General features: G+C 43.0%; 1 protein-coding gene across 1 annotated transcript; it reads left to right on the top strand.

Annotated features, from left to right (window-relative positions):
• Positions 1-49,049: 49,049 nt before the first annotated feature.
• LOC123724084 (collagen alpha-5(IV) chain-like) lies at positions 49,050-121,250 on the top strand. The gene is made up of 12 exons (XM_045686999.1): positions 49,050-49,546; positions 81,349-81,405; positions 96,483-96,572; positions 96,805-96,849; positions 97,046-97,090; positions 118,908-118,970; positions 119,180-119,233; positions 119,731-119,757; positions 119,841-119,915; positions 120,491-120,553; positions 120,733-120,743; positions 121,208-121,250. Exons 1-12 carry the CDS (start codon positions 49,457-49,459, stop codon positions 121,248-121,250), a joined length of 663 nt encoding a protein of 220 aa, XP_045542955.1. The 5' UTR covers positions 49,050-49,456.
• The last annotated feature ends 22,929 nt before the right edge of the window (positions 121,251-144,179 follow it).

The following is a 144,179-nucleotide window of genomic DNA, read 5'->3' as shown; positions in this document are numbered from 1 at the left end:
ATTCTAGCTAGCCTATGGAGAGAGCCGTGTACTAGTGTTTCATATGATTTAGGATGCTATAAACACAAGGGAGGTTACAGAATATGTAATTGTGGCATGGAATAATATTAAATCATCCCTTTTCATAGTGTGTACAGAAAAATGTGTGAAAGTGGGAGGACCCGGTGCACAACTGAGCAAGAGGACAAGTACATTAGTGTCTAGCTTGAGAAACAGACGCCTCACAAGTCCTCAACTGGCAGCTTCATTAAATAGTACCCGCAAAACACCAGTCTCAACGTGAACAGTGAAGAGGCGACTCCGGGATGCTTGCCTAATTTTACTGCTTGCATGAGTTACCTGATGTGGAATAGAGCTCCATGTAGTCATGGCTCTATTTAGTACTGTGCGCCTTCCATAGTCTGTTCTGGACTTGGGGACTGTGAATAGACCTCTTGTGGCAATTCTTGTGGGGTATACATGGGTGTCTGAGCTATGCGCCAGTAGTTCAAATAGACAGCTCAGTGCACTCAACATGTCAATACCTCTCATAGAAACAAGCAGTGATGAAGTCAATCTCTCCTCCACTTTGAGCCAGGAGAGATTGACATGCATATTATGAATATTAGCTCTCTGTGTACATCCAAGCGCCAGCCGTGCTGTCTTGTTCTGAACCAATTGCAAGTCCTTTTTAGTAGTCCAGGTGCGACAAAACTAGGGCCTGTAGGACCTGCCCTGTTGATAGTGCTATCAAGAAGGTAGAGCATCTCCTTATCATAGACATACTTCTCCACATCTTAGCTACTGTTGTATCAATATGTTTTGACCATGACAGTTTACAATCCAGGGTAACTCCAAGGAGTTTAGTCACCTCAACTTGCTCAATTTCCACATTATTAATTACAAGATTTAGTTGAGGTTTAGGGTTTAGTGAATGATTTATATGCAAACACTATCTCAGATTTTAAAATAGCTTTTCGGCGAAAGCACATTTTGCAATATTCTGAGTACATAGCTCGGCCATCACAGGCTAGCTAATTTGACACCCACCAAGTTTGGGGCAACCTAAACTCAGAATTACTATTAGAAAAATTGGATTACCTTTGCTGTTCTTCGTCAGAATGCACTCCCAGGACTTCTACTTCAACAACAAATGTTGTTTTGGTTCCAAATAATCCATAGTTATATCCAAATACCTCCATTTTGTTCGTGTGTTCAGGTCACTATCCGAAGGGTAACGCGCGAGCGCATTTCGTGACAAAAAAATTCAAAATATTCCATTACCGTACTTAGAAGCATGTCAAACGCTGTTTAAAATCAAATTTTATGCTATTTTTCTCGAAAAATAGCGATAATATTCCAACCGGAAAACGTTGTACTTATTCAAAGACTGAAATAAAAAAATTGAGAAGTCTTTTGGACGTGCATCTCAGTCTCACTGTCCCCAGGCAGGCCACTTACAAACTCTGCTGCTGTACTTTGCCCAGAGACAGGAGACACGTCATTCCGCTTTCTGAATGCTTTAGAGAGCCAATAGAAAGTGTCATGTAACAGCACAGATGCTGTAATGTCGATAGAGATGCCACAGAAGGACAACAAATTGTCAGACAGGGCACTTCCTGCATGGAATCTTCTCAGGTTTTGGCCTGCTATATTAGTTCTGTTATACTCACAGACACCATTCAAACAGCTTTAGAAACTTTAGAGTGTTTTCTATCCAAATCTACTAATTATATGCATATTCTCGTTTCTGGGCAAGAGTAGTAGCCAGTTTAAATCGGGTACGTTTTTTATCCGGCCGTGAAAATACTGCCCCCTAGCCCCAACAGGTTAAACCGGTCAACATTCACAGGGTTGAAGGGCCAAAAGGTTTACCAGGATGCATACTCAGAGCATGCGCTGACCAAATGACAAGTGTCTTCAATTACATTTTCAACCTCTCCCTGAACGAGTCTGTAATACCTACATGTTTCAAGCAGACCACCATAGACCACCATAGCCAAGGTAACCGGCCTAAATGACTACCACCCTGTACCATTCACATCTGTACTCATGAAGTGCTTTGAAAGGCTGGTCATGGCTCACATCAACACCATCATTCCAGAAACACTAGACCCACTACAATTTGCATACCGCCCCAACAGACGACACAATCTCCATTGCACTCCACAGTGGCCTTTCCCACCTGGACAAAGGGAACACCTACGTGAGAATACTGCTTGTTGACTATAGCTCAGCGTTTAACACCATAGTGCAATCAAAGCTCATCACTAAGCTAAGTAACCTGGGACTAAACACCTCCCTCTGCAACTGGATCCTGGACTTTCTGACGGGCCGCTCCAAGGTGGTAAGGGTAGGCAAAAACACATCTGCCATGCTGATCCACAACAAGGGGTCCCCTCAGGGGTGTGTGCTTAGTCCCCTCCGTTATTCCCTGTTCACCTCCTGTATTCCCTGTTCACCCACAACTACGTGGCCATGCACGACTCCATCATTAAGTTTTCCGACGACATTTGGATTTGACCCTACTTTTGTCTCGTGGATAAAGGCCCTGTATTCAGCTCCTCAGGCATCTGTTCATACTAACAGCAAGACCTCAATCGCTGGTCAACACTCCCCATATCACTCGCTGGCAGAGTCAACTCAGTCAAGATGGTCATCATGCCAAGATTCATGTATCTGTTTCAGACTATTCCCATCTTTATAGCAAAATTATTTTTTAAAGAACTGGATAGACATTTTTCTACATTCATTTGGAATAAAAAGACCCCACGGTTGCGTAAAGCATTTTTGGAGAGACAGAAAGGAGAGGGGGGTCTTGCCCTACCCAATTTCCTCCATTACTATTGGGCTGCTAATATTCACAAGATAACCTTTTGGGTCTCTACATTCTTAAAGGGGGAAGGACAGGTGTGGTTCCTTGTGGAAAAGCACTCATGTCAAACATTGTCTGTGCACCCCTACCGAGCAAACAATACCACTCAAACAACCCTATTGTGAAAAGTTCACTCAGGATACGGTCTCAGTTTAGGACCCACTTTGGACATAGACAAGCTATCTCATCCATGCCTTTTATTTCCAACCCTCATAGACACATCCTTCCAGCTATGGTTTCAGAAAGGATTGAAGAGTGCAAAATACCTTTTCTATGAGCGTATATGTATTTACCTCCTTTGAACATCTAGTTAGAGCACAGTATACCCCAGACTCACTTCTTCAGGTACCTGCAGATTCGTAACTTTACAAGAAAGATTTTCCCCTCATTCCCATCTCTCCCTCCCACCAGCTGGCTTGATGAATGTCTGAACCTGGATCCCTACGTAAAGGGACACATAAGCTATATGACATTATTCAGAATATTGCATGCCCCTCTCTTGACCACGTAAAGCGTTCATGGGAGGGAGAGTTTTGAAGCAAGATTTCCGATATTACCTGGCATTCTGCAATTGACAGGAAACACTCATCCTCTATCTGCATTAGACATGGGTTACTACAGTTTAAAATATTTCATCGCCTACACTTTTGCAGGAGTAGACTTGCCAGATTGTATCCAAAAATAGACCCAACCTGCTCTAGATGCCATCAGGCACCCGCCACTCTGTATCACACATACTGGTCATGCCCGACACTAGTTCCATTCTGGTCCTCTATTTTTTACAATTTGTCATACACATGCAATAAGGAAATTGCCCCCAATCCCTCTGTCGCTATTTTCGGGGTAGCCCCCGAAGGGCTTACTCTTTGTAACACCCAAGCAGACGCCATAGCCTTTTCGTCCCTTCTGGCACGCTGATTTATTCTTTTTAAGTGGAAGTCAGGTAGCCCGTCATCGCATGCTCACTGGGTTAGAGATGTTGTGGCCCATCTTAAACTTGAGAAGCTAAGATATTACACCCATGGAATAAGTTTTATAAGGTCTGACAGCAATTTCTCAACTACTTTGAGAGTAACTTCTGCGCTGAGAACTTAATATATTCTCTGCAACTACCCCCCATATCCTTTTATTATTTCTGATATTGTATATGTATGTGTAGGTCCAAAAGGCTACTTAACAGCTTCTCCCCCAAAGCCATAAGTGTCACGTTCTGACCAGTAAGGGGTCATTTGTTATTGTAGTTTGGTCAGGACGTGGCAGGGGGGTATTTGTTTGATGTGGTTCGGGGTGTGTGTTTATGTAGAGGGGTGTTTGTTTAGAGTATTCCGGGGTTTTGGGCTATGTTCTATGTTAGTGTATTTCTATGTTCAGTCTAGTCTATCTATTTCTATGTTTAGTTAATTGGGATTGGGCCTTCAATTGGAGGCAGCTGTTCCTCGTTGCCTCTGATTGAAGGTCCTATGTATAGGGGTGTGTTTGTCATGGGAATTGTGGGAGGTTGTTTGTGCATTGCTGTGCGTAGACTGCATTACTGTGCTTGCTCTTGTTTTGTATTTTCAGTGTTCTTTATTAAAAGTTAAAATGAGCACTCAACCCGCTGCGCCTTGGTCCACTTCCTACGACGACCGTTACAGAACCTCCCAACAACAACGGACCAAGCAGCGGCGTAAGGAGCATGAAAGTAATTATTTTGAGTCGTGGACTTGGGAGGAGATATTAGCCGGAAATGGACCATGGAGGAAGGCTGGAGAAAACCGGGACTGTTACAGGGTTACACGGTTGGCATTTAAGCCTGAGAGGCAGCCCTAATAATTTTTTTGGGGGGGGCACATGGGTAGTTTGGCTGGGCCAGGGTTAACCTGTTAGGGCTAGGGGGCCGCATTTGCACGTCTGGATAAAAAAATGTACCCGATTTAATCTGGTTACTAATCCTACCCAGTAACTAGAATATGCATATAGTTATTATATATGGATAGAAAACACTCTAAAGTTTCTAAAACTGTTTGAATGGTGTCTGTGAGTATAACAGAACTCATTTGGCAGGCAAAACCCTGAGACATTTTCTGACAGGAAGTGGATACCTGATGTGTTGTATTGACTTTAAACCTATCCCATTGAAAAACACAGGGGCTGAGGAATATTTTGGCACTTCCTATTGCTTCCACTAGATGTCACCAGCCTTTACAAAGTGTTTTGAGTCTTCTGGAGGGAGATCTGACCGAACAAGAGCCATGGAACGATGATGTCCCATTAGACACCTGGCGCGCGAGTTCATGTTGGGTACCCTCGTTCCAATACGTTATAAAAGAGTATGCATTCGTCCACCTTGAATATTATTCATGTTCTGGTTAAAAAGGCCCTAATGATTTATGCTATACAACGTTTGACATGTTTGAACGAACGTAAATATATTTTTTCCCCTCGTTCATGACGAGAAGTCCGGCTGGCTTAGATCATGTGCTAACAAGACGGAGATTTTTGGACATAAATGATGAGCTTTTTTGAACAAAACTACATTCGTTATGGACCTGTGATACCTGGAAGTGACATCTGATGAAGAGAATCAAAGGTAATGGATTATTTACATAGTATTTTCGATTTTAGATCTCCCCAACATGACGTCTAGTCTGTATCGCAACGCGTATTTTTCTGGGCGCAGTGCTCAGATTATTGCAAAGTGTGATTTACCAGTAAGGTTATTTTTAAATCTGGCAAGTTGATTGCGTTCAAGAGATGTAAATCTATAATTCTTTAAATGACAATATAATATTTTACCAATGTTTTCTAATTTTAATTATTTAATTTGTGACGCTGACTTGACTGCCGGTTATTGGAGGGAAACGATTTCCTCAACATCAATGCCATAGTAAAACGTTGTTTTTGGATATAAATATGAACTTGATAGAACTAAAAATGCATGCATTGTCTAACATAATGTCCTAGGAGTGTCATCTGATGGAGATTGTAAAAGGTTAGTGCATCATTTTAGCTGGTTTTATGGTTTTGGTGACCCTGTCTTTGACTTGACAAAACATTACACACAACTCTTGTAAATGTACTGTCCTAACATACTCTAAATTTATGCTTTCGCCGTAAAACCTTTTTGAAATCGTAAAACGTGGTTAGATTAAGGAGATGTTTATCTTTCAAATGGTGTAAAATAGTTGTATTTTTGAAAAATTAGAATTTTGACATTTATTTGGATTCAAATTTGCCGCTCTTGAAATGCACCTGCTGTTGATGGAGTGCACCACGGGTGGCACGCTAGCGTCCCACCTAGCCCATAGAGGTTAAGCCCCAAGCCAACTCCCCATGCTTATCGGAGGCAGCCTATTACTGGTCAGGTCCCGTGCTATGGAGTGATGCGCATGGTGTCGAGGCCAAGCATTCACAGGCCGGTGTGCGTGGTGCCAGTGCCCCGCATTTGCCAGGGAGAAGCGGGCATCCAGTCAGTAAGGGTGGTGCCAGTACTGCGCTCGAGACCGCCAGTGCGCCTTCACGGCCCAGTGTATCCTGTTCCCGCTCCTCGCACTAGCCTTGAGGTGCGTGTTTCCAGTCTGGTACCTCCCAAGCCAGCACCACGCACTAGGCTTCCAGTGCGTCAGCCCAGTCCAGTACGCCCTATTCCTGCTCCTCGCACTAGCCTTGAGGTGCGTGTTTCCAGTCTGGCACCTCCCAAGCCAGCACCACGCACTAGGCTTCCAGTGCGTCAGCCCAGTCCAGTACGCCCTATTCCTGCTCCTCGCACTAGCCTTGGGGTGCGTGTCTCCAGTCTGATACCTCCAGTACCAGCCCCACGCACTAGGCTTCCAGTGCATCAGCCCAGTCCAGTACGTCCTGTTCCTGCTCCTCGCACTAGCCCTGAGGTGCGTGTTTCCAGTCTGGCACATCCAAAGCCAGCACCAGGCGTCCAGCTCGTCCTGTCCCTGCTCCTCGTGCTAGCCCTGTGGTGCGTGTCCTTAAGCCAGCCCCACGCATCAGGCCTTCCGGCAACAGTGCCTCGTCCAGAACTTCCGGCAACAGTGCCCCGTTAAGAGTGTCCGGCAACAGTGCCCCGTCTAGAGATGGCCCACAGTCCGGAGCCGACAGAGACGGCCCACAGTCCGGAGCCGACAGAGACGACCCACAGTCTCTAGAAATAGAAAAACTACGTAGAAATAGAAAACAGAACATCAACCAAAAACTCAGAAACACACTAAACAAACACCTCCCTACCACGCCCTGACCAAACTACAATAACAAACAACCCCTATTACTGGTCAGGACACCCGTTCATTATCACAAGCATTAGAAACAGTATTGGGTGTGAATACGGTGGGAACATGTGGATCTGGGCAAGTGTGATGTCATTCATGTTTGTGGATATGTATGTAAATGTTAAGCTGTTTATTGTTTTTATTAATGTATGTTTTTGTTTGTCAAAAAAACGAAATGTGAGAAATTATTAAAAAAAATGTAATAGCCTGCTTTAATACAGATTGCTCAGGACTTAGACATTTTAAAGCCGGACATCAACAACTGAGACATAAACTGAACAAGTTTCACAGACATGTGACTAACAGAAATTGAATAAAGGGGGGGTCAAAATCAAAAGTAACAGTCAGTATCCTGTGTTGCCACCAGCTGCATTAAGTACTGCAGTGCATCTCCTCCACATGGACTGCACCAGATTTGCCAGTTCTTGCTGTGAGACGTTACCCCACTCTTCCACCAATGCACCTGCAAGTTCCTGGACATTTCTGGGGGGAATGGCCCTAGCCCTCACCCTCCGATCCAACAGGTCCCAGACGTGATCAATGGGATTGAGATCCAGGCTCTTCGCTGGCCATGGCAGAACACTGACATTCCTGTCTTGCAGGAAATCACGCACAGAACGAGCAGTATGGCTGGTGGCATTGTCATGCTGGAGGGTCATGTCAGGATGAGCCTGCAGGAAGGGTACCACATGAGGGAGGAGGATGTCTTCCCTGTAATGCACAGCGTTGAGATTGCCTGCAATGACAACAACCTCCGTCCGATGATGCTGTGACACACCGCCCCAGACCATGACGGACTCTCCACCTCCAAATCGATCCTGCTCCAGAGTACAGGCCTCGGTGTAATGCTCATTCCTTTGACGATAAACGCGAATGGGCCCATAGGCGACGTTGTTGCCGGTGATGTCTGGTGAGGACCTGCCTTACAACAGGCCTACAAGCCCTCAGTCCAGCCTTTCTCAGCCTATTGCAGACAGTCTGAGCACTGATGGAGGGATTGTGCGTTCCTGGTGTAACTTGGGCAGTCGTTGTTGCCATCCTGTACCTGTCCCGCAGGTGTGATGTTTGGATGTACCGATCCTGTGCAGATGTTGTTACACATGGTCTGCCACTGCGAGGACGATCAGCTGTCCATCCTGTCTCGCTGTAGCACTGTCTTAGGCGTCTCAAGGTACGGACATTGCAATTTATTGCCCTGTCCACATCTGCAGTCCACATGCCTCCTTGCAGCATGCCTAAGGCACGTTCACGCAGATGACCAGGGACTCTAGGCATCTTTCATTGGTGTATTTCAGAGTCAGTAGAAAGGCCTCTTTAGTGTCCTAAGTTTTCATAACTGTGACCTTAATTGCCTACCGTCTGTAAGCTGTTAGTCTTAAGGACTGTTCCACAGGTGCACGTTCATTAATTGTTTATGGTTCATTGAACAAGCATGGGAAACAGTGTTAAAACCCTTTACAATGAAGATCTGTGAAGTTATTTGGGTCCTGAAAAAGGGAGGTTTCTTTTTTTGTTGAGTTATAAATTAAAATCCTCTTTCAGTGTTTACCATATTTACCACTATACTAGCTCAATCTCAATCACCCACAGAGCTATGGCTAATTTAGGCTCCAAATGTTCACCCTGTTAGGTTTCACACTGTTAGGAATATGCAACTAACAGGGGTGAACAATTTGGATTTAACAGCCTGAGCTTTGCCAATATGTTTTTTTGTAAAAGTCAAACCTGTTTTTTTCTGATATACTAAAGAAATGAAAAATATTAAACAAATTCCTCAAAGGTTATGAAGTCCAAAAGGCATAGGAATGACATATGCACTGTACTGTGCAGTAATGAGCAGAAAGTAGTTTGCAGTTCATAAGCTAACCTAGTATATGCCATGGCAAGGAATTGGTGTACTCTCCACAGGTACACACATGTGCATTCATGCTTGGATTCCCCACACACACTCACCGGGACACCATCTAGTCCAGGATATCCCGGTACGCCAGCGATACCCTGAAATAGCAGAAACAGATCATGAGTCAGAACGCACACACACACACACACAATATCTAATATTTCTTTAACCTGTCATGATCTCTCTCTCTTTCTCCTTGTCCCTCTCCTTATCATTATGACACTTAAAACCAGTTGAGTGTGTGATGGACAGGGATTTTTCTGGGTACATATTTACAGTACAAGTACAGCACAAGTGGGACCTGATCAGGTGAAGTGGTCAGGTAAAACGCAGAACCGTAAATATAAGGTATTTAATTTACCACGTCCCCTTTCGGTCCAGATACGGCAGGGAAGCCCTCGTCTCCTCAATGTCCCTTCTCTCCAAGAGGCCCCTGGGGGCCCAGGAACCCTGGTGGCCCCTGAGGACTCTGTCGTCCTAAAGCTCCTGGAACACCCTGGACATGACAGTGACACGTCACAAACAGTGGGGGTCAAATACATATACTGAAAATATCATGAATAAAGCTGGCATGACTCATATGTGACTCGTTTCAGGAAACTAGGCGTATGTTGCGCATTGCTACTTTACAAGAGAGACATTTGAATGTAAACATGATTTTTTTAATCAAATTGCGTTTTTGGCAGAAATGCCTTCTGGAACATGTGAACTTTCATGTGCATTAACAAACTGGTATGCCATCTTTAAATACAAATACAGTTGTTAAATTGCGAGCCTAGTTAGCTTAGCCACGGAAAAATACTTTCCTGCTAGCCATGATTGGCTGAGATAATGGATGGGCTGGACATGTCGAGAGATGAGTTTGAATTAATAGCCATGTACTCTTATGATCTCCACCTGGCACAACCAGAAGAGGACTGGCCACCCGTCAGAGCCTGGTTCCTTTCTTGGTTTCTTCCTAGGTTCCTGCCTTTCTAGGGAGTTTTTCCTAGCTACCGTGCTTCTACATCTGCATTGCTTGCTGTTTGGGGTTTTAGGCTGGGTTTCTGTATGGCACTTTCTGACATCTGCTGATGTAAAAAGGGCTTTATAAATACATTTGATTTACCATTTTAAATGTTTGTCATTTAGCAGACGCTCTTATCCAGAGCAACTTACAGTTTGTTCATTCATCTGAAGATAGCTAGGTGTGACAACCACATATCACAGGCATAGAAAGTACATTTTTCCTCAATAAAGTAGCTGTCAGTAGAGTCAGAGCTAGAAGGGGGGGGGTCAAATGCAAGTGCTGTTTTAGTGTATAATTTTGTATTTTTTGATGGGGGTTCGAGGTGAGGAGGAGGATTATTTCAGATACTGTTTGAAGAAGTAGCATTTCAGATGTTGTCGGCAGATGAGCAGGGACTCTGCTGTCCTAGGTTCAGGGGGAATTTTATTTGTATATGGATGAGAGTCTATTAGCTAGCTAGCTAATGTTAGCTGGCTGGCTGGCTAGCTAACATTACGTGCATGATCTGTGTAGTAATAGTATTTGTATCTCAGAGCCATTTGTATTGCTAGTTATTGCCTAGTATTAGCTAGCTGGCTAACATTGAACCTAGCTAGTTGGTTAACTTTAGCCATCAGCAGATGCATGCAGGGTAGTAACGTTATGAGTTGGGACTATGGTTAATTGTTAAGCTAGCTACATGTCTAAACAAAATACTCCACTGTGCAAGTAACCATTTCACTCTACCGTTAAGATATAACGTTAGGCCAATGACACAGTGTCCAAGTTCAAAAATTCTCCAGTAGAATGCCCGGCTTTAATTTTGTCTCAACCACAACCGTAAGCTATTTTTTGTAATTAGCTTGCCATAGACTTGTAAATAATGATCTTGGTGTGAGTTTATTTTCCTGTAATTGAACTGGCTAGTCAGCTAACTTAACCTTAGCTAGCTAGCTAACTTAACCTTAGCTAGCTAGCTAACAAGCTAGAAACGAACCAAAACATTGCTTAGAAAGTTGCTTTTAGTTGCCTGGTTTGCTAGTTTAACATATACTAAATTCATTTTTAAACAGATGGGTTTATTGCTGTTAAAATACACCAGTTATGTTATTTTGGACCACCAGGTTGCTGATGTCATGCAGCCTATAGTTTTTGTGTTTGTACTTTTCATATCGACAACGACAAGTTTGATGTCGGACGACAATAGAATGTTAATGATGTCACTGCGACAACTGTCTACAGACATGTTGATAGACATAGTATAAACCAGCCTTTAATCTTGAAAACATTGGTTGCTTATTACACTACCATACTCACTCTGTATAGCACATGGCCTCACATGTGAATGCTTGAAGAGATAGGTGGGGCTAAGACTTAAGAGAGTGTAAATGAAGCTGAATGGGTGTAGACAAAGAGGAGCTCTCCAGTAGGTGTACCAAAACATTCAAGGACCATTTTCTCAAAAGTGGGGTTACAAGTTGATCAACTTTCAAAGCAGAATTACTTTCCCATTGTTCTTCAACTGTAGTGTATCATACTGTATAACATTTTCTAGCTCTGATTCTCTACTTTTTCCAATTTAAAAAACACAATTTCTAATTTTACTACCCCCCCCAGTCACATACAGTTTAAGTCGGAAGTTCACATACACCTTCACCAAATACATTTAAACTCAGTTTTTCACAATTCCTGACATTTAATCCAAGTAAGATTTCTCTGTATTAGGTCAGTTAGGATCAATACTTTATTTTAAGAATGTGAAATGTCAGAATAATAGTAGAGAGAATGATTTATTTCAGCTTTAATTTCTTTCATCACATCCCCAGGGGTCAGAAGTCTACATACACTCAATTAGTATTCGGTAGCATTGCCTTTAAATTGCTTAACTTGGGTCAAACGTTTTGGGTAGCCTTCCGCAAGCTTCCCACAATAAGTTGGGTGAATTTTGGCCCATTCCTCCTGACAGAGCTGGTGTAACTGAGTCAGGTTTGTATGCCTCCTTGCTAGCACACGCTTTTTCAGTTCTGCCCACATATTTTCTATAGGATTGAGGTCAGGGCTTTGTGATGGCCACTCCAATACCTTGACTTTTGTCCTTAAGCCATTTTGCCACAACTTTGGAAGTATGCTTGGGGTCATTGTCCATTTGGAAGACCTATTTGCGACCAAGCTTTAACTTCCTGACTGATGTCTTGAGATGTTGCTTCAATATATCCACATAATTTCCTGCCTCATGATGCCATCTATTTTGTGAAGTGCAGCAGTCCCTCCGACAGCAAAGCACCCCCACAACATGATGCTGTCACCCCCGTGCTTCACAGGTGGGATGGTGTTCTTCGGCTTGCAAGCCTCCCCCTTTTCCTCCAAACATAACGATGGTCATTATGGCCAAACAGTTCTGATTTGTTTCATCAGACCAGAGGACATCTCTCTAAAAAGTACGATCTTCATCCCCATGTGCAGTTGCAAACCGTAGTCAGTTTTTTTTTGGTGGTTTTGGAGCAGTGGCTTCTTCCTTGCTGAGTGGCCTTTCAGGTTATGTCGATATAGAACTCGTTTTACTGTGGATATAGATACCTTTGTACCTGTTTCCTCCAGCATCTTCACAAGGTCCTTTGCTGTTGTTCGGGGATTGATTTGCACTTTTCGCACCAAAGTACGTTAATCTCTAGGAGACACAATGCGTTTCCTTCCTGAGCGGTATGATGGCTGTATGGTCCCATGGTGTTTATGCTTGCGTACTATTGTTTGTACAGACGAACGTGGTACCTTCAGGCATTTGGAAATTGCTCCCAAGGATAAACCAGACTTGGGAAGGTCGATAATTTTATTTCTGAGGTCTTGGCTGATTTCTTTTGATTTTCCCATGATGTCAAGCAACGAGGCACTGAGTTTGAAGGTAGGCCTTGAAATACATCCACAGGTACACCTCCAATTGACTCAAATTATGTCAATTAGCCTATCAAAAGCTTCTAAAGCCATGACATAATTTTCTGGAATTTCCCAGCTGTTTAAAGGCACAGTCAACTTTGTGTATGTAAACTTCTGACCCACTGGAATTGTGATACAGTGAATTATAAGTTAAATAATCTGTCTGTAAACAATTGTTGAAAAGATTACTTGTGTCATGCACAAAGTAGATGTCTTAACCGGCTTGCCAAAACTATAGTTTGCTAACAAGAAATTTGTGGAGTGGTTGAAAAACAAGTTTTAATGACTCCAACATAAATGTATGTAAACTTCTGACTTCAACTGTATAGCACAAATAAAGCTGGTCTGTCAGAGAGGCATGCCTTGTCTTCAACATATATTTATATCTGAACTGAATGTTCCACAACATTGTGCCCTGTGTCATGTTTGTTAGGCACCAATTGGAAGAAAACTGACTGAAACACGGAGGGACTAGCTGGACTTGACTAGTAAGAATCATTGATTTGAGTTTTCAGCTGCAAAACATTTAAAAAACGTTTTCCACTGTGTGCCCTAATGAACATGATCCAATTGAACGTGGTCAAAATGAACATGTCTAGATGAGACCTTGGTACTTTTGGTTAAGTTAATAGAAAGTCTTTAGCAGCCCCTACTGAGCACATGATATACACTGTACAAAAATATAAATGCAACATGTAAAGTGCTGGTCCCATGTTTCATGAGCTGAAATAAAATATCCCAGAAATCTTCCATCTGCACAAAACACTTATTTCTCTCAAATGTTTTGCACAAATTAGTTTACACCCCTGTGAGTGAGCATATCTGTTTTGGCAAGATAATCCATCCACCTGACATGTGTGGCATATCAATAAGTTGACTAAACAGCATGGTCATTACACAGGTGTACCTTGTGCTGGAGACAACAAAAGGCCACTGTAAAATGGCAGTTTTGTCACATGACACAATGCCACAGATGTCTCAGGTTGAGGGAGAGTGCAATTGGAATGCTGACTGCAGGAATGTCCACTAGAGCTATTGCCTGAAAAAGTAATGTTCATTTCTCTACCATAAACCGCCTCCAATGTCGTTTTAGAGAATTTGGCAGTACATCCAACTGGCCTCACATCCGCAAACCACGTGTATGGGTTCGTGTGGGCGAGCGGTTTGCTGATTTCAACATTGTGCCCCATGATGGCAGTCAGGTTATGGTATGGGTAGGCATAAGCTACGGACAACAAACACAATTGCATTTTATTGATGGCAATTTGAATGCACAGAGATACCGTGACAAGATCCTGAGACCCATTGGCGTGCTATTCATCCATCATCTCATATTTCAGCATGATAATCGAAGGCCCCATGCTGCAAGGATCTGTACACAATTCCTGGAAGCTGAAAATGTCCCAGTTCTTCCATGGTCTGCATACTCACCAGACATGTCACCCATTGAGCATGTTTGGGATGCTCTGGATCAATGTGTACGACATTGTGTTCCAGTTCCCACCAATATCCAGAAATGTTGCACAGCCATTGAAGAGGAACGGGACAACATTCCATAGGCACAATCAACTCCATGCGAAGGAGATGTGTCACGCTGCATGAGCAAATGATGGTCACACCAGATACTGACTGGTTTTCTGATCCACGCCTTTACCATTTTTAAGGTATCTGTGACCAACAGATTCATATATTTATTCCTGGTCATGTGAAATCCATAGATTAGGGCCTAATGAATTTATTTAAATTGACCGATTTCCTTATACGAACTGTAACTCAGTAAAATCTTTTAAATTGTTGCGTTTATATATATTTTTCAGTATATAACAGAGTACTAACATCTAGTCTAGGACTATTTGCTTTCTTCTCCTATTTAATCTCTCGTGGACAGACAACGTAAATATAAGCATCTAACCAAATTGCTCAAGATTTTAGTTCTGGGTTAACCGAGATTCTCTTTGCAGACAACCAAACCTGGTAAAAAACAGACTGCGACAACATACAGTACAGGTTATTTCTGTGAGTGATTGGTGGTGGCAGTAATCCCTATAAACATTAAATGATGCATTCAAAGACATTCAATAAGTCAATGTAATGATTTTACATAGTCAGAAGACTTTGGAATTAGGGTGTGACCCATTCAAGTCACAGGGGGCAGTAGGGGGTAGCAAGTACACACACACATGCACACTGATTAAAATATTGATCCATATTTTCTGTCTGATTCTTGAGTCTAGTCTCTAGTCGCCATGGTCTAGAGGCAGAGAAATAGAATTACTAGAAGAGACATTCCCATTCAAGTACATTTTCTGTGATGGTAGAACGGCAGCCATAGTGGGTGTAGCTATCCATAAGAGTAAAGTAGGAAGTTGTTCTATTTCTATGAGACAAGGTCTATACCAGGGAGGCACAGCTCTTACTTAGTTTATACTGTAGCAGGCTGTTCCCACACACTCTAGCCATAGTGTCAACCAATACCCTAGTGGATACAGTCATACAGTGTGAGTGTAAAAGTGTGCGTTTTGCTTGAATAAAACTGTAATGTTATGCTAGTGAATTAAACAAAATTGTGAGAAAGTGTTTGTCTGGATTCGAAAAGTGTATGACGGGGAACATGTACTGTATGCGTGGGTGTCTACTTGTGTGTGTCTTTGTCTTAGTGGGACTGTGTGCAGCACTAGGAAATAGAGCCGGTGTTGACTGGCGTGTTCAGAGTGGATGTGACAGAAGCTCAGTGCTGAACACCCTGTGCGCCCGTCTTTCTCCCAGCTCGCAGGCCTGTGAAAATCACTAAGACCCCTGATTCCCATTGAGTCCATGTCACAACAGCCATTGTGTGAGCCCGGTCATGGAGGCTAGCAAAGCGAATTACAGCCGCGCCCCAGCTGTCCAAATACAACTTAGCTAGTCAATCCTACAGCCTCTCACCAGGCCTCTGCAAGCAGGCCAGTACACTCACCACCAGTACAAGTAATGGCTCCAACTCCAACATTTGACCAACTCAGATACAGCAAGTTAGTAGCTCCTACAGCCTCTTACCAGGCCTTGACCAGTGCACCCACCACCAGCACAAGTAGTGGTTCCAACTCAACATTTAAACAACTCTTACATAACTTCAAAGAAGCATTTGCCTGTATTTACCAGACAAATCATACATAACGACAGGTGTGTCAGCTAGAGTGTGTTTTGTCACAGTTGTAAGAATGTGTTGAGGTGTCGATATGCAAAAACGTTACTTATTGCGGAAATTGAGGAGAGAGGTCAAAGTCAGTGTCTGTGAGTGTGTGCCACACAGCTCTGGTCCTTGTAGTGTAATGTTTGCTCTGTGGACTACATATGCTCTCAATATTTTACTACCATAGCTGTCATAAATGATTTGCTAGTGTCTTGTCTGTAGTTCATAAAAAGGTGTATGACCTTGACCTTGTCTCTTGCCTGGATTCAGATTCCCAATGAATCTTCCCCCTCCAGATTCTCTACAGAAAACAACATTTTCATTTCCTTTCAAACCAGCGTCAGCATTAAGGACTATTGAATGTACTTAAGTTGCCGCCCTGAACCTTTTGTTCTCAACAATTCAGTGACACACTCCAAGGAGTGAGCACCCTTTCTAGACTTTGTAAATTATTTATATTTATGGTTGGAGCGCCAGCACGCCACTACTCAGGGGGTGGGGGGGCTTCATGCGACATGTGATGTAGGTGTCCTGGAGGGCAGGCAGTGTGCACCCAATGGTTGAACTTGAGGATGGAGTTCAAACTGTACGAGTCCTTGCAGTCGTGGGTATACAGGGAGTACAGGAGGGGACTGAAGACGCACCCTTGTGGGGGTCCCGGTGTTGAGAATCAGTGTCAAGCAGGTAACATTGCCTACCATCACCACCTGGGGACAGCCCGTCAGGAAGTCCAGGACCCAATTGCATAGAGAGGAGTTCATTCCCAGGGCCATGAGCTTTGTAGTGAGCTTAAAGGGCACTATGGTATTGAAGACCGAGCTGTAGTCGATGAACAGGAGGTAAAGCCCTGAGCTAGAGAGAGATGAAAATGTCCAAAAACACAACTGCCAGCTGGTCTGCTCATACTTTGAGGGCATGGCTAGGGATGCCATCTGGGCCGGCAGCCTTATGAGGGTTAAAACGGTTGAATGACTTACAAACAGTGCATTCGTAAATTATTCAGACCCTTTGAGTTTTTTCACATTTTTCTATGTTATAGCCTTATTCTAAAATTGATTAAATTGTTGTTTTCCCTCATCAATCTACACACAATACCACATACGGACAAAGCAAAAACATGTTTTTAGAAATCTACATAAGTATTCAGACCCTTTACTCAGCACTTTGTTGAAGAAGCTTTGACAGCGATTACAGCCTCAAGTCTTCTTGGGTATGACGCTACAAGCTTGGCACACCTGTATTTGGGGAGTTTCTCCCATTACTCTCTGCAGATCCTCTCAAGCTTTGTCAGGTTGAATGAGGAGTGTCAATTTTCAGGTCTCTCCAGAGATGTTCGATCAGGTTCAAGTCCGGGCTCTGGCTGGGCCACTCAAGGATAATCAGAGACTTGTCCCAAAGCCATTCCTGCATAGTCTTGGTTGTGTGCTTAGGGTCTTCGTCCTGTTGGAAGGTGAACCTTCGACCCAGTCTGAGGTCCTGAGCGCTCTGGAGCAGGTTTTCATCAAGGATCTCCCTGTACTTTGCTACATTCATCTTTCCCTCAATCCTGACTAGTCTCCAATTCCCTGCCACTGAAAAACATCCCCACAGCATGATGCCACCACCACCATGCTCCATGGTAGATATATAGTGCCACGCTGTAATCATTGGTGGCTGTAGGAATCTGGTGAGAAGAGGCTCTTTACTAATTTATGACTGAGCTCTTTATCCTGCCACATTCCAGGGATGTCCCTGGTCCCCTCGCACCAGCGGCTCCCCCTGCCACTATAGACTGATTAAAGAAGAGGCCTTCTGAAAGGACACTCCATCAATGAACAGGTGTGTGCATGTGTGTGTGTGTGTGTACATGCGTATGCGTGTGTGTATTCTGTTTACATGTCTGTGCGTGCATGCATGCATTTGTGTCTTGTCTACCTTGGCTCTTGAAGTTTATTTGAGTACCTATGCACACTCACTTCACTGCAAGGCTCACTGTAACTGTGCTCTTCTGCTTTAAAAGGAGGCAGTAAATGTATCACTTTTCTGTTAAAGGATATCATTGGGAATCTGGCTGCCTCTGTGGCATCTGTGCCCTTACACTAACATATTCCAGAGTACACAAAACAGCCTGGCAACTTAGCTAAACCTCTCCGACTCTCATTGACAATAATCTTTCCTACCTTGTACCTATCTATAACCTTAACGAAAAATGTGTCAGCAGATGTGAAGATGGAATATTGCTGTAATGTGTTGTGCGGAATAAACATTTGCATAGCATTTACAATATAGACCTGTGATGGCAACACAGCATGCTAAGGCTCATCAGGCTGGCACACATCTAGGTCAGTGTGCCGACATCTCGGCAGGGTGGGTAGAGTGTGGAGGGTGTGTGTGTTTGTATGTGTGTGTGCATCGGTACTGAGGACACGCGCACGTGTGTGTGTGTGTGTGCAGTGAGGGATATGGCCCCTGATAAGGAACAATGCTAATCCCATTAGCTGTCTCACTATTAGCCTCCTTCCTCCATTAACACACTCACTGGGCTGCGTTTTACCACTCTACCCCAGAAACACACTGGGACCATTTTAACACCCCTCTTTGTTCTCTATCCCCCTTTCCCCCAACACACACCGTGTACATGCAGTGCATTTGGAAAGTATTCAGACCCCTTGACTTTTCCCACATTTTGTTATGCTACAGCCTTATTCTATAATTGATTAAATCGTTTTTTCCCCTCATCAATCTACACACAATACCACATCATGAAAAAGCAAAAAATAGTTTACAGTTGAAGTCGGAAGTTTACATACACTAAGGTTGGAGTCATTAAAACTTGTTTTCAACCACTCCACAAATTTCTTGTTAACAAACTATAGTTTTGGCAAGTCGGTGAGGACATCTACTTTGTGCATGACACAAGTAATTTTTCCAACAATTGTTTACAGACAGATTATTTCACTGTATTATTCACTGTATCACAATTCCAGTGGGTTAGAAGTTTACATACACTAAGTTGACTGTGCCTTTAAACAGCTTGGAAAATTCCAGAAAATAATGTCATGGCTTTAGAAGCTTCTGATAGGCTAATTGACATCATTTGAGTGAATTGGAGGTGTACCTGTGGATGTATTTCAAGGCCTACCTATTTCAAGGCCTACCAAACTCAGTGCCTCTTTGCTTGACATCATTGGAAAATCAAAAGAAGTCAGCCAAGCCACCAGAAATAAAATGTAGACCTGTCTTTTTCATCATTGGGAGGAATTTCCAAACGCCTGAAGGTACTACGTTCATCTGTACAAGTAATAGTATGCACGTCTAAACACCATGGGACCACGCAGCTGTCATACCGCTCAAGAAGGAGACGTGTTCTGTCTCCTATATATCAACGTACATAGGTGCGAAAAGAAATGTCCTCTGGTCTGATGAAACAAACATGTGTGTGTGAGCAAGGAGGCCTACCAACCTGACTCAGTTACGCAAGATCTGTCAGGAGGAATGGGCCAAAATTCACCCAACTTATTTTGGGAAGATTGTGGAAGGCTACCCGAAACGTTTGACCCAAGTTAAACAATTGAATTGCAATGCTATCAAATACTAATTGAGTATATGTAAACTTCTGACCCACTGTCAACGTGATGAAAGAAATAAAAGCTGAAAGAAATTATTCACTTTACTATTATTCTGACATTTCAAATTCTTAACTCTCTGGGCTAGGTGGGACGCTTGCGTCCCACCTACTCAACAGCCAGTTGAATCCCGTGGCCCGTTATTCAAATACCTTAGAAATGCTATTACTTCAATTTCTCAAACATATGACTATTTTACAGCATTTTAAAGACAAGACTCTCGTTAATCTAACCACACTGTCCGATTTCAAAAAGGCTTTACAACGAAAGCAAAACATTAGATTATGTCAGCAGAGTACCCAGCCAGAAATAATCAGACACCCATTTTTCAAGCTAGCATATAATGTCACATAAACCCAAACCACAGCTAAATGCAGCACTAACCTTTGATGATCTTCATCAGATGACAATCTTAGGACATTATGTTATACAATACATGCATGTCTGTTCAATCAAGTTCATATTTATATCAAAAACCAGCTTTTTACATTAGCAGGTGACTAGCATGTGACTAGCATTCCCACCGAACACTTCCGGTGAATTTACTAAATTACTCACGATAAACGTTCACAAAAAGCATAACAATTATTTTAAGAATTATAGATACAGAACTCCTCTATGCACTCGATATGTCCGATTTTAAAATAGCTTTTCGGTGAAAGCACATTTTGCAATATTCTAAGTAGATAGCCCGGCATCACAGGGCTAGCTATTTAGACACCCAGCAAGTTTAGCATTCACCAAAGTCAGATTTACTATAAGAAAAATGTTATTACCTTTGCTGTCTTCGTCAGAATGCACTCCCAGGACTTCTACTTCAATAACAAATGTTGGTTTGGTCCCAAATAATCCATAGTTATGTTCCAACAGCGGCGTTTTGTTCGTGCGTTCAAGACACTATCCGAATGGTAAATAAGGGTTACGAGCATTGCGCATTTCGTGACAAAAATATTCTAAATATTCCATTACCGTACTTCGAAGCATGTCAACCGCTGTTTAAAATAAAAAAAATTGCCACTTTTCTCATAAAAAAGCGATAATATTCCGACCGGCAAAGCCTGTTTACATTCAACGAGAGAAAAAGTAAAAGCATGCTATCCCCTCATGCACGAGCCTCGTCTAATGGCCGTCTGATAGAGCACTTGCCAAACGAGCAAATGTGTTTCAGCCTGGGCATTGAATTACGTCATTCAGCTTTTTCCCGGGTTCTGAGAGCCTATGGGAGCCGTAGAAAGTGTCACGTTACAGCTAAGATCCTGAGTCTTCAATAAACAGAGACAAGAACAACAACACCTTGTCAGACAGGCCACTTCCTGGTGAGAATCTTCTCAGGTTTTTGCCTGCCATATGACTTCTGTTATACTCACAGACACCATTCAAACAGTTTTAGAAACTTTAGGGTGTTTTCTATCCAAAGCCAATAATTATATGCATATTCTAGTTACTGGGCAGGAGTAGTAACCAGATTAAATCGGGTACGTTTTTTATCCGGCCGTGTAAATACTGCCCCCTATCCCCAACAGGTTAAAATAAAGTGGTGATCCTAACTGACCTAAGACAGGGAATTTTTAGTTGGATTAAACGTCAGGAACTGTGAAAACTGAGTTTAAATGTGTTTGGCTAAGGTGTCTGTAAACTTCCGACTTCAACTGTAAGTATTCTGACCCTCTGTACTTTGTTGAAGCACCTTTGGCAGCGATTGCAGCCTCAAGTCTTCTTGGGTATGACACTACCAGCTTGGCACACCTGTATTTGGGGAGTTTCTCCCATTTTTTTCTGCAGATCCTCTCAAGCTCTGTCAGGTTGGATGGGGAGCGTCACTGCACAGCAATTTTCAGGTCTCTCTAGAGATGTTCGATCGGGTTCAAGTCTGGGCTCTGGCTGAGCCACTCAAGGAAATTCAAACCCCTTCGATTTTTTGTCTGTGTGTTTAAGGTCGTTATCTTGTTCGAAGGTTAACATTCACACCAGTCTGAGGTCCTGAGTGCTCTGGAGCAGGTTTTCATCAAGGATCTCTCTCTACTTTGCTCCGTTCATCTTTCCCTCGACCCTGACTAGTCTCCCAGTCCCTGCCGCTGAAAAAATCCTTACAGCATGATGCTGCCACCACTATGCTCCATCGTAGGGATGGTGCCAGGTTTCCTCCAGACGTGGCGCTCAGAAATCAGGCATTCAAAGTTCAATCTTGGCTTCTCATGGTCTGAGAGTGCTTTCGATGCCTTTTTGCAAACTCCAAGCGGGCTGTCATGTACCTTTGACTGAGGAGTGGCTTCCGTCTGGCCACTCTACTATGAAGGCCTGATTGATGGAGTGCTGCAGAGACGGATGTCCTTATGGAAGGTTCTCCATCTCCACAGAGGAACTCTGGAGCTCTGTCAGAGTGACCATCGGGTTCTTATATTTGAGATTCTTCAAAGTAGCCACCCTTTGCATTGATGACAGTTTTGCACACTCTTGGCATTCTCTCAAACAGCTTCATGAGGTAGTCACCTGGAATGCATTTCAGAAACTGTGGCTGAGAGAAACTGTGTGGGCTGTTTTGTTAGACTTCAGTGTGGCTTTTGACATTATCGATCATATTCTGTTGCTGAAAAAACTTCACTAAACCTCAACTAAATCTTGTAATAAATAATGGGGAAATTGAGCAAGTTGAGGTGACTAAGCTGCTTGGAGTAACCCTGGATTGTAAACTGTCATGGTCAAAACATATTGATACAACAGTGGTTCAGGCATTGATGTTGGGTGATTAAGCCTGGCTTGCAGTCGGCCTTCCAATTCATCCCAAAGGTGTTCGATGGGGTTGAGGTCAGGGCTCTGTGCAGGCCAGTCAAGTTCTTTCACAACGATCTTGAAAAACCATTTCTGTATGGACCTCGCTTTGTGCACAGGGGGCATTGTCATGTTGAAACTGTAATGGGCCTTCCCCAAACTGTTGCCACATAGTTGGAAGCACAGAATCATCTATAATGTCATTGTATGCTGTGGCGTTAAGATTTCCCTTCACTGAAACTAAGGGACGTAGCCTGAACTTTGAAAAACAGCCCCAGACCATTATTCCTCCTCCACCAAACTTTACAGTTGGCACTATGCATAGGCATGTTCTCCTGGCATCCACCAAACCCAGATTCATCCATCGGACTGCCAGATGGTGAAGCGTGATTCATCACTCCAGAGAACGTGTTTCCACTGTTCTGGAGTCCAATGGTGGCGAGTTTCACACCACTCCAGACAACGCTTGGCATTGCGCATGGTCATCTTAGGCTTGTGTGAGGCTGATCGGCCATGTAAACCCATTTCATGAAGCTCCCGACGTACAGTTCTTATGCTAACGTTGCTTCCAGAGGCAGTTTGGAACTTGGTAGTGAGTGTTGCAACTGAGGACAGACGATTTTTATGCCCTACGCGCTTCAGCACTCAGCGGTCCTGTTCTGTGAGCTTGTGTGGCCTAACACATTGCGGCTGAGTCGTGGTTGCTCCTAGGTGTTTCCACTTCACAATAACAGCTCTAACAGGGCAACTCTAACAGGGCAAACATTTTACAAACTGACTTGTTGGAAAGGTGGCATCCTATGACAGTGCCAAGTTGAAAGTCACTGAGCTCTCCAGTAAGGCCATTCTACTTACAGTGTTTGTCTGTGGAAATTGCGTGGATGTGTTCCCGATTTAATACACCTGTCAACAACTGGTGTGGCTGAAATTGCCGAATCCACTAATTCTAATTAATGGTACATTGTATTTAAAGGGATGGCTTTACATAAATGTACCTAAAACCCTATTGAATGAAAATATGTTGGGAGAGTTTCCAGCAGTTGAATTACATTTATTCAGCTTGTACATGGGAGCTACACCTGCCTAAGGTATGTCTGTATACCAGCTACTGGGAAGTGCTTAAATCAAAACACGTAGGAAAGGCATACAAGTCTGAATCGTGCCAGAAGTGATTTGAATAATATATTTTTTTATAGATAAACGTTTGAAATGAATAGTTTCTCGTTTTCGGTTTATTGAGAAGTAACTGAAAGAAAAACATTTTTTTATTGAATTTTACTTTACTCACTGAACTAACTGACTTCAATTCAAATTGACTCCAACCCTGGTGTTGTGTCACCCAGGTGAGAGAGGAGCTTTGGGAATGATGGGGGTCCCAGGACACCCCAGTTCCACAAGAACATGTGGCCCCTCAGGATTCAAAGAAACCAAGGGAATGCAAGGAGATGCAGGTCAGCTCCTCATGATAGTGACCATCACCAACATAATTTCAAACAAGAACTGACTTGTTGGAAAGGTGGCATCCTATGGCAGCGCCACGTTGAAAGTCACTGAGTTCTTAAGTGAGGCCACTCTACAGCAAATGTTTGTCTATGGAGATTACATGGCTGTGTGCTCAATTTTATACACCTGTCAGCAATGGGTGTGGCTGAAATAGCCGAATCCACCAATTTGAAGGGGTGTCCACATACTTTTGTATATATACACTGCTCAAAAACATAAAGGGAACACTTAAACAACACAATGTAACTCCAAGTCAATCACACTTCTGTGAAATCAAACTGTCCACTTAGGAAGCAACACTGATTGACAATAAATGTCACATGCTGTTGTGCAAATGGAATAGACAACAGGTGGAAATTATAGGCAATTAGCAAGACACCCCCCAATAAAGGAGTGGTTCTGCAGGTGGGGACCACAGACCACTTCTCAGTTCCAATGCTTCCTGGCTGATGTTTTGGTCACTTTTGAATGCTGGTGGTGCTTTCACTCTAGTGGTAGCATGAGACGGAGTCTACAACCCACACAAGTGGCTCAGGTAGTGCAGCTCATCCAGGATGGCACATCAATGTGAGCTGTGGCAAGAAGGTTTGCTGTATCTGTCAGCGTAGTGTCCAGAGCATGGAGGCGCTAACAGGAGACAGGCCAGCACATCAGGAGATGTGGAGGAGGCCGTAGGAGGGCAACAACCCAGCAGCAGGACCGCTACCTCCGCCTTTGTGCAAGGAGGAGCAGGAGGAGCACTGCCAGAGCCCTACAAAATGACCTCCAGCAGGCCACAAATGTGCATGTGTCTGCTCAAACGGTCAGAAACAGATTCCATGAGGGTGGTATGAGGGCCTGACGTCCACAGGTGGGGGTTGTGCTTACAGCCCAACACCGTGCAGTACGTTTGGCATTTGCCAGAGAACACCAAGATTGGCAAATTCGCCACTGGCGCCCTGTGCTCTTCACAGATGAAAGCAGGTTCACACTGAGCACATGTGACAGACGTGACAGAGTCTGGAGACGCCGTGGAGAACGTTCTGCTGCCTGCAACATCCTCCAGCATGACCGGTTTGGCGGTGGGTCAGTCATGGTGTGGGGTGGCAATTCTTTGGGGGGCCGCACAGCCCTCCATGTGCTCGCCAGAGGTAGCCTGACTGCCATTAGGTACCGAGATGAGATCCTCAGACCCCTTGTGAGACCACATGCTGGTGCGGTTGGCCCTGGGTTCCTCCTAATGCAAGACAATGCTAGACCTCATGTGGCTGGAGTGTGTCAGCAGTTCCTGCAAAAGGAAGGCATTGATGCTATGGACTGGCCCGCCCGTTCCCCAGACCTGAATCCAATTGAGCACATCTGGGACATCATGTCTCGCTCCATCCACCAACGCCACGTTGCACCACAGACTGTCCAGGAGTTGGCGGATGCTTTAGTCCAGGTCTGGGAGGAGATCCCTCAGGAAACCATCCGCCACCTCATCAGGAGCATGCCCAGGCATTGTAGGGAGGACATACAGGCACGTGGAGGCCACACACACTACTGAGCCTCATTTTGACTTGTTTTAAGGACATTACATCAAAGTTGGATCAGCCTGTAGTGTGGTTTTCCACTTTAATTTTGAGTGTGACTCCAAATCCAGACCTCCGTGGGTTGATAAATTGGATTTCCATTGATTATTTTTGTGTGATTTTGTTGTCAGCACATTCAACTATGTAAAGAAAAAAGTATTTAATAAGATTATTTATTTCATTCAGATCTAGGATGTGTTGTTTAAGTGTTCCCTTTATTTTTTTGAGCAGTATATATACAGTGTGGCAAAAAAGTATTTAGTCAGCCACCAATTGTGCAAGTTCTCCCACTTAAAAAGATGAGAGAGGCCTGTAATTTTCATCGTAGGTACACGTCAACTATGTCAGACAAAATGAGAAAAAAATCCAGAAAATCACATTGTAGGATTTTTATGAATTTATTTGTAAATTATGGTGGAAAATAAGTATTTGGTCACCTACATCAAGCAAGATTTCTGGCTCTCACAGACCTGTAACTTCTTCTTTAAGAGGCTCCTCTGTCCTCCACTTGTTACCTGTATTAATGGCACCTATTTGAACTTGTTATCAGTATTAAAGACACCTGTCCACAACCTCAAACAGTCACACTCCAAACTCCACTATGGCCAAGACCAAAGAGCTGTCAAAGGACACCAGAAACAAAATTGTAGACCTGCACCAGGCTGAGAAGACTGAATCTGCAATAGGTAAGCAGCTTGGTTTGAAGAAATCAACTGTGGGAGCAATTATTAGGAAATGGAAGACATATAAGATCTCACCCCGTGGGGTCAAAATGATCACAAGAACGGTGAGCAAAAATCCCAGAAGCACACGGGGGGGCCTAGTGAATGACCTGCAGAGAGCTGGGACCAAAGTAACAAAGCCTACCATCAGTAACACACTATGCCGCCAGGGACTCAAATCCTGCAATGCCAGACGTGTCCCCCTGCTTAAGCCAGTACATGTCCAGGCCCGTCTGAAGTTAGCTAGAGAGCATTTGGATGATCCAGAAGAGGATTGGGAGAATGTCATATGGTCAGATGAAACCAAAATATAACTTTTTGGTAAAAACTCAACTCGTCGTGTTTGGAGGACAAAGAATGCTGAGTTGCATCCAAAGAACACCATACCTACTGTGAAGCATGGGGGTGGAAACATCATGCTTTGGGGCTGTTTTTCTGCAAAGGGATCAGGACGACTTATCCGTGTTAAGGAAAGAATGAATGGGGCCATGTATCGTGAGATTTTGAGTGAAAACCTCCTTCCATCAGCAAGGGCATTGAAGATGAAACGTGGCTGGGTCTTTCAGCATGACAATGATCCCAAACACACCGCCCGGGCAACGAAGGAGTGGCTTCGTAAGAAGCATTTCAAGGTCCTGGAGTGGCCTAGCCAGTCTCCAGATCTCAACCCCATAGAAAATCTTTGGAGGGAGTTGAAAGTCCGTGTTTCCCAGCGACAGCCCCAAAACATCACTGCTCTAGAGGAGATCTGCATGGAGGAATGGGCCAAAATACCAGCAACAGTGTGTGAAAACCTTGTGAAGACTTACAGAAAACGTTTGACCTGTGTCATTGCCAACAAAGGGTATATAACAAAGTATTGAGATAAACTTTTGTTATTGACCAAATACTTATTTTCCACCATAATTTGCAAATAAATTCATTAAAAATCCTACAATGTGATTTCCTGGAATTTTTTTTCTCATTTTGTCTGTCATAGTTGAAGTGTACCTATGATGAAAATTACAGGCCTCTCTCATCTTTTTAAGTGGGACAACTTGCACAATTGGTGGCTGACTAAATACTTTTTTGCCCCACTGTATATAGTGAATCTTATGGCAAAGAGAAGTTCAGTACAGGTATGGGATTGAAGAAAACAGACTGAAAAAGGACCATCTGTTCCAGTAAGAAAAGTTGTCCATTGCAAAATGATTGAAAAAATTTTTTTGTTGGGTGTCCTAATGGGCATGACCCAGGTATGTTCTTTACATCGACAGTTTGGGGAAGGGTTGAAGGGGAAAGGAGAGGAGAAGGGGTATTGATGAGCTGCTTGTTGACATAAGAGGATGGAGCAGAACAGCTCCCTGCACAAGCCTTTGATTACTGCCGCAACTACTACCATCAGTCTCCTGGAGGGAGAGACTCAGATGCAGTGCATTTGGGAAGTATTCAGACCACTTGACTTTTTCCAACATTTTGTTACGGTACAGTCTTATTCTAAAATGGATTAAATGTGTTTTTTCCCCCCCTCATAAATCTGGCAGTGATTACAGCCTCAAGTCTTCTTGGGTATGACGCTACAAGCTTGGAACACCTGTATTTGGGGAGTTTCTCACATTCTTCTCTGCAGATCCTCTCAAGCTCTGTCAGGTTGGATGGGGAGCATCGCTGAACAGTATTTTTAGGTCTCTCCAGAGATATTTGATCGTGTTCAAGTCCGGTCTCTGGCTGGAGACTTGTCCCGAAGCCACTCCATTCAGAGACTTGCCCAGAAGCCACTCCTGCGTTGTCTTGGCTGTGTGCTTAGGGTTGTTGTCCTGTTGGAAGGTAAACCTTCGCCCCAGTCTGAGGTCCTGAGAGCTCTGGAGCAGGTCAAGCATCTCTCTGTACTTTGCTCCGTTCATCTGTCACCTCGATCCTGACTAGTCTCCCTGTCCCTGCAGCTTGACGCTGCACCACCATGCTTCACTGTAGGGATGGTGCCAGGTTTCCTCCAGACGTGACGCGAGAATCTTGTTTCTCATGGTCTGAAAGTCCTTTAGGTGCCTTTTGGCAAACTCCAAGCAGACTATCATTTGCCTTTTACTGAGGAGTGGCTTCCGTCTGGCCACTCTACCATAAAGGCCTGATTGGTGGAGTTTTGCTGAGATGGTTGTCCTTCTGGAAGGTTCTTCCATCTCCACAGGAATTCTGGAGCTCTATCAGAGTAAGCATCGGATTCTTGGTCGCCTCCCTGACCAAGGCCCTTCTCCCCCGATAGCTCAGTTTTGCCAGGTAGCCAGCTCTAGGAAGAGTCTTGGTGGTTCCGAACTTCTTCCATTTAAGAATAATGGAGGCCACTGTGTTCTTGGGGACCTTCAATGCTGCAGAAATGTTTTTGTACCCTTCAATAGATCTAGGCCTCGACACAATCCTATAGACAATAGACATTCATGGCTTGGACCTTATATAGACAAGCGTGTGCCTTTCCAAAACATGTCCAATCATTTGAATTTACCACAGGTGTACTCCAATAAAGTTGTAGAAACATTTCAAGGATGATCAATGGAAATAGGATGCACCTGAGCTCAATTTCGAGTCTCATAGCAAAGGGTCTGAATACTTATGTAAATAACGTATTTCAGTTATTTATTTTGAATACATTTGCAAAAAATTCTAAAAACCTGTTTTCAGTTTGTCATTATGGGGTATTGTGTGTAGATTGCCGATTTTTTTAAATCCATTTGGGAAGTGATCTGAATACTTTCCGAATGCACTGTAGCACTGCCAACAACAACTATCAACAACAGAGTCCACCCACACACACACACACACGCACACGCACATGCACACACACACACACACACATTGGCTGTGAATTGAGACACACGTTTCAATGGATCTGGCAGTGGTTTATATAGGACCTAATGGTTTATCTGGTCTCGATGACATCACCTGTGTGGCAGAGATGTTGAGGCTGATTGGCTCTCTCCCTGATCAGAGTGTCCGCATGCCTCGCTCTCAAACCCAGTTACACGAGACAGATAAGAGTTCTGGAGTACGAGAGTGGACGCATGAGTGACAGCCATGCTTCCCCTACTATACACACACTAGGCCTGTCCAAATACCTGTATTTGCATTCTAAACAGCACTGATTGAGTATGCGTATGCACAAATAGGAACGTTTTATAGTAAACTTCGACTTTGAAACTTCGACAATTGAGTAAGCTTTAAATGCCAGAAAGTCTCACTTATTTAGGCTTTTCAACAAGTACGGATTCGCTGCATCAGATAAGGGGATAAGGAGACGGGCTGTGCCAAAATGAACGAATGGCACATTCTCAGCATGGATGAGGCTAGTATGTTAATATTTGTTGCTTACTGCATACATTTCTACTACAGAGTACTTTCTAATTAGTATGTAGTACAATTACAACACAGTATGTTATTTTCATAAGCAGGCAAGACAGATTTCGGACACAGCAATATACAAGTACGGCCACAAACCAGGATCAGTACTTCATTCATTGAAGTAATTCATTAAAGTTTAATCATGATGAATTAATGCAAAATTACAAGCGATTAGTCTTGGACCATATATCTTATCTGAATCAGGGGGTATGTTGACACCTGAAACCACACAAAATAGCCATGGGGAGTTTCAAGCAGTATCAGGCAGTTAGCTGAAGACACCATTAAGCCACTTGTACAATTGCCCCGCAAGGCCTTTGCAAAGACAGTGTATGATTAACCTTGAGAATTGGAAAGACACACAGCCGATCCAGCACAAAGCACAATGCCATGGGCACTGATAGGAGCTCAGGCATACAGACACAATGTGGCCGCAATGTTTCTGGAAGATTCACGCAATGCTGCATTAATTTAACTATACACTATGATAAAAAAATCCTAATGGAAAATGCTTAAATTGCACATACAGTACCCATCAAAAGTTTGGACACACCTACTAATTCAAGGCTTTTTCTTCATTTTTACTATTTTCTACATTGTAGAATAATAGTGAAGACATCAACACTTTTAAATAACACATATGGAATCATGTAGTAAGCAAAACCAATGTTGAACGAATCAAAATACATTTTATATTTTAGAATCTTCAAAGTAGCCACCCTTTGCCTTGATGACAGCTTTGCACACTCTTGACATTCTCTCAACCAGCTTCACCTGGAATTGTTTTCCAACAGTCTTGAAGGAGTCCCCACATATGCTGAGCACATGTTGGCTGCTTTTCCTTTATTCTGCGGTCCAACTAATCCCAAACCATCTCAATTGGGTTGAAGTCAGTGATTGTGGAGGTCAGGTCATCTGATGCAGCACTCCATCACTCTCCTTCTTAGTCAAATAGCCCTTGCACAGCCTGGAGGTGTGTTGGGTCATTGTCCTGTTGAAAAACAAATGCTTATTTGAGCTGTTCTAGCCATAATATGGACTTGGTCTTTTCCTAAATATGGCTATCTTCTGTATACCACCCCTATCTTGTCACAACACAACTGATTGGCTCAAATTCATTAAGAAGGAAAGAAATTCCACAAATGAACTTTTAACAAGGCACACCTGTTAATTGAAATGCATTTCAGGTGACTGTCACTTCCGCCGAAGTCGACTTCAGCCCAAGTACACACACGCCTGACAGTGACTACCTCGTGAAGCTGGTTGAGAGAATGCAAAGTGTGCAAAACTGTCAAGGCAAAGGGTGGCTACTTTGAAAAAATCTCAAATATAAAATGTATTTGTTTTACACTTTTTTGGTTACTACATGATTCCATATATGTTATTTCATAGTTTTGATGTCTTCATTAGAACCAGGTTGCTGGCACTGGTTACAGTTTGAAGCTTTTTCTTGAGTGGGCAGCTTGATGAATATTTAATATTAAATATTTAGTCAATATTTAAATCACCCAGAACATATACCTCTCTGTTGATATCACTTACATTATGTCGGCCAATGCCCCTGGTGTAATGTACATTTGCTGAACCATTGTGACAACTCTACGTCACAATGGTAGGGATTAGCTGAGCTGGGCTTGGGTCATTGATAAGTCATTGTCTCAACACAGCCTTATAATGCTGTGAAAGGATCCAGGAACCCAAATGATTTGGGTGGATCCCATCCTCCTTATAAAACGTGTTTTGTTTCCAAAAGGTAGCGAAAAATCACGTAGCCAATTGTGAAAAGAAAGAATCCTGCTAAAGCGTTAAATTCCATGATTCAGAGACGGCACAGGGCCAGATAGCTGGGTCTTATGTTAGTGTCTAGCAGAGAGTCAATCAGCTCTTACAATCCTGTTTTAACTGTTCAGAGCTGTCCTTCATAATTTCATTAAAACTCACATGGACTACGATAGAATCAATTTTCATGTCCTGAGGTAGTACATTCAGGAGCAGCTTAGTTTTGTAAATTCTTTCCATTGTGTCAAGTAATTATCTTTTGTTTTCTCATGATTTGGTTGGGTCTAATTGTGTTGGTGTCTTGGGGCTCCAACACTTGCTTAGGGGCTCTTCTCCAGGTTGCTTCCTTTTAGATGGTTGTAGAATTTAACGGCTCTTTTCTGGATTTTGATAATTAGCGGTTATCGGCCTAAATCTGCTCTGCATGCATTATTTGGTGTTTTACGTTATACACTGAGGATATTTTTGCAGAATTCTGCATGCAGAGTCTCAATTTGGTGTTTGTCCCATTATATGAATTCTTGGTTGGTGAGCGGACCCCAGACCTCACAACTATAAAGAGCAATGGGTTCTATAACTGATTCAAGTATTTTTGCCAGATCCTAATTGCTATCTTGAATTTTATGTTCCTTTTGACGGCATAGACGGTCCTTCTTGCCTTGTCTCTCAGATCGTTCACAGCTTTGTGGAAGTTACCTGTGGTGCTGATGTTTAGGCCGAGGTATGTATCGTTTTTTTGTGTGCTCTAGGGCAACGGTGTCTAGATGGAATTTGTATTTGTGGTTCTGGCAACTGGACCTTTTTTGTAACACCATTCTTTTTGTCTTACTGAGATTTACTGTCAACGCCCAGGTCTGACAGAATCTCTGCAGAATATCTAGGTGCTGCTATAGATCTGCTGTAGGTCTCTCTCGGTCTCTTTCTCTCTCACTCTGTTTCTCTGTTTCTCACTTTCTCTTGCTCTGCCTCTCATTCGTCCACTCTGATCAGAAAACAATGGACAGGACAAAACAGGATGCACTCTGGACACAACCAGCCTGAAATACCGTCCTGCTACAGATCTCAGACCTGCGCACAGACACAGGACATGTCACATGCAAAGTACAGCCACAAACCTGAATCAGGGTCTCATTTTCGAAGGTACCCTGAGCACAGCAATCCAACAATACAACAGTACAACAAAAAGGGAGTAATGAAGTGATCTACGGGACTTTAGTGATGACAATCCAACCTTCAGATAAAGGATGCAGTGATGAGTATAAAACCTTTCACCTGTGATAAAGCGAAGTACGCTATGGTAGACTGCATCCAAAGGTTTTAGATTGGTGTCTGCTGCATTTTGATAAATTCAAGGCTTTTTCTTAATACATAGTGCAAAACTGGTAGGAAAGAAGTGCGCATCTTCTAAAAAAGACGCACACTTTAAATCTTACCACATGAAAATCTTACCGCATTTACAGTAACTAACCACACAACACACTGGTCCATTTCAGATATTGGCATCATGCAGTAAAAATGATCAACTTTGCAGTTCTCCATTCATTGAAGTAATTGATTAAAGTTCAATCACGATGAATTAATGCAAAATGACATGCGATTAGTCTTGGCCCATATCTTATCTGCATCAAGTGGTTTGTTGACACCTGAAACCAAACAAAATAGCCATGGGGAAAGAGTTTCAAGCCGTATCAGGGAATCTCTCCTGTCTCTCCCCTCTCTCCCTTCCTAGTCTTTCACCCCTTTCCTCTCTCAATCTCTCTCAGTCTTTCTCTCTGTCTCTCTCTTTCTCTCGCTCTCCGTCTCATTCAACCACTCTGATCAGAATACAATGGACAGGATGAAACAGGATGCACTCTTGACACAACCAGCATTAAATACTGACCTGCTACAGATCTCAGACCTCCCCACAGACACAAATCATGTCACACGCACGCACACAAACACACACTCAATGCAGGTATATGGAACGAGAAGGCTATAAGCACTGTTGTGTTATGCCTAGAGAGACTCCTGTGAGATGGATTGATATTTTCCCCAATCTTGTTTGTGTTGATGGTGTTACCACATTCCGGTGGGGTTATGTAAACCCAGCGCCGGCCAGGCATGCAGACAGAGGCGCAGTAATCTCTCCTTTTGATTTAAGATTAGCCTCCAACTCTTACTGCTTGGTTTTCATATGCAAAAAAGAATGTGCATGCATATCCATGAGACGTTCTATCTAAGATCAGAAGTAATGTTCTGTATCCATCTAACGCACACACGCCACACACAAACACGTACTTGCAAATCTATCTAAGCGTCTTGGATATGCATCTTGGATATGCAGCGATACTGGTGGAAAGATCTAGGGTAGTTTTGTGTAAAATTAATGAATACTTGCCCTGATACACCATCAAAACACACACAAAACAACATCTCATGTAATATGCCAACTCTCCAAGGCAACCAATTTGTCCCATGCATGCAACCCCTACAGTGTGACTTTACTTGGGCAAATGACAATGGCCAATGACAAATGAATGACAATGGCCAAAGACCAATGAACGACATGGCCAACAGCCTCGTACGAACCATCCTGATCTCGCGAGTTTACAGGTTGGTTCGTACGGGGCTATGGCCAACTACCGGTTAGAAAAGAAAACCAGCATTACCTTGGCCCTTGAAAGCCAGAATTGTATAGCCCTGACTTTTTTTTTTTTTTTATGAATATGTGTGTTGTGCTGTATTTAGTTTGTTATACATTGATTTGCTTTTTCGCCTCATAAATTGTATGTGCAGGGCTCCCCTGTGAAAGAGACCCTGGTCTCAATGGCGAGTCCCTGTTCAAATTAAGAAAATAAAAAGAGCTGTGGTGGGGAGAAACTAACTTTTTGGCCCAACATTACTATAATGCATTGAGCATTGAGAAAAGCAGAGTGCCAAGCAGCCCTGCGTCCCTTTTCCCTGAGGTGTACACATGTACACTTCTCCCCACAAATGTAAAAGCCTTTGATTTGTGTAGGCATGGGCTAGAGCAGGGTTTCCCAAACTCGGTCCTCGAGACCCCAAGGGGTGCACGTTTTGTGTTTTTGCCAGGGACGAAGGGGACATGTCCCCCTATATTCTGAAATTGCATTTTGTCCCCCCAGATTTATCATTGGAATGTGATACAAAACAATGTAATGGTGTGCTTTAGGACAATGTGGATGCCTCCGAGCAGTCGGTAGGCTGTTTGGAGTGTTTATCCGACTGGATTAAAAAAAAAAAATATGTCCCCCACTTCTAAAACCAAAGTTGCGTCCCTGTTTTTTGCCGTAGCACCACACAGCTGATTCAAGTAATCTCCTAATCATCAAGCTTTGATCATTTAAATCAGCTGTGTAGTGTTAGGGCAAAACAAGTAATTGAGCACCCCTTGGGGTTCGAGGACCGAGTTTGGGAAAAGCTGGGCTAGAAGGAATTTCCAGTCTATTTCATAAATCAGTAATTTCCTCTAAAATCCATGAAGGGAAGTAAACAAGTGTACAATTCTGCAGATGTTTGGGAGTGGGGGTGCTTTGAATTTTTTGCCCACGCTACAAACGGCTATATCGTTCTTCTAATATAGGACTAGTAAAGGAAATTAATATTGTTTTTTTATTCTGTTTTTTCAGGGGGTGTAGCAGCACCCCTACTTCCTGTGGCTATGCAATTCAGGAGAAAGGACAGATTATTGGGACACAGGCCTGGTCCGAACCAAATGCTGAACACTCGACAGGAAGTGAGGTTAAAGGGTCAAAGCATGATGAGACTTCTTTCTACTTCATATATACTAGTAACAGGACAGATCCAGTGACATTGTGAGGTTAGCATGCACATCAATGAACGTTAACAATCACTGTAATTTAAAGAATAAAGCACATATACAGTACCTGCAAGGGTTAAGCAAGTAAACAGTCATTAACCTGTATTTTATCATTCTGGCCTAAAGTATCCCTGTGTCATTGGGTAACGTAAACCTATTATATATTTCGGAGAAACCACTCACTCACCCCCATTACGGTCTGTCTAGCAACAACCATTATCACAAGCCACCTGTAGAAGATAAGACATTAAAGTTAGGGCCCTTGTTTGCACCAGTTGGTTTCAGAAGTGAAGAAAAGCAGACCTGGATTCAATACCATTTGATACCATTCAATACCATTTTAAATCTTGTCTACTTGGAGTGCCATATGGGCAGGGTTTTAACCTTTTTGACTATTCTATAGGTTCCATTGTACCATGCAGGCTCAATCAAGCCCAGATAGAGTATTACAAATTATTTGTATTTGAATCCAGGTTTGAATAAAAGCACCCAAAAAGCTAGACCCTTTATTCTGCAATCCACACATTATGTCCTATTCATGAAATTTCTTAACAGCTGCAAGCTAACTTTCTTAGTCAAAATGTAAGACAAGATCTATCACTCAGATGTTTTTTTTTAAACATGATTTAAACATGATTCTGTCATAATGAAGTTTGTGCAGTAGGCTATAGGCCCAATACATTATCGCTGCATATTGGCTACACTTAAATTGCCCTATCAATGTTGTTTTTTTAAAACCATTTTGAAATTATATTTAAACATTTTAGGTGTATGATCACACTGGTAATAGATCATTTGTTGAATTACTTTTGAAGCACAGCTGAGTGAGCATAATCATTTGCTTTTTTTTTTACTGGACTGAACCCTTAAAAAATGAATTTGTTGCAGCAAACTTCCACAACTTTGTGGTAAATTTGCTGAAATCGAAATAGTGTGGCACAAAATGTTGCCAGAAGCTTGCAAATGTTTGCCACTAGTGGTGAATCTGCGACAAATCTTTGGCAACAAAAATATTTATTGCCACTAGTGGTAAACAGTTCGCCAAAGGTTTTTCTGGCAGATAATTCTCTCAAGATTCAATTTGAATCTGTGGTAAACCTTGGCAACAGTTCCAAGACCAGTAACCATTGATGACCAATCAGGAGAATTAGAAACATCTATTGGAAAATGAAACCAAGATATTTAGCTAGCTACCTAACAAAGTTGGCCGGTGAGTGTCTAACTTAATAATTCAACATCCTAATAAACGTTAACATGTTATTAGCTAAATGATGCCCAGATAGCAATGTATGGGATAGAGTGAAATGCATTTTGTTGATACCAGTATCAATCTGTAAGCGCCACTGACTGGCTAGCGCTCAGCTAGCTAACGTTAGCTATTATACACTGCTCAAAAAAATAAAGGGAACACTAAAATAACACATCCTAGATCTGAATGAATGAAATAATCTTATTAAATACTTTTTTCTTTACATAGTTGAATGTGCTGACAACAAAATCACACAAAAAGAATCAATGGAAATCCAATTTATCAACCCATGGAGGTCTGGATTTGGAGTCACACTCAAAATTAAAGTGGAAAACCACACTACAGGCTGATCCAACTTTGATGTAATGTCCTTAAAACAAGTCAAAATGAGGCTCAGTAGTGTGTGTGGCCTCCACGTGCCTGTATGACCTCCCTACAACGCCTGGGCATGCTCCTGATGAGGTGGCAGATGGTCTCCTGAGGGATCTCCTCCCAGACCTGGACTAAAGCATCCGCCAACTCCTGGACAGTCTGTGGTGCAACGTGGCGTTGGTGGATGGAGCGAGACATGATGTCCCAGATGTGCTCAATTGGATTCAGGTCTGGGGAATGGGCAGGCCAGTCCATAGCATTAATGCCTTCCTCTTGCAGGAACTGCTGACACATTCAAGCCACATGAGGTCTAGCATTGTCTTGCATTAGGAGGAACCCAGGGCCAACCGCACCAGCATATGGTCTCACAAGGGGTCTGAGGATCTCATCTCGGTACCTAATGGCAGTCAGGCTACCGCTGGCGAGCACATGGAGGGCTGTGCGGCCCTCCAAAGAAATGCCACCCCACACCATGACTGACCCACCGCCAAACTGGTCATGCTGGAGGATGTTGCAGGCAGCAGAACGTTATCCACGGCGTCTCCAGACTCTGTCACGTCTGTCACATGTGCTCAGTGTGAACCTGCTTTCATCTGTGAAGAGCACAGGGCGCCAGTGGCGAATTTGCCAATCTTGGTGTTCTCTGGCAAATGCCAAACGTCCTGCACGGTGTTAGGCTGTAAGCACAACCCCACCTGTGGACGTCAGGCCCCTCATACCACCCTCATGGAATCTGTTTCTGACCGTTTGAGCAGACACATGCACATTTGTGGCCTGCTGGAGGTCATTTTGCAGGGCTCTGGCAGTGCTCCTCCTGCTCCTCCTTGCACAAAGGCGGAGGTAGCGGTCCTGCAGCTGTGTTGTTGCCCTCCTACGGCCTCCTCCACGTCTCCTGATGTACTGGCCTGTCTCCTGGTAGCGCCTCCATGCTCTGGACACTACGCTGACAGACACAGCAAACCTTCTTGCCACAGCTCACATTGATGTGCCATCCTGGATGAGCTGCACTACCTGAGCCACTTGTGTGGGTTGTAGACTCCGTCTCATGCTACCACTAGAGTGAAAGCACCGCCAGCATTCAAAAGTGATCAAAACATCAGCCAGGAAGCATAGTAACTGAGAAGTGGTCTGTGGTCACCACCTGCAGAACCACTCCTTTATTGGGGGTGTCTTGCTAATTGCCTATAATATCCACCTGTTGTCTATTCCATTTGCACAACAGCATGTGGAATTTATTGTCAATCAGTGTTGCTTCGTAAGTGGACAGTTTGATTTCACAGAAGAGTGATTGACTTGGAGTTACATTGTGCTGTTTAAGTGTTCCCTTTATTTTTTGAGCAGTGTATGTTTGTACAATTAATGTAATAGGCAGATAGCTAACTAATGATTTGCCTACACACTTACACTACCGGTCAAATGTTTTAGAACACCTACTCATTCAAGGGTTTTTATTCATTTTTATTATTTTCTACATTGTAGAATAATAGTGAAGACATCAACACTATGAAATAACACATGAAATCACGTAGCTACCAAAAAGTGTTAAACAAATCAAAATATGTTTCATATGTGAGATTCTTCAAATAGCCACTCTTTGCCTTGATGACAGCTTTGCACACTCTTGGCATTCTCACAACCAAATTCATGGAGTAGTCACCAGGAATGCATTTAAATTAACTGGTGTGCCTTCTTAAAAGTTAATTTGTGGAATTTCTTTCCTTCTTAATGCATTTGAGCCAATCAGTTGTGTTGTGACAAGGTAGGGGGGTATACAGAAGATAGCCCTATTTGGTAAAAGACAAAGTCCATATTATGGCAAGAACAACTCAAATAGGCAAGGAGAAATGACAGTCCATTACATTACTTCAATCAGTAAAATGTCAAGAACTTTGAAAGTTAATTCAAGTGCAGTCGCAAAACCCATCAAGCGCTATGATGAAACTGGCTCATGAGGACCGCCACAGGAATGGAAGACCCAGAGGTACCTCTACTGCAGAGGATAAGTTCATTAGAGTTACTAGCCTCAGAAATTGCCGCCCAAATAAATGCTTCACAGAGTTCAAGTAACAGACACATCTCAACATCAACTGTTCAGAGGAGACTGCATGAATCAGGACTTCATGGTCAAATTGCTGCAAAGAAACCACTACTAAAGGACACCAATGATAAGAAGAGACTTGCTTGGGCCAAGAAACAGGAGCAATTGACATTAGACCGGTGGAAATTTGTCCTTTGGTCTGGAGTCCAAATTGGAGATTTTTGGTTCCAACCGTCTTGTCTTTGTTATACGTGGTGTGAATGAACGGATGATCTTCGCATGTGTATTTCCCACCGTAAAGCATGGAGGAGGTGTAATGCTGTGGGGGTGCTTTGCTGGTGACACTGTCAGTGATTTATTTAGAATTCAAGGCATACTTAACCAGCATGGCTACCACAGCATTCTGCAGAAATACGCCATCCCATCTGGTTTGGTCTTTGTTTTTCAACAGTGCAATGACCCAACACACCTCCAGGCTGTGTAAAGGCTATTTTACCAAGAAGGAGAGAGATGGAGTGGTGCATCAGATGACCTGGCCTCCACAATCCCCCGACCTTAACCAAATTGAGATGTTTTGGGATGAGTCGGACCGCAGAGTGAAGGAAAAGCAGACAAGTGCTCAGCATATGTGGGAACTCCTTCAAGACTATTGGAAAATCATTCCGGGTGAAGCCGGTTGAGAGAATGCCAAGAGTGTTCAAAGCTGTCATCAAGGCAAAGGATGGCTATTTGAAGAATCTCAAATATAAAATATATTTTGATTTTTTTAACACTTTGTTGGTTACTAAATGATTCCATATGTGTTATTTCAGTTTTTGTCACACCCTGATCTGTTTCACCTGACTTTGTGATTGTCTCCACCCCCCTCCAGGTGTCGCCCATCTTCCCCATTATCCCTTGTGTATTTATACCTGTGTTCTCTGTTTGTCAGTTGCCAGTTCGTCTTGTTTGTCAAGTCAACCAGCGTTTTTTTTGTCTCAGCGCCTGCTTTTCCTTAGACTCTCTTTTTCGCTCTTCTGGTTTTGACCCTTGCCTGTCCTGTCTCTGAGCCTGCCTGCCTGACCACTCTACCTGAGCCTGCCTGCCATCCTGTACCTTTGCCCCACCTCTGGATTACCGACCTCTGCCTGACCCGACCCTGAGCCTGCCTACCGTCCTGTACCTTTTCCCCACTACTCTGGTTATCGACCCCTGCCTGCCTTGACCTGTCGTTTGCCTGCCCAATTGCTGTAATAAACATTGTTACTCCGACAGTCTGCATCTTGGTCTTACCTTCAAGTATGATAGTTTTTGATGTCTTCTCTTTTATTCTACAATGTAGAAAATAGTAAAAGAAAAACAACCTTGAATGAGTAGGTGTTCTAAGACTTTTGACTGGTAGTGTATATTTTTAGGTGAATACATTGCTGTCTTAATATTCATGTAAATATCTTCAGGTTCAGTTGTAACAGTTTCAGTTGTTCAACAGGTTCAGTTGTAACGTGCGTCGTATAGAGGGGACCAAAACGCAGCGTGTTGAGTGCTCATTATGATATGTATTAACTCAAAAATAGTAAAGACAAAAGGCAAATGATCAGAAATACAGTTCTGTCAGGTACAAAGACTAAACAGAAAATAACTGCCCACAAAGGTGAAGAAAAAAAAACTACTTAAATATGATCTCCAATCAGAGGCAACGAGGACCAGCTGCCTCCAATTGGAGATCAACCCCCCCCATAACCAACATTGAAATAGAAAAACTAGAACTTAAACATAGAAAAACACAAAACACCCCCTGTCACGCCCTGACCTACTCTACCATAGAAAATCACATCTTACTATGGTCAGGACGTGACATCAGTAGCATGTTTGCTAGCACAATTGCTACGGTATAAAGAATATGAATTGATTTGGCATTAAAGCAAAACTTCAATTTTGCAGATGGATACTCTTCACCTATCCTTAGTGTTGGAAGAAGCATGGAGGAGGATGCATCAACACCCTGGAAATATGTTTGTGATGCAATCACTCATAACACTTATTTTCAGTGATAAATGAGTGTACTGTCTTCAAGATTGATAAGGTAAGCAAATGCATGCATTCTCAAATGTAGCCCAGACATTCATTCTTTGTAACAATTAGATATTTATTTGCTTTAAACTAGTAGTAGCTAGCTCATCTTGATCATGTTGTTCTTTCTCTCGTTCTAGAAGCAATCAGTAAGGCAAAAAGGCAGATTCGGGCCTTCAATTAAACTGAGGACAGATAAATGTGTGCACCAGACAGGCTTAAAGCTTCTTGCATGCATGGCTTTGAGATGGAAGTTACATAAAAAATGCTGGGTTGTTTGGATGACCCAATTGCTGGGTTGCAGGCATTGGGTCAATAGTTCGGTTGTTATCTGTAAAAACAGCAAGGTTGGGTGGTTGGTGCTAGGTTATTAAGGTTGGGTTATGGCAGTGCCAATTTTAGCATGTAAATCTTGGTGGGGCAAACGTTTGGCTAGCTAGATAACTATGCCTGTGTCTGTAACGGCAGCTTAGTTAGCTAACTACCTTAGCTAGCTAGCTAAGTTTGACACTTCTTCTGGACTGTGTCTGACACTGTTTCACTCGTTAGCTAACATTAGCTAAGTTAGCTTGTGCTTGCAAACTTGCAAAATTGTATACAATATTCTGTGACCTCAAGAGTTTCTCGCTTCAGTGAGAAACACTGTGCTGCCCTCTTCATTGACTGTCCAAGGCATTCGACACTACGGATCACACCTTACTTATTCAGAAACTCTCTACGATTGGCATAGGTCAGGCTGCTTGTAGCTGGTTTGAAAATTATTTAACAGCATTGGTCTATTTGTACAAAACTGTAACTTTCATCTGTACGCAGATGACACTGTTGTATATGCTACTGCCCCTATGGCATCTCAGGCTCTGTTGACGCTTCAGTCTGCTTTTACTACCTTGCATAAAGCCTTGGTTGACCTGAAGTTGGTACTAAATGCTGGTAAAACCAAGTACATGTTATTTTCCAAATCATGTAATAATGTAACTGAATGGCAGCTGCATTCAGTCTACATTTATTCCTGTTATAGATTGTGGCGATATTATATACATGAATACAGCGACCAGTGTTTGAAGCCCTTGGACACAATTTATCATAGCGCACTTCGTTTTATAACATCTGACAGCTTTAACACCACTGCATTCTTTATCATAAAGTTGATTGGACCTAGCTAAAATCACGTAGGTCACTTCATTATTCTGTTTTTGTTTATAAAGCCTTACTCAATAAACTACCAATTTACTTAACATCATTGTTGAAATATAGGAACTTGGATTACAACACTAGATCACAGGATTAGTTAATGATGGAGACTTCACGTGTATCCACAGAGTTGGGTAAATCTGCCTTTTCCTACCAGGCCCCTATCATGTGGAATAATCTCAAAGTAACATTTAATTTGGATGTGTTGTTGTCTCTGGGTCAGTTTAGGAGAAAGGTGAGGGATTTTTATTTTGATACATGTGTTTGTTTTGTTTGACTGTTTTATATAATATTTGCTATTTATTTAAATTTGTGTTTTAAATTGGGTATCATTTTATTTTCTGTATTTTCCCAGGGCACATTTGCAAATGAGACCTAGGTCTCAATGTGTTTTCCCTGGTTAAATAAAAGGTTAATAAAAGCTCGGGACAGACACAGCTGTAGGCTATTTGCGCAAGTGATAAGAGGTCATCAGTTAGGGCTATTTTATGATGTTTCCACTGGATCAGACATGACATTTTTCCCTTTCAAGCTGAGTGGTTATCGAAAGGGAGAGCGCTGAAATTATTTTTCAAATACATTAAGAAACTATTGTCATTCTCAATTAATATAAAAACAGACTTAGTTTGCTTTCTGTTTGAGGTGAAGAAAACATTACTTTGAGAAGCTCCGCAGCTCATTAGTGGTGGTGCATTAAGCCAATCAGAAATACTATCAGATCCCCAAATTGGCACATTTATATGCCTACATTTGCGAGCAGCCCAGGTAACCTATAGCCCTACTTCAATGCGTAATCAGGGGCGCGTCCTTACTCAACATTGACAAGAGCGCTCCAAACAAAAGACAATGACTAAAATGTCATGGGGAATTGATAGATACTAACAATGAAATGCAAACAATTCACACAATGAAGTTATGAAACAATTAATGTGCACAAATTGGCGGGAGAGAGTGCATTGTGGAGAGAGATGTGCATTGTACATTTTAGCCATACTCCCCTTCTTGAACTGTGCCATCCCGCAGCCTCCACAATGGATTAGTTCACTGAGATGGGAAGGTGTATCGTGTGCATAAAAAAAACAAATATATATATATACATGTATATATTTTCTACTGCTCACCTGAATAAAATCTTGGTCAACCAAACAATCGACCAGTTGACAAATTGGGGTCAGCCCTAGTTCGAACTGATAACCTGCCGGTAATCGGCCTGCCTTTCTGAAAATCAAAGCTACTGACGCCCCTACTCATTTTGCTCTTTCCTCACTCCCTTCCCTTTTGTTCAACCATTTCACCTGTCTTATCAACCCTTCTCTCCTAAAAGTATGTAATTTAGAAATGTGGGTGAAACTGCCTTAATCTACCCCCTAGCGTTTAAGCCTTGCGGTTAAGAGCGTTGGGCCAGTAACTGAAAGGTTGCTGGTTCAAATCCCAGAACCAGCAAGTTGAAAAAAGTCAGCTATTCTACCCTTGAGCAAGGCAGTTAACCCCCAACAACTTGGCCCAAAGCTGTCATCAAGGCAAAGGGTGGCTACTTTGAAGAATCTAAAATATATTTTGATTTGTTTAACACTTTTTGGGTTACTACATGATTCCATATGTGCTATTTCATAGTTTGTAGATGTCGCAATGTAGATGTTTTGACTTGTCCCAAATGTAGAACATTATCATATGGCAAAACAGCATGATGTGTGATTGCCTAAGATTGCTAAAGTGTGTCAGTGAATGTGAATATCTATCGATTTGCTCTGGCACTGCCTGATAGACAGATCTGTGTTAATACCACTTAAGATAGTGTCTCACACACACGCATGCGATCTGAGTGTGTGTGTGGGCGTATGTAGTGTTTGTGTTGGGGTGTCAGTGTGTGTGCATAGAGTCAGTGCAAAAAAGGGTCAATGCAGGTAATCCGGGTAGCCATTTGATTTAGCAGCCTTGTTTAGCAGTTATGGGTTTGGGGTAGAAGCTGTTCAGGGTCCTGTTGGTTCCAGACTTGGTGGTCTGGTACCGCTTGCCATGCTGTAGAAGACAGAACAGTTTATGGCTTGGGTGGCTGGAGTCTTTGCAAAATGTTGGGCCTTGCTCTGACACCGCTTCCTATAGAGGTCCTGGATGACAGGGAGCTCGGCCCCAGTGATGTCCACATCAAGTTCAGCTGAAGTTCATGCAGGCAATGCAAATAAATTAGAAGAAATTCAACATTGTATCTTGATTGTGTAGGAAAGGGAGGGGGTGGGATGGTAGGGAAGACAAAAATATAAGCAAAATTAAAATTAGGCTTACACTGAAAATAAAAAATGACCCAGCTACTGGGTCAATCCCCCAACCCAATGTGATGTGTTTACATCACAACCCAACACACTGGGTTGTTTTAACCCAACAATATAGTCTAATTTACCCAGCAGCTGGGTCAAGTGTTCAACTCAAGGTGCTGGGTTAGAAGCACAACCCAACCCAACTGGGTTGAATTAAACCAATGCTGTGTTTGGCCAATATTTACCCAGTGCCATAAAACTAATTTGAATGGGAAAATATGAGCTTTCCACTAATTTGCGACAAATTGGCCAAAGGTTTTCCACAACTGGTAAGGGATGGCCTGCATCTGATGGTCAGTCTTTGGGGAGGGAGCAGCGGTGAGGCTGCCTCTCACCTGACTCATCGTCCCTCCTCTCTCCCTCCCTCCACTGAGAAAAGGGGACACAGTCTTCCAGCTGATGGTGAAACTTAAGTCGCAATGCATTATTTCTGCCTCATGCACCAATTCATGTTGAAATATTACTCTATATTAAAAAAGACACAAGTCGCAAATAATAACATCGCAAGGTTATCGAAACACTTTGCTATACTCATAAATTACAGCTGCAGTGGTGGTTGTAGAGTGAGTGGAAGTAGGAAAAACACACATTTTATGGCTTAGAAAACTGTTGAACAAAGTGTTGACAGTGCTGAATAACAACTTAAACATGAACTTACTCATAAAATCAGCACGAGGACACTGTGCAGACAGTTATCTGAGCTATCTGATTGGCCAGTGGTAGGCCTATTGTTGCACTTGATTTGCTCTCTATGGCCTGCCGGGTAGGCAGAGTTTGTTGTGGAAATATTGGGCCAAATATTTCTCAGATACCGGAACTCGTGAATTCAAATACACTTTATTACAAAAGTAACAGAAGCCGAGCAATTCCATGGAACAACTGACCTCTCCAGTCTCAGCACTCTGCTTTTATACAGTTTTACCCTTACATAACATACATGGTCACTCCTCTTTTGTAAATGATTAACACCCCTTGGCTTTTCGCCACTATTATCTTCCTGTCTCGCATCTGGCTTGTCCACACCCACTTCTGACTTATTTATGCTCGTTTTAAATTATATTGGTGGTGTCACCATAGTGCTAATACAAAATATAATACATGTATTACATATATGTTCCCAACATACGTGTAGGGTTTGTCCGGCAGGGATGTCTTTGTCCCATTGCTCTCTAGAAACTCCTGTGGCGGGCTGGGCACATACACGCTGATACAGTTGCCAGGTGTACAGTGTTTCCTCCGACACATTGGTGTGGCTGGCTTCTGGGCATTGTGTCAAGAAGCACTGCGGCTTGGTTGGGTTGTGTTTCGGAAGACACATGGCTCTTGACCTTCGCCTCTCCCGAGTCTGTATGGGAGTTGCAGCAATGAGACAAGACTGTAACTACCAATTGGATACCACAAAATTGGGGTAAAAGCAAAAATATAAAAAATTTAATATACACATGACTTAAGCCTATGCAACATTAACCAAATAAAAACAGTTATGTAGCAATGAGTTTTGTGCAGTAGGCTAAAGGCCCACTTCCTTTTCACTGCAAATTGGCTATGCTTGAATTGCCCTGCCAATGTTGTTCTTCTCAGACCATTTTTAAATTATATTTAAAAAAAATCTGTATATGATCATATTGGTAATAGATAATTTGTTGTATTACTTGTGAGAAACAGCTAAGTGAGCTTCTGATGGTCAGTCTGAGGGGAGGGAGGGAGCACCGGTAAGGCTTTATCGTTTTCTTTTTTTTTACAGAAATGTTTGGTGATCAACTAGGAATGGCTTGGAGATCAACCAGTCAATCGCGATAGACCAGTTGGTGACCACTGCCCTAGGGTCTATGCTATAGAACAGTGGTCACCAACCTTTTCTGGGTCAAGATTACTTTCTGAGTCAAAATGCATGCCGACTGCTCAGATTTTTCTAAACGTTACTTAAAAATCGTAAGCCTATGCAATATTAACCAATAAAAACGGCATATTGGCTATGCTTGAATTGCCCTGGCATTATCGTTCTTCTCAGACGATTTAGAAATTATATACCATTTAAATTATACGATCATACTGGTAATAGATACTTTGTTGTAATACTTGTGAGGCACAGCTACTGTAAATGAGCATTATAATTTCATTGAAGATCGACCAGTCGATTGTGATCAACTAGTTGGTGACCACAAGTAATTGGAAATGTAATAAATATCATGGCCAGAACCTTTTTTGTTGTTGCTGGTATAAGGGAACTTTTTATCGTAGAGGTATGTGAGTGTGAGAGAAACGATAGGCTCTGACGAAATGGAAATGAATAGGCGTACAAACAAAATGATGATGTTTCCTACACCTAGCCCTCCAATAGACTCAGGGGAGTTTCCTCTATATTGCTACACCTGTCTGACTCCTTCAGATCTGCAAACACCAAAAGTAGAAGGTGCTAGTTGGGGGAAGGGGCAGAGGAGGATGGTGAGGGGAAGACAGCTCCTAATAATGTCTGGATATGAGTGAATGGAATGGTATCAAACACATGGAAACCATCTGTTTGATACCATTCAATTGATTCTGTTCCAGCCATTATTATGACCCTGTCCTCCGATTTTAAAGTGCCACCATGCTGGGAAGGGGCTATGGATTGTTTTGGCCAAGGACGAGGAAAATGAGATTTGGAGAAGATGAAAGCTGGAGAAGATGGGAATGGAAGGAGATGAGAGAAAATGAGACAATGGGATCACCATAAGATGTGAGTTGGTAATCTGACCGAGAGAGAGTTTGGCCCAGGTGGTGCAGCAGGTAGAGACCATCATCTCTGCCACTTATGGCGTGTCCCGCCTCCAGACAAGCCCTTGACCTCTGCCTTGCCTCTGATTGGTGTAACACCAACAATGTGACTCTGCCTCTCGACCTCTCCTGTGATATAAACAAACAATGATAAGAGACAAAATACTCTCAGATAGGAAGGCAGAGTAAATTGATGCACAGTAAAAGTGTTAATTCAATTCCATTGAAATGTAGTCAATTCAGAAACCAAATAGAAATGTTCATTCCTGAATTGAAAAATCATCTGTTTGTTAAATGGGTTAAAATGTATCTCCTTAATTGGTGCAATTAAAAATGCATTAATTCATTTTTAAAAATTAATATCAATAAATTACTGAGTAGAGAGAGTGGATGAATGGATGTATAGATTAATTCAGACACACACACTGAACATAGTCATAACACATTTTTTCGACCTGATGAACTGTGAACAAGTTGGACTTTGCGGATCAGTTCTCATTCCACAACAAGCTTGTTTATTGACAGGCAGCCTGAGATAAACCCTTTATCATTATAATGTATGAATATTTTCAAACATCAAAATGAAAGCCAGGTTATTAGATCACATGTTGAAGATTTCCCCCAAAAGTATTACTGCTTGTGCCCCATTTATTTCTAGGCTAAACCTCAAAACCTACAACCAATTATGATATGATGATGACAATGATATTGATGCTCATCATCATTATGACCTCTTATTATTATTGCTGTTATAAAGTAACTTCAGCAACTTGTTCTACTCTGCATGTATACAACATTTGGCGAGCTCTCAATGGTGTACCACTGTAACTGTATTCACGATAAACCTAAGTGTGCTTGTGTAAAGAATTGCGGGGACATTGTGCTGATTTTGTGATACATGCATACTGAATTACGTTGACAAAATAGGTCCCCAATCCTTGCTCTGCGAATAGGCTAGTAGTCCAGATAAACTTGAAACTATAATAAATTAATTACTGAATCAAACATGTGTGTAGCCTAAATTACTCAAGTAAAAAAATACTTTGAAAGGCATGGTCTGAGTATGTTCCAAGAAAAATTCAAATTGGTTCAAATGTGTCTAGGCAATAATCCTGCGAATTCAATTAAACTACAATATAACTGAGCGCGTCGTGAAGTTATGGCAGAGACAACGAATTAAACCGTAGCAAATGCCACCCAATACATGTATATTAGGCCTAGGGCACTATTGAGCAAATCTCACCCCATCATATCCTAGCTAGGGTGAGAGAATCGTCCCAATCCAGTTTTATTGTGGGCAATAGGTGTTGCTATGGAATAAAAAAATGCTTACCCCAGTCTTAATCACTGTGTCACACTCCGTTGACGAAACGTCGTGCAAGTCCAAGTCCCACCAGTAACGTTACTTTCGCTTGCACTTGTTCCATAAATCGAAAAACCATCAAATTTATCCACAAATAGTGTCAAGCTAAAATTCAAAAATATCCTAGCTATTTCAGAATCGTTGAGTGTCATTTGGCTTCATATCGTGGAAGAAAAATATACAATAAAAAGTTGAACCAACAAGTCTAAATCTTAACAGAAACACAGCTCAACAACTGGTAGTAAGAATAGAGGCTAACACTTCGCCACCGCACCTCATACCGTAACGAACTTAAAGAGCGCAACTACATTTGACAATACATTTAACAGGTTTATTTTTATATTATCAAATGGATTAATATACCTACCTTAGAAAAACGTATATAATACTATATAAAACATATCACCATGTGTCATTATTAATTAAAAACTAAACATAAACATTGAAGCTTACCCACAAAGTATTACGGTATTTAAGCCAAGTAAACCTGTACACCGCTCATTCTTAAACCAGCACTTGACAGTACTCACTTTCACAACATAGACAATATTTCATTCGACGCTTGTATGTCCCACTCGTTCTTATTATATTTCAGTGGTTCCACTTTTTAGCCTATGACTTGGGGGTATTATTTAGCCTTAAAATACTTAGCTGTCGCAGGTGTGAATGGGGCTCAAAGGTAAAGGCACTGTCTTGAGGGAGGTTATTTTTGCCACGCGCAGGATCTACGGATGTCAAAGTGCAGAAACCTGTCGCAGTGATATCGAGCAGTAGACTATTTCTTCTTATTTCTAAAAGCGAGTTATTCAGGGGGGCTGCTGCATTGATTTTACAGTTACAAAGATAACCAACTGAAACGGGGCTGACGCCAACGTTGTATGGAACTGCTGTAGGTAATGAAATGACAGATTTTCTCACTTTTTCCGCACTGCTCCTGAGCGTCGTGTTGCTACTGCTCAGCGGCATCATCACACCTGCATACACAGATGATGTAAGTATGAAAATACCACGCTGAATTAGTCTATAAGGGCTCAGCTTAGAGTAAAGTCTGCTGTATATCGTGCATGCATGTGTTATAACTGATTTGTATGGGAAATATTGTTCAACCATTGTTTATTGCGTACATGAATCTGAGTTGACGATATAGCTGAGTTGACGTGTCATCCAAGCCGAAATTACTTCAAATGATGTGTCACCTGAATAGCCTCCAATATACGTATTATTGTTAGCCTAACTCATACAGGTAGCCAGCCTAGTTTTCTTTTTACTTAGGGTAGCAGGAGCGTTATGTTGAGCTAAACTGGGTATAAAATGCATTGATGTCAGAGTTCAATTATGTTGATGTAATTTATTGCCTCTACAGGTCTAGGGCTCATGACGGGTGTATTACAAAGCTTTAGGTTACTGGTAAAGATTGCATTTAGTTGTAGAGTGATGACAATTTTAATAAGGTAGAATGTAAATGGTTAAAAAGATTCAGCCAGCTCCAACAGAGGCGCTATTGCGCGCGCGCACACACGCACACGCGCGCACACACACACACACACACACACACACACCACAGATAGCTCATTAAGCTGTTTGTTAATTAATACATTTTTCATAATCATCATCATTGTCCCATCTAAAAGCACTTAAAGCTACAGTCTGGAATCTGGGAATGGTAATTTCAATTATTGATATTCTCATGAGCAGCGCACACCTGTATTACTCTATACTTCCTACAAAAAGAATGCTCAATATGGGGCATTGAACAGTCAGCCTTGTGCAGACTGCCTGGAGGAAACAGAATCTATGGAACATATTTTCTGGTACTGTCCATCGGTTGCTCGCTTTTTGCATCGGTTGCTCGCTTTTGGAGTCAGGTTCAGGAATGGTTGTTCAGGATTCAGATGGACCTGCAAACTGAATTGTTAGGGGATCTGAAAAAACACGATCAGTCAATGGGAAATGTCATTATACTCTTGGGTAAAGTATTTCTTTTAGGGCAATATCAGTAAAATCTTTACAAATAGGGATGTTCAGGACCCTCGTAAGACGTCACAGTAAAATGGAGGGATGTATTGCAAAAGGAAATGACAAAATGGCATTACACTGGGAAAGATGGGTTAATCTGTGGACATTGGAGGGTTGGAGTTAAGAATGAACGGTGGATTGGCCGCTGTGGGTGAAAAATCCAGCAAATGAAGAAAGAGGAAATTAGGAATGTATGTATAAATATACAGTGCATTCGGAAAGTATCCAGATGACTTTTTCACATTTTGTTACGTTACAGTCTTATTCTAAAATAGATTAAATTGTTTCCCCCCTCATCAATCTACACACAATACCCCATAATGACAAATCGTTAACAGGTTTTTAGAAATTTTTAGACCCTTTACTCATTACTTTTTTGAAGCACCTTTGGCAGTGATTAGAGCCTTGAGTCTTCTTGGGTATGACGCTACAAGCTTGGCACACCTGTATTTGGGGAGTTTCTCCCATTCTTCTCAGCAGATCCTCTCAAGCTCTGTCAGGTTGGATCGGGAGCGTCGCTGCGCAGCTATTTTCTGGTCTCTCCAGATATATTCGATCAGGTTCAAGTCGGGCTCTGGCTGGGCCACTGAAGGAGATTCAGAGACTTGTCCCGAAGCCACTCCTGTATTGTCTTGGCTGTGTACTTAGGGTCATTGTCCTGTTGGAAGGTGAACCTTCACCCCAGTCTGAGGTCCTGAGCGCTCTGGAGCAGTTTTTCATCAAGGGTCTTTCTGTATTTTGCTCTGTTCATCTTTCCCTTGATCCTGACTAGTCTCCCTGTCTCTGCCACTGAAAAACATTCCCACAGCCTGATGCTGCCACCACCATGCTTCACCGTAGGGATGGTGCCAGTTTTCCTCCAGATGTGACGCTTGGCATTCAGGCCAAAGAGTTCAATCTTGGTTTCATCAGACCAGATAATCTGGTTTCTCACGGTCAGAGTCCATTAGGTGCCTTTTGGCAAACTCCAATCGGGCTGTTGTGCCTATTACTAAGGAGTGGCTTCCATTTGGTGTGATTGGTGGAGTGCTGCAGAGATGGTTGTCCTTCTGGAAGGGTCTCCCATCTCCACAGAGGAACTCTGGAGCTCTGTCAGAGTGACCATTGGGTTCTTGGTCACCTCCTGACCAAGGCCCTTCTCCCCGATTGCTCAGTTTGGCAGGGCGGCCAGCTATAGGAAGAGTCTTGGTGGTTCCAAACTTCTTCCATTTAAGAATGATGGAGGCCACTGTATTCTTGGGGACCTTCAATCCTGGAGAAATCTTTTGGTACCCTTCCCCAGATCTGCGCCTCGACACAATCTTGTGTCGGAGCTCTATGGACAATTCCTTTGACCACATGGCTTGGTTTTTGCTCTGACATACACTGTCAACTGTGGGACCTTATGTAGACAGGTGTGTGCCTTTCCAAATCATGTCCAATCAATTGAATTTACCACAGGTGGATTCCAATCAAGTTGTAGAAACATCTCAAGGATGATCAATGGAAGCAGGATGTACCTGACCTCAATTTCGAGTCTCATAGACAAGGGTCTGAATACTTATGTAATAAGATATTTCTGTTTTTAATTTGTAATAAATTTGCAAAACAATGTGAACATGTTTTTACTTTGTCATTATGGGGTATTGTGTGTAGATTGATGAGGAAAATAATTATAATAAGGCTGTAACATAACAACATTTGGAAAAAGTGAAAGGGTCTGAATACTTCCCGAATGCACTGTATCTGCAATATTGAAGCTGATCTACCCTCCCCCCAAAATAAATAAACAGTCCTATGAAGACCCAATTTGGTTTTCAGCTAATTTTATCATGACAACATACTGTTAATGTTGTTAAATGCCCAATATTATTTAATAACCATTAGTAGAGGGACATACCATAACGGTTACAAGAATGTGTGGTGAAAATGTTCCAATAACATTTGTTTTGCACATTTAATGTGTTTTTGTACCAAAAAAATGCAAAGAAAAACAGAAATGTGGGCCTGATACATTCCTCTTCGCGGAGGCAACCATGCAACAGATTCTTAGTTTGATCCTATCAGTAGTTTTTGTGGGCCCAAGAATGCTTTGAACGTTTCATTTTATGCTGAGAAGACCAAGCATAAATGCCTTTTGATTGTCAATGGGTCCATTCTTCCAGACATTATGACTCATCTATAGCTGAAATTAGTAGGTGGCTCACTAGGTTAAGCATGGCGCTTGCAATGCCAAGTCCCACGGGTTTGGTTGGGGTAGGCCGTCATTGTAAATAAGAATTTGTTCTTAACTTGCCTAGTTTAATAAAGGTTAAATACAATTTTTTAAATGGGTTTAATTCCTGTTGGGGCGACCGGTAGGAAGGATGTATGCATGCATATGTGGCAATTTCAACATATTGACTTTGTTTTTTTGTAAATTTAAAACAGTCTTTTGCTGGAGAACTGTACTGGGCATCTCTAACGTATTTTGAATGTTGGTACTAATGTTTAAATAGTTTTTATTGTTGATCAAGTCCATTGGTGTGGGAAATTGCTTCAGGCAAGGCTTGGTGGAAGGTTAAGGGATGGTTTCCCGGACACAGAATAAACGTAGTCCTGGACTTAAGACAAGCTCAACAGAGAAGGCATATTTGTGACTGGCCTGGAGCGAAACCGCTCCACCACAGGCTTTGCACAATGCTTTGATCATTATAACAATATATGACGAATAAAGGATTGATGTCTATGCAGTTTAAAATTGGATAGCCAACTCCTGATTGAAAGTGCGTATTTAGATCTTTAAATATATAGCCTATATGTATGGCAGACTGGGGGTGGGGTGAGGGAGGGATGTTATGGAGGCAGCAGGTATAAAGTATAATGCTCAAATTAGAGTGTGTTAATATTGTCCTCAGTGTGTGTGTGTGCATGTACATTTGTGCGTGTGTATGGTGAGAAGAGGGCCAGGCTGGTGTAAGGGTGGCTTGTGTTCACAGTGTAAGTTTGCTGTGAGAACAATTCTCCTTGTCGTGTGTATTTGTTTTACAGCGGCTGTTATCTGCAGTAGACATCTGATGGGGCACAGGCTCAGTCTTGTCACTGTGAATCTCAGATCACTCTGCATTTAGACAGTCAGTGTGCTGCGTGCTCCGCAGCCTCACCTCTTGGGCATCATAGATTCCATATCACCTGTACTAGTCATGACTACACAGGTTCAGTATTGCGACTCTGGACTAGGAACTCATTACTGCCCGAGATACAATGTTCACCCCCTCTGAAGGACTAGTGCTCATCCACTGGGGAAGAGACCTATGAGCACCACTTAGTGGTACTAAGGTTATCTGCAGTCTTTAAAACTACTTTTTTTCAGTTTATACACTGAACAAAAATATAAACACAACATGTAAAGTGTTGGTCTCATGTTTCATGAGCTGAAATAAAAGATCCCAGAAATGTTCCATATGCACAAAAAGCATATTTCTCTAAAATGTTGTGCAGAAATGTGTTTACATCCCTGTTAGTGAGTTTGTCTCCTTTGCTAAAATAATCCAGGCATCTGATGGGTGTGGCATATCAAGAAGCTGATTAAACAGCATGATCATTACACAGGTGCGCCTTGTGCTGGGGACATTACATGTGAAGATTTGTCACACTACACAATGCCACACATGTTTTGAGGGAGCGTGCAATTGGCATGCTGACAGTAGTAATGTCCACCAGAGCTGTTGCCAGAGAAATTAATGTTGATTTCTCTACCATAAGCTGCCGCCGACGTCATTATAAAGAATTTGGCAGTATGACCAACTGGCCTCACAACCGCAGGCCATGCGTATGGCGTTGTGTGGGCGAGTGGTTTGCTGATGTCAACGTTGTAAACAGAGTACCCCGTGGTGGTGGGGTTATGGTATGGTCAGGTATAAGCTACGGACAACAAACACAATGGCATTTTATCGATGGCAATTTGAATGCACAGAGACACCGTGACTAGACCCTGAGGCCCATTGTCGTTCCATTCATCCGCTGCCATCACCTCATGTTTCAGCATGATAATGCACGGCCCCATGACGCAAGGATATGTACAGAATTCCTGAAAGGTGAAAATGTTCCAGTTCTTCCATGGCCTTCATACTCACCAGACATGTCACCCATTGAGCATGTGTGGGATGCTCTGGATCGACGTGTACCACAGTGTGTTCCAGTTCCCGCCAATATCCAGGAACTTTGCACAGCCAAATTGCACAGGCCACAATAAACAGCCTGATCAACTCTATGCAAAGGAGATGTGTCGCGCTGCATGAAACAAATGGTGGTCAAGCCAGATAGTGACTGGTTTTCTGATCCACACCCCTAACTTTTTTTAAGGCACAGTGTCTGTGACCAACAGATGCATATCTGTATTTCAAGTCATGTGAAATCCATAGATTAGGGCCTAATTAATTTATTTCAATTGACTGATTTCCCTATATGAAATGTTACTCAGTAAAATCTTTCAAATTGTTGCATGTTGCATTTATATATTTGTTCAGTATAATACAGAATAAGTTTGTATTGATCCATCTGTATATTTAAACCCCATTGTAATGGGAAACATAAATACAGCAAATATATGTGGTGCTTTATCTTTTCAACTCATTTTGTATTGTGGCATATAGCCTCTACAAAACAGACGGCCTAAGGCATAGACTTACCGCAACAGAAGACAACTTTTGAAGTTCCAAAACATCAATGACCTAGTTTAAGACTGCTTTCAGTAGCAGAAATGCAGGAAATATAGAAAACTATTGGAATGTTAAAGAGGAAATAGCGTTCTGCAGAAAGTTGTTCAAAATAACTATCTGCCTCTGGGCAAAAGGGTAAGATGGACAGAGAGAGGCAGAGAGACAGAATATATCATATTTTCCAGGTGTGTGGAGTCACACAGTCTCATGTCACAGTCTAGTGACTAAGTCAATTCATATGGCCTTAAAACAAAAAAAAATGTTATCTTTGCCATGCTATAAACTATGGACAACATTTTTGTTAACACTTTATATGAAGGGGTTATACACAAGGTATTCATAACACCTTTATGAAACCAGTCATGACACCTTCAAGAACGCTGCAGTATCATTCATACAACATTCACAACACATTTATTCAACATCATTCATAACATGCCTTCAAAATAAATAAATACTTATTATAGAAAAATAATTGTTTTATAAGAAAAATCTGGAGTGAGGCTTATGGTGCCTGGTGATACTGACTGGGTGGGTTCAAGTTCAGGTCTCCTGCGCACTAGCAGTGTGTTAGCCTGCGGAACTAAAGGCTAGGCATTCGTATGTGGCGCTAATACAAGTCTTCAGATCTCAGCTAATAACCTTAACAAACCGATTTTACAGTATGTTGCATGTAAAAAAAAAAAAAACTCAGGCAGTGTTTTTTAGAGCCCAATTCATACAGTCCATTAGCTTATCAATAGTCACACAATGAAAGGTGTGAAAAACGACAAACTACTGTTTGTTTCCCTGGCTAAATTGATGAACTGATTTGGGCCATCAGTTGATTGACAGATGTTGGCCTACTGTGAGAACGATAAAATGTCTTCAGGGGGGATGCTCGCACACGTTTTACAGTTAGGCTATGTATAACTTGCAGAGGTGGATGCTGAAAATCTGTACTTAAGTAAAAGTAATGTTACTTAGATTGTAATTTACTCAAGTAAAATGTTATTTCTTAGGAAACTACTTAAGAGTAAAAAAGTATCCGGACAGAAAATGAATGAAGTACTAGTTCTAAATTTAGTTTGGTAATTTTTGACACCTTATGGTAAACTGTGACAGCAAACAAAAAGGACAATGACTTAGTGCAATTGATTTGATTTAAATGTATTAAAGCCTGCCAGCATCATCTTGCTGCCAGCACCAGATGTCCCCCAGCACAGGTATTCTCAATGAAGACTGACATCAAACAAAGTCCGTAGGCTGAATTTATTATGGATCCCCATTTGCTGCCAAGGCAGAAGCTACTATTCCTGGGGTCCAGCAAAATAAAGGCAGTTATACAATTTTAAAAACATTGCAATACATTCATAACACATTTCACAACACACAAAGTGTGTGCCCTCAGGCCCCTACTCCCCTTCCACAACACAAAATCCATGTGTACGTGTGTGTGTATAGTGCTTATGTTATCATGTGTTATCATGTGTTATTAAGGGGTGGCAGGTGGCCTAGTGGTTAGAGCATTGGGCCAGGAACCGAAAGGTTGATGGATCAAATCCCTGAGCTGACAAAATAAAAATCTCTCATACTGCCTCTGAAGAAGGCAGCTAACCCAATGTTGCCTGATAGGTGGACATTGTAAATAAGAATTTGTTCTTAACTGACTTGCCTAGTTAAATAAAGGTTAAATGTAAAAAAAAAAGCACTGCTTGTATCAGTTACCTGGTGTGGAATAGAGTTCCATGTAGTCTCCCATAATTTGTTGTGGACTGTGATGAGAACTCTGATGGCATGTTGTGTGGGGTATGCATGGTTGTCTGAGCTGTGTGCTAGTTGTAAACAGACAGCTCGGTGCATTCAACATGTCAATACCTCTCACAAATACAGGTAGTGATAAAGTCAATCTCTCCTCCACTTTGAGATTGACATGTATATTCTTTGGGCTCCCGAGTGGTGCAGCGGCATCTCATTTCTAGAGGTGTTACTACAGACCCGTGTTCGATTCCAGGCTGTTTCACTGGCCGTGATTCATTTTTTAGCTCTGAGTCCCATAGGGTGTTGCACAATTGACGCTCTGGCCAATGATTTGTTTACCTATGGATAACATAAAAACTGTCTAACCAGCTCTGCTGGTAACAATTTCATTACACTTTTTTGCAGACGTTTACTGACACCGGCCATATTCAACGGGTGTTGTACACATGTCACATAACTTTAGCTAATGAGCCAGCCAGCTAACGTTAGCTAGTTAAACAACAATGAACAAAGTGCCAACAATGCCACAGTGCTGGGCGCTAACCAACCAGGTTCAATGTTAGCTAGCTAACAGTACACTTTAGCTTGAAATGAAACCACTTCATGTCAGAATTGGAAATGTGTAATGTCTGAAAATGTAGCTATCTATCTTACCTGTATACATGATCATGCATGATGGACGCGTCTCCCTGTCAGGAATTCCAAGCCACGGTTGCCCTTACTTTGAACATGTAATCCGGAGACAGGTGTTCTCTCCATCTCTTTGGCTATCATACTCTAATTTCACTGATTTCAAAGCTTGATCCTCCAGAAAGTGGAGAGCAACACTTATGCAGCTCCACTACACAATATATATTTTGTAACCTGTTAGGGCTAGGGGGCAGTATTTACACGGCCGGATAAAAACGTACCCGATTTAATCTGGTTATTACTACTGCCCAGAAACTAGAATATGCATATAATTATTGGCTTTGGATAGAAAACACCCTAAAGTTTCTAAAACTGTTTGAATGGTGTCTGTGAGTATAACAGAACTCATATGGCAGGCAAAAACCTGAGAAGATTCCTTACAGGAACTGGCCTGTCTGACAAGTTCTTGTTCTTCTTGACTCTCTTTATTGAAAACTGAGGATCTTTGCTGTAATGTGACACTTCCTACGGCTCCCATAGGCTCTCAGAACCCGGGAAAAAGCTGAATGATGTAATTCCAGCCCCTGGCTGAAAAACATTAGCGCCTTTAGTAAGTGGTCTATCAGAGGACAATGAGACTGAGGCCCGTGCACGAGGCGACCCCATGTTTTTATTTTCTCTCTCTTTGTACTAAAACACCAAGTACTAAAACACCAAATCCCGGTCAGAATATTATCGCTTTTTTACGAGAAAAATTGCATAGAAATTGATTTTAACCTCTCTAGGCTAGGCGGGACGAATTCGTCCCACCTACGTAACAGCCACGGCTATCCTGTGGCGCGATTTTCAAAACCTTAAAAATCCTATTACTTCAATTTCTCAAACATATGACTATTTTACAGCCATTTAAAGATAAGACTCTCGTTAATCTAACCACACTGTCCGATTTCAAAAAGGCTTTACAACGAAAGCAAAACATTAGATTATGTCAGCAGAGTACCAAGCCAGAAATAATCAGACACCCATTTTTCAAGCCAGCATATAATGTCACCAAAACCCAGAAGACAGCTAAATGCAGCACTCACCTTTGATGATCTTCATCAGATGACAACCCTAGGACATTATGTTATACAATACATGCATGTTTTGTTCAATCAAGTTCATATTTATATCAAAAACCAGCTTTTACATTAGCATGTGACGTTCAGAACTAGCATACCCCCGCAAACTTCCGGGGAATTCGCTAACATTTTACTAAATTACTCACGATAAACGTTCACAAAAAAGCATAACAATTATTTTAAGAATTATAGATACAGACCTCCTCTATGCACTCGATATGTCCGATTTTAAAATAGCTTTTGGTGAAAGCACATTTTGCAATATTCTAAGTACATAGCCCAGGCATCACGGGCTCGCTATTTAGACACCCGGCAAGTTTAGCACTCACCATAATCATATTTACTATTATAAAAATTTCATTACCTTTTGTTGTCTTCGTCAGAATACACACCCAGGACAGCTACTTCAATAACAAATGTTGGTTTGGTCCAAAATAATCCATCGTTATATCCGAATAGCGGCGTTTTGTTCGTATGCGTTCCAGACACTATCCGAAATAGTAAAGAAGTGTCACGCGCTTGGCGCAATTCGTGACAATAAAATTCTAAGTATTCCATTACCGTACATCGAAGCATGTCAACCGCTGTTTAAAATCAATTTTTACGACATTTTTCTCGTAGAAAAGCGATAATATTCCGACAGGGAATCTCCTTTTCGGCAAACAGAGGAAAAAATCCCAAAGGCGGGGGCGGTCGGGGTCACGCGCATAAGCTAGTGTCTCTTGATGGGCCACTTGAGAAAGGCGATAATGTGTTTCAGCCTGGGGCTGGAATGACGACATTCTGTTTTTTCCCGGGCTCTGAGCGCCTATGGACGACGTGGGAAGTGTCACGTTAGAGCAGAGATCCTTAGTAAATGATAGAGATGGAAAAGAAGTTCAAGAAATGGTCAGACAGGCCACTTCCTGTAAAGGAATCTCTCAGGTTTTGACCTGCCATTTGAGTTCTGTTATACTCACAGACACCATTCAAACAGTTTTAGAAAATGTAGGGTGTTTTCTATCCATATGTAATAAGTATATGCATATTCTAGTTACTGAGTAGGAGTGGTAACCAGATTAAATCGGGTATGTTTTTTATCCAGCCGTGTCAATGCTGCCCCCTAGCCCTAACAGGTTAAACAGCGGTTGACATGCTTCGAAGTACGGTAATGGAATATTTAGATTTTTTTTGTCACGAAACGCATCGGGCGCGTCACCCTTCTTTACCCTTTCGGATAGTGTCTTGAACGCACGAACAAAATGCCGCTATTTGGATATAACTATGGATTATTTTGAACCAAACCAACATTTGTTATTGAAGTAGAAGTCCTGGGAGTACATTCTGACGAAGAACAGCTAAGGTAATAACATTTTTCTTATAGTAAATCTGACTTTGGTGAGGGCTAAACTTGGTGGGTGTCTAAATGGCTAGCCCTGTGATGCCGGGCTATCTACTTAGAATATTGCATAATGTGCTTTCACCGAAAAGCTATTTTAAAATCGGACATAGCGAGTGCATAGAGGAGTTCTGTATCTATAATTCTTAAAATAATTGTTATGTTTTTTGTGAACGTTTATCGTGAGTAATTTAGTAAATTCACCGGTAGTTTGCGGGTGGTATGCTAGTTCTGAACGTCACATGCTAATGTAAAAAGCTGGTTTTTGATATAAATATGAACTTGATTGAACAAAACATGCATGTATTGTATAACATAATGTCCTAAGATTGTCATCTGATGAAGATCATCAAAGGTTAGTGCTGCATTTAGCTGTGGTTTGGGTTTATGTGACATTATATGCTAGCTTGAAAAATGGGTGTCTGATTATTTCTGGCTGGGTACTCTGCTGACATAATCTAATGTTTTGCTTTCGTTGTAAAGCCTTTTTGAAATCGGACAGTGTGGTTAGATTAACGAGAGTCTTGTCTTTAAAATGGTGTAAAATAGTCATATGTTTGAGAAATTGAAGTAATAGCATTTCTAAGGTATTTGAATAACGCGCCACGGGATTCCACTGGCTGTTATGTAGGTGGGATGAAATCGTCCCACTGGCCCTAGAGAAGTTAAAAGCCACGTTCGACAGGATTACAAACACAGACTGACGAGCTCAAATAGACAGAAGCCTTCTATATGGCAGACCAATCCGAACACATCTCTCGGCATGTACAGCCCACTCATTATTTCAGCCAATCATGGCTAGTGGGAGGTTGCTGGCTTTTTCTATGGCTTAACCAACAAGCGTCGTAATTTAACAATTTTATTCATAAACTCAGCAAAAAAATAATTGTCCTTTTTTCAGGACCCTGTCTTTCAAAGATAATTCGTAAAAATCCAAATAACTTCACAGATCTTCATTCTAATGGATTTTAAACACCGTTTCCCATGCTTGTCCAATGAACTATAAACAATTAATGAACATGCACCCGTGGAAGGGTCGTTAAGACACTAACAGCTTACAGACGGTAGGTAATTAAGGTCGCAGTTATGAAAACTTAGGACATTGAAGAGGCCTTTCTACTGACTCTGAAAAACACCAAAGGAAAGATGCCCAGGGTCCCTGCTCATCTCCGTGAACGTGCCTTAATGATGCTGCAAGGAGGCATGAGGTCTGCAGATTCAATGTCCGTACAGTGAGACGCCTAAGACAGCGCTACAGGGAGATGGGACAGACAGCTGATCATCCTCACAGTGGCAGACCGCGTGTAACAACACCTGCACAGGATCGGTACATCCGAACATCACACCTGCGAGACAGGTACAGGATGGCAACAACAACTGCCCGAGTTACACCAGCAATACACGATCCCTCCATCAGTGCTCAGACTGTCCGCAGTAGGCTGAGAGAGGCTGGACTGAGGGGCTTGTAGGCCTGTTGTAAAGCAGGTCCTCACCAAACATCACCGGCAACAACGTCACCTATGGGCACAAACCCACCGTTGTTCTCTGCGTGATTTCTTGCAAGACAGGAATGTCAGTGTTCTGCCATGGCCAGCGAAGAGCCCGGATCTCAATCCCATTGAACAAGTCTGGGACCTGTTGGATCGTGGTGTGAGGGCTAAGGCCATTCCCTCAGAAATGTCCGGGAACTTTCTGGTGCCTTGGTGGAAGAGTGGGGTAACATCTCACAGCAAGAACTGGCAAATCTGGTGCTGTCCATGAGGAGGAGATGCACTGCAGTACTTAATGCAGCTGTTGGCCACACCAGATATTGACTGTTACTTTTGACACATTATTCCATTTCTGTTAGTCACATGTCTGTGGAACTTGTTCAGTTTATGTCTCAGTTGTATAAACACAGTTGACAGTGAGATGGCGTTTCTTTTTTTGCTGAGTTCATTTACAGATGCCATACAAGTTTGTTATTAAGGCACATGAAAGTTCACATGTTCGAGATGGCATTTCTGCCAAAAAACACATTTTGATGATATATTTTTTTTTAATGTTCAAACGGCTCACAATAAAAGTTGTGATTTGCGACATACGCCTAGTTTCCAGAATCGGGTCACAATTGGCCCAAGATCATCTGGGTTAGGGTTTGGTCCAGGGTAGGCCATAATTGTAACTAAAAATGTGTTCTTAACTGACTTGCCTAGTTAAATAAAGATTAAATAAAAAATGGTAGGTTGACTGATAATCTGAACCGGGTTGCAGGCACTGGTTACCGTTTGAATCTTTTTCTTGAGTGGGCAGCTTGATGAAAGCCAGTCAATATAAACCACCCAGAAAATATACCTCTCTGTTGATATCACATATATTATCAAGCATTTCACACATGTTATGCAGATACTGACTGTTAGCACTTGGGGGTCTATAGCAGCATCCCACAAGAATGGGCTTTAGGTGAGGCAGATGAACCTGTAGCCATATTACTTCAACAGTATTTAACATGAGATCTTCTGTAATCTTTACAGGATTGTGGTTTGGAATAGAAACAGCAACATCTCCACCACAGGCAATTCTGTATTTTCTGTAAATGGTATAACATTGTATTGATACCACTGTGCCATCAAAGGTATTGTCTAAGTGAGTTTCAAAGATATGAATATGAATGTCATCGGTTACTAGCATGTTATTAATTTCAAGAACCTTGTTTCTTAAGCTACCTATGTAAACGTGGGCTATTTAATTAAATGACTTTTCTGGGATGCTTGATTGTTTTCACTGCTTTACCGGGAAGCTTAGCAGAAGTAGATATTCTCATGCTATTTATGATAGTGCAGGGTGAGCTGCACACAATGGACTTCCTACTAGGGCACGCAGTGTGCTAACAGCATAAATCTGGTTCATAGGCACATGATTGCTGCGTACAATTGCTGTAGGATCAGCAGTTACATTGTTTACCAATGCCCCTGGTATAATATACATTTACTAAAGCATTATGATGAGTCAGCGACACAATGGTAGGGATTAACTGAGCTGGGCTTGGGTCATTGATAAGTGCTTGTCTCAACGCAGCCTTCCCTGTGGCTCTGTGGCTCAGTTCCCTGTGGCCCTGTGGCTCAGTTGGTAGAGCATGGTGTTTGCAACGCCAGCATGGTGTTGCAACGCTAGGGTTGTGGGTTCGATTCCCATGGGGGGCCAGTACAAAAAAATATATATATATATGCATGAAATGAAATGTAATGTATGCATTCACTACTGTAAGTCGCTCTGGATAAGAGTGTCTGCTAAATGACTAAAATGTAAATGTAATGCAGCCTTATAATGCTGTGAAAGGATCCAGGAATCCAAATCATTTGGGTGGATCCCATCCTCCTTATAAAACTTGTTTTGTTTCCAAAAGGAATCAATATTGTCAACAAAAGTTACACTCATTGAGCTGCAATAATCAAGTTGCCAGTTGTGAAGAGAAATAATCCTGCTGTAGCGTTCTATGCCACGATTCAGAGAGGGTACAGTGTCAATTACAGTCATTCAATGTTGACTTAAAGATGCATAATGCAGAAATTGCTCCGCCATTTCCTGGTTGCAAAAATGTGAATAGTTCGCCTAGTTTCTGTTTATGTGACAGAACAAGCAAGTGTAGTGTGGGGAGTCAATGTACCATCTAAACCGCTGTGAAATGTATTTTCCATAACCAATAATATTGTATTTTCAGGTGTTTGAAGCTAGTGTACGAAACCGAAAGTAAAAGATGCAAAAACAAAACTTAAGCAAGGGAAGCATAGAAATAGCGCACATAGAACAGATATACCACTTCTTAGACTTTCCAGCAGCATACCACCCTGCATCTCACTGCTGGTTTGCTTCTGAAGCTAAGCAGGGTTGGTCCTTGTCAGTCCCTGGATGGGAGACCAGATGTTGCTGGAAGTGGTGTTGGAGGGCCAGTAAGAGGCACCCTTTCCTCTGGTCTACATTTTTTTAATCCCAATTCCCCAGGGCAGTGATTGGGGACATTGCCCTGTGTAGGGTGTGGTCTTTTAGATGGGATGTTAAACAGGTGCCCTGACTCTCTGTGGTCAATAAAGATCACATGACACTTATTGTAAGAGTAGGGGTGTTAACCCTGGCTTAAACATTTATTTTATTTTATTCCAGGTCTTCAGTTAACATTTTGTTTCTTTCGTCCCAACTGTCTCTCCTGTAACTTCTCCCAGGCTAACACCCAAACTAGCATGATTCATGAAGTCACTAGATGGGTTAAGAAAATGACCTATGTTTGAAACCTTAAACAACTAAACAAAACTCTACAACCGAAAAACACTAATGGGTAATTTTTTTTAATAACTTACATTGCTCAAAACCAATTTTTGTTGATAACTTGGCAAAACATGGAGTGTTTTGTTTTCAGATTAGGAACATGCTGACTTCACTACTTCATTCTATCTTCTTTCTTATCTGAGAAAATGGGCATGTTACTTTCGCCCAGTGTTACTTTCTTCTCTGCTCTCCTCCTCTAGGCATAGGCTATTTACTAAGCGACTGCGAGTGAGGAGCAAAATAATCAACTTGTTAAGCTACATAACATGCTGGCAAAATGTTCTGATCAGAGATAATAAATGAGCCAACTAGACAAGATGATCATGAGCAGCACTCACCTCAACTAAGCTAACATTTCTACAACCTAATTGTAGCCTAACCAATACCCAAACGGAGATTTAGTGAAAAGAAAAATATGACATTGATTGATTTATCAAGACGAGTCCCCACCCTTGTCTGAAAGCAGTAATTCTTTATGAATCCATCTAGTTGTGGTTAAGAAAACAGTGCATGTGGTGGGCTATGCGAACAGATGGGTGAAGTGACATGCCACACAAAGTTTAGAACCGCCAGGAGGATAGTAGTAACAGGCGCTGCCTAGCAACTATCAAGAGCGTAGTGCATGCCAATGTTGCCTCAGCATAATGGCTACATTTCATATTTAGCCGTAGACAGAACCTTACCGCAATCATGACTAGGTCGGTTGGCGGAAATAAAAGTTGAGGCTTTGTCACCGGCAATACCTTTTCATATATAAAGAAAATTATGCATAAAGTTGTCGGGATGCTAAAGTTGACTAAAAGACGTGTTGGTTTGAAAGGTGTATAAGATTGCTTACTAGCACATTACAATGGCAAACAATTGCTCAGGTGCCATGGGTTTATATACTATTTGAGTTTTTGCTTGAGCCTGCCTGGAGTGCCAGATGGGTGGGTGGGGTTTGTACTGTTGGTAATGTTCCATTGATTACATTGCGTCAGATAAGCTCAATCAAGCACGGCTAACTTATGTAAATGTAAGATACTACAGCCAGGACAGGTGCCATCCTCTACTGCCATTGTGACCTTGAGCAAGGTATTTAACCCCTTAACTGTTACAAGGTAATGCTGTAAGGCTGGACCTGTGCTGCTTCCAGCCTGTGTGAATAGTGTGTCAGGAGTTTGGGTACTGTGACAGTAAAAATACACATTTCCATTGTATAATGGATAAATACGGGGACTTTTATTTTGAAAACTCCTTATAAAGGATGTTGAACAAATGTGTTAGGAAGGCTGTTAAGAATGATACTGCAACACTCATAAAGGTGTTATGACTGGTTTCACAAAGGTGTTACCAAGTGTTACCACATTTATGTGGTGTAAAAAGCTCAGATCTATTTAAAACATATTGTAAACCTCCTTATAAAGGCGGCAGCGTAGGCTAGTGGTTAGAGTGTTGGACTAGTAACCAAAAGGTTGCAAGATTGAATCCCCGAGCTGACAAGATGCAAATCTGTCATTCTGCCCCTGAACAAGGCAGTTAACCCACTGTTCCTAGGCCGTCATTGAAAATAAGAATTTGTTCTTAACTGCCTAGTTAAATAAAAGTAAAAAAAAAAATATATATATATATATATATATATCATCAATCTGTGTTATACAAGTCCAAGCATCTAGGTGCCTGCCTATCTCTCCTAGAGTAACCTGACTCACAGTTCACAATGTTTGACTTGACTCTCCTGTTGACGTTGCACTGTCTCCTTTGCATTCTGAGGTTTGAGTAGGTCAAAGCTTGTGAGTAGCTCTCCGTTATGAGTAGCAATGCAGGCGAAGCCTGTATGATAGCAGGAAGCTGTTAAGCTTGACCCTGAGATGCTTTTAAAGCATGTTCTGTACAAAAGCATGGTCTGTACAAACCTCGCCGCCAGCCCGTTGGTAGATTGATGATACGGTGTAGACCTGATGTGCTCTACGCCATTCACCTGTAGGGACGTAGCCATTTCTTGGGACACTAGCTGTGGTCCGTTGTTGCTAATGAATTGGTGTAGCTATCCAAACCGACTAAACACCTCCCCAAGCTTCTCATGATGGCAACCTCTGGCCACTTGCTATGAGCGTCCACGGCCACAAGAAACATTATGTCGTCGAATCGACCTGGGAAGTTGATGTGTATGCGTTGCCATGCAAATCTTCTGACATGAGGAACTTGTTTTCGCTTTCAACTCAATGCTTCCATCCAATCCAGGTCACCAGAAGTAGCTCTGTGTGATTTCATTCATGTGAACCATTCCACAATGACCTGAGTGTTGCTGTTGCAACACTGGTTTCCTCAGCGAAGGTGGAATGATTACTCTCCTCCCCACAGCAAACAACCAGTCTGTACTGACAGCTCAGTTCTCCTTGAAGGGTAATGTTTCTGTTCTGAAGCATTGTCTTTACCTTTGATGTTCCATCACTTCAGATAACACCGGTTCGTCTCTGGTGTTTCTCCACATTTGTGTTGAAGTGAGTGGTGTGTTTTCCACTTGTCTGAAGTAGAAGATGTCAACGTGGCATGGCTCCAGCTTGACCACAGGTAGTGGCAACCTAGAAAGTCCATCTGCTTTGCAGTGCAGTTCTGACAACAACAAAGCTCACCTTTCCATTCTGCTTGCATCAAGTGACGGAATCCCAGTATGCTCGTTAGCGGATGATTGTCTGTAAGAAGGATGAACTTCCTTCCATATAGATACTGGTGAAACGCATTTACCCAAAAAACTATGCCTAGGGCTTCTTGTTCTATCTGTGCATAGTTACTTTCTGTTTTGTTCAATGTCCTCGATGCGTAAGCGATCGGCTTCTCTTCATTGAATGGCATGATATGGGACACAACTGCTCCCATACCATATGGACTAGCATCACATGCTAGTCAGATGGGCAATGACAAGTCGAAGTGTGTCAGTGCCTCAGATTTCAGTAGTGGTTCCTTGGTTTTCACAAATGCTTCCTCGCATTGTTCAGTTCATTTACATATTTTGTCTTGACAAAGCAACTAATGCAGCATCTCCAGTTTTTGCTAAGCTCGGAATAAAGCATCCATAGTAGTTCAGTGATCCCAGGAAAGAATTTAGTTGGCTCACATTCTGTTGGGGTGTCCAAGATAGCCTTGACCGTGAACAGATCCTTGTGAAGGCCTGTGGCATCGATGACTTGTCTGAGGTATTCAACCAATGATTGGAAGAATGCACATTTGTCTTTACGAACTTGCGGTCCACAGTCCTTCAATCTCTGTAAGGTCGTATCCAAGTTCTGGAGATAGTTCTCTTTGTCTTTTCCAGTAAGGAGGATGTCATCCAGGTAGCATTGTACTCCTGGCAATCCACTCAAGATCTGGTCCATCACCCACTGGAATAGGGTTGGCACACTTGTGATTGCAAATGGTAGACAACATTACCTGAAGAGCCTCTTGTGTGTCACGATGGTCAGCAGCTCCTTTGAATTTTAATCCACATGCATCTGCAAGTAAGCTTGGCAGAGGTCGATATTTCTGAACTTTTGACCTCCATCTAAACTTGTGAAAAGGTTGTTGTGTGGTAGCGGATACTGCTCAGCGGACAACACAGGGTTAACTGTGACTTTAAAGTCTTCACATATCCTGATTCCACCATCCTTCTCAAGGACTGATACTATAGGTGTTTCCCATTCACTCACGCTGACTGGCTCCAGTACTTTGTTCTTGACTAAAGCATCCAAGTCAGCCTCAACTTTTGGTCTGAAAGCATAAGGTACCGGTCATTTTTTCAGAAACTTTGGTTTGCTGTCTGGTGTAATGCCAAGCTTCACATTAATGTATTTCATACTACCCATCTCTCCGTTAAAGACTTCTCAATGTTTCTTTAAAATTGGAGACACAGGTCTACCCTCCCTCCAACAACGAACGCCCCAGCAGTGATGTAGTGGCAACTTTTCAGTTTGTCCGTTTAACTGAACTGTGACCTCAGTGATGCCTCTCATGGCGACAGATTCACCTGTGTAAGTCTTTAACACAATGTGTGCTGGCTGAAGTGGAAGGTGTTTCAGTGTCTTTTAATAGACTGTGCCTGACACAAGAGATAAAATAAAATGGTATTTGTCATATACTTTGTAAACAACAGGTGTAGACTAAGACTGAAATGTTACTGGCCCTTCCCAACAATGCAGAGAGAAAAAGTAAAACAATTATAATAACACAGCTACCGCTATGTCAATCTCCATATGCACTGGTTGCCCCTCTAGCAAGGGAGAGACATAGTACCCATGTGTGCCCCCAGCAACAGTCAATATATTCAGTGTGACTTCCTCGTCTAATGAGTCACTCATCTCTGCGTTCTCTTGCTCAACAGCATGAACATGTCTCTTTTTCTTTTGTTGGAATCTCTTTCTTTTTTTCAGTCTTTGACATTTTCTCTGAGCTCTTTTTGTTCCTGCAATCTTATACTAGAATTTTGACTTCGATACCGGTACAAGGTTTAGTATCACAATAGTTGATACCATCACGATACTCAATACCAAAACGTCACCAAAACGTATTTTTATGATATGACGGTATTTGATGGTATTTGATGTTTTTTGAATAATAAAAGATCAAAATGTCCTTTATGGGTAGTGCGTGTGTAACGGTCGTCGTACGTAGTGGACCAAGGCACAGCGGGTTGAGTGCTCATAGTGACTTTTATTAGAACACAAATGACAAAACAAGAAAACGATCGAACAAACAGGATTGCAGGCTAAACACACAGCTATGCAACTACAACTTCCCACAAAGGGACAGGTGAAATCAGGCTACCTAAATATGACTCTCAATCAGCAACAACGATGTACAGCTGTTCCTGATTGAGAGCCATACCAGGCCAACAAAGAAATGCACAACATAGACAGAACATAGAAATACAAAATAAATAACATAACCCAAAAACCCCGGAATACTCTAACCAAACACCCCTCTACATAAACACATATACTAACAAACCCCGAACCACATAAAACAAATACCTCCTGCCAAGTCCTGACCAAACTATAATAACAAATAACCCCTTTACTGGTCAGAACGTGACAGCGTGACCCTAGGGTGGCAACATATACATTCAAAGACGTGATTTCAATGGGTCTCTCTCCATTCTTATTGTTTTATACTTTTCAATGAAACTTCAACCCAAAATAAGTTTCAGCATTTTCATGAATTTCTGCATTTCCTGCATTCATTTGAGATTATTTTCACACCGCCATGTAGGGCTGCATCATATGGGCCAAGTATATAGGCTTGATTTATAACCAAATGTTGCGATTTAGATCAAAACACTTGGGTGAACTGTTGGAATCATGGAAGACAAATTATTGTTCTAATTCTATAGTAAGAAGATAATAGTGGGCATTTTGAATACAGTGTTATTTGACATGACAATTAATGAAAATACCATGGTGGAGATATTGAGACAGTGTAGGAACCAAAGTGTTGGTAAGTTTTTTTCTAGGAGACCCTATAATCTTTAGCTACATTAAATGTTTACTCTTAGCTACTTCATGTAGCTAATATATTCACGCTTCGCCTTTCCTTCTTTGATTTAGAAGATACTGTTGCACAACATGTAGATTTAGGCCTACACCATCAGGCTGTATAGCTACGTTTGCTCTGACTCAACTTAGCCACAACTTCCTAAAAAAAGACAAACTAGCTGTTTGCAGATGTAAGGAACACAAATGAATAATGTAATTACAAAATGATTGTGGAATTATATTAAGAAGCAAAGTGGAAACGGCATCGTAATCATCAACATTGTTGCATGTGCTGCATTGACCATGCAGACTCGTGGTCAAGCAACAACAAATGCACTCCTTGATTGACAAGGGGCCAGGGCTAGGCCTGTGAGGAAAGCGGCATGGCGAGAGCGAGAACGGAGAGACTCAAGTAGCGGAGTAAACTATAAAATGGACGTTACACACGGAGTATCACATTTAATGGTAAAACTTTATTTGAATGGTAAATCAAGATGTGGCCTGGGCTTATTCACAATACAGGTGCCGATTATTCTATAGGAGTGTGTTCAAGCTTTGAGTTATTGCGGTTGTTTTTGTTGATTTCTTGGGGCTGCAGATGACAAACAATCTGTTTCTCTTACATTTTGGCACTTATGTTATTGTACCGATCAACATTTGAGTAGAAGTAGAAGCCTCTTCTTTTATAAAAGTGTGCGCTGTCTCTTTAACCCAGTAATGATGTATTTCATGAGCTTTGCACAGAGTCAGTTGGTTGAAGGAGACGTGAGGCAGATATGCTTTTCTTCAGTATCTCTGCGTGAGGGAGATGATTAAGTGAATAAATAAAGTTGTGAAAATCAGCATAATTTGTGTTATGGTTTGCATATTATCACAATCAAAGTACTAGCTTAGTGCATTGATGTTAGCTTCAGCTGTAAGCTAGCAAGGAAAGTTAGCATATAAATCTGGAAGCTAACTGTATCTTCTTGCATTGTAAAGTGTTCTAGCCTTCATGGATATCGTTTTGCAAACAGTAATTAACTGTAATTAACATTTCTACATGCCGTGTTGCATTATTCAAGTGTGTTAACTTTTATGCAGCCCAGACTCCCAGTGCAGTGGTTCCTGCACTGGGCGTCTGGGCTGCATCATGTTAGCTCCACACTAGAGAGCTAGCTCTGGCAATGAGTAATTAGAGCAGGCAAGAGAAATGCATGGTGCGCTCGTACTAAAGTGGATATCGGCTGCTCTGATAAACAGACTTCATCCTCCAAGTCAGTATACGACGTGAGACACATTTTACAGAAGTCCCGAAAGTAAAACAAATTCTAGTACAAAATAGTTTTTTATGTTCTAGTATCGAACAAGTACTGATGTTTCGGTATACCCTGCAACACTAGACACCTGATATCCCACTTTGCCACAGCGGCAACATGTTCCTCGACAGACACTTCGCCCAGTTTCTAGCTCCTAGCCAATTTTGCAGTATTTAGTTTCTTTTTTTGTCTTATTTCTTACAAGAAACGTTCTGAGCATATATTGTATCATTACCTACAGACGGAAATAATTTTTGGTTATTAGATTGACGGTCACTTACCAGAAATTCGAGCAGAAATTGGACTTCCCTGACATGGATCCTTTGTTTGAACTTCCCGAGACAGCTCTATTTATCCCGGGAGCTGCACCAAAACACAGACACTGGAGAAAAGATTGGAGTGGGGCCCTAGTCAGACAGACGGAGTGCATACCATACACTGCTTCTGAATATATTACTCGCTAACATTCACAAGAATGGTAACATACTCTGTTTTACGAAATCATGGCTCTCTCCGGGTATATGTGACTTGTTTCAGGAAAGGTTAAGTGTGGACAAATCTGGGTTTGGCGGATGCCAGGAGAATGCTACCTGCCACAATGCATAGTGCCAAATGTAAAGTTTGGTGGAGGAGGAATAACGGTCTTGGGCTAGGCCCCTTAGTTCCAGTGAAGGGACATTTTAACGGTACAGCATACAATGACATTCTTGATGATTCTGTGCATCCAACTTTGTGGCAACAGTTTGGGGAAAGCCCTTTTCTGTTAAAGCATGACAATGCCCCCATGTACAAAGCGAGGTCCATACAGAAATGGTTTGTTGAGATCGGTGTGGAAGAACTCGCCTGGCCTGCACAGAGCCCTGACCTCAACCTCATCGAACCCCTTTGGGATGAATTGGAAGGCCGACTGCGAGCCTTCCCAGAAGAGTGGAGGCTGTAATGGCAGCGAAGGCGTGTATTTCAGCTTGGATGATGGCCCACCACCTGCCTGCTCAAAAATCTCTCCATCACAGTTGACAACTCCAGTGTTGCCCTCCCTGGGTGCAAAGAACCTTGGCGTGACCCTGGACAACACCATGTTGTTCTCTGCCAAATTCAAAGCAGTGACAAGCTCCTGCAGGTTCATGCTCTACAACAGCAGTAGAGTACGACCCTACCTCACACAGCATGTCCTAATCCAGGCACTTGTTGTCTCCCGTCTGGACTACTGCAACTTGTTGTTGGCTGGGCTCCCTGCTTGTGGCATCAAACCCCTGCAACTTACCCTGGTTTTCAACCTTCCCAAGTTCTCCCATGTCACCCAGCTGCTCCGCACACTCCACTGGCTTCCGGTCGAGGCTCGCATCCACTACAAGACCATGGAGCAGAGACTACGGAGCAGCAAGAGGTACTGCCTCTCCCTACCTTCAGGTTATGCTCAAACCCTACACCCCAACCTGAACACTCTGTTCTGCCACCTCTGGTCTCTTGGCCCTCTCACCCCTGTAGAACCAGCTTCCCCCTGAAGCTAGGACAGCAGAGTCCCTGTCCATCTTCCGACAGCACTTGAAACCTACCTCTTCAAAGAATATCTTAAATAATCAATCATAATCTATGTTTCAAGGTTGTTTTAAACATGTGGACTGGGGAATGTTCCAGGTCGCCTTTGAGAATATTATAGACCTATACACTGACTTGATGACTGGGTTCATCAGGAAGTACATAGAGGATGTTGTTCCCACTGTGATGATTAGAACATATCCAAACAAAAAAACGTGGATAGATTGCAGCATCAAAGAGGCAACACGACAGTACAGGGACAAAGTGTTGTGTTGCAATTCAACGGCTCATACACATGTAGCAGGGACTCCAGACAATCACGGATTATAAATGGAAAGCCAGCCACATTGCCGACACCAACTCCTGACTCCCGGACAAGCGAAACACCTTTGCCCGCTTCGAGGAAAACTACATCATGTCACCGACCCGGGCTCCCGACGCTCACGAGGTCTGTTTGCTCTAGTTCTCCATGGCCGACGTGAGTAAGTCATGTAAGCGTGTTAACCCTTGAAAGACTGCTGGCCCAGATGGCATCCAAAGCTGCATCCTCAGAGCATGTGCAGAGCTGGCTGGAATGTTAACAGACATATTTAATCTATTCATATCCCACTCTGTTGTCCCCACTTGATTCCACCATTGTTCTTGTACCCAATAAAGGGAAAGTGACTGAACTAACTTATCCGACACCCTAGACCCACTACAATTCGCATATCGCTCTAACAGATCCACGGACGACGCAATCGCCACTGCACTGCACACTGCCCATCCCAGCTGGACAAGATAAATACCTATGTAAGCTTTTAATTACAAAGTTCTTTACCACTGTTCCATCACATTGTTTTCCCGCTCCAACGTCCGTCTCAAATTCCTTTCTGCCATCTATCACCATGCTAACTTTCTCCTTGCTAGCTCAACTATGCACTTGCCTCTGCTAGCAATACACTGTGCTCACATAAGCCTAGACTGTACCATGGAAAATAAAAAATTTTGAACATGTAAAACCAACTTCTTCTGGACAGAATAGTTTGTGGGTTTTATAACCACGTCTTTATAACAATTCAATAATGATGAGACTGGAGACAGGAATCAGTTCAACCATTTATCTAGAACGCGCTCGGTCTCAACAAGACACTCTGGCAGAAACGTTTCTTTAACAATGTGTGTTATAAGGAGGCAACTATTTATGCATTGCCTCCTAAAAATAATTGCCTCCTTATAACACACATTGTTGAAGTTTCAAATTAAATCAGATTGCCAGATTGTGAGGTTTACATTAGTTTCTGCACAGGTATGTGCTCTTTTGTCATGGACCGGGCTATGCATTGATGTTAGTACTGTTTGCATGAACCTCTTTAGTCAGAAATTCTTAGGTGCATCCAAAGTGTTTGATATGGTAGCACCACTTTTGATTTATATGTATTGAACAAGTTGAGTCTCCACAGCCAGTGGTGATTTGCAGTGGTGACAGATGGACAGACGGACAAAGTACAGACAGACAGAGCTCTGCTCCAGACAGACATACAGACATACAGACAGAGAGCTCAGGTCCTGGTCAGTCCCACATCCCTACATCCCACAAGCCACAGCCACAACCCATGTTGTTTTAGTCTTCCTATTCAGCCCTTTGTGCTGTTGCTTTGTTGTTTCAGAGTGCCCCCCTATTCAGACCAAAGCGCCCAGAGCTCCACCACTGTCCCACCCCGGGGGCTTTCGATGGGCAGCTTGGATCCCGACCTGTTTGTCTTCTGCGTGGTTTCACACCCCGAGCAGAATGAGAGAGAGCCACAGGCACGCCGATCCGCCAGGAAGTCACCCACTGGTGGGGGATGGTGGAGTGAGGCGGGGGAAAGCGGGTGGTCAGAGGGTGCTGTTCCCAGCACCGCAGACATCCTTGCATGGGGACCCCCTCAAACCCCTCCAACCCCCTCCATTTCCCCCCCTCGGCCGACCTCACCAACCCCTACACCCCCTACATTAGTCCTCAGGGATTATAGCGGTATTGGTTTAAATCCCAGTCACACACACAAGAGAGGTACTCAGGAACTCTGGGACAAAACTGCTATGCTATGTGGCCTCTTCTCAGTTCATTCTTGTTTCTGCTCAGTGACACACAGTCGTTGGGTACTCCTTAACCATGCATGAGGCCTAACACAGGTAGTGTAGCGGTTAGAGAAGGAGGGTTGCTAGTTTGAATCTCAAATCTGACTAGAAAAATCTGGTGAGTAGTGAGCTGGCAGCGTCCTAGACACCACTGCCGTTGTTTCCTTGAGCAAGGCACTTGACCCCGTACAATTGCTCCGGTGGTGCTGAACTGCGGCTGACCCATTGCTTTCAACCCCTCAGGGTGTTGTGTGTGTGTGTGTGTGTGTCTTGTTGGGTTTGGGTTGTGAGCATAAAATACCAATTTCCATTCTCTGCAGTTATCCCAGCGGGTGTAAAGGACGTCACCCTGCTTGCTTAGCGAGTACCACTTCCTCTCGTTTTGGAGCATACCTGGCTCGAACCCAGGACCTCTTATTCACAAACACACTTTGACCGTCCTCCCTCAAGCATCTCTACCGGTCTCGCTACACAAAAACTTGCAATTGAGTGGCGAAAATGTGTACACTTAATGCTGAGGAGCAAGTTTCACATATCTCCATGTGCCACACGGGCCTATCTGGGCAAACTGAAATGACGCCATCATTTCAACCTGTTTTGCCCGCTGGGAATCACCCTCAGGGAACAGAGACAATCCCTTGTTGCCGATCACTGCTTTACTGACCTGGGGTGGGTTTCCCGAAAGCCTTTTTAGCGATTGTGGTCATCTATTTCTCTGGACGCCCCAGACCCATTCCACTAGCAGAACAGCAACAGATTGACAAACAAAATAGTTTTTATAGTTGTCCCTCTCTCACGGCTGTGTGGCTGGTTTGTCAATAAAAACAATGTCCTGAGTTCGCTACAAGGCATCTGGGAAACTCACCCCTGCTCTACCCCTTAATCATAATGTAACAAATTTAGGGACTCGAGGACGGGTCCAGCGACTGTCACTAGGTGTTGGATTAAGGTTGCTACAATAACAACAGCACATTGTCACATTAGAATAGGCCAGTAGGCCTATCTTCCATCCTGCTCTCTCAGTAGGGGAGGCAATCTGCCCGCCTGGCTTGTTGAGGGAGGCAGTGAGGATGAAACAGTAGAAGAATATGTACTGTTTTGAAACTCTAGAGTCAGGGAACCATGCGCTCACACACTACAGCTAGTCTAAGTGTGAATGTGTGTAGCTGTTCTGTTTGATTAGCTCAGATCAGCATCAGTGGACAGATATAGGACTGCTCGATCACTCTCTCCCACACACAGAGCCATAGAAATTCAATGACTAGATTAAATATCTATGCATAGAGCTCCCCGGGGGCTGCCTACTGGACCAGGGGCTGCCTACTGCCACCATGAGTGGGACAGGTCTGTCCCAGCTCAGGCATGCCCTGGGAAAACGAGACAAAGTAAGGTGTTGTTGTGATATTTTCTGTTCATTGAGGCTCACGACTTGGGCCTGGTTCAAGTATGCAAGCTTGCTGCCATGAATCCTCCGATGCCGCCCGATTTAAGCTTCACACTTCTAACGTTCCCTGTCTCCCTTCCTGATCCCTCCACATAACTAATGAAGTCCCCCAGCAAGATCTTCCAAGCTAGACTAAAGCCAGGATGCACAAGAGTGAGGAACAGTGCATTACAATTATAATTAATCTAGCTAATAATTCAGTGTCTTCTCTTTTAGATAGTCAGTCAGACATTTTTTGTTTTTCTGCCATCCAATGCAACCATACCAATATCATACACGTCTTATGACTTTTTTTCGCTGCAACTCGCCAACAGGCTCGGGAGAGTCGAAGGCCGAGTCATGCGTCCTCCGAAACATGAACCGCCAAACAGAGCTTCTTAACACCTGCCCACTTAACCCGGAAGCCAGCTGCACCAATGTGTCAGAGGAAGCATTGTCAACTGACTACCAAAGTTATCAGTTAGCTTGCAGGCGCCCGGCCCGCCACAAGGAGTCACTACAGCGCGATGAGGCAAGTAAAGCCCCCCCCCCCAACCAATTGTGCGCAGGACTGAGCCAGGACACGAGAGATGGGACGAGAGAGTGAGACAACATTGAGCCAGGGGAGAGACAGGGTAAGAAAGGGAGTGAGACAAGAGAAGAGAGAGACCGGGTGAGAGAGAGTGAGACAGTATAAAGGCATGGAGGGATTAGGGAGAGAGAGAGTTTTTGATAAACTCCCATATCTATTGGGTGAAATACCACAGTGTGAAGTTATGTTTATTTATTTTCCCTTTTGTACTTTAACTATTTGCACATCATTACAACACTGTATATAGACATAATCTCCTTCCGGAGACACCTGAAACCCCACCTCTTTAAGTAATACCTGGGATAGGATAAAGTAATCCTTCTAACCCCCCCCATAAAAAAAAGATATAGATGTACTATTGTAAAGTGGTTGTTCCACTGGATATCATAAGGTGAATGCACCAATTTGTAAGTCGCTCTGGATAAGAGCGTCTGCTAAATGACGTAATGTAATGTATAAGACATTTTAAATGTCTTTGTTCTTTTGGAACTTTTGTGAGTAATGTTTACTGTACATTTTTTATTGTTTATTTCACTTTTGTTTATTATCTATTTAACTTGCTTTGGCAATGTAAACATATGTTTCCCATGCCAATAAAGCCCTTAAATTGATATTGAGAAAGATAGAGAGATGGGGGAGGGGGATCAATATTAGAATGAAATGGGGTCAGGTTCAAGTATTATTTATTTATTTTTATTTAACCTTTATTTAACTAAGCTAGTCAGTTAAGAACACAATCTGCATCCTAAATGGCACCCTATTCCCTATATAGTGCATTACTTTCAACATCAAAAGTAATGCACTATATAAAGAATAGGTTGTCATTTGAAATGAAACCATAGTGAAATGCAACTCCTCTAAACTGTGTTTCGTTACTGATATATAGACACATACTCATTGACTTTTCAAAATGTCTTAATATATTATTAGATTATGGCAACTATGATGTGTGAGATAAGAACAGAGCCAGTATGTGCTTGCTAAGGTGAGAGGTTGAGAGTGGACGAGAGAAGGGGGAGAGGTGAAGGAAGGGGTGAGAGAGGTTGACAAGTAAGAAGGTAAGCACTGAGGTTGAGGAAGTTCACTGTTACAGAGGATATTGGCAGGCTTCTGGCAAGGAAATGGCAACCTATTCTTTGCATAGTGCATTACTTTTGATAAGAGCCCTATGGGCCCTGGTTGAAAGTAATGCACTATATAGGGAATAGGGTGCCATTTAGGAAGCAGATTTTAACACCACCACTCAGTAGTGTAAAGAGAAGAATAATGTGGAATCACTGTAAACACATTTCCTGACCACCTTTTCAATATTTCCCTTTTGTCTAATAAATCACAATAGTGAATCGGTGCTTTGCCTATAGGCTTTAACAGGCTCAGTAATCTGACCACAAACCCTTACACACACACACACACACACACACACCTCATCCAAACCTGAGCAAGCCAACGCCAGCAGCCTTCCACTCCAACCAACCTAAAGTGGGTACAAATATACTGTAGGCATGTGGCGCTCTCAAGAGATGGAGAAGATTAGAAAACACTGTATTCTCCAAGAATACCGGAGAACAGAAAACACTTTTCAAACCCATGGTGGCGGAACATCAAAGCCTGTAGAAAATGCAACGGATTCCAAAACAAGGAGAAACGCTATATGTCCGTGTTCACAGATGGGCAAGCCAGCATGCTGGTGACGGATGGTCTGTCATTTTCAGAATATACATCTCCAGATCTCTCCCCACCTCACCTCACCCCTTATACCCCACACCCCACCGTGATGAAACCATAGTGAAATGCAACTCCTCTAAACTGTGTTTCGTTACTGATAAATAGACACATACTCATTGACTTTTCAAAATGTCTTAATATATTATTAGATTATGACAACTATGATATAAGTGTCCATGACCGCTCACAGTCCTTTTTTACAGTTTTCCCTGGTAACTAGTGTTAATCTTTGTGAGAACAGAGTAATTTAGGTCTACATGCTGTCTTTGTCTCTATCCCTGTGTCCATCCTTAATCTCTTTCTCTCTCCTCTTCTTTTTCGACTTTGTTCTTCATTCTTTCACTCCAGATTCCTCTTCTCTTCCTGTCACCTCATGTTGCCTCCATCTCCACTCTCTTTCCTCCTCTCTTTCCCCTCCCGCCTCTCTCTCTCTCTCTCTCTCTCTCTCTCTCCTGCATGCCCCAGGTGTGTGCAGGTCTCTGTCTGATGATGTGTTATCAGGGGACTGTGGAGCCATAGCCTTCACACAGGGCCCGCGATTTTGCCAGGGCGATAACATCATTCAAATTCACACAGTCTGATGCACACACACGCACACAGTGCTCCACACACCTCCCCACTTGCACAGTTTTTTGACACCAACATTGCTATCCCTCTGCTATGATCATATTATTTACATGGTTAGTATAAAAATGTAAAACCACTATACAATACATTATTTTGTTGATCTTTTTAAAAGTTTGACAATTGTTTATGTCTGCATGTGTTTGTGTGTGTGCGTGTGTCTGTGTATGTGTTTGTGTGTGTGTGTGCTCATGTGTGGGAGAAAGAGATTTTGTGCGTGTTTGTCTACAATAGATAGGACCTTGTCTGTCTCGTTGTCTCCCTCCCACAGTAGCGGACTTAACATTAGGCAGAAGAGGCAATTGCCTCAGCCTCACATCATCAAGGGGCCTCGTGATAATAATACTAGTCATCTTTTTTGTTGTTGTTGCTTGAGCCCCCCATTCTCCGCTTGAGGAGCAGCAAAATCTGCAGGTCGCTTCAAAGTTGCAAAGGAAATGGGGAGTGAGGGAGGTTTTGCCTTTCCACTGTGCCCAGGTTAATGAGGCTCCATCTAATAAAAGAGCAATCATTTATTTACATACATATGCATATCCGGTGTTTAATATTGATATTAATATAATTCAAGATTTTCTCATAATAGTAGAAACAAGTGTCATTAATCACTCACAGACTGGTTCATAATAATGGACTTTTTCACGCTTACAGCATTCCTGTGCATTGTTTCACACAATATGATTGCAAACAGCACTTTTATTTGATAATACTGCCATCGTCGATGAGGCAGATGCAGAGGACATGTACAGTATGTGTAGCCCATGTATCTGATGCTGTCTGGCCCAAAAAAGTTTGGCATGTCATACTGTTTTTGTCCAGACAGCATCAGATACATGGGCTACATATAGTAAGCCAGAGGGGGAGCTGTTTCGCTTGCACAGATGCTTTATTCGGTGAGATAGTTTCAGCCACTTGCAAATTATTTTGGATGAACATACAAAGGTAACGTACTTTTTGAAATGATTTGTTTGACAGATGAAAATCAGATGAAAACATCCTGACTGGTTGTGTTCTTGCCATATTAAAAGGTAATACATTTTTACTGTTAAATTACATGTCTTTTAAATGCAAAAAATGACATAAAAAAATTGTGCAAGAGCACATAGGAGGGGATGGAGGAGGCCTCAGACTGCCCTCTGCCTGGAGCATCCAAATGACTAAATATGCCCCTGCTCCCTCCACCCCTGCTCCATTTGTGTTGCCATCTGTCGGAAACCCAAACAATCCTTGTGGACAGAGTGTCTATCTCACTACATCTCCCCAGATAACTCTGTCTCTCTTCCGGCACAGACAATCTCATTCATTAGGAACACGCAACAGTCAGTCAACAAAAGGAGATTCTGTTACCTTGGGAAACAAGGAAAAACAAGGCAAATCAAACCAGCAGCTCTAACTTGATACAAGATTATCATACATTCTTGTTGTGTCTGACCTACTTCAGGAAGGTACCCACCTGAGATAAGAAGGTCTGAGCTATGACACGTTTCAGGTCAACATGGCATCCTGGGCATGGCAGAACTGGAACCACTGGGGTTTCTGGGTGGGTTTGTGGGTACGCCTTGTTGTGAGAGGATTATTGACTCAACGTGAGTGTTCAAGATGCTAAATATAGGATTATTTCACAATATAGGATAATTATAGCAAATTGACTGGTTAAATGCCTCTCCAGGCATTGTGAAGATTGGTTGTTCTTTACAGAGCTGCGGATAATCAGCTCAAACACACACGCAATGACTTGCACTCCCAGCCCTAGTAGTGGAAGACAAACAGAATATAATACAGTATGCAAATGTGCGTGCCGGGGTACTGTAGAATGTCGTGTTTGGCGAGGAATCCTTTGAATTTCTGTCTACTCAATAGTGCTGTTGATAATTGTTAGAGGATGTGTTAGAGGATTTTCTCAAATACAGAGTAAACATAGACCAGTCATCAGTGTAACAAGCACACTTCCAAACACTTGAAACGCTTTAGCACTTTTTTCTCCACTAGGAAGCATAAATTGAACCAAGGTTCTATCAACATCAGCTGAATGTTACGTCAGGGGTTTTACCTGGAGTGTTGCCATTCCATGTTATACTGTATTCACGCCAACTTAGTGAGTTGGGTGTGTGAAACTGACTGTTGTCCCGTTTGTCCCCAGGTGTGTAGCTGCACCGGAAAGTCCAGGTGTCACTGTGATGGAGTAAAAGGCAGTAAGGTAAGTGGCGTAACACTTTAACACTCTATATTATACTTTACTTTATTCATTAACCCTACTCCAGAAAGAGAGAGAAAGACTGCTGCTCTGCATCTCACCTGATCACCTTACCGCATCATACCTCATCACACCTATGCTAGTTCCCAAACGCTTCCAATAATCCAGAGGTCACAATCAGAGATTTCATGCAGTCCGTCTTGAAACTTCCTCCAGAGAGCATGCTTCGGGTTTGTATGTCCAACAGCTACTCCTTCATCACCCTGTTTTCCCTGAGTACACAGTCTGTTTGAATAAAATGTTTTTTACCTTGGCTGTGAGTGGCTTGTTCTTTCCATGGAGCGTGAGAATTTCACTCTGACTAAACTCTAGGCTCCTCCTCAGCTTCAGAGTGCACAGACTTGGAGCTCGAAATGACCTATCAACGCAAAATGTTATCACTACCAACAAAAGGAGCTGATCAAAAGAAGGGGAAAGGAACTCAAAGGGACAATATTCGGTCTTAATTATCAATTTCCCCAGGAGATAAGGAATGTTGCAAAAGACTGTATCCTGTACAGAAGAGTTGCAAAAGACTGTATCCATGCAACCGAGGGAGAGGGATAAGCGTGCCTTTCTCATTTATCAATCTGACTCCATTATTATGTGAATAAATGCAATAGGAGGATCTCGCAAGATAGTGAATCATTGCATTACCGACTCATTTTGACTATAATGAATATGTGCCTATCTTGCAACATTATGCAATTATTAAGAGGCTAGATACAAATCGCTAATCCTGGCAACCAATGTTCTAGCATTCATTTATTGAGGCAAGCAGCTCAGGGAGGTCAAGTTGGTAGCCAAGCATGTGCTATGTGTATAGTGTAAGTATAACAACTATCAATAGACCTACTAAATTATAGGCATATACTGTAGTCAATCAAAGAATTACTCTCTAAAACAAGGAATGCATTTACTAAATTCAACTAAAAAAATGTATTAGTCACAAAATAATTGACACAAGCAATTCCAGTGTACATGAAATACATGTTACATTACAGAATAACATAGTTGTCTTATTTAGTTGATAGTAATTTACTATGTTACACATCTTTAGTTTAGAATAATATCTAAGAGAAAAATACATGTGTGTCTGATACGCACAGGAGCTTAGTAGCAAGTTCGCAAAGTATGAGTGAATTTACTGCCCTTAAACCAAATTCAAGTGTGAACATACCCCCAACCTGAATTAACATTTCGTAGCACTTTGATAGTGAAACAAAAGGCAGGAAAACACACCCAGACTCTAATCTAATCATACGAAATTTGAATGGTATGACCAGACAACAGGAATGTGCCTGATAACCAGTCAACCTAACATACAATTTCAATCCAGTCACTTTAAAAATACATCAACCAGAAAACATACAATGCAATAAGACATCAAAATGGGCAGCTCTTTATAAGCTCTTGAAACAAAGCAAACACAACAATTTAATTCACATAGTTACATTAATTTAGTCAATTCAAGTTTTCATCAGGTGTCACATTTCAGTGACCCCAGGACTTCTGTGGGAATGTCTCAACCTGGAGATTGCAACGGCGAAGGTGTGGCTTTCTCCTGTGAGATGAAAATATACAGCCATCCATCTTGACAATGCCAAATTGATTCAAAATGCCAGGCTGGCATCAGCAAGTCGCATCTTCATCACTGGCCTTCATCATCGTTCACATTTGTTCACTCAATTTTTTGACTACAAAAAGATTCAATCTCTCCTTCTCTCTCTCTCTTGTCTAAAACTTTCTATAATTTGATATGTTTGTTGTTTGTTTGTCTTTGTCTACAGTACATCTATGTTTACAACAAGCAATGGGAAGATATTGGGGAATAACATCTTGTTGGGGTACATTTGTACTTTATTGAAGCCGTCTATAGTAATGCAATTTCTCTTTCATAATAATGTGAAACGTCAATTACTATGGAAATGCAGGGATTTGTTTTTCTATGAATATTATGTTTAATGCAGTTATGATGTTTATACTATAGATTACAATTATCATCCTGCATATTAAGGCTATACTCACTTCATGTTACATACATAGACACTCAACCATGCAAACTGGCCAGGTCATTATCTATTCAGACATCACACACAATTGACTCTTTATAATCTTATTTAAACACCATACACACGTTTTATTTAACTAGGCAAGTCAGTTAAGAACACATTCTTATTTACAATGTGTTACAGCCTGGGTTCAAACCAGGGACTGTAATGACGCTGCACTGAGATGCAGTGTCTTAGACCGCTGCGCGACTTGGGAGACACTTGTTTGAAAGGCTTCCATTAAAGAACACCCTCTGTGTTCTGTTAGCCAAGTAACTCTTTATCCACATTATAGCAGGGGGTGTAAAGCCATAACACATATGTTTTTCCAGCAGCAGACTATGATCAATAATGTCAAAAGCTGTACTGAAGTCTAACAAGAAAGCCCCCACAATCATTTTATCATCAATTTCTCTCAGCCAATCATCAGTGCTAATAAAGTGCTTTGTTCCTGGCCATTTTGAGACTGTAATTGAACCCATTAATGCTGATGCTCTAGATACTCAACTAGTCTAAAGAAGACTAGTTTTATTCCTTCTTTAATGAGGACAACAGTTTTTCAGCTGTGCTAACATAATTATAAAAGGGTTTTCTAATGATCAATTAGCCTTTTAAAATTCTAAACTTGGATTAGCTAACACAACGTGACATTGGAACACAGGAGTGATGGTTGCTGATAATGGGCCTCTGTACACCTATGTAGATATTCCATACAAAATGATCAGTTTCAGCTACAATAGTCATTTACAACATTAGCACTGTATTTCTGATCAATTTGGTGTAATTTTAATGGACAAAAAATGCTTTTCTTTCAAAAACAAGGACATTTCTAAGTGACCCCAAACTTTTGATATACAGTTGAAGTTGGAAGTTTACATACACCTTAGCCAAATACATTTAAACTCAGTTTTTCACAATTCCTGACATGTAATCCTTATAACAATTAGAGGTCGACCGATTGTGATTTTTCAACGCCGATACCGATTTATTGGAGGACCAAAAAAGCCGATACCAATTAATCGGCTGCTTTAAAAAAATAAATAAAATAAAAATGGTTTTGTTTTATTTATTTATTTGTAATAATGACAATTACAACAATACTGAATGAACACTTATTTTAACTTAATATAATACATTAATAAAATCAATTTAGCCTCAAATAAATAATGAAACATGTTCAATTCGGTTTAAATAATGCAAAAACAAAGTGTTGGAGAAGAAAGTAAAAGTGCAATATGTGCCATGTAAAAAAGCTAACCTTGAAGTTCCTTGCTCAGAACATGAGAACATATGAAAGCTGGTGGTTCCTTTTAACATGAGTCTTCAATATTCCCAGGTAAGATGTTTTAGGTTGTAGTTATTATAGGACTATTTCTCTCTATACGATTTGTATTTCATATACCTTTGACTATTGGATGTTCTTATAGGCACTTTAGTATTGCCAGTGTAGCAATATAGCTTCCGTCCCTCTCCTCGCTCCTACCTGGGCTCGAACCAGGAACACATCGACAACAGCCACCCTCGAAGCAGCGTTACCCATGTAGAGGAAGGGAAAATACTACTCCAAGTTTCAGAGCGAGTGACGTTTGAAACGCTATTAGCACGCACCCGGGCCAACTAGCTAGCCATTTCACATTCATTACACCAGCCTAATCTTACACCAGCTTGAAGTCATAAACAGCGCAATGCATTGCGAAGGGCTGCTGGCAAAACGCACGAAAGTGCTATTTTGAATGAATGCTTACGAGCCTGCTGGTGCCTACAATCGCTCAGTCAGACTGCTCTATCAAATCATAGACTTAATTATAACACACAGAAACACGAGCCTTAGGTCATTAATATGGTAGAATCTGGAAACTATCATCTCGAAAACAAAACGTTATTCCCGTTACATTGCACAACCTTCAGTGTTATATCATAATTACGTAAAATTCTGGCAAATTAGTTCGCAACGAGCCAGGCGGCCCAAACTGTTGCATATACCCTGACTGCGTGCAATGAACGCAAAATGACACAATTTCACCTGGTTAATATTACCTGCTAACCTGGATTTCTTTTAGCTAAATATGCAGGTTTAAAAATATATACTTCTGTGTATTGATTTTAAGAAAGGCATTGATGTTTATGGTTAGGTACAGTCGTGCAACGATTGTGCTTTTTTCGCAAATGAGCTTTTGTTAAATCATCCCCGTTTGGCGAAGTCGGCTGTCTTTGTTAGGAAGAAATAGTCTTCACAGTTCGCAAAGAGCCAGGTGGCCCAAACTGCTGCATATACCCTGACTCTGTTTGCAAGAGAAGTGACACGTTTTCCCTAGTTAAAAGAAATTCATGTTAGCAGGCAATATTAACTAAATATGCAGGTTTAAAAATATATACTTGTGTATTGATTTTAAGAAAGGCATTGATGTTTATGGTTGGAGCAACGTGTACCTAAGCGATTATATGCAACGCAGGACAGGCTAGATAAACTAGTAATATCATCAACCATGTGTAGTTAACTAGTGATTATGATTGATTGTTTTTTATAAGATAAGTTTAATGCTAGCTAGCAACTTACCTTAGCTTCTTACTGCATTCGCGTAACCTCGTGGAGTGCAATGTAAAGCAGGTGGTTAGAGCGTTGGACTAGTTAACCGTAAGGTTGCAAGATTGAATCCCTGAGCTGACAAGGTAAAAATCTGTCGTTCTGCCCCTGAACAAGGCAGTTAACCCACCGTTCCTAGGCCGTCATTGAAAATAAGAATGTGTTCTTAACTGACTTGCCTAGTTAAATAAAGGTCAAAAAAAAAAAAAAATAATCGGCCAAATCGGCTCACAAAAATACAGATTTCCGATTGTTATGAAAACTTGAAATCAGCCCTAATTAATCGGCCACCATTCCGATTAATCGGTCGACCTCTAATAACAATTCCCTGTCTTAGGTCAGTAAGGATCAACACTTTATTTTAAGAATGTGAAATGTCAGAATAATAGTAGAGTGAATGATTTCTTTCAGCTTTTATTTCTTTCATCACATTCCCAGTGGGTCAGAAGTTTACATACACTCAATTAGTATTTGGTTGCATTGCCTTTCAATTGTTTATCTTGGGTCAAACGTTTCGGGTAGCCTTCCACAAGCTTCCCACAATAAGTTGGGTGAATTTTGGCCCATTCCTCCTGACAGAGCTGGTGTAACTGAGTCAGGTTTGTAGGCCTCCTTGCTCGAGACACGCTTTTCAGTTCTGCCCACACATTTTCTATAGTATTGAGGTCAGGGCTTTGTGATGGCCTCTCCAATACCTTGATTTTGTTGTCCTTAAGCCATTTTGCCACAACTTTGGAAGTATGCTTGGGGTCATTGTCCATTTGGAAGACCCATTTGTGACCAAGCTTTAACTTCCTGACTGATGTCTTGAGATGTTGCTTCAATATATCCACCTAATTGTCCTGCCTCATGATGCCATCTATTTTGTGAAGTGCACCAGTCCCTCCTGCAGCAAAGCACCCCCACAACATGATGCTGCCACCCCCGTGCTTCACGGTTGAGATGGTGTCTTTGGCTTGCAAGCCTCCCCCTTTATCCTCCAAACATAACAATGGTCATTATGGCCAAACAGTTCTATTTTTCTTTCATCAGACCCGAGGACATTTCTCCAAAAAGTATGATCTTTGTCCCCATGTGATGTTGCAAACTGTAGTCTGGCTTTATTATGGCGGTTTTGGAGCAGTGGCTTCTTTCTTGCGGCGCAGCATTTCAGGTTATGTCGATATAGGACTCGTTTTACTGTGGATATAGATACTTTTGTACCTGTTTCCTCCAGCATCTTCACAAGGTCCTTTGCTGTTGTTCTGGGATTGATTCGCACTTTTCGCACCAAAGTACGTTCATCTCTAGGAGACAGAACCCATCTCCTTCCTGAGTGGTATGACGGCTGCGTGGTCCTATGGTGTTTATACTTGCGTACTATTGTTTGTACAGATGAATGTGGTACTTTCAGGCGTTTGGAAAGGATGAACCAGACTTGTGGAGGTATACACTTTTTTTGAGGTCTTGGCTGATTTCTTTAGATTTTCCCATGTCAAGCAAAGAGGCACTGAGTTTGAAGGTAGGGCTGGAAATACATCCCACAGGTACACCTCAAATTGACTCAAATTATGTAAATTATTTTAGCAAACAATTATTTTCATTCCTCCTTTATTATCCCTAATATCCTTACACCCTTGCAACAGATATGGGATACACACACACACACACACACACACACACACACACACACACACACACACACACACACACACACACACACACACACTCAACCCCTTTCCCCCACAATCAACCATAAGCTCAGATGCTCAACGGTTGTTACATCCCAGAGCCCAACTCAAGACAGGACCTGATTTATGGATGCATATACAGTTAAATCTGTTTGAGAAAGCATGCAAGATTGAGCAAAACGTGGCAAAAATGTTAGATTTGATTAACCATTGTCAAGTCCTAGGTGATGGAGATCAGATCCACTATGTTCCCCTGAAACACACACACACTGGTCCCCAGTTGTGACCATTTGCCCAAGCATCTTTGTGCAGTCAGACCTTTGATTCTTTTGTGCCACCAGGGCCTCTCTGATTGTCGGAGTGTGACCCCCCCCCTCCCCATGGGTTACTGCAGCCAGTGTTGCTAGCACTGCCACTACCTGGGTGGGGATACCCCACCGGAATTCCCACCGGCTAGGTACTAGGTCGTCAAGGTTCTCATTAGCAGCTTTGAGAATTTCCTTGTACAGTCGTGGCCAAAAGTTTTGAGAATGACACGAATATCAATTTCCACAAAGTCTGCTGCCTCAGTGTCTTTAGATATTTTTGTCAGATGTTACTATGGAATACTGAAGTATAATTACAAGCATTTCATAAGAGTCAAAGGCGTTTATTGACTTAAATGAAGTTGATGCGAAGAGTCAATATTGCCCGTTCTTTTTCAAGACTTCTGCAATCCACCCTGGCATGCTGTCAATTAACTTCTGGGCCACATCCTGACTGATGGCAGCCAATTCTTGCATAATCAATGCTTGGAGTTTGTCAGAATTTGTGGGTTTTTGTTTGTCCACCCGCCTCTTGAGGATTGACCACACGTTCTCAATGGGATTAAGGTCTGGGGAGTTTCCTGGCCATGGACCCAAAATCCGATGCTTTGTTCCCCAAGCCAATTAGTTAGCACTTTTGCCTTATGGCAAGGTGCTCCATCATGCTGGAAAAGGCATTGTTCGTCACCAAACTGTTCCTGGATGGTTGGGAGAAGTTGCTCTCGGAGGATGTGTTGGTACCATTCTTTATTCATGGCTGTGTTCTTAGGCAAAATTGTGAGCCCACTCCCTTGGCTGAGAAGCAACCCCACACATGAATGGTCTCAGGATGCTTTACTGTTGGCATGACACAGGACTGATGGTAGCTTTTTTTACGGATGCCCCAAACAATCGGAAAGGGGATTCATCAGAGAAAATGACTTTACCCCAGTCCTCAGAAGTCCAATCCCTGTACCGTTTGCAGAATTTCAGTCTGTCCCTGATGTTTTTCCTGGAGAGAAGTGGCTTCTTTGCTGCCCTTCTTGACACCAGGCCATCCTCCAAAAGTCTTCGCCTCACTGTGCGTGCAGATGCACTCACACCTGCCTGCTGCCATTCCTGAGCAAGCTCTGTACTGGTGGTGCCCCGATCCCGCAGCTGAATCAACTTTAGGAGATGGTCCTGGCGCTTGCTGGACTTTCTTGGGCGCCCTGAAGCCTTCTTCACAACAATTGAACCGCTCTCCTTGAAGTTCTTGATGATCCAATAAATGGTTGATTTAGGTGCAATCTTACTGGCAGCAATATCCTTGCCTGGGAAGCCTTTTTGTGCAAAGCAATGATGACGGCACATGTTTCCTTGCAGGTAAACATGATTGACAGAGCAAGAACAATGATTCCAAGCACCACCCTCCTTTTGAAACTTCCAGTCTGTTATTCAAACTCAATCAGCATGAAAGAGTAATCTCCATGCTTGTCCTCGTCAACACTCACACCTGTGTTAACTAGAGAATCACTGACATGATGTCAGCTGGTCCTTTTGTGGCAGGGCTGTTTTTTGGGGGAATTTTTGGGGGAATTCAGTTCATTTGCATGGCAAAGAGGGACTTTGCAATTAATTGCGATTCATCTGATCACTCTTCATAACATTCTGGAGTATATGCAAATTGCCATCATACAAACTGAGGCAGCAGACTTTGTGAAAATGTATATTTGTGTCACTCAAACTTTTGGCCACGACTGTATATTATGCTTTCTCATCAGGGGGCTCTGGCTTTGCAGGTCCAACCCCTGCCAGGCAGGCTCACAATCTTGAGGGGGCAGTGCTTCTCTGACCGCATTTATCCTTCTGTTTTGGCTGCATCTAGGCAGCTTACAGCAGGCCCATGAAACAGATAGGGACTTCTATTTAGTGTATGGGTCGTTCGGTTTCTGGTGTAGCCACCAGCTGCATTAAGTACTTTAGTGCATCTCCTCTTCATGGACTGCACCAGATTTGCCAGTTCTTGCTGTGAGATGTTACCCCATTCTTTCACCAAGGCACCTGCAGGTTTCCAGACATTTCTGGGTGGAATGGCCATAGCCCTCACCCTCCGATCCAACAGGTTCCAGACGTGCTCAATGGGATTGAGATCCGGGCTCTTCGCTGGACAAAATAGGACCGCTTATGTTGCGTCAATCTTTCCTCAGTTAGCACTAGGACAAATGTAGCCTACATTTTTCCGGTTTGGATGATTGTGTTATGCCATAGATACATCTGTGAATATCTCAACATTGCATCCAAAAATAAACTGCTCACATTCTGGACATAACTTTGTAAGTACTGCGTTTGATGATGCATACTTCAAGATACCCTTCATTTGCACCGTAGTCGAGTTCCATGCTATTACTATAGCATCCTTCACCACTACTACCGCTGCTTCAGTTGCTGTCCCTACCTCGACTGCCTTGATGAATAACTATTGCATTGAATCTGTCTCCTTCTCCTGATCTCCTATTGCCTTTGTGGTTCACTGATAGATCTAGGACTGAATCTTTCAGATACTCCCTACCTGTCTCCCAACTCCTACTTGTTTTTTTAGCCACCAACATCTCCAATAATATCCTATGTTCTGCTACAGTGACAGTGAGTATCTGTGGATAATACTTCCCTGTGCTCAGGTTAGGTACACATCTCTCATCCCATGGCCGATCTACACCCCACCCCTTTGTGGACACCCTCGTTACAGTGTAAACTTTGGGTCCTAACGGTTAATAAGCAGCAATCTTCTGACACTTTCCTTTTACCGTCACTCGGTCCCAATCTTCTGGGAGACATGTCAAGTATTTGCTTCCGGATAGGAATGGGGGAGAGATTAGTGGGTTTGGAAGAGTATCCAACTGTACAAAACTCTGAGTCACATGTTTCTTCATCATACTCTACAACTGGATCCTGGACTTCCTGACGGTCCACCCCCAGGTGGTAAAGGTAGGTAACAACACATCTGCCACGCTGATCCTCAACACCCTCAAGGGTGCTTGCTCAATCACCTCCTGTACTCCCTGTTCACCCACGACTGCGTGACCATGCACAACTCCAACAGCATCCTTAAGTTTGCTGGTGACACAACAGTGGTAGGCCTGATCACCGACAACGATGAGACAGCCTATAGGGAGGAGGTCAGAGACCTGGCAGTGTGGTGCCAGGATAACAACTTCTCCCTCAAAGTAAGCAAGACAAAGGAGCTGATCTTGGACTACAGGAAAAGGAGGGCCGAACACGCCCCTATTCACATCGACGAGGCTGTAGTGAAGTGGGTCGAGAATTTCAAGCTCCTTTGTGTCCACATCATCAACAAACTATCATGGTCCAAACACACCAAGACAGTCGTGAAGAGGGCACAACAAAGCCTATTCCCCATCAGGAAAATGAAGATATTTGGCATGGGTTCTCAGATCCTCAAAAAGTTCTACAGCTGCACCATCGAGAGCATACTGACTGATTGCATCATTGCCAGATGCTGTTGATCTGAGCCATGACCAGCCTTTCAAAGCACTTCATGGCTACCGATGTGAGTGCTACAGGGCGGTAGTAATTTAGGCTGGTTACCTTCACTTTCTTGGCACAGAAAAACAGTCTTGTAGCTTAGCATCTGCGTCATCTGATCACTTCCGCATTGAGCGAGTCACTGGTACTTCCTGCTTTAGTTTTTGCTTGTAAGAAGGCATCAGGAGGATATAATTGTGGTCAGATTTGGCAAATGGAGGGCGAGGGAGAGCTTTGTATGTGTCTCTGTGTGGGAAGTGAAGGTGGTCTAGAGTTTTTTTTTCCTATGGTTGCACATGTGACATGCTGGTAGAAATGAGGTCAAACGGATTTAAGTTTGCTTGCATTAAAGTCCCCGGCCCACTAAGAGCACCGTTTCTGGGTGAGCATTTTCTTGTTTGCTCATGGCCTTATACAGCTTGTTGAGTGTGGCATTGGTTTGTGATGGTAAGCAGACGGCTACGAAAAATATAGATGAAAACTCTTTTGGTAGCTAGTGTGGTCTACAGCTTATCATGAGGTACTCTACTTCAGGCGAGCAATACCTTGAGACTTCCTTAATATTAGAAATAGCGTACCAGCTGTTATTAACAAATCGACACACACCACCACCACTTGTCTTACCAGATGTAGCTGTTTTGTCCTGCCAATGCACGGAAAATCCAACCAACTGTATAGTATCTGTGTCGTCATTTAGCCACGACTCGGTGAAACACAAGATATTACAGTTTTTTGCCGTAGTAGCCTATTCTCTATGAGCAGGGCAGAGCGCAAAGTAGAGCATAAACAAACAAATGCGCAGAACGTGATCCTCACAGGACCCCAGTGTCCATTCTGGAGCGTGAAGTCAAGAGCTCTCCTGGTCGGCTGCTGCATAGCAACCTAGTGGTGCCAAACGCTGCTCTAGAAATCCTATGCAAATTGTGATCACCAGAACGGGCCATTTTTCTGGGGGGTTCTGACGTTTTGGCCTCTAAAATGTGTTTATTATGATCAAGTTCAATTCCCAGGGTAATTTTAAAACAAAAGTTTGTTACATACAGTATCAAGATATTTCATTAATTTGTGATCCATTCTGACTACTACGTTTGTCGTCACACAGGACCACGTGCTGACACAGACCAGTCACACACAGGCAAAGACACATACATCCAAACCAATGATACACACACTCTACACACACATACACATGGATTTTGTATTGTAGATATGTTGTAGTAGAGTAGTGGCCTTAGGGCACACACTTAATGTGTTGTGAAAAATGATACCATGTCAGATTTTTTATTGTATATAACTGCCTTAATGTTGCTGGACCCAATGAAGAGTAGCTGCTGCCCTGGCAGCAACTAATGGGGATCCTTAATAAATACAAATACAAAAAGTCACCGGCCAGCAGGCTATGAGGAGATTCTCATGCACGCTCTTTGCCGGTTGACTCGCTCAGGCAGGATTAAAACGTCTACATCGACCATGATCCTTTGCTAGTTACAGCCACTTTCACCATGATCCTTAGCGATTTTTTTGGTGCCATTCAGCAATATGGCACATTTCAAATTCAAATAAGTCCGGCTTCATGCGCCATTGACAGTTTTCCATAGGTATACGTGGAAGAATATTAGTGCTAGAACTATCTACTAGTTTAAATGTCTATGGATCCGCACATGCAAAGAATCTTCACGACACTTAGCACTCAGACAAAAAGGTCTGTGAGAAGTCGGATCTGCAGCCACTCCGTATTCATAAAGCTTCTTGGAGTAGAAGTGCTGATTTAGGATCAGGTCCCCCTGTCCATTTTATCTTATTAATTATGATCTTAAAGGCTAAACTGATACAGATTGGCAGGTTACCTAGTGGTTAGAGAAGTAGACCAGCAACCAGAGGATTGCCAGTTTGAATCCCAGTTCAGACGGTAAAATCTGGGTCACTGACATCGTTCTAGATACCATCACCTGTTATTGTGCTTATGAGCAAGGCACCCAATAATTGCTCTGGGGCACTCATTACGGCCGACCCATTACTTCCAGCCCCTCAGGGGTATGTGTGTCTTCTTGGGACACATTTCCATTCTCTGCAAGAAAACATCTTATCTAAATTAATTCTAGATCTTCTTTGTGAATACGGAACCTGATCTCACCGGATTTGGCCCGGTGACCGTAGCTTGCAAACTGTGATATGACTGCCCCCAGCTGCAAGGTCATGTCTACACTTGACACTTACATGCAACTTCTGCTATCAGAATACGAAGGTTGCGTTGAAAAGACAGTTCTAGACGCACAAAAGTTACTTTGTGGTCTGATTATGTTCAGATCTGGCTGAGCACTTCAGGAGGTGGTCAGGGATGCATTGTGTGCAGATTTCTCCTGTCTGGACTCAATCAGGCTACTGAAAGTTCATACAGTGGGCGACATCATCAGCATTCCCCCACAAGTCTCCAAATAACATGTGTTTTTTCAGACTGAGAGGCAGCTTTTCATTATAACATTTGAGGAAATATCATTATTTTTACCTTTATTTAATTAGGCAAGTCAGTTAACACATTCTTATTTTCAATGACAGCCTAGTAACAGTGGGTTAACTGCCTTGTTCAGGGGTAGAACAACAGATTTGTACCTTGGGGATTTGAACTTGCAACCTTTCAGTTGCTAGTCCAACACTCTAACCACTAGGCTATGCTGCCTCTCCATGAATTATTATTACCTCATATCAGTCTCATTCTGAATGTCGTTGACTTCAAATCTGCACGAACCCTAGTCTGCATGATGATTCAGCGATACACAAATTGACTTAGTTATATATTTACTAACTAACGAAATAAACACACAGAATTACATAAACACAACCACAGGATAGATTCTACATTGATTACTAACGTAATGCATTGAAAAGTCCCTAGTGGACTAACGCGATATGACGGCTTGGTACATAATGAAAAGGGACGGGCATGTAAGGAGAGGGAGAGACAGAGAGTCAACTTATCGTACATACAGTTGGAAAACTATACTCATGGGAATGTGAATACTTTGCACATGAACGACCGCTCATTTGAAAATAATTGCAATGTATATGTATTTACGCTTCAATGTATTTGTCTTCTTTCTCTGTTGAAATTGCCCGGTCCATCAATGGAAAATCAGTTTGACAGAAGTCTCTGGTTGTGTAAGTCTCTGGTTGTCCACCAGAGGTTACCATGCCCTTTGTAGTCGTAGCTTCTTGGTCTCAGAGTGTCTGTTAGAACGGGTCCTCCAGTGGTATACCATGCGGTGTTCAGAGGCTTGTTAGAATAGATCCTTTAGTGGTATCTATGGTGGTGAAAGGAAATTGTTCTTTGTCTCTCATCTTCGGTCGAGTGTCCTAGACTACGTTACCTTACCCAGCTGCAGACTGAGAATGTCTTTGCCTTCACTCATCGAGAGTCTGAATGTCTTAGCATTGTCTGGTCTTGTAGTTTTTAAACCATTTGTCACGTTCAGCTCGCAATGTTGGCTGGTCTCAATGGTTGATTATTGAGGATACAGATAGAACCACTCTACACACCGGTAGCAACCCAGCATGTTTTGATCTATTTAAATGGCAACCATTTCAATGTGTAGCCACTGTTCCACATTTTCTGGTCTAATGTACATTTCGTTAGGAGTCCTTTTTAAGTGCTCTAGTCAAGGGGGCGTTCCATCATGCCGGCATAATGTCTGTGCTCACGTGGACGTGGTTACTGACTGGATAAAACTTTATATGAAATACAATTTCTAATTTAGAAGGCTAAAATCACGTTGCTGTCTTTTCAGAAATAGTTTCATATTTAATCATATAAGTTTGGCAACATTTAGATGTAAGTTTGATATATACATTGTGAAAGCTCTTAAAGTTGCAATGTTTCCGTAATAACATTTTTAATGATATCACCTAACAATAAATGATCTGACATGATTGTTCTTTAAGTCCCTCCCGACCATTTCCCACATTCTTTGTGTTAGGAATATTGTTTCATTATCAACTTTTGGATGTTGTAGTTTTGGCGGGAAGAATATCCTTGTATCAAAAGGGTTCTTTCCCCTCAATACTGCATGGCTATGGAAAGACAGTTCCTGCAAGGTATTTACGACCGTCATAAAACTGGCCAACTCCCCCAGGAGAGGGGGGTCTTGAAACCTTTGGTTAACCGGCACCTTTGATCTCCATCCAGGAGGGCAAGTCATGACACCAGCTAGCTAATATTTAGAACAACAATTTTTTGTTTGGTTAAAGTTATGCTAACCTGTTTGCAATCCATTTAACGTTGCTTGTTAGCTTGCTGAATCAGTTGTGATGGGTGTGAACTGTTACTTTCTGACTGTATATAGATACAAAACCCACTTGTGCTGCTGAGCAGCTTGAGCTGTTTAGTTGCTAGGGAACTGGTGTCAGGGTTTGGCCACCCAGATAGTTTATTACCTCAGGTGTGTGTGTGCGTGCGTGCGTGTGTGTGCGTGCTTGTGTGAGTCTATAATTATCTAATGATATCTCATGGTGTGTGTGAAGGCGTTGACTCCCAAAGGCCTAGCTGTTATCACTGCTGTCACACACCTGTACCTCTGTATGAATGACTGAGCTTAAAGAAAGGGACACTAGAATGTGCGTTGGTTAATGATGTGTGATTTCTATGTGTGTTGGGAACAGTAATGGTGATTTTATTTCTCGATCACAAATCAGTAAGGAATTTGTAGAGCAATTCTATCAAGAAGTGTGTTTTTCTCAATTGAAATGACTGCTGCTAGTCAGTGAATATGGTGTTACATCAGCTGAAGGTGGTACTGCAGCTCTTCTAGCCTGTTGTTTGATAACTGGACATTGTAGTAATTCTGCATGATTAACAATGAAAAACTAGAAGAAAAAAACATGTCTCTCTTTCCTTTATTTATCAATATTCTCTCTCCTCTCTCTCTCTTCACAGGGTGAGCCTGGGTATCCAGGTTATGATGGGTTGCCTGGAGTGGTTGGTTATCCAGGTTTTGAAGGTAATCCTGGACCTTTTGGCCCTAAGGTGAGAGTCTCACTATATTTGTTATTACATGAGATATAGGTGTGTGTGTGTGTGTGTCAGTCTCATAGTAAATACTCTTTCCCATTATTCTTTATGTGAGTGTGTGTATGTTTGCATGCCTGTGTGTTGAAACATTGTATCAGTAAACAATCATTTTGTGTGGTGAGATTTTAGAATGATTTTGTGTTCATTAAATGTGTAACCAACTGGCTGCGTGTATTTGGATTCACAGGGAAATCTTGGCTTTCCTGGATTGTCAGGACCCAAAGGCTCACGGGTATGGAGTGTGTTTGGAAAACAGTGTGTGTGATTGACTGCACGTGATTATTGGTTTACATTACTAGACTCTACTTGTTACGCCTAATGGGTTTGCTCTATTGTTTTTGGTCACACCCACACTCCGTCTGATTCACTGTTTTGTCAGTTGACTCCACTGCTAGGATCGACTCTAACAGTACCTATTGTTTTAACAGGGTCTCCCTGGGAAACCTGGGTTCTCTGGACCACCTGGGCAGCCAGTAAGTAATACTATTAGCTGTCTCAGATGGCACGCTATAGGTTTCAATAGGAAATATATGGATTCGCCACTGTTCTTGAACCGTTTATGCTCCAAACACCACACCAACGTTGAAATGTGCAGACTGACTCAACTTACATTACTTGGCAGAAGCTTTTGATAGTATTTATATTTGACTGTTTCACATTTGCATAAAAGCTCCATAGCCTTCAATGGTGCATTTTGGATTTGCCACTTCTCTTAAGTTTACTATTTCACAACCGTAAATACGTCAAGGCAAGCAAGCACACCCATTTTATTTACATCTCCTTTTCTACATACTTATTCTTTGAAACTATTTTTCATACACCGTTTAAGCTAGAAATGCCATGTAAACTTTTAAAAGTGCAAACCTGTCCAGACTAGTGTGCCTAGCTTTTGTAGTCCTCTAAAACCGAATATATTTTTTAAAGAGATGTTTTCAATTTACTAAAACATTGTGACTTAACACAAATGAGTTATTTTGACCACTTTCACAATAGGTTAGAGCATATGAAATCATACTCTACTATGCTGCTATTCAAATCAGAGCAACAGTAGCTAAGATGGGGAGAAGTCTGTCCATAATAATGCGCTGCTCTGCCTTAACAGCACTATCAACAAGGCAGGTCCTACAGGTCCTGGTTTTGTCACACCTGGACTACTGTTCAGTCGTGTGGTCAGGTGCCACAAAGAGGGACTTGGCAAAGTTGCAGTTGGCTCTGAACAGGGCACGGCTGGCCCTTAAAAGTACACGGCGAGCTAACATTAACGACATGCATGTCAATCTCTCATGGCTCAAAGTGGAAGAGATTGTCTTCATTACTTGTTTTTGTAAGATATGTTGATAAGCTGAAGTTACCAAGCTGTCTAAAATACCAGCACACAGCTCGGACACCCATACATACCCCACAAGACATGCCAGAGTCCCCAAATCCAGAACAGACCTTGTGAGGCGCAAAGTACTACGTAGAGCCATGACTACATGGAACTCTATTCCACATCAGTTAACTGATGCAAGCAGTAGAATCAGATTCAAAAAGCAGGTAAAAATACACCTGAAGCAACAGCGAGGACTGTGAAATAACACAAACACATATGCATACACACACGATAACATACGCACGTACATATGGATTTTGCGTTGTAGATATGTGGTATTGGAGTATGGGCCTGAAGGCACACACTTAGTGCGTTGTGAATTCTGTAATGAATGTATTGTAATGTTTTTAAAATTGTATAACTGCCTTAATTTTGACGTACCCCAGGAAGAGTGCCTTGGCAGTAGCTAATGGGGATCCATAATAAATACAAATCAAAACATAAATTGCGTCTACCAATTCAGAGATACAGCTCCTTTAATATCCGCATCAACTACTTTTTCTCTCAAATGTTGAACAATTTCCCAACAAGTTAGACAAATACTTCAACTCGGTATAGATACAACAGCTAAGACGACACTAACGTAATATGCCAGAAACAGGAAGCAAGTGCAGAAGGTAAGTTCAATAATGATAAATGCAGATAAATAAAAAACAAGACACGTACAGAACTTGTATCAAAAAATACTACCTAGTGTGGCTCAGTTGGTAGAGCATGGTGTTTGCAATGCCAGGGTTGTGGGTTCAATTCCACAGGGGACCAGTACAGAAAAATGTATGACATGTATGCATTCACTACTGTAAGTTGCTCTGGATAAGAGCGTCTGCTAAATGACTAAAATGTAAATTTAGTGACTGCTGTCTATGGAGTGCTAAATATAAGGGGAGTAATCAAGTAGATAATGATGACCAGGTGTGTGTAATGATGGGGGAGCATGATTTCTTTCTGGGCTGATGGTTAGTAGACCGGTGACGTTGAGCGCTGGGAAGAAGGAGCAGGAGTAAGCATGACAGTAGTGAGGCTCCTGTGTTTCATCCTGGCAATCGCGTCTGGCTCTCCACCAGGAATCTCCAGCGCTGCCAGCCCTGCCGGAAGCCGAGTCACCAGTTTGTAGGACCCATCAAGGTCCTCCGGAGGGTCAATGAGGTGAAGTATCATCTACAACTCCCCGGATCTCACCATCCTTTTATGTCTTCTGATGACGGAGGGCGTGCTGGAGCCTCACATGGGCGACGTTACACACCTCTGAGTGCCGGAACCACTCGTCCACTGCAGGGGCCACGTTCTGGCTCGGTTGGTATCCCAGGACACACTGGAAGGGAGTCAGCCCGGTGGAGGAGTGCCAAAGTGAGTTCTGGGCGTACTCCGTCCAGGGAAGAAACTGGACCTACTCCCCCTGTCGGTTCTGGCAGTGACTCATTAGGAACCTCCCCAGCTCCTGGTTGATCCTCTCCACCTGCTCGTCGGACTGAGGCTGGTACCCGAATGTGAGGCTGACTGTGGCCCCCAGCTTCTCCATAACCGCAATGTGAATTAGGGACCATGGTCGGAGACAGACGATGTCCTCCGAACGCCATAGTGCCGGAACACCTGCTGGAATAGTGCCTCAGCAACCTGGAGAGTGGTAAGTAGACCAGAGAAATTGATAAAATGTCAACAACCATAATAGAGTGGTAAAACCATCCGAAAGGGGGAGATCAGTTACAAAGTTTATGGACAGACGTGACCAAGGCCGCTGAGGCACCTGAAGGGGTAGTAGTTTCCCTGCTGGTGCATGCTGGGGAGATTTGATTTGGGCTCATACAGAGCTGGAGTTTATATAGCGGGTGACGTCCCGCGCCAAGGTGGGCAACAGTACTTATCGGAGAGGGATTGATTGTGCGGGTGATATCTGGGTGTCCAGTAGCGAGGGATGTGTGCCCAAATCAACAGCCGATCCCTTACCCCCGTGGGAACGTAGATAGCGCTGGAGGGCATATAACAGGCGCGGGTTCACTCTCCAGAGCCTTACAGATGTCCACGTCTACGTCCCAGAGCACGGGAGCAACGGTTCTAGAGGGTGGAATGATGGAAGCACTCGGGATCGGAACCTCTCCTGAATCGTGGAGACGGGACAGGGCATCAGCTTTGATGTTCTTATAAGCTGGCCAATATGACAGGGTGAAGTGGAATCTGCTGAAGCAAATGGCCCACCTTGCTTGGCCTGGGTTCATTCGCCTCGCCATCCATATGTACTCCAGTTTCCCATGGTCGGTGAGGATGAGAAATGGCTCCTTGGTGCCCTCCAGCCAGTGTCTCCACTCCTCTAATGCCACGGTCGCTGACATCAAAGTTCCTCTCTGCAGTTCCTCTCTCTTTTTTGAGAAGTATGCACATGGATACAATTTCTGTGGGTTACCTTGGTGTTGGGACAGAATGGTTCCATGTCCACTTCCGAGGCATCCACCTCCACCACAAAGGGCAGAGTAGGATCTGGGTGTCTCAGCAACAGGGCGTAGGAGAAACGCCCATCAGGCGTCATCCGCTGCAGGACTCACACCAACTTACAAGGACCACCCTTGAGAAGAGAGGTGAGGGGAGAGCCGATGGAGCTGAAGTTCTTAATGAACCGACGGTAGAGGCTGGCAAACACAGAAACCGTTGGAGCCCCTTTATGGTGGTTGGGACTGACCATGACCTGACTGCTTTGACCTTCCTTTCAGCCATGCTCACCATCTGCGAGCTAATCCAGTATTCCAAGAAGGAGACCTCGACCTAAAAAACTGGCACTTCTCAGCTTTAACATAAAGGCAGTTCTCCAGGTGGTGTCTCAAGACTACTCAGACATGAGCGATGTGATTCTCCAAGGGGGCCGAGTAGACCAGGATGTCGTCGATATACATGACCACCTGGCGCCCGATCATGTCCCGGAACACCTCATTCACGAACGCCTGAAACACTGATGGAGCATTGGCAAGTCCATAAGGCATAACCAATTACTCATAGTGCCCAGACGTCGAGCTGAAGGCCATTTTCCACTCATCCCCTTCTTGGATGTGGATAAGATTTTAGGCACTCAGCAGGTCCAGCTTCATATAAAAACTGCAGTTCTATGGCTGAAGGGGGTAACGTTACCCCCTTGGAATTGGAACCTCTGTAGTCGATGCAGGGACGCAGACCCCCATCCTTCTTGGTCACGAAGAAGCCTGCCGACGCAGCAGAGGTGGATGAGCGGACAAAACCCAGTTGGGGAGCTTCCTGGATGTACTCCTCGAAGGCCTCAGTCTCAACCACCAACAGAGGGTAGATGCGACGGCGCAGAGCCTTCTAGTAAGTCAATGGCATAGTCCCAGGGGAAATGAGGAGGGAGACAGGTAGCTTGAGTCTTGGAGAACACCTCCCGAAGAGCCTGGTAAACCTCCAGGTTGTCTGGCTGGAGAGCGACGGGGGAGAAGGTCCTCCAGCATCCAGGTGACCGGTTGGTGATTTCCATGCTCAACCAGGAGATGGTGGGATCATGCCATTGGAGCCACGGGAGGCCGAGGGTGACTTTGTGCACTGGTGCAGTGATGAGGAAGGGAAGGCTCTCCTGGTGCATGGATTCCACTTTGTTCCAAAGTTGAAATCCTGTCATTGTAAAGAGGCACCATTACCATGGAAACGGTCTCAACCGCGCATTTCGTCTTTTTGATCTGAATGTCCCGTCTTTAGTCAGCTGTTATGCAACACAACATCTAAAATTGACTAGTGTTGTCTCGTCTTGTCACTCTTTATGTCGGCTGTTGTATCTGTACCATGCTTCAGAGCATATGAAATCATTATCTACCTTTCCACTATTCAAATCTGGAATCAAAATATGAATATATTCTACCAATAAAATGATACAGCTGTTTTAGTAGCCGAATCAACTATATTTTCTCTCAACTTTTATAAACAACTGCCGTTTTGACCACATTCCTTACAACTTGGACAAAAACGTATGAAAGTGTATGAAATCTTAGTCTATGCTATTCAAATCTATAATCAGAACAGAACCACCAACTACCAATCAAGAGATACAGCTGTTTTAGTAACTGCATCAACTACTTTAGTTAACCTGTTGAGGACAGATGTTCCGCTTAGCGGAACCCGTTCCGCCCGCGGAACCAATACAAAACCAACTAAAATACCACAATTCAATTTTCTCAAACAATCAACTATTTTACACCATTTTAAAGATAAGACTCTCATTAACCCCTGTGCGGCCTACGGGACGGACATCCAGCGAAAAATCCTATCGCCATTAGCATTACAAAATTTAATTTAAAAAAAAAATCATTTTTTTTTTCTAATTATATCATTTTATAGATACACCTCTCCTGAATCGAACCACGTTGTCCGATTTGAAAAAGGCTTTACAGCAAAAGCAAAACATTAGATTATGTTAGAGGAGTATATCGTAAAAGTAGCCACATAGCCATTTTCCGACCAACCACATGCATCACAAATAACCAAAAAACAGCTAAATGCAGCACTAACCTTTGACAATCTTCATCAGATGACACACCTAGGACATCATGTTACACAATACATGCATTCTTTTGTTCGATAAAGTTCACATTTATATATAAAAACAGCATTTTACATCGGTGCGTAACGTTGACTAACTATTTTCCCTCAAATGCATCCGATGAAACAGCGCTACAATTTACTAAATTACTATTCTAAAACATTTTTAAAATGTAATATTGTCATTCTATGATTTATAGATGAATATCTCTTGAAAGCACCTGTAATGCCAGATTTAAAAATAACTTTACTGGGTAATCACACTTTGCGATAAAAGGGGATGCGATACTCAGAACAATAGGCTAGCAATACAGGTCAGCGCCATCTTGGAACAGTCGCATATCAAATCTAGTCTTGTATACTATTGTCAATAATCCCTTACCTTTGATTATCTTCATCCTTAGGCACTTCTAGGAATCCCAGGTCCACAACAAATGTATTTTCGTTCGAAAAAGTTCATCTTTTATGTTCCATTAGCTTGTTGTTGTTAGCGCGTTATGAAGGCTGCACCAAAAGTTCCGACGTGTGCGGGGCTACTCTTTCAACAAAATGCATTTTTTTCTTATTTAGGTTCGTTCAAACATGTCAAACGTTGTATAACATAAATCTTTAGGGCATTTTTCAACCAGAGCTCCAATAAGATTCAAAGGGGACGATTGCATTGTCTTTATAAACGTTTCGAAAGGGGAGGGTAGCCAGGGGCGCCGGCGTCATAATGGTGATGGCCCTCTCCGTGTGACCACGTTCCACAGCGTGTCATTCTGTCAGTTTTCACTGGGGACATCTAGTGGAAGCAATAGGAAGTGCTCAATGAACCATAGCTCACGGTGTGATTAATAGGCAACGTGATGAAGTTGAGTCCGCAATTCAGAATTCCACTTCCTGTTTCGATCTGTCTCGGGGTTTTGACTGCCTTATGAGTTCTGTTATACTCACAGACACCATTCAAACAGTTTTAGAAACTTTAGGGTGTTTTCTATCCACAAGTATTAATTATATGCATATCCTAGCTTCTGAGTTTGAGTAGTAGGCTGTTTAAAATGGGCACAATTTTTTTCAAAATGCGCGGTGGCGCCCCCTATCCTAGGCGACCGTCAAGATGTTAATCTAACCACATTGTCCGATTTCAAAAAGGCTTTACAGCGAAAGCAAAACATTAGATTATGTTAGGAGAGTACATAGACACAAATAATCACACAGCCATTTTCCAAGCAAGCATATATGTCACATAAACCCAAACCACAGCTAAATGCAGCACTAACCTTTGATGATCTTCATCAGATGACACTCCTAGGACATTATGTTATACAGTACATGCATATTTTGTTCAATCAAGTTCATATTTATATAAAAACTGCTTTTTACATTAGCATGTGATGTTCAGAACTAGCATACCCACCGAAAACTTCCGGTGAATTTACTAAATTACTCATGATAAACGTTGACAAAATACATAACAATAATTTTAAGAATTATAGATACAGAACTCCTTTATGCAATCGCTATGTCCGATTTTAAAATAGCTTTTCGGCGAAAGCACATTTTGCAATATTCTGAGTACATAGCTCGGCCATCACGGCTAGCTATTTTGACATCCGCCAACTTCGGGGTCACCTAAACTCAGAATTACTATTAGAAAAATTGGATTACCTTTGCTGTTCTTCGTCAGAATGCACTCCCAGGACTTCTACTTCAACAAAAAATGTTGTTTTGGTTCCAAATAATCCATAGTTATATCCAAATACCTCCCGTTTTGTTCTTGCGTTCAGGTCACTATCCGCGAGCACATTTCGTGTTAAAATGTTTCAAAATTTTCCATTACCGTACTTAGAAGCATGTCAAACTCTGTTTAAAATCAATTTTTATGCTATTTTTCTCTTAAAATTGCGATAATATTCCAACCGGGCAACGTTGTATTCATTCAAAGAGAGAAAGAAAAACATGGCGAGTTCTCGTGACCGTGCATCTCCAGTCTCACTGTCCCCAGGCTGACCACTTACAAACTCTGCTCCTATACTTTGCCCAGAGACAGCAGACACCCCATTCCATTTTCTGGCGGCTGTAGAGAGCCAATGGAAGCCTTAGAAAGTGTCACGCTACAGCACAGATGCTGTAATTTCGATAGAGATATAACAGAAGGACAACAAATTGTCAGACAGGGCACTTCCTGCATGGAATCTTCTCAGGTTTTGGCCTGCCATATGAGTTCTGTTATACTCACAGACACCATTCAAACAGTTTTAGAAACGGTAGAGTGTTTTCTATCCTAATCTATTAATTATTAGAATATTCTAGTTTCTGGGCAGGAGTAGTAACCAGATTAAATCGGGTTCGTTTTTTATCCGGCCGTGAAAATACTGCCCCCTATCCCAAAGAAGTTAAGCCCACTTCCCACTGTTGATTGACTGCTTAACTGCCATGAAACTTTCAGAATTTCCTAGTTATAGGACACATTCTAAGACTGATTATGCCACACAGCTCACTCCAACTCACTAAAATATCCCACTATAACAATCCCACACAAACTAAATACTTTTCAATAGCTACCCTACTAACCACCGCTAACCAATATGACTATATGACTACCTGACTAAGCCTATATCTACAACAGTCACAATTACTACTGCAGTGTACTGCTACTTGTCTTCCCTGTAATGCACAGCGTTGAGATTTCCTGTCATGACAATAAGCTCAGTTCGTTGATCCTGTGACACACCGCCCCAGACCATGACGGACCTTCCACCTCCAAATCGATCCAGCTCCAGAGTACAGGCCTCGGTGTAACGCTCATTCCTTCGACGATAAACGCGAATCCGACCATTACCCCTGGTGAGACAAAACCGCGGCTCGTCAGTGAAGAGCACTTTTTGCCAGTCCTGTCTGGTCCAGCGACGGTGGGTTTGTGCCCATTGGAGACGCTGTTGCCGGTGATGACTGGTGAGGACCGGCCTTACAACAGGCCTACAAGCCCTCAGTCCAGCCTCTCTCAGCCTATTGTGGACAATCTGAGCACTGATGGAAGGATTGTGCGTTCCTGGTGTAACTCGGGCAGTTGTTGTTGCCATCCTGTACCTGTCCCGCAGGTGTGATGTTCGGATGTACCGATCCTGTGCAGGTGTTGTTACACGTGGTCTGCCACTGCGAGTACGATCAGGTGTCCGTCCTGTCTCCCTGTAGCGCTGTTTTAGGCGTCTCACATTATGGACATTGCAATTTATTGCCCTGGCCACATCTGCAGTCCTCATGCCTCCTTGCAGCATGCCTAAGGCACGTTCACGTAGATGAGCAGGGACCCTGGGCATCTTTCTTTTGGTGTTGTTCAGAGTTAGTATTAAGGACGCTTTAATGTCCTAAGTTTTCATAACTGTGACCTTAATTGCCTACCGTCTGTAAGCTGTTAGTCTTAACGACCGTTCCACAGGTGCATGTTCATTAATTGTTTATGGTTCATTGGACAAGCATGGGAAACAGTGTTTAAACCCTTTACAATGAAGATCTGTGAAGCTATTTGGATTTTTACGAATTATCTTTGAAAGACAAGGTCCTGAAAAGGGACGTTTCTTTTTTTTGCTGAGTTTACTAATACTACTGGGCTACAGTCACTATTCCCACTACTACTACAGTCACTACTTCTAGCCTCTAACAATTCAAACTTCTAAACCTCTTCCACCAACATCAAAAATACTTTTGGTCAGCTGAATTAAGCCACAGAATTTTTCTTGAAAACATACCCTTTCTACATTATAAGTATTGGGGCCATAGTTTTTCCTGATCAAGTCAGGCTTTTCCTGGTGTTAGGTTCTTATTTTTCAGAGTAAATGACTCACGGACACTAGAGAAGCTTTAACCAAGTTTAATTATTCTCAAAGATTCTGTACAGCTGTAATCAGACAGCAAAACATTTCTCTCCATTGGTTATATACATCCTACTTTAGACACTCCTTCTCTCCAATCCTTAGTTTGTTCCCACAAGAAAGAAGGTAACCAGATACTAATCTTGATTACTCCCTTAAGGGGAACTGACCTCACCTCCTGATCCACAGAAATCTATCTGTCTTCCCTATATCAACACAGTGCTCTGCTCCTGTCCCCCAACACATTCCACAGCTATCTGTCCTTCTACAGAGAACCCTTAACTTTCTCCTTTGATTCTATGCTTCTTTCTCTATCATTTATTTAATATCTCAATGTTCAAAATGTCGAACCCACCAGTCCCTCCTCTTGAACTATAGCATCCTAATGTCCAATTCATATAAACTTGGAAATTACTAATAAATGTATAAACAAAGATAATTGAACATGAATAAAAAAAACTAACAAATGATTATAAAACATGACTTAAACAAACAAACAAATGAACAAACAATGAACAAACAGTCACCGCGAGGTGTACAAATTCAGAGACTTATGGCCTCCATACTATGATCACACAACAAAATGCCATTCCAGCTGAATCTGCCATCTTGTTCAATGGCAGATGGAGGAGCGTTGTTTTCTCCACTTCCCCTTTCTGCTTCCTGAGAGAGTGATAGCACAAGACTTGGAAAGCAACAAAAATACATAAATCATAACAGTATTAACAATGTGATGAGCTATGCATATTTATATATGCAAGAAAACCAAAGTCTGAAACCATGACAATTCCCACTCTCTCTTCACCTGACTCTATGCCTCCAGGATAATTTCCTGCTAGGTTCCACAAAAATGAAAGCTCTAAAAAGCTTCCTCATGCTTTCACCCAGTCTTCCCCTTTAGGCCCCAGGTTCCGAGAGGTGTTACCAAGTCATGTCATTTTCACTTTGTTCCCCATTTTCTCCATTTCACCTGATAGGCACGACACCTGATATGCAAGTGCGTATCCCTAATCCACGTCCATCCTCTTGAGGTAACTCAGCACTGTATCTGCTTTCACATCAATGCCTTTAACATTTTGTTAACAGTACAATTACCCCTCTATCCTCTATCATATGATGCATTAACCCATAAAGCAGCTAAACCCCAAACCAACTATGATGTTTATAGTAGTTCCCAGAGCCAACCCATCTGTATGTCTTACAGTGGAATCTAGTCTCTCTCTTGCTCCGCTTCCTGTGTCATGGTGTCTTCACTCACCCATTATGCAGTTGGACCTCACTTCACGTGAAAACTATGCACCCCCCACGGAGAGACATGACGATCTTAACCATTGCAGGTATTGTACGAAGTAGTGTCTCTCAAACCAATGCTGTTCCAACACCCCGCCTGGTGTCTCTTGATGTACACTCAATCTCCAGAATTCATCCCATGGCCTTGGTTATATCTCTGCTTCCACCTGAGGGTATGCACACTGCAACACATGGGTTGTTTCCTGACAACATCATTTGTGATATTTTAATTACCGCATCAGTTACCAGTAACCAATCCATGTGACATAAGTCATCATAAACTGATATCCCAACAATGCTACAAAAGTAACCATTGCTACTTCCAACATGGCCCATGACTATAGTCTCACAATACCCCTCATTTGCGCAGTAGTCCAATTCCATGCTATCAATATAGCATTCTACGCTTCTACTACTGCTCCTTCTGTTACTGTACCTACAGCGACTGCTGTGAGACTAGTTATTGCTCGGAATTTGTCTCCTGCTCTCCTATTGTCTTCGTGTTTTATTGATAAGTCTAGGACTCAACTTTCAGATACCCCCTAACTGTGACCCAGTTTATCCCGTGGTCTGGGTATGTGTAACGTTCAATTAAATCCCCATATTGTGTACAGTTAGCACATGTAACTTTTGCCTGTCACATTTCATGGCCCTTGATAATGTCCCGATTTTTAATATCCGAGTAGATACTTCCATTTCTCCCACGTTGTAACGACGGTCGTCAGGAATGGACCAAGGGGCAGCGGTTGAGTGCTCATAATTAACTTTTTAATGAAAACACTTATACAACAACAAAAAAAAACGATGGACGACGAATACAGACTTGAAGGCGAACAACAGCAATTCAAGTGACAACCTCCCACCAATTACAAACACACCCTAATATATAGGACTCTCAATCAAAGGCAACTAGACAACACCTGCCTTCAACTGAGAGTCCACACCCCAATTAACTAAACATAGAAAACAGACTAACTAGAAAGAACATAGACTAACAGAGCAGTGACCAAAAAACCCCGGAATACATAAATCCACTACCCTCTACATAATACACACACCCTGAACCACATAAACCAAATACCCTCTGCCACGTCCTGACCAGCGTACACTAACAAAATAACCCTCATACTGGTGAGAACGTGACATTACCCCCCCCAAAGGTGCAGACCCCGGATGCACCTCACACACAAAAATAACAACAACAAATAACCCCCAAAACACTAATAAATCCCCCAAAAGTACATGGGAGGGAAGGGAGGGTGGCCACCGTCACCGACGGTGCTCCTGCAACACCCCCCCCTAACCCCAATACTCCCCCCTCAGGAGGTGGCTCAGGAGCCGGACGCAGACCCCACTCCACCCCTGGCTCCCTCCCCTCATAAACTGTCTCTACAGTGATGTCCCTCTCTGTCGACCCCGGACTGTAGGGTGACTCTAGGAGCTCTGGACTGTAGGGTGACTCTAGGAGCTCTGGACTGTAGTGTGACTCTAGGAGCTCTGGACTGTAGGACGACTCTAGGAGCTCTGGACAGTAGGAAGACTCTAGGAGCTCTGGACTGTAGACAGACTCACTCGGCTCTGAACAGTGGGCCGTCTCACCTGGTTCCGAACAGTGGGCCGTCTCTCTCCGGGGCACTGTCGCCGGAAGCTCTGGACGAGGCACTGTTGCCGGAAGTTCTGGACGAGGCACTGTTGCCGGAAGTTCTGGACGAGGCACTGTTGCCGGAAGTTCTGGACGAGGCACTGTTGCCTGAAGGCCTGGTGCGTGGGGCTGGCTTAGGACGTGCCAGACTAAGGACACGCACCACATGGCTAGAACGAGGAACTTGGACAGGATGTGCTAGACTGGGCTGACGCACTGAAGCCTGGTGCGTGGTGCTGGTAATGGAGGTACCATACTGGAGACACGCACCTTAGGGCTAGTGCGTGGAGCGGGAACAGGACGTACTGGACTGGGCTGACGCACTGGAAGCCTGGTGCGTGGTGCTGGTACTGGATATGCCAGCCTGGAAACACACACCTTAGGGCTAGTGCGTGGAGCGGGAACAGGACGGGTTGGACTGGGCTGACGCACTGGAAGCCTGGTGCGTGGTGCTGGTACTGGATATGCCAGCCTGGAAACACACACCTTAGGGCTAGTGCGTGGAGCGGGAACAGGACGTACTGGACTGGGCTGACGCACTGGAAGCCTGGTGCGTGGTGCTGGTACTGGATATGTCAGCCTGGAAACACACACCTTAGGGCTAGTGCGTGGAGCGGAACAGGACGGGTTGGACTGGGCTGACGCACTGGAAGCCTGGTGCGTGGTGCTGGTACTGGATATGCCAGCCTGGAAACACACACCTTAGGGCTAGTGCGTGGAGCGGGAACAGGACGTACTGGACTGGGCTGACGCACTGGAAGCCTGGTGCGTGGTGCTGGTACTGGATATGTCAGCCTGGAAACACACACCTTAGGGCTAGTGCGTGGAGCGGGAACAGGACGGGTTGGACTGGGCTGACGCACTGGAAGCCTGGTGCGTGGTGCTGGTACTGGATATGCCAGCCTGGAAACACACACCTTAGGGCTAGTGCGTGGAGCGGGGAACAGGACGTACTGGACTGGGCTGACGCACTGGAAGCCTGGTGCGTGGTGCTGGTACTGGATATGTCAGCCTGGAAACACACACCTTAGGGCTAGTGCGTGGAGCGGGAACAGGACGTACTGGACTGGGCTGACGCACTGGAAGCCTAGTGCGTGGTGCTGGTACTGGATATGCCAGCCTGGAAACACACACCTTAGGGCTAGTGCGTGGAGCAGGAACAGGACGTACGGGACTGGGCTGACCGACTGGAAGCCTGGTGCGTGGTGCTGGTACTGGATATGCCAGCCTGGAAACACACACCTTAGGGCTGGTGCGTGGAGTGGGAACAGGAAGTACTGGACTGGGCTGACGCACTTGAAGCCTGGTGCGTGGTGCTCGTACTGGATATGCCAGCCTGGAAACACACACCTTAGGGCTAGTGCGTGGAGCGGGAACAGGACGTACTGGACTGGGCTGACGCACTGGAAGCCTAGTGCGTGGTGCTGGTACTGGATATGCCAGCTTTGAGACACACACCTTAGGGCTAGTGCGTGGAGCGGGAACAGGATATATTGAACCGTGAAGGCGCACTGGCGGTCTCGAGCGCAGTACTGGCTCCACCCTTCCTGGCTGGATGCCCGCTTTCCCCTGACAAATGCGGGACGCAGGTACTGCGCACACCGCCCTTGAATACTAGGCCTCAACGCCGTGCACCTCACTCCAACGCATGGGACCTGACTAATACTAGGCTGCCCCCAATAAGCACGGGGATTTGGCTTGCGGCTCAATCCTGGCCCTGCCAAACTACCCGTGTGCCCCCCCAAAAAAAATTATTGGGGCTGCCTCTCCGGTTTAATAGCCAGTCGTGTTCCCCTGTAGCGTTCCCGGTCTTCGCTCCATTTTTTCCATGGGCCCTCTCTCCGGCCATAATCTGTTCCATGTCCATTTCTCCCGTTGGTCCAACTCAAATTCCCTTTGCTCCACTAAGTCCCCCTGTTGCTCCTTCCTTCGCTGCTTGGTCCGGATTTGGTGGGAGATTCTGTAACGACGGTCGTCAGGAATGGACCAAGGCGCAGCGGGTTGAGTGCTCATAATTAACTTTTTAATGAAAACACTTATACAAACAAAACAAAACGATGGACGACGAATACAGACTTGAAGGCGAACAACAGCAATTCAAGTGACAACCTCCCACCAATTACAATCACAAACACACCCTAATATATAGGACTCTCAATCAAAGGCAACTAGACAACACCTGCCTTCAATTGAGAGTCCACACCCCAATTAACTAAACATAGAAAACAGACTAACTAGAAAGAACATAGACTAACAAAGCAGTGACCAAAAAACCCCAGAATACATAAATCCACTACCCTCTACATAATACACACACCCGAACCACATAAACCAAATACCCTCTGCCACGTCCTGACCAGCCTACACTAACAAACTAACCCTCATATTGGTCAGAACGTGACACACGTACACGAGTCTCTCACCTGAGCTTGTTCTCTCTCCACGCTCACTCCACACGCACTCTCAGCACTCCGGCCCTGTTTTATGGCTCGGACTCAGATAGGAGTGGTAAAAGTCACTGTCTCTCATTGCACACCTTTGTCGCTCTTTCTTCAGCCGGTTAGGGAGGGTTTTGAGGTTGACACACACTGTCTATGGTCAAATTATTTCTACCATGCATTGAAACACGATCTGACGTCACCTTCCATGATAACCTAAAAAAAAAAACACAGATCATAATAACAGTTAAGTTCATTACATTTCTGTTTCAGGAAACCAGACAAACATTGACTATATGACGAATTATGACATTAACCTTTTCTTTATACAGTGAGGGGAAAAAAGTATTTGATCCCCTGCTTATTTTGTACGTTTGCCCACTAACAAAGAAATGATCAGTCTATAATTTTAATGGTAGGTTTATTTGAACAGTGAGAGACAGAATAAAAACAAAAAAATCCAGAGAAATACATGTCAAAAATGTTATAAATTGATTTGCATTTTAATGAGGGAAATAAGTATTTGACCCCCTCTCAATCAGAAAGGTTTCTGGCTCCCAGGTGTTTTTTATACAGGTAACGAGCTGAGATTAGGAGCACACTCTTAAAGGGAATGCTCCTAATCTCAGCTTGTTACCTGTATAAAAGACACCGGTCCACAGAAGCAATCAATCAATCAGATTCCAAACTCTCCACCATGGCCAAGACCAAAGAGCGCTCCAAGGATGTCAGGGACAAGATTGTAGACCTACACAAGGCTGGAATGGGCTACAAGACCATTGCCAAGCAGCTTGGTGAGAAGGTGACAACAGTTATTCGCAAATGGAAGAAACACAAAAGAACTGTCAATCTCCCTCGGCCTGGGGCTCCATGCAAGATCTCAACTTGTGGAGTTGCAATGATCATGAGAACGGTGAGGAATCAGCCCAGAACTACACGGGAGGATCTTGTCAATGATCTCAAGGCAGCTGGGACCATAGTCACCAAGAAAACAATTGGTAACACACTACGCCATGAAGGACTGAAATCCTGCAGCGCCCGCAAGGTCCCCCTGCTCAAGAAAGCACATATACAGGCCCATCTGAAGTTTGCCAATGAACATCTGAATGATTCAGAGGACAACTGGGTGAAAGTGTTGTGGTCAGATGAGACCAAAATGGAGCTCTTTGGCATCAACTCAACTCGCCATGTTTGGAGGAGGAATGCTGCCTATGACCCCAAGAACACCATCCCCACTGTCAAACATGGAGGTGTAAACATTATGCTTTGGGGGTGTTTTTCTGCTAAGGGGACAGGACAACTTCACCGCATCAAAGGGACGATGGACGGGGCCATGTACCGTCAAATCTTGGGTGAGAACCTCCTTTCCTCAGCCAGGGCATTGAAAATGGGTCATGGATGGGTATTCCAGCATGACAATGACCCAAAACACACGGCCAAGGCAATAAAGGAGTGGCTCAAGAAGGAGCACATTAAGGTCCTGGGGTGGCCTAGCCAGTCTCCAGACCTTAATCCCATAGAAAATCTGTAGAGGGGAGCTGAAGGTTCGAGTTGCCAAACGTCAGCCTCGAAACCTTAATGACTTGGAGAAGATCTGCAAAGACGAGTGGGACAAAATCCCTCCTGAGATGTGTGCAAACCTGGTGGCCAACTACAAGAAACGTCTGACCTCTGTGATTGCCAACTAGGGTTTTGCCACCAAGTACTAAGTCATGTTTTGCAGAGGGGTCAAATACTTATTTCCCTCATTAACTTCTATGGGCTAGGTGGGACATTAGCGTCCTGTGGGACACAGCCAGTGAACTATCAGGGCGGAAAATTCAAAAACAACAAAATGTCATAATTCAACTTTCTCAAACATACAACTATTTTACACCATTTTAAAGATAAACTTCTCGTTAATCTAAACACATTGTCCGATTTCAAAAAGGCTTTACATCGAAAGTAAAACATTAGATTATGTTAGGAGAGGACATAGACAACACACAGCCATTTTCCAAGCAAAGACATGTGTCAATAAAACCCAAAACACAGCTAAATGAAGCACTAACCTTTGATGATCTTCATCAGATGACACTCCTAGGACATTATGTTACACAATACATGTATGTTTTGTTCGATAAAGTTCATATTTATATCCAAAAACAGCATTTTACATTGCGCGTGATGTTCGGAAAATGTATTCCCACCAAAACATCTGGTGAATGTGCACATCAATTTACAAAAATACTCATCGTAAACATTGATAAAATATATAACAATTATTTTAAGAATTATAGATAGACTACCCCTGGATGCAACCGCTGTGTCAGATTTTAAAATAGCTTTACGGAAAAATCACATTTTTCAATATTCTGAGTACATAGCTCAGGCATCACGGCGAGCTATTCAGACACCCGCCAAGTTCGGAGCAACCTAAACTCAGAATTAGTATTAGAAATATTCTCTTACCTTTGCTGATCTTCGTCAGAATGTACTCCCAGGACTGCTCCTTCCACAAGAAATGTTGTTTTTGTTCGAAATAATCCATATTTATGTACAAATGCCTCCGTTTTGTTCATGCGTACAGATCACACAAAGGCATAACGCACGAGTGCGGAACGAGAGACGAAAAGTAAAAAATGTTCCATTACCGTACTTAGAAGCATGTCAAACGCTGTTTAAAATCAATCTTTATGGTATTTTTAAGGTAAAATTGCGCTAATATTCCAACCGGACAATAGCATATTCATTCAAGAAGAAAAAGAAGGAGGGGCACGCTCGGGACCGAGAATATCCAATCCCTTTGTTGCCAGGCAGTCCACTCAGAAACTGAGCTCCTATTATCTGCCCAGTGACAGGAAAATGCTCAAACCACTTTCTGAAGGCTTTAGACAGCCAATGGAAGCCTTAGGAAGTGCAACGTCCCCCACAGACACTGTAGCTTCGATAGAGAATCAAAAGAACTACAATTCTCAGACTTTCCACTTCCTGCTTGGAAATTTCTCAGGTTTTTGCCTGCCATATGAGTTCTGTTATACTCACAGACACCATTCAAACAGTTTTAGAAACTTTAGGGTATTTTCTATCCAAATCTACTAATAATATGCATATTCTATGCATTGTACCCGTTTAAATTGGGTACGTTTTTCATCCGGCCGTGAAAATACTGCCCCCTAGCCCAGACAGGTTAAAATGCAAATCAATTTATAACAATTTTCTGCATTTTTCTGGATTTTTTGGTTGTTATTCTGTCTCTCACTGTTCAAATAAACCTACCATTAAAATTATAGACTGATAATTTCTTTGTCAGTGGGCAAACGTTCAAAATCAGCAGGGGATCAAATACTTTTTTCCCTCACTGTACCATCTCTAAGACATGGTGTCAAAAAGCATAACATAATGTTACTGCTAAAAAAAAAAACATTTTATAAATTAGTCAATACTCCCTTATTCTACTGGCGACCTCTAGGAAGAGTTACCAGATCATGAAGATAGCAATACATATATCACAGTCCATTTGAAGTTACTGTCATCACTTATTAACATATATTTTCCTTTCTATATGCAGCCTGAACACAGTACCACTGTATAGTTACCCCAATAACCAGGACCTCAGGGAACTTGTAATTTACCCCTTTCAAACACGTGATTAAAATAAACATGTTAAATCAAAATAAACAATTTACAATTACAACTCTTTATAACTCCCTCCAGAAATAATAATAATCTCCTAAAGTAATGGTACAATTTGGATAGAGAATGGTGTTTCCCATGAATTTTATAATGAAACCCCCAATCTATTTAATTCCTAATGAAGATGATCATTCTTCATTAGGAATTTTTAATATTCAGGGCTTTCGTCACCATTAAAATGTTTCCTCTTCCTTTCTTTCCCTGTCCTTCGGAAACCATTTAAATACCTTTTTCAAAACATTTCATCCTCCTGCATACCCATTTTAACTGAATTGAAAAGACTCCTTCCAAAAAATCCCACAACACGGCGATAGTATCTCTCCACCGAGTCTAACGATTCACTGGTCTCCTTTTCCGCATGATTCTCCATAACCATCATACCATATAAAACAAATGAAAGTTAATTTTAGGTTTGGTACCCCAATGCTAATTCCGTGTGACCCCTCTACCCTTTTGTCCATTCTAGAATCCCATTCCAGAATAAAACGACATCAAATGTAAATGTATTTAAAAATAAAACCACATAAAATGTCTATGGCTATAAACAAACCCTAAGGCCCTCTGAATTTGCAATAAGTGTTCGGTCATATAATTCAAATGTGTTACCTTTAGAATCCATTCCCGTGGCACTTCGGATAGAATCTTCAACCCAAAATAAGTTTTCCTGTGGCAAATTTAGCCAATGTCTCATCGTAAGGAATCCGCAATATATACATGTGGATTTATAACACTTTCTCTCACCAAGGCAGCCGCTTAGCCATTTCAGCTGCTTTACGATTACCTATGGCGATTTTATCTGTACGACTTGTATGAGCTTCACATTTCACCACTGCTAATTTACTGGTTAACTGATATTATTCTAATAATACATATACTTCCAGACCATTTTTATTGGTGTTCCTGTTGCTGCTAACATGCCCCGTGGTGACCACAATGTACCGAAATCATGAATTACTCCAAATGCTTACCACACACAGCGTACCCCTTTACTCTATTCCCTTCTATGTTCATGTAACTAGAGCCATCTGTATACAATATTTTTCCCGATTCCAATGCTGTCTCTTGCAAATCATGCCTAGGTTTTGGAGTAATCTGATCTGGGTCACATGCATGGGGAGGGTGAATCACATACAACGGCATTAACAAAGCAGGATTCAAAGCACCAATCTTATGAAATTGTAGATTTTCCCTATTTTAACGTTAACTCCCAGTTTGTCCATCTTGCACTAGTAACATGTTGTGCTTTGTCATACGTGCTTTATGACCCTGTTCCGGCAAATTGTCTACCAATGTGGTGCGTTCGCGCATGTGAGTTTCTTTGTCTTTTTGACGCTAATAACAAATCCTCTACATATTGTACCAACACAGAACCTACATTTGCCACCCTTTTAATGATTGTTTCAATGCAAAATGATATCACGTGGGACTATTTGTAAATCCCATTGGTACTCTACTAAAAGTTAGGTAAAACATGATCTAATACATCTTCCATCACATAGAAACCGTAATCTCTATGAACCACTTATCGATCGAACAGAACTATACACAGCTATGTGAAAGTTCCATTCTTGCTAACCTCAAAACGAGTAGTTGTTGCTCTTTTGAAAAAGATGCAAACTTTTGTATAGCTGCATTTCCTGCTAATATACTAGGTTCCAGTATCACCTTACACTCATTCTTCCAATGCCCGATAGTCCCACATCTAAAACAGGGAGCCATCTCCTTACGTTTTGATGTTTTTTTTGCTACGTTTTGATGTTTTATCCTGGCCATTGAAACCATAGTTAGTGATTTTCTCTATGGCTCTACTAACCCTTCGCACGTCTGCGAGGTGAGCGAAGTCATATTCCACTCTCAAAACATCGTCTCAAATTAAATCTACTACTCCGCAATTACCGCTTTGATCACAGGGTTCAACCCCGTCATTAAAGCAGAAGCACAAATTTGATCAATACACTCCCGTTCCCTGGCCTTCTGTAGTAAAGTACTGGTGTTACGCTTTCTGGGTTTATCGTTATGCATTTTCTATTGATAGAATGCTGACATCAAAACGCTGGTATATTGAGCTTTTGATTCTGGTTTCATGTCCTTGTGCCAGTTCATAATTGCCTCCCTGAATTCTTTATTTGATTTGGAATTCTCTGTCAGCAGGAAAATGTTGTCCAATTTTTTCTAATTTGCTAAATTTTTTCCATATTCCAGGCGAATTGGTAGAATGCTCGTCGTGGTTCTTTTAGTGCCTCCATGGCTTTATTAAATTCCGCTATCTCTTTATTACAGAGAGAAATGGGTTCGTTTGTTGCCCTATCAATAGTTATTATTCCTAAACACTCCTGTCGGTGTTCAGGGTATTTTATATTTCTTCAATCCCGTCTCTAATACACACCTTCTATTAACTATTTTCTTAGATAGCACTACACACTTCCCCGGATAATAATTAATTGGTCACGGGCACTTAATACTTTGTATTAGAACCAATACCATAGCGTCTGCAAATTTAGTACTGGAGAATACGGACTGAACTTTGTCCTTTTCCAATACTTCCTCCAATATCACTATTATTGATAACCCACATCATTTCTCACCGCGCCCTCTCATCATAGGGCATAAACCAACCTCTCTCCATATTGATACTGCTACTACACGTAAATCAAACAGTGTTCGAATATCCTATCTTTTCTTTTCGTTTTAAAACTCACTACCTTCTAGAACTCTCGTCTTAAAACTCACTGCAACGGGGACTTTGGTCCTTTTTACAGATCTCGCAGGGGAATACCCACACTAGGGTCCTATCCTATATGGAACCTGCCCTTCACGTATATTAGCCTGGCTCTCGCAGAGAAAAATCTCCACTTGGAACCTATCCTTAAAGGAACCTACCCTTCACGTATATTAGCCTGGCTCTCGCAGAGAAAAACCTCCACTTGGGACCTATCCTTAAAGGAACCTACCCTTCACCTATATTAGCCTGGCTCTCGCAGAGAAAAATCTCCACTTGGGACCTATCTAAAGGAACCTACCCTTCACCTATATTAGCCTGGCTCTCGCAGAGAAAAAACCTCCACTTGGGACCTATCATTAAAAGGAACCTACCCTTCACTTATGTTAGCCTGGCTCGTATATTTTTATCTGGATCTCGCAGAGGAAAAACCTCCACTCGGGACCTATCCTTATGGAACCTACCCTACACCATATTTAGCCTAGCGCTATGGACTCACGGACACTAGAGAAGCTTTAACCAAGTTTAATTCTTCCCAAAGGTTCTGTACAGCTGTAATCAGACAGCAAAACATTTCTTTCCATTGGTTATATTCATCCTACTTAAGACACTAATTCTCTCCAATCCTTAGTTTATGCCCACGAGAAAGAAGGTAACCAGATACTAGATACTAACTTCTGTCCTCGTATAGTGTACTGTAAGCTATCCGTATCATGTAAGTATTGATGTGAAGTGTTTGTATGTGAATGGCCCTATGACTTCCTCTCTTCCAGGGAATCCCAGGAAATGAAGGACCAATGGGGCCATCAGGAACCCCAGGATGCAATGGGACGAAGGTACAGTCTTGCTTTTGGATATTAAGTACTTATAGAAGCTCACACACACACACACACACACACACACACACACACACACACACACACACACACACACACACACACACACACACACACACACACACACCACACACACACACACACACACACACACACACACAGAGAGACCTATGTACATATCTGATGCCCTATCATTGTGTGTGTTTCAGGGGGACAGTGGATACCCAGGGTTACCTGGGGTGCCGGGACCTGTTGGATTACCAGTAAGTGCTGTCAATATCCTGTCAAGTGTCACTAAGCACCTTACTGTTCCTGTCTGTCTGTCATCAATCACAGCCATCAATCATGTGATCTTAATCATTAGCCTATTATATGGGAATTGATAAATAAGGTTTCTAAGAGTGAACAAAATAAAAGTTAATGAATTAACATTTAAATATAGAAAATATATTATACTTCTTACAAGTGTTGTGTATGAACAAATGACTGTTGAAAATGGAAATTATGTGTTTAATTTATTTTTTAAACAAGATCCCCGTGTTCAGTCCTATGAAAATGTCATAGGCTATGGTGTAACCACAAAGCACCACAAAGCACCACAAATGTTATATATATATATGTAGCTGTCCATCACCTTTGCTGCAAGTTATCACCCTTCCAGGTTTTGCCCCCACAGTGGTAGATACAATTGTGTCAGGTCTTGTTTAGCTTTTACAGTAAACTTGTGATGCGCAGCTCACACTTGTCTTTTTTATTGAAGGGTGTTCATGGATTGCCAGGATTTAAGGTACATCCAAATATATCTACTGACCCTGTAAACGATTTGTGTGTTTTGTTGTGGACCCTAAGATTAAAGTATTGTCCTTACAGGGAGACTCTTACTACTTCCCACCCGCTGCTGAGGTTGATGGACATCTTGGACCACAAGGGAGAGATGGTGTGAAGGTAAGGAGACCTCCCACCCTGCCTACACCTGGGTTGTGTTCATTGCGCACCAAACGGAAGAAAGCTGACTAGCACAGGGAGGGATTACCTGGACTAAATCAACATTTTTGTGTGTATACGTTTTGCGTACTGTATTGATCGCAACCCATTACTCACATGTCTCTGAGTTTATGCTTCTATTCCAATAGGAAAAGGATGGACTTGCCTAGTACCTATCATTACTATGGCCAGGAGTTTCTTTCCTGACCACAGCCCCTATAGTTGTAACTTGGACCAAGAGTTTTCACATGGTCAGGGAAAACTCCTGGGGCCCTATATTACAGTTATACTTTCATGTGTATCGTGGCATGTGAGGTTGAGTAGTTAGTGCCACAGACACTGTTACATGTGTACTAGGCTACTAGAGAAAGCATGGGTTGGAATCCGACCCACTGCACTTTTGACTCATAATCTCTCCTACCTTTGCTGTCTCCTCAATAACATTGTCCTATCTCATTAAATAAATACAAAATCACAAAAATATTATAAAAAAAATAATTCTATGTGCAATCGACTGACTGGCCACCGTTTTTTAGGGTCAGCGAGGGTTACCTGGACTGCCGGGTCTTCCTGGGCTGGAGGGACCGAGCGGGACTCCAGTCAGTTGACACCTAAATGAAGTTCAATATGTGTCCCCCCTTCACTTATTAACCTATGTTTATTGTGAAAGGCTTTTACTGTAATGTTTTTCTGAATGTCCTCATTCATGATTCCATGTGCTCTTCCTGAATGTATAAATCACTGACTTTAAATTATTATTTATTATTAATATTTCCAGGGATTACCTGGGTTAACCAGGTGTACAAGGAGAGAAGGTCAGTCTCATTGTAAATACTTGTTTCCTTTTGTGTGTGTGTGCATGCGTTTGTGTTTATGTTTGTGCATGCGTTTCTTCCTGGATGTTTTGGAGCTGTCCCATATGGCGTTGACCGTTCACATTACTGCACTAACAATATAGTAATGTGATATTGAGTGATGTCCCTCTTCAGTTCCTGCCATTTAGAGGGGTGTGTTGCACTATTTATAACAGCTTTATTTCTGTTTCAGGGTCAGGGAGGTCCAAGCCCTGTAATTCCAGGCCCAAGAGGTCAAAAGGTATTACCTACCTGTGTGATATCGATCTTTTCTACTTTCACGCACAGTACAACTCTCTCTTGCATATTATCCTGCCTCAGTATAGTTTGTTCTGGATGCATGCTGAGTGTATCTAATGTACAGTATATTGTGACAAAATGTAAATGTTTTGTTCTCAGGGTGACCAAGGCCCCCCCGGGATACCTGGACAGAAGGGCATAAAGCTGTATGCAGAGGGTCCCAAGGAACTGAAGGTTTGCCACACTTAACATACTCGGTTTCTCTCACAGCAATTTTTACTAATCCACACTGACACAAATCATGATCATCACATTTACATTTTAGTCATTTAGCAGAAGCTCTTATCCAGAGTGACTTACTGGAGCAATTAGTGTTAAGTGCCTTGCCCAAAGGCACATCAACAGATTTTTCACCTAGTCAGCTCAGGGATTTGAACCAGCAACCTTTCGGTTACTGGCAAACATAATTACCAATCACCATCACCCGAATCAGCTTCATCATCATTATTACCCATATACATCATATTGTCACACAAGTAGAACAGTGTTCTGACTTTCTTCTCATTGCAGGGGGAGCCAGGTGATACAGGAGAGAAGGGGTGTACAGGCCAGCATGTGAGTTATAATCTATGGGGGATCATTACAGTGAATTAAATTAAACTGATTGATTTTAATTTAATAATTGACATGATCTTTGAGCCAGTACAAAAGTTGCCAGTTCAAATCCCATTGCATGTATACTACTACTTGTGGGCTGTGCTCTGTCTGTCTGTCCGTCTGTCCATCTGTCCGCCCTTTCTTTTCTGTTTGTATGCTTGCCTGTCTGTCGGTATTATATATTTTTTGTTCCTTTTTTTAGGGTCTCCCTGGGGCGTCGTGGAAATAAAGGGGACAAAGGCGACCAAGGAGAACCTGGGGCTCTGGTAGCACAATGACTCCAGTCACTTCATATCATATTTAAAATACTGTAGAGTTTTACAATGGTATTATGGATGTTATCATTCTCACATGTGAATGTGTCCTACTCACAATAGTAGGGCCCACAGCACAAATACTGACAAACACCTGTGTCTAACAGAGGTTCTGTTTTTCAGGGGAAACCTGGGAAAGATGGGAACCCTGGGACCTATGGAATTCAGGTAAAACAAATATCCAGACAACTATCATAACTTGTATGTACTGTACATGGTCCTTTGTGGCTCACTTTGTACAAGTGTGACACTAGCAATGTTATGGTTGATGATTTGAGTCCTGCAGGGATCACATACACATACTAAAATGTGTGCACTCAATTTACTGTGATTTGTTTGGATAAAAACATCTGCTAATCAACATTATGTACATGCATTTTGCCATGTTGCCATGTCAACTCCACTTGAACCCAACCCACCTGATTGCAAATCATGTTCCCAGCCAATTGTCTTTGCCACTAGGGCTACATGTGACTTGAGAATTGTTTTTGACATGCTTACTGTTTGGCAAAATGTGTAATGTACTATCTTGACCAGCGTCCGTACGTATCAAGTGTTTCAAAGTATGGGTGTTGACCTAGGATCAGGGCCCAGTTTTTCAATCGGATTCGAATAAATCTTAGAATTGGGTATTTCAAAACTGAAAAATATGATTCCGATCATTCGGATTGGGATTTGGTAATCCAATCTAAACTTTAATCCAGTGGTGTAAAGTATTTAGGTAAAAATACTTTAATGTACTACTTAAGTAATTTTTTGGGGTCTGTACTTTACTATTTATATTTTTGACAACTTTAACTTTTACTACATTCCTAAATAAAATTATGTACTTTTTATTCCATACATTTTCCCTGACACCCAAAAGTAGTTTTACATTTTGAATGCTTAGCAGGACAGGAAAATGGCCTAATTCACACACTTATCAACAGAACATGACTGGTCATCCCTACAGCCTCTGATTTGGCAGACTCACTAAGCACATGCTTCGTTTTGTAAATGATATCTTAGTGTTGGAGCGTGCCCCTGGCTGTCCGTAAATAAATAAAAAACAAGGAATTGCTTAATATAAGAATTGTACAATTATTTATACTTTTACATTTACTTTTGATACTTAAGTATATTTTAGCAATTACATTTACTGTTGATACTCAACAATATTTAAAAAGCAAATACTTTTATACTTTTCCTCAAGTAGTATTTTACTGGGTGGCTTTCACTTTTACTTGAGTCATTTTCTATTAGGTATCTTTACTTTTACTCAAGTATGACAATTTGGTACTTTTTCCACCACTGCTTCAATCAAGATTACATTTTGGAATTGCATTTTTCAAAGCTCAAAGGCAGTAGTGATAAGGATAGTTTTGATTCTGAACAGTTTTGATAATCTTGATCCCACTGGAAGGGTTTATTCAGTGTGGATTTAGAAAGGTGAAAGGCACTACAACAGAGAAAGGGAAAGGAGAGGGAAAGGGAGATACCTAGTCAGTTGTACAACTGAATGCATTCAACTGGAATGTGTCTTCCGCATTTAACCCAACCCCTCTGAATCAGAAATGTCAGTGTAAATGTCATCTTCAAACCAAGGGTTACTAACTGTGTGAACAGTTTTCATTATTTTAAATTGACTGCAGCACAGGTATGTGGTCAGTTTTGAGAAGTGTCAAATAAATACATGTACTTACTTACAAGTCATATTGCAGCCTCTATTACTGGATATTTCTGAAAAAAATTGGCTCAAAATCAGTTAGATTGATCTGATCCTGGATTACAAAATAGGGGATCACAGAATCCGGATCATTATTATCCAAATGAAAAGTTTTGAAAAACTGGGCCCAGGTCTCCATGTAATCTCATTCATTGTGAACAAAAAGGCAAAACTGATCCTAAATCAGCACTCCTACCCTGTATACATGAATCCTCAAATCTCTCTTGCGTAAGATATTTTATCACAAAACCTGGATAATTAAAGGTTGAATAGACTTAAATAAAATATCTCTCTCTCTCTCTCTTTCTCCTGTCAGGGTGAGAAAGGTGATGTGGGCTACCAGGGACCTCCTGGAACAGAAGGTTCAATGGTATGTCCTACTGCCTTCAATCGGCTATTGTATCGGTCAGTCAGTCAGCCAGTCATACAGGCCTGAATCCTCACTTAAGATCTGTGCGATTATTTTCTGTACGAGTATCGTGCATGGTTAGAGTCAGAGTTTCGGGCACGGATCTCAAGTCAGTATTCCGACCTCAATAATAGACTAGACACCACAGTTGGGGCCAATTTCAATTCAGGAAGTACACTGAAATTCCAATTCCACTTCTCTTTAAATGCTTTTCAGTTAGGAACATTTAGAATTGGAATTTGGTTTACTTCATGAATTACCTGGAATTGAAATGGAATTGACCCCAACCCTGCCCTACACTCATGTTGAGTATTGGGTTCACTCTACTGTATTTGTAATGTATACGTGTGGGTCACCCTCTCTGTGGCTGTGTGTATTCAGGGTGACAAAGGTGACCGCGGACCCACAGGTCCTCCAGGGGATGTGAGTGACAATATATTGTTATCATGTTCATGTTAGTACCATATCAATAGTTGACAATAGTCAATAGTGCCTTGAATTAGTTAACTTAGTTAACATACACATCCTGTGCAAATCTGAAAATACACCCTATTCTAAATTGAGACATTCTATCTCCAACTCTACAATCTCAATGTACATTTGCTGTTTGTTTGTTTTGCTTTTTATGCACTTTGATATTATTTTCTGTAATGAAAAGCGCTATACAAGTTAAATAAATTATTGTTGTTATTATTATTCCCCATATAGTGCACTGCTTTTACAAGAGCCTTAGCACTTTTCACCACAGATGCAACAGCTCTGGACAAAATAAGTGCACTAAGGGGAATGGGGGTGACACTTGAAAGTCAGCCTACTATACTGTGTATCAATCTGCTACGCTGGTCCCTTGGACTTTGGCTAGTTTTAACCGCTGCTTGTCGTCCTTCACCTACAGTTGATTCAGATCAATGGGAGAATCAAAGGCTTGCCGGGTTTCCCTGGGCCCCTCGGACCCCCCTGGCTATACTGGTAATCAAGGTATACCAGCACACTGACAACTAATTACCTATTCTCTATATAATGCACTACTTTTGACCAGAGTCCTGGTAAAAGTAGTACACTAATATGGGGAATAGTGTTCCATTTGGGATGCAGCCTTTGTTAGACAAATGCAAATGTACTGTAGAACACTGAGTGAGTCTCTCTCTCTCTCACACACACACACACATACATATACATATATATATATATATATATATGAGGGAGGTCTAGTAGAAAGCTCATTAATTCCAGTGTTATGTTCGATCATTTGTCAGTAGCTGTACTGTCTCTGTTCTACTCTAGGTGTGATTGGTTTTCCTGGAATGAAGGGGAACCAGGTAAATCAATTTTTATTTGTTTTCCATCCATTAATTTGCTGTTTATCAATGTTACTCTTAGAACTATTGGCCAATTGCAACCAACGTGTCACGTCCTGGCCAGTATATAAGGTTAATTGTTTTGTAGTTTGGTCAGGGCGTGGCAGGGGGTATTTGTTTTATGTGGTTCGGGGGTGGTGTTTGTGTAAAGGGTGTTTGATTTAGTATTTTCGGGTTTTGGTTTATGTCTAGGTAGTTCTATGTGGAGTCTAGTGAGTGTATGTCTATGTTTGGTTAATTGGGTTGGGACTCTCAGTTGAAGGCAGGTGTTGTCTATCTGCCTTTGATTGAGAGTCCTATATATTAGGGTGTGTTTGTGTGTGTGATTTGTGGGTGATTATTCTGTGTATAGCCTTGTGCCTTACCAGACTGTTTATTTGTCGAGTGTTCGTTTTTAGTGTTTTGTTATTTTGTATGTTCATTTTTGAGAGTAATTAAAAATCAAGATGAGCATTCACGTACCTGCTGCGTTTTGGTCCTCATTCACCGACAACAACCGTGACAGAATCACCCACCACCAAAGGACCAAGCAGCAGAGGAAGGAGCAGACGGAGTTCGAGTTGGACTGGCGGGAGAAATGGACCTGGGAGGAAGTTTTGGACGGGGCCGGACCTTGGCACCAGGCTGGGGATTATCGACGCCCGCAGTGGGAAATTGAGGCAGCCAAGGCAGAGAGGCGGTGGTACGAGGCCAAGTACGCGCTGAAGGAGAAGCACGAGAGGACCCCCAAGAAATTTTTTGGGGGCACACGGGTAGTTTGGCTAGGCGTAAGAAGAGCCGGAAGCCAGCTACCCGTGGTTATATGGAGGGAGCGTATGGGGTGGAGAGCGCTATGTTTCGCTGAGGAGCGACTATCTCACCCATACGCACGCACAGTCCGGTGCGCGTTATTCAAACCCCCTGCGCAGGTGCCGTGCTAGAGCGGGCATCCAGCCTGGTAGGAGGATGCCTGCGCAGCGCATCCCGGTCGCCGGTACGCCTCCGAGGACCAGGCTACCCAACTCCCGCTCTACGCACGGCTACCATCAGGCCCCTGCACAGCCCGGTCTGCCCTGTACGGGCACCCCGCTCGTACAGGGCTACTAGTTCCATCCAGCCAAGACGGGTTGTGCAGGAGGTAAGATCGAGACCGACTGTGCGCCTCCATAGCCCTGGGTTTCCAGCTCCTGTCTCTCGTGCGGACCCGGAAGTGCGTCAACCCAGTCCGACTGCGTCCTGTTCCTGCTCCCCGCACTAGCCTGGAGGTGCGTGTACATAATCTGGTAAGCCCAGTACCAGCACCACGCACCAGGCTACAAGTGCGTCAACCCAGCCTCGCCAGTCAACAGTCATCATCAGAGCTGCCCGCCAGTCAACAGTCATCATCAGAGCTGCCCGCCAGTCAACAGTCATCATCAGAGCTGCCCGCCAGTCAACAGTCATCGTCAGAGCTGCCCGCCAGTCAACAGTCATCGTCAGAGCTGCCCGCCAGTCAACAGTCATCGTCAGAGCTGCCCGCCAGTCAACAGTCATCGTCAGAGCTGCCCGCCAGTCAACAGTCATCGTCAGAGCTGCCCGCCAGTCAACAGTCATCGTCAGAGCTGCCCGCCAGTCAACAGTCATCGTCAGAGCTGCCCGCCAGTCAACAGTCATCGTCAGAGCTGCCCGCCAGTCAACAGTCATCGTCAGAGCTGCCCGCCAGTCAACAGTCATCGTCAGAGCTGCCCGCCAGTCAACAGTCATCGTCAGAGCTGCCCGCCAGTCAACAGTCGTCAGAGCTGCCCGCCAGTCAACAGTCGTCAGAGCTGCCCGCCAGTCAACAGTCGCCAGAGAGGTCAGACCGCGCTGAACTGCCGGAGTGGCCAGACTGCGCTGAACTGCCGGAGTGGCCAGACTGCGCTGAACGCCGGAGTGGCCAGACTGCGCTGAACTGCCGGAGTGGCCAGACTGCCCTGAACTGCCGGAGTGGCCAGACTGCCCTGAACTGCCGGAGTGGCCAGACTGCCCTGAACTGCCGGAGTGGCCAGACTGCCCTGAACTGCCGGAGTGGCCAGACTGCCCTGAACTGCCGGAGTGGCCAGACTGCCCTGAACTGCCGGAGTGGCCAGACTGCCCTGAACTGCCGGAGTGGCCCGAATTGCTAGACTGCCCAGACTGTCCCGAATTGCCAGACTGCCCAGACTGTCCCGACATTGCCAGACTGCCCAGACTGTCCCGAATTGCCAGACTGCCCAGACTTTCCCGAATTGCCAGACTGCCCAGACTCTCCCCGGAATTGCCAGACTGCCCAGACTGTCCCGAATTGCCAGACTGCCCCGACTGCCCCCCGGCGATGCCAGACTGGCCCGACTGCCCCTCGGCGATGCCAGAGTGGCCCGACAGCCTGGAACGGCCGGAACCAGAGCCACCTCCAGAAATAGGTGGGTTGGGGAGGGGGGGTGTAGCACAGTGCCGTCGTTGACGGCAGCCACCCTCCCTTCCCTCCCTTTAGAAAAGGGGACTTTTGTTGGTGTTGCTTGGGGTTATTTTTTGTTAAGGTGCTTCTGGGGTAGCACCTTTAAGGGGGGGTACTGTCACGTCCTGGCCAGTATATAAGGTTAATTGTTTTGTAGTTTGGTCAGGGCGTGGCAGGGGGTATTTGTTTTATGTGGTTCGGGGTGGTGTGTTTGTGTAAAGGGTGTTTGATTTAGTATTTTCGGGTTTTGGTTTATGTCTAGGTAGTTCTATGTGGAGTCTAGTGAGTGTATGTCTATGTTTGGTTAATTGGGGTTGGGACTCTCAGTTGAAGGCAGGTGTTGTCTATCTGCCTTTGATTGAGAGTCCCATATATTAGGGTGTGTTTGTGTGTGTGATTTGTGGGTGATTATTCTGTGTATAGCCTTGTGCCTTACCAGACTGTTTATTTGTCGAGTGTTCGTTTTTCGTGTTTTGTTATTTTGTATGTTCATTTTTGAGAGTAATTAAAAATCAAGATGAGCATTCACGTACCTGCTGCGTTTTGGTCCTCATTCACCGACAACAACCGTGACACAACGGGCAGAAGACTCAGCTGTATGTTAGTGCTGGATTTCTTAAAACGCTACTAATGGCAGATTACATGCACCTGTGTGTTTAGACAAACTTGCTTGCAACCAAAACCCACAAGAATAAACTCAAACACATTTTTTTGCTCCTAACTCATAGAAATCCCCACCCAATTGACCCTATCATATATCTATCTCTGACAACAGGCACAACTCCAACATATAGTTGATTTATTTCAAAGTTGCCGAAATGCCACTGCGTCGACTTAAATCAGTGCATTCATAACAACCTAACCATTACAAAAACGTATATTCGATCAAATAAGCCTCATTGTAACGACGGTCGTCAGGAATGGACCAAGGCGCAGCGGGTTGAGTGCTCATAATTAACTTTAATGAAAACACTACAACAAACAAACAATACGGAGACAGACTTGAAGGCACAAGACAGCAATTCAAGTGACAACCTCCCACAAATTACAAACACAAACACACCCTAATATATAGGACTCTCAATCAAAGGCAACTAGACAACACCTGCCTTCAATTGAGAGTCCACACCCCAATTAACTAAACATAGAAAACAGACTAACTAGAAAGAACATAGACTAACAGAGCAGTGACCAAAAACCCCGGAATACATAAATCAACTACCCTCTACATAATACACACACCCGAACCACATAAACCAAATACCCTCTGCCACGTCCTGACCAGCCTACACTAACAAAATAACCCTCATACTGGGTAGAACGTGACATTACACCCAAAATTGCAGACCGGATGCACCTCACACACAAGCAACAACAACAAATAACCCCCAAAACACGAATAAATCCCCAAAAGTACATAGGAAGGAAGGGAGGGTGGCCACCGTCACCCGACGGTGCTCTGCAACACCCAATACTCCCCCCTCAGGAAAGTGGCTCAGAACGGACGCAGACCCCACTCCACCCTGGCTCACTCCCCTCATAAACTGTCTCTACAGTTTGTCCCTCTCTATTTGACCGGACTGTAGGGTGACTCTAGGAGCTCTGGACTGTGGGGCTGGCTCTCGGAAGGCTCTGGACTGTGGGAGACGACTCTGAGCTCTGGACTGTGGGGCTGACTCTAGGAGCTCTGGACTATGGGGCTGACTCTGAATCTGGACTGTGGGACGACTCTAGGAGCTCTGGACTGGTGGGGCGACTCCTAGGAGCTCTGGACCATGGGGCGACTCTAGGGGGCTCTGGACTGTGGGACGACTCTGGGGCTCTGGACTGTGGACCGACTCTAGGAAATGGACTGTGGGAGACGACTCTAGGGGCTCTGGACTGGGACGACTCGGAGCTCTGGACTGTGGGACGACTAGGAGAGCTCTGGACTGTGGGACGACTCTAGGAGCTCTGGACTGTGGGGCGACTCTAGGAGCTCTGGACTGTGGGCCGACTCTAGGAGCTCTGGACTGTTGAACCCGACTCTAGGAGCTCTGGACTGTGGGCCGACTCACTCGGCTCTGAACAGTGGGCCGTCTCACCTGATTCCCGACAGTGGGCCGTCTCTCCGAGGCACTGGAGAAGCTCTGGGGCGAGCACTGTCGCCGGAAGTTCTGGGCCGAGGCACTGTCGCCGGAGTTCTGGGCCCGAGGCCCACGCCGGAAGTTCTGGACGAGACCCTGTCGCGGAAGTTCTGGGCCCGAGGCCCTGTTGCGGAAGATTCTGGGCGAGGCCCTGTTGCCCAGAAGTTCTGGGCGAGGCCCTGTTGCGGAAGTTCTGGACGAGGCACTGTTGCCGGAGGATTCTGGGCCGAGCACTGTTGCTCCAAGTTCTGATGCGTGGGGCTGGCTAGGACTTGCCAGACCCAGGACACGCACCACATTGCTAGTACGATGAACATGGACAGGGCGTGCTGGACTGGGCTGACGCACTGAAGCCTGGTGCGTGGTGCTGGTAATGGAGGTACCATACTGGAGACCGCTGCCTTAGGGCTGAAATGCATTGGGCGGGCTCAGGACGTACTGGACTGAGCTCAACCAGCACTGGAAGCCTGGTGCGTGGTGCTGGTACTGGATATGCCAGCCTGAAACACACCTTAGGGCTGAGTGCGTGGAGGGCGGGGAACAGGACGTACTGGACTGGGCTGGCGCACTAGAAAGCCTGGTGCGTGGTGCACAGATATGCCAGCCCTGAAACACACACTTAGGGCTGGTGTGGGTGGGAACAGGGCGTACTGGACTGGGCTTGTGCTGGAAGCCTGGTGCGTGCTGGGTACAAGATATGCCAGCCTGGAAACACACACCTTAGGGCTAGTGCGTGGCCGGGGAACAGGGACAGTACTGGACTGGGCTGACGCACTTTCAGGAGCCTGGTGCGTGGTGCTGGTACCCTGGACCATGCCGGCCTGGAAACACACACCTTAGGGCTGGTGCGTGGAGCGGGAACAGGATATATTGGACCGTGAAGGCGCACTGGCATTTCCATGATACTGGCTCCACCCTTCCTGGCTGGATGCCAGCTTTCCCCTGACAAATGCGGGCGCAGGTACTCACGGCCTGTGAATACTAGGCCTCAACGCCGATCCACACCTCACTCCAGCGCACGGGACCTGACTAATACTAGGCTGTCCCCAATAGGCACGGGGATTTGGCTTGCGGCTCAATCTGGCCTGAAACTACCGTGCCCCCAAACAATTATTGGGGCTGCCTTTCCGGTTCGCTTATTAGTCATTGGTCCTGTGGCGTTCCGGATCTTACGCTCCATTTTTCCATGGGCCCTCTCATGCATAATCTGTTCCCATGTCCATTTCTCCCGTTGGTCCAACTCAAATTCCCTTTTCTCCTCCGCGTCCTGTTGCTCCTTCCTTTGCTGCTTGGTCACGGTTTGGTGGGAGGTTCTATGTGACAGTTGTCAGGAATGGACCAGGCGTAACAGGTTAGTGCTCATAATTAACTTTAATGAAAACACTACTACAAACAAAACAATGGACGTGAGACAGACTTGAAGGCACAAGACAGCAATTCGTGACAACCTCCCACAAATTAAAAACACAAACACACCCTAATATATAGGACTCTCAATCAAGGCAACTAGACAACACCTGCCTTCAATTGAGAGTCCACACTAATTAACTAAACATAGAAAACAGACTAACTAGAAAGAACATAGACTAACAGAGCAGTGACCAAAAGCCCAGATACATAAATCAACTACCCTCACCACATAATACACACACCGAACCATAAACCAAATACCCTCTGCCACGTCCTGACCAGCCTACACTAACAAAATAACCCTCATACTGGTCAGGCAGTGACACTCATGTCATAAATTTCAATTTACTGAATGATTGTCAAATAGTTAAATCACCCCTTAGTCTGTGATTACCAGGTTTTATTTCTACGAAAGGCCAAAACCCTGTGAGAAACTTGTAAAATTTTAGGAGAAAGTAGGACTAAGTTATCACCGACCTCACATTAGCTCTGCTTTTGGTAGTAGGACATTTGGAAACATTAAGATCATCTGTGGATGATCTAGGCGCACATTAAAAGTTTAACAAGACCACCGGGATAAAACAGTAGCCAACAGTGATTGCCCTTTGCCATAAATCTGTCCCAGGAACAGTGGCAAACATATACACACACGCATTGTCACACATTGTCACGCCATACCGCCCCTTCCACCCCGGTGGCAGTGGTCCCTTGTACGCGTGCGAAAACACACAGACACCAAGCTGACCATTGTGTTGTGTTTTCCAGGGTTGTCTTTCCCTGGGGCCCCTGGGAATCCTGGACCCCCTGGTTTAGCTGGGGATAAAGGGGAGAGGGGGAACCTGCCCCCTACATAACTGGCCCCCCTGGACCCACTGGGGCCCCCCTAGGAAAGCGATGGCCCCTAGCGACCAGTGGACCCCCTGAATTCCGGGTACCTGCTCCAACTCACCCCTGGCCGCTTTATCGTCCTCAAGTGGCCACTTTGGGAATCATCCTCAAAAGTCTGACATAATGGATTATTACAAAGATACCACACAATTACTACAGCATTAACTCAGAAACTATCTGAAGGAGCAGTTAGCTATCTTTTAATATTATGCTGCTATACTCTGTAATCCCACATTCACAGCAATGCAAAGGGTAAGGCTGGATCTAAGAGTTTAGTAACTTGTGACCAAAATCTTATTCCACTGTAATGTAATTCAAGTCCTACTGCAAGCCTCTGTCTAACAGCAGGTTAGCAGAGGTTGGGGATTAGCTAGCTAGCCTGTGACTACAGGCTCCCATCTCTCAGAAGGGTGAAGTATTAATTCCTCCCATATTTGCTTAGTTTTTAGATATGAGAGTGGATAAAGCATTTGTCAATGACAGGTTAATCAATTCAGCGAGACATTACGTTGAATAGTACATTGATATTTTATTTGGTTGACAATGGTAAGGAAGTTTTAACCTCAGAACAACAACTTACTTTCCAGCAAATTCAACAGAAATTTCCATTAGCGTTCTTGACGTTAAGTTCATTTGCAAATATGATGTTGCAGCAATATTCACATTCAGCGTGTTTTTGCCTGGTGGGATTTGCTCTTTGCACAGATCTGTTGAGAGGCAACCCTGGACCACCCGGTCCTAAAGGCATCAAAGGCATCCCCAGGACAACCAGGAGATAGGCGGGTTCGGAGAAACAGGTATTTTCTGTGACAAATACGTTATTCTGTAGGGCATTGTAGGAGTAAGGATATGGGAATTTAAGTTGCAGTTTGCAACTGTCATGTTCAGTAAAAGTTAATGAGTTTGTGTCTTTCTTGACAAATGTAACCAGTTCATTTTTGCATAGCTTCATGGAAGGTATGTTTTATAGAGCTTAGTTACTGTAAAATTGATGTGTTTGTTTGTTTTGACATTTTGCTATTTAGGGCTTTATTAATAAAATGCAATTTTGACTTGATTGAAGAAGGAAGTAAAGGGGGCAGATCCAGAGTGCCTTGTGAGAATTTGTCTGGCTAGTGGGTAAGCCGCGTCTACCATCCGTTCTATTGGCCAATGTTCAGTCACTGGAAAAGTTTTTTATTTATTTATTTCACCTTTGTTTAACCAGGTAGGCATGAGAACAAGTTCTCATTTTACAATTGAGACCTGGCCAAAGATAAAGCAAGCAGTTTGACACATACAACAGCGCAGAGTTACACGTAGAGTAAAACAAGCATACAGTCAATAATATAGTAGAAAAATAGAAGTCTATATACAAAGTGAAAGGCAAATGAGGTGAGATAAGGGAGGTAAAAGGCAAAAAAGGCCATGATGGCTGAATAAATACAATATAGCAAGATAACACTGGAATGGTAGGGTTGTAGTGGAAGAAAGTGCAAAGTAGAAATAGAAATAATAGGGGTGCAAAGGAGCAAAAATAAATAAATAAATACAGTGGGGGAGGGGGGTAGTTGTTTGGGCTAGAGAGATTATAGATGGGCCATGTACAGGTGCAGTAATCTGTGGGCTGCTCCTGACAGCTGGTGCTTACAAAAGCTAGTGAGGAGATAAAGTGTTTCCCAGTTTTAGAGATTTTTGTAGTTCGATTCCAGTCATTGGCAGCAGAGGACTGTAAGGAGAGGCGGCCAAAAGGAGGGAGGGTGTCTTTGGGGGTGACCAGAGAGATATACCTGCTGGAGGCGTGTATTCTACAGGTGGGCACTGCTATGGTGACCAGCGAGGCTGGAGATAAGGGGAACTTTACTAGCAGGGTCTTGTAGATGACCTGGAGCCAGTGGGATTAGCGTGAGTATGAGCGAGGGTCAAGCCAAGCGAGAGCATTCAGATCGCAGTGGTGGGGTAGTGTATGGGGCTTCGTTGTCCAAAAAGCGGATGGCACTGTGATAGACTGCATCCAATTTATTGGGTAGGGTATTGGAGGCTATTTTAGTAGATATCGCCGAGTCGAGATCGGTAGGATGTCAGTTTTACGAGGGTATGTTTGGCGGCATGAGTGGAAGATGCTTTGTTTACTGCGAGGAAGCCAATTCTAGAATTTAACTTTGGATTGGAGATATTTGATGTGAGTCTGGGAAGAGGGGTTTACAGTCTAACCAGACACCTAGGTATTTCTAGTTGTCCACATATTTTAGTCAGAACTGAGACGGGCGGCGGGCAGATGCACGCAGCGATCGGTTGAAGAGCATGCATTTAGTTTTACTTGTATTTAAGAGAACGGTGGAGGCCACGGAAGGAGAGTTGTATGGCATTGAAGCTCGTGCTGGAGGGTGCATTTAACACAGTGTCCAAAGAAGGGGCCAAAGTATACAGAATAGTGTCGTCTCTGCGTAGAGGTGGATCAGAGAGTCACCCAGCAGCAAGAAGCGACATCATTGAGTGTATACAGAGAAGTAATCAACCCAAGAATTGAACCCTGTTGGCACCCCCATAGAGACAGCCAGAGGCCCAGACAACAGGCCTCGATTTGACACACTGAACTATATCAGAGAAGTAGTTGCTGAACCAGGCGGGGCAATCATTTCCAGAAACCAAGACTGTTGGAGTCTGCCAATGAGGATGTGGTGGTTGACAGTTCGAGAAGCCTTGGCCGGAGTCAATGAATACGGCTGCACAGTATTGTTTCTTATCGATGGTGGTTAGATATCGAATTTTAGGACCTTGTGGCGTGGCTGAGATGCACCCACTTGACCAGCTCTGAGAAACCCAGATTGCATAAGCGAAGAAAAGGAAGCGGTGGCATTCGAAGTGGTCGGTAATCTGTTTGTTGACTTGGCTATCGAATACTTTAAAGCAGGGTAAGATAGATATGGGTCTGTAGCAGTTTGGGTCAAAGTTTCCCCCCTTTGAAGAGAGGGGATGACCGCAACTGCTTTCAATCTTTGGGAATCTCAGGCGAACGAAAGAGAGGTTGAAAGGCTAATGTGGGGTTGCTACGAATTTGGCAGATAATTTTAGAAAGAAAGGGTCCAATTGTCTTAGCCCAGCTGATTTCTTAGGGGTCCAGATTTTGCAGCTCTATCAGAACATCAGCTGACTGGATTTGTGAGAAGGAGAAATGGGGAAGGCTTGGCGAGATTGCTGTGGGGTGTGCAGTGCTGTTGACCGGGGTGGTGTGATTAGTGTCGCCGTAGAAAAAATGATATTGAAATTCTCAAATTATAGTGGATTTATCGGTGGTGACAGAGTTTCCTATCCTCAGTGCAGTGGGCAGCTGGGAGGGAGGTGCTCTTATTCTCCAAGGACTTTACAGTGTCCCAAGAACTTTTGGGTTTGTGTTGCAGGGAAGAGCAAATTTCTGCTTGAAAAAAGCTAGCCTTGGCTTTTCTCACTGCCTGTGTATATTGGGATCCTAACTTCCCTGAAGAATTCTGCACGTATCACGGGGGCTGTTCGATGCTGATGCCAGAGCATACAGGATGTTTTTGTGTTGCATAAGGGCAGTCAGGTCTGGAGAGAGGGAGCAAGGGCTCTATCTATTCGCAACGTCTACATTTTCTTGAATGGGGCATGCTTATTTAGCCCAGATGGTAAGGAAGGCATTTTTTTTAACCTGTTAGGGCTAGGGGGCAGTATTGTCACGTATAGGATAAACATACCCACGATTTAATCTGGTTACCACTCCTACCCAGTAACTAGAATATGCATATACTTATTACATATGGATGGAAAACACCCTAAATTTTCTAAAACTGTTTGAATGGTGTCTGTGGTATAACAGAACTCAAATGGCAGGTCAAAACCTAAGAGATTCCTTTACAGGGAAGTGGCCTGTTGAGCCATTTGTTGAACTTCTTTTCCATCTCTATCATTTACTAAGGATCTCTGCTCCTAACGTAACCCTTCCCACGTCGTCCACTGGCGCTCGGAGCCGGGAAAAACAGATATCGTCGGCATTCCAGCCCCAGGCTGAAACACGTGATCGCCTTTCTCAAGTGGCCGATCAAGGGACACTGGCTTATGTCAGCGTGACCCCGACCGCCGCCTTTGGGATTTTTCCTCTGTTTGCCGAAAAGGAGATTCCCTGTCGGAATATTGTATCAGCTTTTCTCACAGAAAAATGTCGTAAAAATTGATTTTAAACAACCCGGTTGACATGCTTGAAGTGCGGTAATGGAATACTTAAAATTTTATTTGTCGCAATTGCGTATTGCGTGACACTTCTTTACTATTTCGGATGGTGTCTGGATAGCACAAACAAAACGCCGCTATTGGACTATAACTGATGGATTATTTTGGACCAAACCAACATTTGTTATTGAAGTAGCAGTCCTGGGTGTGTATTCTGTGCCAATTACAACAAAAGGCAATCGAAACTTTTATAATAAAGTAAATATGAATTATGGGAGTGCTAAACTTGCTGGTGTCTAAATAAGCGAGCCACGTGATACACGGGCTATATACTTAGAATATTGCAAAATGTGCTTTCACCAAAAACTATTTTAAATATCGGACATATGAGTGCATAGAGGAGGTCCTGTATCTATAATTCTTCAAAATAGTTGTTTATGCTTTTTTGTAGGAACGTTTGTACGTGATAATTTAGTAAAATGTTAATGTTACGGAGTTTGAGGTTCACGGGGTATGCACTAGTTCTGAGCGTCGCATGCTATTCTTAAAAGCTGGGTTTTGATATAAATTAACAGAAGTTAAACAAAACATCTTACATGTATTGTGTAACATAATGTCCTAGTTGTCATCTGATGAAATCATCTCAAAGGTGAGTGCTGACATTTAGCTGCCTTCTGGGTTTTTGGTGACATTATATGCTAGAAAAGCTTGAAAAATGGGTGTCGGGTGTTTTCTGGCTTTGTACTCTGCTGACATAATCTAATGTTTTGCTTTCGTTGCAAAGCACTTTTTGAAGTGTGGTTAGATTTAAGCGAGTCTTGTCTTTAAATGGCTGTAAAATAGTCATATGTTTGAGAAATTAGAAGTAATAGGATTTTTAAGGTTTTGAAAATCGGCGCCACAGAGGATAGCATGGTGGCTGTTACGTAGGTGGGGGCGAATTCGTCCCCCCTAGCCTAGAAGAGGTTAAATAAGCCGCCAGGCATCCTCTACTGAAGGATGGGGTCAATATCCTTCCAGGATACCCGGGCCAGGTCGATTAGAAAGGCCTGCTCGCTCAAGTGTTTCAGGGGAGTGTTTGACAGTGATGAGTGGAGGTCGTTTGACCGCTGACCCATTACGGATGCAGACAATGAGGCAGTACGCTGAGATCTTGGTTGAAAACAGCAGAGGTGTGGTTTAGATGAGGGCAAGTTGGTTAGGATGATATCTATGAGGGTGCCCGTGTTTACCGCTTTGGGGTGAAATACTGGTAAATTCATTGATAATTTGTGTGAGATTGAGGGCATCAAGCTTAGGTTGCAGAATGGCTGGGGTATTAAGCATGTCCCAGTTTGGGTCACCCTAACAGCACGAGCTCTGAATATAGATCGGGGGCAATCAGTTCACATATGGTGTCAGAGCACGGCTAGGTGGTCTATAGCAGTCGCAGCGGATAAACTGGATAGAGCTCCGTTACGAGACTATCCTGACAATGTGGAATGATAAAAGCTGTAATATCTTATGTTTCACTGAGTACGTAGCTGAATAACACGACGCATTAATTGCCTAGCTTCCGTGCATCGGCAGGACAGAACAGCTGCGTCTGGTATGATGAGGGGTGGGGCTGTGTGTCTACATTTTTGCAGCCATCTATTTTACCACCACAAACCACTACTGGCACTAAGACCGCGCTCCCAAGAGCTGCTTATAAGGCCATAAGCAAACAAGAAAATGCTTATCCAGAAGCGGCGGTCCTAATGGCCGTGGACTTTAATGCAGGCAAACTTAAATCTGTTTTCCTCATTTCTACCAAGCATGTCACATGTTGCCACCACAGGAAAAACAACTGTAGACCACCTTTACTCCACACACAGAGACATGTACAAAGCCCTCCTGCGCCTCCATTTGCCAAATCTGACCATAGTGCTGCTCTCTGATTCCTGCTTACAAGCAAAAACTAAAGCAGGAAGTACCGATTGCCTGTAGCTCCAATATGGAAGTGGTCAAGATGACCAGGATGCTACGCTGCAGGACTGTTTTGCTAGCGAAAAAGCAAAGAAAAGAGAAAGAGAGAGAAAGAAAAAGGAGTTGGCGAAATATGTTCAGGATTCATCCATTGGCATTGAGAAATTATACCACCTCAGTCACAGCTTCATCAATAAGTGCGTAAATTAAGCGTCATCCCCACAGTGACTGTACGTACATATCCCAACCAGAAGGCAACATCACGCAGGCTAAAATGACTGCCACTTTCAAAGAGCAGGACACTAATAAGAAAATCGATTATGCCCTCAGACGACCATCCAACAAACAAAGCGTCAATACAGGACTGAATAGAACTGTTGGACTACAAGCGGAAAACCACCCGCGTGCTGCCCAGTGGCGCCAGCCTGCCAGATGAGCTAAATGCCTTTTATGCTCAAGCACAGAGGCATACAAAACTGAAGCATGCACATGAGAGCACTAACTATTTCCCGATACGATTTTGTGTGATCACGCTCTCTATAAATAATCTGGGTAGACCTTTTAACAGGTCATCATTCACACGGGAGCCGCGGGGCCCAGACGGATTACCAGGATGTGTACTCAGAGGCATTCGTGGACCAACTGGCATGTGTCTTTACTGACATTTTCAACCTCTCTTCCCTGACCGAGTCATGTAATAACCATGCTCAAGCAGACCAGCACAGTCCCTATGCCCAAGAAAGCTAGGTAACCTGCCCCACAATTTGTACCTGCTGAGCACTCAGGTCGGGTGGCCATAAGTCTTTGAAAGGCTGGGAAACACCTGTGCGAGAAATGCTGTTGATTGACTACAGCTCAGTGTTCAACACCATAGTGCTCACAAAGCTCATCCATAAATAAGGACCCTGGTACTTAACACCTCTCTCTGCAACTGGATCCTGGACTTCCTGACAGGCTGCCCCAAAGGTGGTAAGGGTAGGCAACAACACATATATGCCATGCTGATCCCCTCAACTAGGGGCCCCTCGAGGACATGTGCTTGCGTCACCTCCTGTACTCCCCTGTTCCCCCCGCGCACTGTGTGGCCAAGCCCGCGACTCCGACACCATCATTACGTTTGCTGATGACACAACGGTCGTAGGCCTGATCACCGACCGCGATGTGACTGCCTAGGGAGGTCGAGAGACCTGGAAAGGTGGTGCTGGACAACAAACTTTCCTCAACGTGAGCAAGACAAAGAGGAGATGATAGAGTGGACTACAGAAAAAGGAGAGCCAAACACGTCCCCATTCACATCTTGAATTGTACTGGAACAGGTCGGGAGTTTCCAAGTTCCTTGGTGTCCACCATCGCAACAAACTATCATGTCCAAACACACCAATAAAGTCTTGGAAGACGCGACAATGCCTTTTCCCCCTCAGATTGTCAAAAAGTTCTACAGCTGCACCATCGAGAGCATCCTGACCTGTTGCATCGCCGCCTGGTAGAGTGGTTCGCTGCATCCGACCATGGCGCTATAGAGGGTGAATGCGTATGGCCCAGTACATCACTGGGGCCAAGCTTCCTGCCATCCAGAACCTGCATCCGGCGGAGTAAGAGGAAGGCCAAAAAATTGTCAAAGACTCCAGTCAACCAAGTCATAGACTGTTCTTTCTCTTACTACCGCCTGACCAAGCGGTACCCGGAGCACCAAGTCTAGGTCAAGGCTCCTTTACACACTCTACCCCAAGCCGCCAAGACTGCTGAACAAATTATCAAATGGCCACCCAGACTATTTGCATTGAACCCCTTTATTTTTAAGCTCGGCTATAGCTTTTCTTATCTATGCATAGTCCTTTGCCCCTACCAACATGTACAAATTACCTCGACTTACCTGTACCAGTTTTTAACAGCAGCAAAAGCAACATCGTTGACTAGGCACCATTGCCCCTGTATGTAGCCTCATTATTGTTATTTTATTTTGTTTCTTTAAAACAAAAAAAACATTATTTTATTTAGTAAACATATTCTTAGCTCTATTTTCTTAAAACTGAAACATTGTTGAGTCTTGTAAAAGTCTAATCAAATGTTATTTATCACATAACATGGTTAGCAGATGTTAATGCGAGGTGTGAAATGGCGTGCTTCTACTTCCAACAGTGCAGTAATATCTAACAAATAATCAACAATTCCAACAACTACCTAATATACACAAATCTAACAAGTAATCTATAACATTTCCCCAAGAACTACCTAATACACACAAATCTAAAGGGGTGAATGAGAATATGTACATATAAATATATGGATGAAAGCGGTGGCGGCGTGGGCAGGTGCAGTAGATGGTATAAAATACGGTATATACATGTGATATGAGTTAATGTAAGATGTGTAAATATTATTAAAGTGGTATTATTTAGGTGGCATTGATTTGATTTGATTTAGAGTGACTAGTGTGATCCATTTATTAAAGGTGTCCAGTAGATCAGGTCTCAATGTGGGCATGGGCCTCTCTGAGTTAGTGATTGCTGTTTAGCTATCTGATAGCCTTGAGATCGAAGCTGTTTTTCAGTCTCCTCGGTCCCAGCTTTGATGCACACCTGTACTGATACAACCTTTTGGATGATAGCGGTGTGAACAGGTAGTGGCTCGGGTGGTTGTGGTTCATGATGATCTTCGGCCCGTCCTGTGACATCCGGGTGCTGCTTAGGTGTCATGGGGCACTGGGTGTCAAGGGGAACAGATGGTTCTCCCTGGTGATGCATTTGAAAACCGCACCACCCTTCTGGGAGAGCCTTTGCGGTTGAAGGCGGTGCAGTTTGCCGTACCATCACAGCCCGACAGGATACTCTACGATTGTGCATCACATAAGGGTTTGTCAGGAGTTTTCCTGAAGTCCACTATCATCTCCTTTTGTTTTGTTGAGATTGAGTGAGAGAGGTTGTTTTCCTGACACCAGTCTCTGAGTGCCCTCACCTCCTCCCTGTAGGCTGTCCTGGGTCATTGTTGGTAATCAAGCCCACTATTGTTGTACCATCTACCAAACTTGATGATTGAGTTGGGGCGTGCATGGCCCACGCGGTCGTCAGGTGAACAGGAGTACAGAAGAGGGCTGAGCACACACCCTTGGCAGGGTCTGTGTTGAGGTCAGTGAAGTGGAGATGTTGTTTCCTACCTTCACCACCTGGGGGCGACCCGTCAGAAAGTCCAGGACCCAGTTGCACAGGAGGTTGATACCCAAGGGCCTCCAGCGTAAAAATTTTTGAGTGGTCTACTACACCTGTTGTATTGACGCGTGTGACAAATACAATTTGATTTGATTTGAGTACATTGAGTTGTCACTGGGAGCAATGAGAGCTCAAGTTACTTTGTTGTTCACTGGCAAGAACCACTGAACAACCACTTCCTCCCTGTCATTATATGTCTCTCTTAGGTGGAAAGAATTTTGATGTCTGTCGACTCTTGCATGCCCACTGGCTGGGACCCTGGACCACCAGGACCTGCCGGAGAGCCTGAAGTAGGCCTGGAAATGCAAATAACACCAATACATAGACATAACAACTATTTTTATGCCATATCTTATGCCATTTCAATGACTAGGCCCAGAAGTTTTATTATATATCACTATGGCCTGAGTTTTTCCATATTAGGTCCCATATTTCACGGGAAAAGGCAATATTTCCAGTTGTCGACCTATTATGCTTAGTAGGAGATGAGCCAATCTGGAAGAACTGTTCGAAAAAACTATTTTTCTTGATTAAGGCTGTCATCCATGCTAGATCAAACAATGTTGGATACACAAAAGTGAATTTGGATTTAAGGCTTCCAATCTGGTGAAATTGATATAATGGAAATAGTAACAGTTTTGGGACAAATATCTTGCAATTCTTAACAAAAATGGAGTGGATAATCAAGGCAAAAAAGCACTTAGACTATGGAATTGATGCATTAGTAGTTACTTTTTATACATTTATTATGCTTTAAGTCATGCAAATATACAGAAAATATGAACATTCAAATGTGTTCAGCTACAGTTGTGGTCTAGCCCAGCCCTAAGGACTATTCTCAGATGATTGACCCTTTCAGAAAAACTGCGGGGGAGACCCTTTCTTAGACCAGGAAAACTTTACCTCGTAAGAATCTGAGTTTCTGGGCCAGAGATATTGAAACTGTATATCCATTTCTGGGGGTAAAATATACAAGCAGCCACAGATTCTGACCAAAATGTAATGAGTATATCAATACAAACTGACTCTTTAATAATTTATACATATTTAGACTGGATTATAGTTACTTTTGGCATAATTATTATGCATTAAGGCTTAAGCCATGCATATACACAAGGAAAGCATGTGCATCATTTTCTCGAACAGTGTAATCCCCTCTATCTACTCTGAAAGACACTTCTGAACAATAAGCACTTTACCTTGTGAGGATTGTACATTCTGAGGCAGAGATATTGGAACTAATGTAATTCAAGTTGATAGGGTTTGGCCATATTCATATTTCACGTCCATATGACTAACATCCGAATGTATACTTAAATATACACACTTGGAAAATGGCAATTTCCATCCTTTGACGGTTATTAGAAGTTGAGGACTGGAGGGTAGCATATAGGCTTGAGATAGACTCTGCCTTGTTGGCGTGAATACGGCAGTTCAGAAGCTGCCGAGGGACCTGCGTGAACTCCATTTAGCTTGGGCCGCTGGGACCACCGGGTTAAAGTGGCAGTGGCCTGCTAGCGAAAAAGCGTTTACATTCCCATGGCCTGTGCAGAGAGGAGGAGAGAGAACGGGGATGAAACCCAGACGCAGATTTGATGGCTACGCTAATGCAAAGGAGATTCGGCATGATTAACTAAAAACTGACTGGGGAAGCGAAAGGGAGAAGGCAGGGGGCCTCCTCACCTAACATTCCGCCTGGAAACACTAAAGCTAAATTATAGCTTTTTTTCTAGCTACCACCCAAATTAAAATTGATGTCGCAAACTACAGTGGTTCAATATTTCCAAAGGAATAGGCTCAGAAACTTAGTTTACTCAACTAGATAACGGTACAGTATTCTTCGGTAGAAACCCCCACCTAATTGCACGGCGTGTCCCTGTAAGCGGCGTAACTGGCCCTATCTAGCATGCTAGCATCCTATAACACACGGTTGGCACCAATGCTTGAAGTAACAACAAGCTACCAATGGATCATTCATGTCGGTGTCGTCTAGTTCATAAGCGCGAAGAGTAATTGGCAAACACCCAAAGTCGGGAGGGTCCTGCTGGCTACACACAAGTGGACTACACATCTCTGAATGTTCAGAGACACAAGCTTGCATTGCAAAATCTTATTGACTAAAAGTAATTACAGCTGGCTGGTAGGGTTGGCTACAAGCTTATTAGATGCGTTATTTATATTTAGAAAATGTAGCTGGCTTCTAGCTATACCGAAGTTACTCCAGCCTTGCTATGCCTTTATCTTGATACAAGGAACAAATATGTAGCTAGCAAACATTACACTAGTCAAATCGTTCCGTTGTAATGTACTATGGTTTCTTTAATTACTGCTAATTGGTAAAATTTAGCTAGGCTATTATGGTTTTTGGCGCTTCCCGTTTTGAAAGCGGTGCGGACAAGCGGCTGCAGCTGGCTAGCTAACAGCGACCGTTCTCGGAGGAATTTTAGCATCGCTTGATACGAAGACAGCAGAACAATAACTATGCGCATTTTTAACAATACACTATCAAA

The sequence above is a fragment of the Salmo salar genome, chromosome ssa09 (genome assembly GCF_905237065.1).
Source record: "Salmo salar chromosome ssa09, Ssal_v3.1, whole genome shotgun sequence".
Taxonomy (NCBI): Eukaryota; Metazoa; Chordata; class Actinopteri; order Salmoniformes; family Salmonidae; genus Salmo; species Salmo salar.
The sequence above is the reverse complement of the archived record's forward strand: the minus strand, read 5'-3'. Positions and strand labels throughout refer to the sequence as shown.

Coding starts and splice junctions, on each gene's coding strand:
- LOC123724084 (XM_045686999.1), top strand. CDS start 49,457: ATGACAGATTTTCTCACTTTTTCCGCACTGCTCCTGAGCGTCGTGTTG. Junction 96,850..97,045: donor CAGGACCCAAAGGCTCACGG/GTATGGAGTGTG, acceptor TTGTTTTAACAG/GGTCTCCCTGGGAAACCTGG. Junction 118,971..119,179: donor CAGGATGCAATGGGACGAAG/GTACAGTCTTGC, acceptor TGTGTGTTTCAG/GGGGACAGTGGATACCCAGG.